The sequence below is a fragment of the Mesocricetus auratus genome, unplaced genomic scaffold (genome assembly GCF_017639785.1).
Source record: "Mesocricetus auratus isolate SY011 unplaced genomic scaffold, BCM_Maur_2.0 Super-Scaffold_100011, whole genome shotgun sequence".
Taxonomy (NCBI): Eukaryota; Metazoa; Chordata; class Mammalia; order Rodentia; family Cricetidae; genus Mesocricetus; species Mesocricetus auratus.
In genome coordinates, this window is record NW_024429195.1 from 78,114,168 (window position 1) to 78,258,346 (window position 144,179).

A 144,179-nucleotide genomic window follows, 5' to 3' on the forward strand; every position below is an offset into this window, starting at 1 on the left:
GTGCTGGGGGCACCAAACTCCTTTGTAAGATTTAAGAACTTTGTGCATACAAGCCCAGCTTTCTAGAAGTCCCTTGTAGCAATCCCCTTGGAAACCTTCCCATCGTTCAAGGTTGAGTGGGCCATGCATTCTCTTGAACTGTCTTCTACTTCCCAGTCTTAGGACTCTGAACAAAGACAGAGCAAACACAGTAAAGATGGCAGGAAATGCTTGCATGAATGTGCAGAACTTTCTGAAGAATTCAGTAGTACAAAGAACTTTGGTTAAATGGGAAAAAGTGTAATTAAATTTCCTATTGAGGATACTATATACTAGTATTATTTCTGTCTCCAGCTGTGTTTGGAGCATGGTGGCTGTCTGTCCTAGCTAGTTTTTGTCTACTTGACACATACCAGCTCACTTAAGAAGAAGGAACCTGAATGGAGAAATTGCTTCCATTGTCCAATGGGCATGTCTGTTGGGCATTCTCTTGATTAATGATAGAAATGGAAGGCTGAGCCCCCCCTTTGGGCAATGCTATCCATAGGAGGTGGTGCTCGGCTGTACAAGAAATTACAGTGAGTAAGCCATGGATCACAAGCCATTAATCCATAGGTCCTGCATCTGCTCCTACCTAAGTTCCTGCCCTCCATTCCCTCAGTGATAACCTGTGATGGGAGGGTGTAAGCCACATAATCCCCTTCCTCCCAAGTTGCTTTTGGCCATTGTGTTTGTCATAGCAACAGAAGTCAAACTAGAACAGTATTCTTTGCATCCTATAGCTTTTGGTACTGGGTACTTTAAAAGTCTCAATTTTGCCTCCATATTTATTGTTCCTTCTGATTCCAGAGGTCTAAGTCCAGTAGCACTTGTTTTCTTCTCTCTCTCTCTCTCTCTCTCTCTCTCTCTCTCTCTCTCTCTCTCTCTCTCTCTCTCTCTCTCTCTCTCTCTCTCTCTAAGACCTGGAATTCAAAGCCAGGCTGAATTCTATGTCCTTAGGACAGAGGACAGCAGGTTCATGTCTTCTGCCAGAGTCTTCTCCCTCAGTGCTTACCAACGTTAACTTTAGTCTTGTTTTGTCTGACAAAGATTTTTCAGAGTTCCATTTAAATTGCTCACACTGCATTGAAGCCCTTTCTCTCTTTGTCTTCTTTGTGGTGGCACAGAGCAGCTGGCCACCATTCACCCTGACAATGAATGGCGAGACCGTCATCAAACAGAGGACAGTAATTGCCCTTCTTCAGAACCAACAATCTCAGCTTCTTCAGCCATTTTTTTGGTCCTATTTTCTCCCAAGCCTTCAATTACTTCTTTGTTTCTTGCCTTGTTTCTTGGGGATAGTGCCACAGTTTATCCTTATCAGCCCTGGCTGTGGGGACAGGCTGAGGTGGGCATTTCTTATACCCTTTGTCCATACGATGGGTACCCATGGGCTGACTTCTCATGTGCCCCTTGCCAGCCCCTCTGGACCCTGTCTCACTACAGTGGTGAAGGACATATGCACCTCTAGTGACATTCGAGTCATCTGTGACCCACTGTTAATTGTCACAGTCTCCTTGCCTCTGTTTCTACCTCAAGATGCTCTTCTCCTGTTCCCTATCGCTCCTGTCATGCTTCCTCTTCTAAGAGAGTTGGACGCTCAGTTGCACTTGGCTTGTGTATTGTTTCTTTTTCTCTCTAAGCCCCCTTTTTAACTTTCTGTCTCGCAGTGTTTATGTCCTTGTTATTGCCCTTTTAAATATTGTTAAATTTGTTGTTTAATTTATGAAACATGGGCATGCTATAAAATTCCAATAGTATAAAAGACACACACAGCACATTGTCCTCTAGAGACTGGTGAATAGTGTTGACAGTTTCATACATCTAGACGTGTTTTATACATCCAGTTTGTGATCTTTTTCATAACACTTGTGCATGTATTTGTATATGATACATTTGTACTTTGTGATAGACACACATGCTTATGTACATGTGTGTTAGGCACAAACTGGATGGCTACATTATTATGTATTTTCTTTTTGGCAGTACAGCTTGCTTAGTATTCCATTATGAATTGTAAAGAACTTCAGCTTTGTTAGGATATTCCATTCCAGGCATAAATCCTAATTTATTTCACTAAACCCTTCCTAGCACACATCTGATTTTAAGAGCATAGACTTTGGAATGGCATTATCTGACAGAATTCTTTCTCTGTCACTTACTAGCTCTAAGAACACGACCACCCACTCCTTTGTGTGTTAGCTCTACCACTGCAGAATGAAGACTGCAGCTCCACCATGCCAGGATTAAATATACTAATCGGTGTCAAATACTCCAGCAACGTGTGACCCTGAGCAGGCTGCAGTGGGCTCTGCCCACTGATTAGACTGTTCCCCGACTTTGACTTGTGTGTTGCAGGGAACAACCTTGAACATAGGAATGATATCCAAATATTTAACAACTGTTACACCGTGGACACTGATTAATCAGAGTGATGCTGGCCCCAGTGCTGAAGTATGGTGCCACAGGACCCTGGTAGTTGTACCTACAACTAAAGCTGCCTCTTGGCTTGATGAATTGTGCAAGTCTGAAGGTTCTTGGGAAAGGCCTGGGTTTTAGACAAAGTGTTTGCTGTGAAGTGAGTGTCCTCACTTTGACAAGCAGGTGTGGCACATGCCAGAGTGAAGTTAGCTGTACAGTCAAATCTACTTTTACAGTCACACGTGCAAATCTTTCAGGAATTTCCAAGGGAAAGGTTTTTAACACTTGGCAGTGTGCTCTCTTGGAGAATTATATCCATATAAGCAAAATAAGGGAGGTGCTGTTTCTTGCCACGTGATATGCTAGTGAACTTCTCTATGTCTTTGCTCATCTGATCACTGAGCAATGACACCTCAGAGTGTCAGAGTCAGTTTGGATGTCCTATTATGCATCTAGAAGACATAATCTTTTGATCTGTCATTATCAATCCAGTTATGATCGAATGTCTTCATATACTTAGCAGATGACTTTACTTACTTTTCCAGCTATTGTCTTCATTTACCTTACTCAGTTTTCTTTTTGCTATTGTTGGTCTTCTATTGATTCATAGGAGCTGTTTACATATTACATGCAATTCACTATTTTATTTATCTATAGAGATCCATTGAGTACCTAGGGCAGGTGTGGTGCTATTTTAAGACTAGGGGCCAGATGAAAAACAGTGACAGCAATAAAACGCAGTACTCAGCTTCAAGATGTCAGCCAGTGGCAGAGACAGACAAGGAAATGAATAGTTGTGATAAAACCTTAGCAGTGTTCTGAGTATGGTGGCATTCTTTGGGATCACAGAGGAAAGAGAGAGAGAGAGAGAGAGAGAGAGAGAGAGAGAGAGAGAGAGAGAGAGAGAGAGAGAGAGAGAGAGAGAGCATTCATGTGGGCTGTGTCTAACCAGGGAATTCTACAAGCAGTGTTCAAAGCCTTGAATAAGTAGATGCTTAACGGATGCTCATTCTCAGTGTACAGACTAGTGAGCTCCTCCATTTCAGAGCCATTTCTAAGAAGCTGCACACCACGATTTTCCTTATATCAGGTACTGCTCTGTAGTCAGGCTTATTCCCAGCTCTGAGACGCGAGAAGAATGGTGTGGATGCACCTGGAAGGTCTAAACCCTTGCTTTCTGATGATAAGTAGCTTTATTTATCTTAAAGGGCTGCCAGTCATATTTCCCAAAGAGACAGAGCCTTTCTAAATATCCCCGAGTGTGTTCATTTGTCCTGCCTATTAATAATCTTTCGGCAGCTTTTGTTTTTTAAATGCAGGTTAGACACAACACAACACTCAAGCCCTGCCACGACCTTCCTCTTTCTATTATGTATTTTACTGAGTGCTTACTGTGAATGTTTCATGTCCAATTAACTTGCACGGCAACATAACATAAAGTGGGTCATCCTGCCTTTTAAAAAAATGAATTGTAGTTTGGGCAATTGAGTCCACCTAGGGCTGGAACAATAGCCATGAGATGAACAAAAATCCTAGGCAGCTAGTGATCCCTTTATGTGTGGGTCTGTGGTTCTCAAGCACAGCCAGGCTATGGATAGTGTGTGTCAGAAACCCTCAATGCAGGCCTGGCTCTACCCACCAGGTTGTGAGTTTCTGCTTTATTTCTTGAAGTCCCAAGCAAAAGGAAGACTGTGTGTGTGTGTGTGTGTGTGTGTGTGTGTGTGTGTAGACATGCATGCATGTGTATGCATTGTGTACATTTGCATTAGGAGGCTAGAGGAGAGTCTCAAGGGTCATTCCTCAGGTGCACCCCCAACTTTTAAAATATTTTACTTTAAAATCTTTTATGTATCTGAGTATTTTTCAGCATGTCTGAATGTGTATCAAGTGCACTACTGGTAAGAGAGGGCTTTCAGTCCCTTGGGATTGGAGCTACAGATGGTAACAAGACACCCCATGGGTGCTAGGAATCAAACTTGGGTCCTTTGCAAGAACAACATGTGCTCTTAACTGCTGGTCTCTCTTTGGCTTGGAGTCCAAAAAGTAAGCTGGGCTGGTGGCCAGTGACCTCAGTAACCTGCATGGCCCTGCTTTTCCAGAACTAGGATTGCAAATGTGTGATGCCATTCCTGACTTTTTAAAATAGGTTCTAAGAAGCCAACTCGGGTCCTTGTGATTGGAGGGAAAGTGCTTTCCCCGTGAGCCATCTCCCCAGTCATGTACACCGACTTCTACTGGCTGCTTAGATGGAGCTGTAAGCATTTTATTAACAAGCACTTCCATTACATCTCTTACTCCAGCAGGGAAGCAGATGGGAGAGAGTCCTTTCTCTGCCTCCCTGATTCCTGTCTCCTTTCTCAGACCCGATATGGTGAACTTTTGACCGACCAGCACTTTCCCAGCTCTTTAAACTTCTTTATGATGTACCCCACTGAGGTCTTGGCCTTGTTTGGGCACAGATGCAAGTGAAACAATAGCTCCACTCACTGGTTACCGCTTTTTATTGGCACTGTCAACTTTCTCCTGAGTGCAGCTAGTGGGGCACCAGCCTTGCATTTGCCGTGCTGGTCACACGTTCTCTTTCACAGAAAACACACAAGTCGTGACCTCTAGACCTTATGAAACACTCATGGCTCATCACACAGTTAAAACACTACTTGATTGTACATATGGCTCTTCTCTTGGTAGGGTGGTCATCATGACCCTGATGTGTGGCATGAAACAGACACATCGGAATTATAATAAAGACTGTGTGTGTGTGTGTGTGTGTGTGTGTGTGTGTACATGTGTCCATGTTTATATTTGTGCGTACGTATGAGTGCAGGTACACACATGAGTGCATCTGGAGGCCGGAGGTCAATGTGTGTTGTCTTCCTCAACTGCTTTTCCATCTTATTCTTTGAGACAGGGTCTCTCAATGAACCTGGAGCTCTCTGATTGGGTTAGACTGGCTGGCCAGCAAGTTCCAGGGATAAAGACTATAAGTGCTTTGTAAGACCTAAATTGTTTACTTTTTTAGCTACAGAAAAAAGTTTTGATAGGGAAACTCTTAATGTAGATTAAATATAAATGTGTGCACACATGAGAATGGGGAAACAGTTTTCTAGTATTTGATATCTATGATCCAAAGACACTGCTCACATCATTAAAGAACAATTGGATTTCTGACATATGCAATGGTGTTAGGACTGAAAGATGGTTGAGTTTATTGGACAGTATGAATGAGAGTAGCAGTAAAAGTAGGTTATATGGAAAATGTCAGGACAATAACTGTGCAGGGGAAAGAATTAACTGACTGAGATGCAACTTCATTTATCAAACCATGGTCAAACTACAACTGTTCATCACCTACCAGTCTACTTCCATGCTGGAGCAAGGGAAAACTTAATGAAAACATTCCCAATAGACTTGATCATTAAATAGAATTTATATTATTCCCAAGCCACATATTTTACTATTATTTATAAAGCAGATGTTATATGTATGTTGCATCAATCAAATTCAGTGTGTGTGTGTGTGTGTGTGTGGTGTGTGTGTGTGTGTGCACATTCAGTCCTCTGAAGACCTGGTCTTGATCATTTACCATGTCACTGTCCTCGCCTTCCACTCTACATGTAACTTTTTGTACAGACAAAATATCTGCTCCACCCAGTCCCGAAGCTGAATATTCCCAAATAAACACACCGAGGCTTATATTAATTACAAACCATTTGGCCTATGGCTCAGGCTTCTTATTGGCTAGTTCTCTTTTAATTATTAACCCATTTCTATTAATCTGTGTATCTCCAGATGGTCTTGGCTTACCAGTGATGCCCAGGCCTCTTGCTTCCTCAGCAACTACATGGTATCTCCTCGACTCCACCTATTACCTCTATCCCTGTTTGGATTTCCTGCCTGGTTAAATCCTGCCTGTCCACTGGTGGAAACAGTTTTATTCATCAACCAATAAGAGAAACATATATTCACAGCATACTGGACATCTCCCATCAATTTTGTTTCTCTTCCTCACCCATGGTTTGGAAACTCTGGTCTTTGCCTTCTCATCATTTCATGGAATTCTCCAAACTGCTTCTTGCTTTACAGTATTTGTTGGTGTTTCTTTTTTCCTCTACCAGGAAATGCATTTCTTTCTCCTCCTCAATGTCTTCCATTTAATGTCCTTCAAGTGTTAGCTAAAAATCCCCCCCTTTTGTAGGAAATCTTCCCTAACTCCTCCAACATGAAACTGAAACCAAGAGCTGCTAAGCAAAAGCTCAAGGCTCAAGGTCACCCAGCCCATAAGCAGCAGAGCTAGGAATTAGATCCAAGTGCTTGGCACAAGTCTTCAACCATTATCTCCACTAGTGCAAAAGAACAAAATCACAATGTGGGATTTTTCCCACCAAGAAGAGCCAGGCTTGGAGTTGCTGAGGGGCAAGTCAGAGCTGCTGAGCACAGGAAGTATTGGCACAATGCTTCTCTGAACAAAGGAGAATTGACAGAGTCAGAGGAGTGTGCTGTAGGACACTGGGAAGGCACCAAGGTGTGGGGGAGCACATAAGACCCATCCATTTCTAACAGATCTGAATGTAGATCTCCCATTTAAACAGACTTTACACCAGGACACACACAGAGAAACAAACACACAAGTACATATACAGAGACACGCAAGCACACACACACACACACACACACACACACACACACAGAGAGAGAGAGAGAGAGAGAGAGAGAGAGAGAGAGAGAGAGAGAGTGAGAGAGAGAGATGCAGCCATGCCACTTAGAAAAAATGTTAGTTTCTCGGCTCCTTCATTGACTGCCAGAGAAATGTCATGGCAAGCCAAAGATCAACAGTAATACATCTGCTGCCATGTCTGCATGCTTGAAGTTTTGCTTTTGTAGAAGAACTGAGTGGAAATTGTAAAGTATAAGGTTGACAGCATTCTGGGCAGGGGAGTTTGGTGGACACAGTGGGGTCAGATGAAAAATGAGGCTAGAAGATGTGTGGCTATGAAAAGAGGGTAATTTAAAGACTATCTGGAAAAGACTTGATTGAACACGTAGGGACAGGAGCACCATGTAAGTGAGCAGCAGCTGGGATTTCTGAGACACGGGATGTGAAAAATTCCTCGAAAACAGATTAGGAGTAGGTGACAGGAGATCAAGGGGTCCCAGATGTCTGACACTTTATGTTTACTTTTCAGGTGATGAGAACCTACCTGGCAGCTCTGATTAGGTCACCTAGTGTGTTGCTGGGCACAGAATAGACATAGTGGTTTTGCATGTATAAAGAAGAGAAACAGTAGAGGTGCAAAATTATTGAGAAGTTGCTATGTGCTAGGCACACGGTAAGCCTTCTCACCACTTGTACAATTGACTGTCAACACACCCTCTTAGACAGCTTCTCTGGGTGCATCAACTCACAAAGAAATGGAATCTCCAGAAAAGCCAAGGGCTTCACTCAGTGCTGAGGAGTGTGCATGGTAACACAGTCCCTGCCCAGTGTGCCTGGAAGACGGGAAAGGATGAGAGCAAAGGAATCCATGGGTTACCGGGTTCTTCACAAAGGAATCTGTGGTAGGCCCAGACTACCAGAAGAGCAGGCTGGCATTCCAAAGAGGGAAGTAGAAGAGATCTCTTACTGCTTGATGCTGGAAGCCTGGGAGGAAGAAGGCTCAAGGAGGCTTGCCCTTTCTAGTTTTCATCTTTCATTTCTGGGAAGTAACCGAACTATGAAAAGAAGCTGTCTAGTGAGGGAGGGAGGGGATATGGCAGGAACCTGGGGGCCCCAGGCCCTTATAAAACCCCCAGCAGACTGTTAAGAAAGATGAGCTGTGGGGCTCCTATCTCTGGATTGTGCTGGGAATTTCGAGACTCCCCGAGGTTCCTCTCTGTGTTTATATCATTTAGCAGGGAAGGACTGTTAATGACTAATCTGTGTCCACGAGGCACAGAGCCAAGGGAGAGATGCTTCAGCCTGTGCCAGAAGGCTGCCTGTGGTCACTCAGGGTTTCACTTGAGTCTCTCCTCTTCATCCCCACCCCGCTGTCCCCTTATCTCACCCCAGAGAAGATCTGAGTTATGAGCATCGTCAGTGAAATCGCTGGGCTTTGGAAAGGAGGACTGGGCTCCAAACCCTCCCAGGGCCTTGGGCATCTCTGATCCAAGACAATCCAAGTAAGTACCTAGTCCATCTGGAAGGGGGAGTGTGTATCTCAAGGCGGCAGAGAAAGAACATTGCTTGTAGGTTTCTCTTAGATTCCCATGGTTTTTGTCACCAACTGACCTCTAGAGTTAGCAGGGTTTGATGTGATGCCTACGTGCCAGAAGAGAAAGAAACTCTAAAGACGAAAGCCAAAGTTGCTTTCTTACTAAACAATCACTGATAAACGTTAAGCTTCCCGCATTCTGATCCCCCAGAGGGCAGCACTGTAGACAGTAAGTTTCCAAAATGGTTCAAGTCTGATTCTTCAGAAAATCTGACCTGCATGGAGTGCTACCTTCTGGTGATTTGCCAAATTCCTGGGCCCACTTGGAGTACTGTCAGGTGACCATGGATGGAAGAAGAGAACACCGGGTCTACTCTTCAGTGACGGAGTGTTCTCCTCAGATGAGTAGCTGCAAAGAGCTTTCTCGTTAAACTTCAGCTATACGCCCCTCTATTGCCTTGCCTTCCACTTCTAACACATTAATCTCAGATAGAGGTATTAAAAAGCTAGAAAAAAATGTGATGAAGAACTTCATTATTAAAGCGCCCCTGGACTGATAAGGCCTGCTTGTCTGCTCACTGACAGCGACACAGGCTGAGGAGCCCAGATAATTCCTCCCAATTGGACTTTGATTTAGAAAGGAGGGGCGGGGGTGGGGGATAACAGATGGCTGGAATCGGATTCTTAGTCCTAGCAGCTCACACCTGTGTTCTGAAGAGCTCCAACCCTGTCCTTGGTACTCTCTTAGAGCCAGGGCTGCAATGATACAGACAGGCAGGGCTGGGGACCCTGGGGTTTATGCTAATAGGAAGACAATGAGGAAGAAACCATAGGGGATGATAAATACGTTTATGGCATAGATGGTTTTATGTCTTCTTAAGTCAGCCACACCTTAATAAAGTGGCGTGTGTGTTCTTTTCCCTTAAAAATGGGCGTGAGAGGTAGGAATAGATAGCTGGGCGACTGTCATTGTGTTCCTGGCGTTGATTTTCTAAAACGATAGCCACTTTCGTCTTTGAGTCACTCCCTCCCCCTACTGAAGGGTGGACCCGTGCCATTTGCACCCTGGACCCTCTGTTTTGCTGACAGTGTTGCAACACCACTGGTGTAACTCCCAACTCATAGCTGAAGTTCTAGGCAGGACAGAGCTCTGTTGTCCAGAGACCGTTTACAGTGTCTCTAGAAGCGTTCCATAGCTCCCAGCTCTCCTGCAGAGGGAGAAGGAACATGGTACCATCCTTGGCTTGACTCCAAGATCAGGGCATAGTGTACAGAGCACACAGTGGTTATGAGACCTGAGGACCCTCTCAGGAAAACAGAAGAAATGGAGGTGTGTGTGTGTGTGTGTGTGTGTGTGTGTGTGAGAGAGAGAGAGAGAGAGAGAGAGAGAGAGAGAGAGAGAGAGAGAGAGATATGAAGCCAGCTTAACTTCATGTCTCCTAAATATCCCAGGCTTCACCTAAACTGCCTGTTTCCTTCTCCCAAGAGTGATGTGTGGTGTGGACGTCTTGTGAGTGCCCATTTTATAGATAAGGAAAACAAGTCTTTAAGAGGTTGAGTGGCCTCTCCGTGGATAGACAGTTAAGAAGGCGTAGCATTTGAACTGGGATGTGACTGTCCTTGGTCCCCCGACCTTGTCGATGTCGGGGAAAACCCTGATCGTGACAGCTAGCAGCCCTTTCTGTTTGACAGGGTTGGTTGTTAGAACCCACAAATATTTTTGAAGATTCCTAAAACCCCATGCACAGGGCATTTTCTAACAACTGCACTGTCCCTGGAGGAACTGGAGGGTGCAGCACAAGCGCTGATTGGATACTTCAGTTATCAGCATCTTAATTAGGTCCTGGAATGATCACAGCCTGGTGGAGTGATTTAGGGACGTCCTGGAAGGGATCTGAGCTCTGCAGTTCACAGATGCTGCAGAGGGTGATGTATGCTGCACAGAGGGTGGTGGACGCCACAGCAAGGCTTGGTATGGTAGCGTTTTAAAGACTTTCACAATAAAGAGAAAGGAAATGAAGTTCTCTTCTCGATGGCTCGAGCTTTCCCCACTTTGCTTCCAGCATCTTTTCCCCCGTAGTCCTGGTGACATGGATCATGAAGTAAAAGAACAACTTTCCCCCAATATTGGGGGAGGGGGTGGGCAAGGATTTGAACTCAGAGCCTGTGCACTCTAAGTATTTGCCCTATCACTAAGGTGTGGCCCCAGCGTCTTCCTGGCTATATCTTATCGTATGTGCACTTTCTGCCAGCAGAGATGGAGTTAAAAGACAGCATGATGTGAGTGCCCTGAGTTCTAAGCTGCACAGGGACATAACCACATCATTATCTCTCCCTCCCTCCCTCCCTCCCCTTTCTCTCCAAGCCCAAACCCTTGGCTCTCCACTTTGAGTTACTTCTTCCCTTAGTTGCCCCTTTCCAATTTTGTCCATAAAGAAATACACTATTTTTTTAAAAGAAAACTCTCCACTTTGTACATTTGTGTCACTATGACATTAATACAGCACAGAGTGCAGGATAAAAGATAACACAGTTGATTGGGCCTAGGGACTATAACAGGGTCCTGATCACTCAAAGTACTCAAAGTAATATGTGTACATAGAAACCGAGTCTTATTTTTCATGATAAACTCCTAATACAACACTGACATCGCCCTTCCCATTTAAAGCGGGTTGAGATGAACTCTCTAGTCTCAGTGAACATGGGAGTAACTTGAGTCTCGTATTAAAAGTTTTAAAAGTTTATTATTGTTTGCTATGTCCATGTAGTGGGTACCTGTGTGGAGGTCAGAGGGCAGCTTTGTGGAGCTGGTTCTCTCCTCCACCTTTATGTGGTTTTCAGGGATTGGCTTCAGGTGGCCAGGCCTACACAGCAAGGCCTTTACGCTCTGAGCCATCTCTCCCACCTGAATCTCTTTCATTTTAATTACTGTCATCAGTCTAAAGGGAGGAGAAACAGCATAGCTCTACATTTTGAAGTCTTGTGGATATATTTGACAAGGTTACCTGGATGGTATGGTCAGGAATTCATTTGTCCCCAGAGAAGAACCCTGATGAGGAATGTCACTGACCAGAGGATGTCCCACTGTTTGGGGCTGAGATTGTCCCTGATGTACTAGAAAACAAACAACTGTCAGCTGCCTGAGAGCTGTGGGCATAGACACAAGTCCACACCCCTGCAGGCCTGGAGAAGCAAAACCTGACTGTTGTCCAGGGTTGGACGTAGCAACATCTTCCTAGTGTACTTGTTTGGAGGTCTCTTGTTCCATAGGGTTCTCAGCTCTGAATCTGAGGCCATGGTTAGGTGCTAGAAGCCCTGTGTCCTTCGAGAACATATTTAAGGTTAGTATACTGTAAAAATTTAATCTGAAGGATATATAACACCAAGAGTGAGCCTTACGGCAAACTGTGATATTTGCCAGGTAATGACAAGTCAACACAGGTTCATCAGTTCAAGAAGTATGCACCACTCAGGAGGAAGATGCAGACGGTAGGGGGCTATCTGTGCCTATTTGCAGGTAGAGAGTAGCTGAAAACTTTCTGTTCAGTTTTCCTTGAACCTAAAACTTCTCTTATCAAACATTTATTACTTTTAAATGTGCATTTTAATCTTTCCATGGAGATTTTATTTTCATTCCAGCACAAAATGCACAATTCTAAAAACTAAATTTACTTTTATTATGCTTAAATTTTTTATTTGTTTTGTGTGTGGTACTCTAGATTGAACACAGGGTCTTTTTCTCGTTTGTTAAAAATAGATTCTTTTCTCATACAGTTTGTCCTGATTATAATTTACTCTCTCTCTACTCCTCCCAGTTCCTCCCCAACTCCCCTCCCCTCTGCACTCACTCTTATTCTGTTTTTCATTAGAAGAGAACAGCCTTCTAAGAGATAACAACCAAACATGACAAAATAAATATAATAAGACAAGGGCTGGAGAGATGGCTCAGTGGTTAGGAGTACTGACTGTTCTTCCAGAGGTCCTGAGTTCAATTCCCAGCAACTGCATGGTGGCTCACAACCACCTTGAATAAGATCTGGTGTCTTCCCTGGCATGCAGGCAGAAGACTGTATACACAATAAATAAATAAAATATTTTAAAAATATATAATAAGACAAATCAAAAACTATCATAGTTAAATTGGACATGGCAACCCAACAGGAGGAGAAGAGTCCCAAGGGCAGGCACAAGAGTCAGAGACCCACTCTTTCTCACAGTCTGGAGTCCCATAAAAATGCTAAGCTGAAAGCTATAATACACAGAGGACCTGGTATAATACACAGAGGACCATGTAGACCCTGTGCTTGGTGCTTCAGTCCCTGTGAGCTAATAAGCACTTGCTCAGTTGATTTAAAAGGCCATGTTCGCTTGGTGCCCTTCATCCCCTCTGGCTCTTACAATCTTTCAGCCTTGCTCATGGGATTCCCTGAGCTCTGAGGAGAGGGGTCTTGTGGAGACCTCCAATTTAAACTCTCTTTCTCTCTTTAATGTCTCTACATCTGCTCCTATTTGCTTCTGAAGGAAGCCTCTCTCATGATGACTAGAGAAGTCACTGATCTATGAGTATGGGAGTCATTTTATTAACACATTTTTTAGACCAGCAGTGTTTGGTTTTACCTAGGTTTCTGGGCTATCCAGTACTGGGATCTTTGTTACCAAAGCAGTGCCAGGCATGGGTTTCCTCTTGTGAAGTGGGCCTTAAGTCAGTCAGATATTGGTTGGCTATTCCCACTCGTTCAAACACCAGGTCTTATACTTGCTTTGCTATTATTGAGCTGCACTCCTACCCTCTAAGAATTCTCTCAAAGCATATACCTGCTTATAATACTCAAACATACAACTGGAAAATTGGAAGACATGCTGCCTATCTCAGAGAGCTGACATACCTTGGTGACATACCAGGTTTTAGAGAACATTACAACAGTGTAAACTAAGACTAGGATCCCCAAACCTATTCTCATTGGCTTCTCTCTTTCAGTGCTAAGGCACACCATAGCACCTCAAACTTCTCAGCAGTTCTTTAATGCCGTCAGGCACAGGGTGTTTGTCCGTTCCACTCTCCATAGGCATGTAGATGACTTTCACCTTTCACCATTAGAAACTGTAGCTTCTGTACTTATATGGAAATCTTTGCATCGTGGGATAAGGTTTCTTTAGAGAGAGTGCCTATGAACTAGAATTGCATCTTGTTCAAATGCACACTGCCGAACAGCCCTCCCAAGAGGCTAGACACCAAACCCTCACCAGTGGTGTGTGAGAATATCTATTCATAATCATTTCCTTATCTTTGAATACCTAACTGTGTTAATTTTTTAAGACAGCCTGATAAGTACAACAGTGACTAATTATACAAACTTTTAATTTTCCTAATTATTAATTAGTTTGGTTTCTCTTGTGGGTGTGTGTTTATGACCACTTGTGCTTCCACTTTGGTCAATTCCTTTTTGTATACTTTGCCAGTTTCTGCTTTGGATGGTTTATCTTTTCTGCTTTTATTTACAAGAATTATTTATATATTGTTTGTTCTAATGGTTTGGCTGTTATTTGTGTTAAAAACATCATCGTCCCATTTCTGACATTTAGCTTTGTTTATAGTGTTTCGACTTCTGCGTCTTGTGTTAATGTTGCAAAAGTTATTATTCTTCTATCTGTATCTTAGTAAATTAGGCCTTAATCCCCAATATTATAAAGATAATAGTGTAACTTCCCATTATTCTGTCAAAATTTGATAAGTTTTGAAGTCAAATCCATTTGAAGCTGATTTCCAAGAATAATGATAGATTTAAAAAATCCTTGTTTTCATCTCTAAAGTAGAACTGATTTTCCTGATACAATTTCTCAACAGGTCATCCTTCCACTGCTCTGAGCTATTTAAAGTTGCTCAGAACACACAGTTCTTTTATCCACTTCCAACAAGTCACCCCCCCAATGGCTAAACTTTCTTTTCTTTTTTCCTCTCTCTTCTTTCTTTAGTTTACTTATGTGCACTGCATATGTGCCTGGCACCCATGGAGATCAGAAGAAGGCATCAGATTCCCTAGGAACTGGAGTTATAGATGACTGTCAACCACCATATGGGTGCTGGGAATTAAACCCATGTGGGTGCTGGGAGTCAAATCCAGGTCTCTGTAAGAGCAACAAGCTCTCTCAACTCCTGGGTCATCTCTCCAGCCCTCTTTCAATATTAGACAGCAGGTTATATCCTCTGAGAGACTTCCCTCTTTCTCTGAGTCATGCTCCTGATGAAAAACTACCAAAGGCTTTCCCTTAGGGTAAATTCCAAACTCCCACAGCCATAGGGTGCTGCCTGCTTGGCCCTCATCTCTTAGAGTCCTTCCCAGAATGACTCATCCCTGTATACCTGGACTTGTATTCTTCATCCAACACTACCAGCACAGGCTTGTAACCCTTGCTAGATGCTTTCCCTAGACTTTGTTGTCCCTTGTGTAGGTTGCTCCATGCCCCTCACAAATATCTGTGTTTGTTTAAAAGACCCACTTTTAAGAGAACTCTTCTCTGGTCACCTTCTGTGGTACCCACCTATACCCCTCCATATTTATCTACTTTATTTTGTTATAATCACCATTGCTCACTTGTGTATTATTTGTGTCTTCTGCGGGAATGTGAGCAAACTCTTTGCTTTACCCACTATTGTATTTCCAATACTTAAATGAAAGCTTGGGATGTAATAGAGTATCAATGAATTGGGTGAATGAATGCCCAACTCTTGGTGGGATCTGTGTTTTCCTCAATAATAATAATAATAATAATAATAATGTTAGATTGTTAGATTTGGGGCATTTATATGTCTGGTTGTCTGAGACAGTGTCAACAAATGTTTATTGATGGAATAAGTGTGTGAATGAGTTAGAAAGTGATATCAAGATGCTTTTTTAATAAAAGAATAGTACTTTTAAGAAAATTCTCACTTTAGCCTAGATAAAGCAATGGCCAACTTGTCATATTGTTGGGAGGAGTTGTATAATCATATAACAAGCTGTTCCTCTATCCTCTAATTTAATGGTTTATTTCTGTACCTTTTAAAGTGTTTTTGCCTGAGCTGAATTGTGCAACTAATTTTAACTATGTAAATATAAGTTAACTAAGTCTTTGCTTTCATATATGTGGACTCCATGTTAGCCAAGACACTTGTATCTGAATCTTTTTCATATGGCAACCTTAGCTTTCCAAGGGGGAAAATCAAAGTCTAATGTTTTCTTTAGGTCTAACCTTGGAAGCAGTGCAATTCTATTCACAAAATCAAATGATAGTGACAGCCCATTCAAAGAGTTGTAAAACAGACCACGTATTTATGGGAGGATTGTCAAAGTTAGCTCTGGCTCAAGAGGGCATCGTGTTCACTAATACAATTTTCTTTAATGTCATGTGTGTCTGAGAGGAAGGAGAGAGAGAGAGAGAGAGAGAGAGAGAGAGAGAGAGAGAGAGAGAGAGTAGAGACAGGGAGAGAGACACAGACAGACAGACAGACAGACAGACAGACAGACAGACAGACAGAGAAAGATTGGATGAGTTAGTTTTAGAGCTCAGTCATGCCTGAAAGATACCTCAGGGTGCTGTGGAACTTATTTGTCAGTGGGCAAACACCTAGACAGATGGAAATGTATCTTTTTTCTAGAAGTCATTTCTCTTTCACCTAACAACATACCTTTGCATCAAATCTTTGAAGAGTGACTCCCACAGATACCTACTGCAGTCTGTGTTCCACAGAAACTGTGTTCACAGGACAGTGTTACCAGTGCCTTTGTGTGTGACTGTACACAGTGAGGCCACACATATGATCACCTTTTACACACATCTCCCAAGACCTGAAGTTGCTCTGCACCAGCTAGAGCTGCTTAATTGGGACAGCATCTTTTCAAGGTCTCCATTTGCAAATGACTTATGCCTAATTGGAATCTCTTTTTACACCACGAACTTCCTGTCTCTAAACAAGTGAATTCTGATAACCAGAAAGTGGGAATCTATGCTATGAGCAACTATGCGTCACATCACAATAAAAAGAAGGGCACATACAACCTTTGAAGTCATTTCACAGGCCTTAAATGAAATCTTTGATTACAGTGTCATAGGAATAGACATCAAATAAGATGAATGTTCTGTCCCTGATGCGATGCGACGATCCAAGGCTTACTCTTTGAATTATCAGGCTCCCCCCCCTCATTGCTCTTTGACTGTTTCAGGTTCCTGCCTCTCTGTGTCTATTGATGCCATTCTGGTGTGTACCCCAGTCATCTTAGTTTATCAACAATTTCCTATTTTTTCCTCCCTAAGATACAGCTTTCCTCCTGCTTCTAACATTTCCATTAGGGCACTCTTCTTTTTAAAATGTATATTTATTTTTACTTTATGTGTATGAGTGTTTTCCTTATGTAGTGGTTTGAATAAGAGAGGTTCCCCCATAATCTCAGGTACTTGAGCACATGGTGGTGATTTTTTTGGGAAGGCTTGGGAGGCGTGGCTTTGCTGGAAGAAGCATATCGCTGCAGGTGAGCATGACCATTCCAAAGCCACGTGCCATTGCCAGTTTGTTCTCCCTGCTCTGGTTGAGATATGTGCTCTCAGCTTCCTGTTCCTGTCACCTTGCCTGCCCCTTGCTGTCATGCCTCTACTCCACCATCTCGGAGTCTTTATCTCCCTGAAACCATAAACCCAAACAAACTCTCTTTTCTATAAGCTGCTGTTGGTCATGGTGTTTTGTCACAGCAACAGAAAATTAACCAATATAACCTGTATGGATGTACGTGCACCATGTGTGTCCAGGTACCTGTCAGAGGAAGGGTGCACAGGTCCCCTGGTTGTGGGGTTACAGGTGGTTGTGAGCCATCATGTGTGTAGAGGGAACTAATTCAAGTTATCTACAAGAGCAGCAAACACTGAGCCATCTCTAGCCCCTAGAGCACTATTTTTAAGGATGTATTTTTTTGTTATTTTTATTTGTGTGTATGTGTGTGTTCATGCACCTGAGTTCAAATGCCCACAGAGTTCTGAAGAGGGTATTAGAGCACTTGGAGCTGAACTAATGGGTGGTGATGAGCCACCTGAAGCGAATACTTAGAACTGAACTCAGGTCCTCTGCAGGAGCAAGCAAGTGCTCTTAACCACTGAGATATCTCTCCAGCCCTCAGAGTATTCTTCTTAAACACACATTTCATTGTGTCACTCAAAATATCTAGCGTATCCTTACCGATCACAGCTATGTCTGTCAAAACATTTCCTGGGAAGGAATCACTTTCTTTCAAAGCTTTTAGGAGGGTAAGAGGGAAGCTCTGCGCGAGCTTCTATATCTTTACAGTTGAGCAAGCCTTCTATACTGTATCATTTGTCACATATATGAGGATATATAGTTGAATATAGTGTGTATATAAGCTCACTCAGTCTTTTCATATGGAATATTTTTAGCATGCAAATAGCAGAATAACATAAATTAATCCCTTGTATTTGTTACCCTGTGTAAGGACAGGATTAAATATGTTATAGAAATGTTTTATGTGTCGGGCGGTGGTGGCACACACCTTTATTACTAGTACTTGAGAGGCAGAGGAGGATCCCTGTGAGTTCAAGGTCAGCCTTGTCTACAGACCTAGTTCCAGGACATCTACGGCTGTTACACAGAGAAACCCTGTCTCGAGTCCCGCCTCCCCCACCCAAAAAAGGAATGAAATGTTCTATGAACTCAACTCACTCCTATTCTGAGTGACAGCCCCACTGCTTTCATGTGCATATTTGAGAGCAGGGTTTACAAACTTCTGCTGTGAAGGGCAGAGAGTAAGTGAATATTTCAGGCTTTGCAGAGCACGTGGACTGCTTTGCAGCTCTCCAACTCTGCCACTGTAGCTCTCCAGAAGCTAGACTAAAGGGCACAGCAGGCACCTGGCTTTCAAGTCATTACTTTCAGAGCCCGGCGGTGGAGTGACAATATGACGTGCTTTGCAAATCTTCAAACACTTATGAATTATAACAGATCATATATATTCTTCTTCGACCTGGTTGTTCTGTTAAGTATGATGGTTTTCACTTATCCACATGAATACATGAAGCCCTGGTTGACTTTTGTTTTGTTCAGTTTATAGTAATTTTAATTACCACGTGGTTTATTTGTTGTACCTATTCTCTTGGTGACGAACGACTATGCTGCTTCTGACTTTTGGAGTATGCAGAACACTCTTTGTTCATGTCACCCTATACATAGGGGCCGACATCTAGGGAAGTCTGACTCTTAGTCTTTGCATCAGCCCTGACATTCAGGTTTTAAACTTTGTGCAGCAGTGGCTTGAACAGAAGTGTTGAATGATCAGTTCCAAGCCACACATGAAGCTAGAAGAACTCAGGACAGCTATGGTATTCCTGATCTCCTCATGTTTTGTTCTCTGAGGTTTTTTTTTTTCAAGGACACAGCTGTCATTTCTGTATGCACAAGTGGTGGTTTGCAGGAGAAAGGTGGCCCATGGGCTCATGTAAACAGTTTGTCCTTGGCCTTGTTATTTGGGGAGGGGATGGAATCTTGAGGAGGCACAGGATTCCTGAGGCAGTTAGTTCATCATGGGTGAGACTGGAGGGTTTATATCCTTGTCACACTTCCTTTCTGCTCTGTCTGCTTCCTCAGTGTGTGTGGAAGTGTAATCAGTGCATCTCTGCTCCTCCAGCCGTGATATGCATTTCCTGCCTTTTGAACACTAAGCCTCTGGAACCATAAGCCAAATAAACTATCTTCTTAAGTTACTTCCAGTTGTGGTATTTTATCACAGCAACAGAAAAAGTAAATGTTCCAATGCATATGCTTGCTAGTGCTGAAAGAGATGTGAAGAACATACACGGTGACTCCTGCCTTCTATTGGTTTGTAATCTGCTGAAATAATGTAGCTAAAGGAAATGAAGTTATTAACTATATACAAGAAAAGGGAAGAAAATTGACATGGGAAGCATCCATTGGCAAGTTGGGAGATAGAGGAAAACAAAACCTACAAACTTGAATTGTAAGAGGCCTTTTGAGTAAATGGAGACACACTAATGCCCTACAAAAGTACAACCAAAATGTTACCAAAAAAAAAAACCGTAAACACTCTTCTCTAAATAAAATTGGTACCATCCCAAATGCCCAGAGAAATCTTTTACAAAGTAATGTCATATAAGTAACATTCACTAGCCAGCTGAGCCATTCACTCAGCTGTATATGGGTCTATATCAACCTCCTCTCATCCAAGCCTTGGAAAATGCCAGAAGAGTAGGTAGAAAGAATGTGAAAGTAAGAAGGGGAGACGTGAAACGCCATCTTCTGGACATGATGTAGCCGATGCATACGTCACTCAAAGCCTGCACAATACCCACACCAGGGCAAGCCCATCAGAAGTCCAGCATGGACTGGGGAGGCATCCCGAGGCCTCTCGCCTAGCAGAAGAGCTATTGAATGAATGTAACCAAGCAATCAACAGAAAGCTAAAGTCAGGTCAAAAGGACAAATTCTAAGGCAATGAAGAAGAAAAGATGTTCTTAACAAGCAATTTGGAGAAATTTTATCCTGTAAGGTAAACTAAAAATATCAAGCTGTAAAAAGTCAGCTTTAAAATTAATATGCTAACTACACACAATAGAAAACTTTCTGGGTAAAGATAATTTAAAACCCATATAATAGCCTGGCAGTGGTGGCGCACGCCTTTAATCCCAACACTCGGGAGGCAGAGGCAGGCAGATCTCTGTGTGTTCGAGGCCGGGCTGGACCGACAGCCTCCAAAACAATACAGAGAAACCTTGTCTCGTAAAACCAAAAAAAAAACCCATATAATAAATATACCAAAATGTTAATATAGTCAACAACAACAAAAATCTCTTCTAAGTCAACAAAAAGAAGAACACCTCATCAGAAAACCGAAAAAGAAATGGAAACTAGAAACCATAACATATTGTCAATGAAAGTGTTTTTAAAAATTGTAAAAAAACTGTTATTATTAATCAGAGAGATAAAGTTTAGTTAAATAATAAAGGGTTTGTCACCTATGTAAAAAAAACCTTATTACCAATCAGAGACATGTATTTTAATTAAATAAACAAGGGTTTGTCGCCTAGAGAATCAGAAAGTATTGCTTGTTGAGAGTAGGCAATGACACTGAAATTGTGAGGAGAATCTGTTGTCAACCAAGAGCGGGTACAGTCACCATGGAAACAGACCTCTGAGTGTGTCTAGGAGGGCATTTGCAGAAGGTTTTTCAGGAAAAATAACTCATGTATTCAGTTAGCAGCATTATTAATTGAGAATGACTAAATGAACTCAGCGAGGGTACTGGTCCCTCCATTCTGCACTCACCCCATTCCTGGGCAAGAGTGTGTGGGGGAACTAAGGTCAGAGTGAGTGTGCGGAAGTTAAATGTTCTTCTCTGTCTGTGCTAATTCTATAGTTAGTCATTTCTGTGTAAAGAAACATGTGGGATGGAAAGGATGGCTTCCTGCTGTCTGGGCTTTTATTACTGACTTCAGAAACTTCTTTTTAATCTATTATTTGTGTAGAACAGTTAGCTGTGTTCCTAGTATGTCTGCTTCCTTGGGGCTGTACTATGTCACCTGCCTGTGCCTGATGCCTGATATGTCTGCTTTACTCTTATATGGTGGACTGCTTTCTCTACTTGGGCTCCCTGTCACGGAGAAGGGAGCCTCGTATTTGTAAAATAGACTACAAGACAAGGCGTAGTGTTGACCAAGTGAGCACTAACAATAACTAACATTAAACTCAACACAGAAAATGTTACGTGCTTAAAATCTTAAAGTCTCTAGAAATTAGAATAAATTCATATATATGTATATATACAGAAAATGATATTTTAGTGGCCCCTTCTGCATAAGGCAGTTTGATTTTTTCCATCTCTCAACTATCTTATGATGCAGCAGGTGTCCTTGCTAGGCTATTAGTACTGCTCTCCAGCTACCATTTTCATGAACCAAATAAACCATTTTTAATTTTGTAAGTTATTCAGACACAGGTATTTTTCTATAGCTACACAAAACAAACTAAAACATCATGTACTTATGCAACCACTTCCAAAATTAAAGCGTTTCCTTTCTGAAAGCCCCTGTAGTGGTTAGTGGGCCCAGTAAAATAGGTTTGAGTGAGCCCTGCTGTTTGGGGCTAGACAGCTCTCTTGCTAGCTGGTCAGGCACACCAACACTGTGGGCCTCCAGTGAGCAGTAAGCATTCAAAGCGATGCAGACTTGGAGGGATTGAGTTTTTGCTTGGGGGATCCAGCGATAAATTATATCCAAAGGCTTGTTTGTGATAATAGGAGAATGTGATCTTTAGGCCCATTCCCAAGAAAACAAGTCAGATATAATGGAATTTGGCAAAACTATGCAAGAAAAACAATAAACACAAAATAGTTTAAGTGAGCCAACATTTCATTGGGGACTATTATGTGAGGTCACTTGAATCTAAGATACCATGTTTATATGAACATACAGTGGAATGTCTAGGAATCCAAATGAAGAAGAGTACCATCTATAAGACACTACAGAGGGGTCTAGGCCCTGCCCAGGATGATATGACAAACTTTGAAGATGCCCCATGGAAGGCCTCATCCTCCCTGGGGAGCAGAAAGGGGATGGGAAAGGGGTTATTGGGGGGCAGGAGATGAGGGGAGGGAGAGGGAACTGGGATTGACATGTGAAACAAGCTTGTTTCTAATTTAAAATTTAAAAATAGAAAAAAATAGATAGATGTAATAGGCTGTGGAAGTATGGTTTTTAGCCTTGTGAACAACATACAAGGTCAAAAACAGTAGAAGCCATGAACGGCATCTGTGGTTCTAGCTACACAAAGCAGGAGAATCCTTGAGGCCCAGGAGTTCAGGACCTGATTGGGAAACATATTGAAAATTTGGCTCTAACCAAATTAAACCAAACTGTGGAAGTGAAAAAAAAAGGGAGTATAGGTAGAAAACTAAAGTCAGAGCCAGCATCAGATGTATGCATTTGGGTTGAAAATTATGAACAATTTTCAGCTTTTATCAATGTGGAATATTCTCTTCTATCGACAGGAGAAACTCCAAAATAGTCATTGTTTGAATTGGGGGCAATAACAGTCTACACACACACACACACACACACACACACACACACACACACACACATATGTACATTTGGGGTACAGGACTTTTATGTGTGTTTTATATATGTATGTTGGATTTGTATTTATACAACTGATAGCTAACATAGTTAAGATTGAATTTCTCTAGTTACCTTGCAAGTATGAATGAGATTTCTGTATTGGTTCAGCATTTCCTAGTTTATTCCTTTGGGGCCACCAGCTCCCCCATCAAAGCCTGTCTTCTCAGTCTTAGTCTCCAAGAATTTTGGAAGTGCCTGGGTCTTTTCATATGCATAATCAAGTCTGATCTGGCTTCATCTTCCACTACTTTTTTTTTTTTTTGTCTCTCAGAAAGAACATCACTCACCCAGAAGTCATGACTGCACTGCTGGGCATTTCTGCATGGGCTAAGGCACTGCTCCTATTTCACAACTTCCTCCAGAAAGCTGCTGGGCCCTTATGGATTCAGAGATCCATTATGATATGTGGCAGATTTTTGAGGATGACAGTTGTGTTAGTTCCTTTTCTGTTGCTGTTATAAAATACCATGACTGAAAGCAAGTAAGGGGAGAAGGACGTTATTCTGGCTTACGGTTACAGAAGGAGAGCCTTCAATGGCAAGGCAGGTATGGTGTCAGGGGCCGGAGCAGGAGAGATCACATCACCAACCATAGGGAGAAAGCAAAGAGAACATTGGAAGTAGGCAACATTATACATTCTGAAAGCGCCCAGTGACATGCTTCCTCCAACAAGGCTCAACCTCCTAATGGCTCTGTCACTCCACAAATCACTCCACCAACTGGGGGACAATTATTCAAGCACTAAACCTGTGGGTGGGCATTTCTCACTCAAACCACTGAAACATGGAGATGAGGTCGGCTTCCTCTCCATGTAGGAGTCTGTTGAAGGGTCTGCCCTGACTTTCAATGCTTCAGAAGAAACTTCCTTTCTCATCCTACACTCAGAAAAAGTTCCCAAGTGAAATACAGCTAAATTGGCCATGGTGCACCTCTTTGATGACTTAGGCTTTGCTTTGGGGTTAAGGATATAACCCTTGGTATTCTCTAACTTAGAATGGGATATCATCAAAGAGTCATTTATCTTCTTTTTTTTTCTTCCTTTTTTCTATTTAAGTAGAAGCAAGTTTGTTTCACATGTCAATCCCAGCTCCCTCTCCCTCCCCTCCTCCCCATCCCTCCCCACCAGGTCCCCCAGACCCCCAACTAATCTCCACACTCTGATCCCCAGGTAGAGTGAGGCCCTCCATGGTAAATCTCCAGAGTCTGCCATGTCATCCAGGGTAGGGTCTAGGCCCTCCTTCAAGAGTCACTTATCTTCTTAAACTGAGTTTGACAGTCGAGTTTTTCTAGAGTTCAGGAAGGTTATACCCTTGGTTTACCACTTGGATCAAGTTTGTGGTCCCAGTTGGTATCTCTTTGGATGAGTTACAGAATTGCTTATCTTTAAAAACTGCCCTTAAAACAGTATCTTATGGCAGGTATGAGGGTTCATACCTGTAATCTCAGTATCTGGAGTCTATGAGTTCAAGACTAGCCTGTGTTCCATAGTGAGTTCAAGCTGGGTTCCATAGTGAGTTCAAGGCTGGCCTGTGTTCCATAGTGAGTTCAAGGCTGGCCTGCGTTCCGTAATAAGTTCAAGGCCAGTCAGCTTAGCATGCACAGTGAAACCCTTGAAAACCAGCCAGCCAACCAATCAATGAAACAAACAAAAATAATGTGCTTCTTCACCTCTTGACACCACATGGGTTAGAACATGTTATTTTGGGCCTTTATAATCCAAGTTCATTGCAATGTGTAATGAGCTGCACTGTGTGGCCACTTTACAGATCCCTGTTTCTCATTAAGCTTGCCATCATAGATCAGAGATGTTTCCGGCCTTCATTCTTTATCCCAGAATGCCCAGCCCAGGGTTTACTGTGGAGTAAAGCACTCACTAAACGTTTGGTGAAAGCATGAACAGATGAACGGGTGAAGCTGAGAGGTTCCTGTAGGCCACCTTGCCCTCAGATCTGAAGTCCCCTTCTGTTGGAGCTGGGGAAGACATGGAGGCTGAATGGTGGGGACATTCTAATGTAATCAATCTATTCTTTTTCAAGTTAGAAAATGTAAATATTTAGAAAAATTATTTCTCAATGGGCACAGGATAACAAGGTTAGAAAATCATTCTCAGCTGAGGGAAAAGCTCTGAGGACTTATATTTTCACTGTCCAGCCTCTTCATTCACTCCCCAGGAAGGCAAAAAAACCCCCCAAAAACCAAAAACAAACAAAGAAAAAGAAACAGAAGGAAGCAGGGAGGAAGGCCTACAGAAGCAGCTCAAAGTGGACATTGCGTCCCTTGGATACTCTAGAAATCCCTTCAGAATTAAACTTCAGACATTTGGGTGAGATTTACCATTATTTCTCTTTTTGAAATAATAAAAACCCACTTTGTATGTGTGAGTGTTGCTTGCACGGTGTCTGTGCATATTTGCATGCCTGGAGCCTGCTGAGGGCAGAAGACAGTGCCAAGTGTCTAGAACTGGAGGCACAGACAGCTGTAATCCGCCAGGTGGGCGCTGGGAACTGAAGCCAGGTTCTCTGCAAGGGCAGTGAGTGCTTTTAAGGGACGAGACACCTCTCCCGCCCCCATTATTTGTCTTTTTACCCTACTTCCTTTTCATTTCGGTTTTATCCCAGTCCAGTGTAGAGCTAAGGTAGACATTAGAGTGAAAATTGCAAATGTTTAAAAATTTCCCTAGCAGGAAGAAATCAAGTCTCTCCTTGTGGAACAATCTATGAATTACAATAAGTGCCATGAAATAACTATTATGTATTGACATATGCCCATTCAACTTTTAAATAAAGTTAAGAGAGTAAACCAAAGATGATCCCTTTCTTAATCAAAGCCATTACATTTGTTTCTGTTTTTTTTCTTTCTATATAAAAAAGAAATAACCAAGTAGTGCACATGCCTTTAATCCCAGCACTTGGGAGGCAGAGGTAGGCAGATCTCTGAGTTCCAGGCCAGCCTGGTCTACAGAGCGAGTTTCAGAATAGCCAATGTTGTGTCCAAATTCTGAAACCCCAAAATCACCAAGAGGCCCATTTCGATGCAAAAGCAAAGAGTCTTTTATTGTAGATGTTTAACGAGCTAACCCCATTAGCTTCCGCCCTTCACGCCGCCACCATGGTGAATGGCTGGAGAAAGACCCCAAGCAACCTCAAGGCAGGGATCTTAAAGGGCAGCATAAGGGGAGTGTCTAGGGGTCTGAAACAGTCTCAGGATTGGTGCGCTTCCAGGTTTGGGTGACCCGCCCTGTGTTGATTGGTCAACTGGTTGTTATGGCCCATAGGCCCTCCCAGGGCGGTTACTATGATCTGCAGGAGTCACTGTTGTGCACTGTCCATAAAGCACACCCAGAGCCGTAAAGCACAGCCCTGCCAGCTAACTTCTGATTGGTTCCTTGCCATGAGGAGGGCATCTGACCTTAGTGACCAAGACTGGAGCGGCAAGGTCATGCAAGCACATGTTAGCCTGTAATGGCTGCTAAAATGGGGGACTGGTCACTACACCAGGGCTATACAGAGAAACCCTGTCTCGAAAAACCAAATAAATAAATACATAACCCAACTGTTATCACATCCTGTTTAAATCTTCCAACTACTAAAATTTAAATGAAAAAAAATACGACATTTTAAATTAGAAAACAGCTCTTCTAAAAGTATATAACTTGAGCATTTTTATGTTCTGGTATCTATAACCATAACATTGAGACAAATGCATAAGAAGGCTATTGAGAAATCTCTTTAGAGGAACCATTTGGACCTCCGTGAGTCCACTTGCTCTCTACCTATTTCTCTTGAGCAACTCCTGACCCCGTATCGCAATCATAAACTTTTCCATGCATTTGCCTTTCAGGGCTCTTATATGAAGACCACCATCACAGAAGTACAGTCTCAAATTGAGAAGTTTGCGTGGCACCCAAAATGAATCTGATTGAGCACTCTCATTTACAGGCCATGGATGAGTTTTCTCTTTCTGAAAATGTGTTTGGTAAGTTGTCAAACTGATTTGAGTAGGAGTCAGAACTATTTCAGAAGAAAGCCTCAGTAGTGATTTCAAGAAAATGATCTCACTTCTTTTAAGTTCTCAATAAATGTGAACTCTTCCGACAGGTTGGACTTTGGATTCATTGAACTCAATGGTCTCTTTTGTTTATAGATGAGGACTGTCAGTCTCCAGGACTTTGTGAGTTGCCAAGGCCATGCAACTAGATAATTAACTGAGTGGGGAGCAGAAAGCACTTCCTGATCTAGAGTGAATTCTAGCATTATTATAGCAGGTATTAAAGCATGAAATCATAGCACTTATGGCTTAATGTGATACCTATCAAAGGCTGAAGTTACCTAGTGCCCTGCGCTAGGTTCCTCCCACCATGTCTCCAGTACTGGGGGATCTGTGGCACAGAGTCATGATTAGTCATTTAAACCAGGTTGAGGACAAATTGTACTCAGTGATTTTAAGTAGATCTGTAACTAGATGACACTATAAAATGATACATTGCTCCACTTTATGCATTTAGGAAAAACATCTAAGTATAAGTTCAGTGGAGAACACTAGCAAATAGTTAAAAAAGGACATGTTTTGGGTGGTGTGGGCCTCTTTCCTGACACTTTTAAAATGTATTATTTCTGTATACTAACCTTACCTGATGGCTAGATAGCTCCTAGTTCCTGTCCAGCATTATGTAGACCTTGGTAGAGTATGATAACAAAAAATGGAAACACTTGAAATACCAACAACTTCAACATGTTACATCACAATTCCTTATATAGTATCAGGTATTTCTAGAAGATACTAGCTATTATTACTTTATTAGCTACTAGCTACTATCTTTTTCCGTGTGGTGAGATAATTAGTGCATTTCCAACCAAGGTGTCGGCACTTGCATTACTCACTTATACATCAACTTACCTGTATACAGTATAAGAACATTTAATGGCATCAATTACGTTTCATTAATCCTTGAATACTGGATCAATAACAATCTAGTAATAAGTAATAGAAAGGAAGCATGAAAGAGACATAAGAGGGGAAAATGAGAAGTTGATTTCAGAGAGAACACATGCGCCAATAATTCTTTGTGAAGTGCAGGTTTTCACACATTGTCATTGTGTCTTACTTCTCCCAGTAGGCCTCCATCTTATGCGTCAGTGTGAGCAATGAAAAGCCATACCTCCATTTCTGATCACATGATCACTTGTTCTAGCCTACTCTTCTACATTTCCTTAGAAAAATCAACACGCAGATAGCTGGATAATTTTTGCTTCACCAGTCAGAACTCACAGAACAATTAGGATTATTACTATATATCATAGATGAAGGAAAATTCCACTTATTATCTTTCCACAAAACAAAACCTACCATTTCCTGCCCTAAGGTTTTGCTCTGATCTATGGAAATTCTCCAATCTTAACATTACTAAGACAAATCACGTTGAGTTCAGGTTTGCCCGTGGAGAGGAAAATGTAGACTTTTGCTTACATATTAGCCTAGCTTTGTACCCCAGGCCGCAGCTCCAAGTGGAGGTGGGCCAAAGAGCTATGGCCCCAGCATCAGGTGAAAGAAGAGACAGCTGGGGCAGACGTGATATCGAATTGCAAGAACCACTTCCCCAGGGTCCTGGAACTCATTGTGGCACCGTGTCAGACCCACAGGGAAATCTAGCCCATCAGTAAACAGATCCCCAGGGATGGAAAGACACGGAGGCCTTGTTGAGATAAATCTCCTTTCTCCTGGCGTGGTCTACAAGCCGGAAACTTGGTCAAAGATTAATTTGATGGCTTAAAACGGGCATCTGTGATGAAAGAAGGCAAGGTTTTATGTAATTAGTGCACAATAAAAGGCAATAATGGCAAAGTCCATGGCTTTCTGCAATTCAGCACGGTGAATAGAGGAGGAGGTAGTATATTAATTGGAATGTGTGCTTTATTTTAATAAGTTTTAGAAACTAAAAATGCCACAGGACTTGAAAGACCAAGTAAATAGACAAAGAACTGTAATAATGGGGCTGAATAAGCAGAGGCAAGACCAGTCTGGTGTTCCCAGGCCCCAAGTTCATAGAGCAGCATGGCCCCCAAACCACTTAGCATGTGATATTGGTGGAGATGCATTGAATGCAAATGGGGAAAGGGACAATACAATTGAGAGAATTAAAACCAGAGGCAAGTGGTACTCCCTGAACTTCAGTTTTCTCCCATGGAAAACCAGTAAGAAGGACACTTCATAGCTCATTGCGGGGACAGAATGGGCTGTGTGGGAGGGTGCTTCATAAACTGGAAGGCATCACAAGATCTTACGATTAATCTGGAGTGTTGAAATGATGAACACTGCTCCCCTCATTGAAAGAAGGAAGCACTATTTATCTCAGCATTGTAAGTACAAAGAATGTTCAAGGAGCCAAAAAAAACTACAATATGTAAATAAATTTGGGGTGCCTTAAGAAAGGAGACACATGTTCTGCCTCTCCTTAGCATTACAGTGCTGCTGTAGTAACAACATTGAAATTCCATGTTTCACATATTTTATTACTATTTTACCTAATAGTTTCCCTACCCCACAGTGCAGCCCGGCAAGGAGCAGGAGGTAGACCCTGTGCGCTGATGTTCCCACACTCCATTGCCTTTGATTAGCACCCTTGCTTTATACACACTCAACTATCTATGTTCACCGTCTCCGGGTATGCTTTGTTTTTAATTAGCAGACATGCACCTTGGAATCTGATTCTTGCTAAGTTGTATGCCACAATTAAAAGACTCTTCCAGATGTTGCAGAACCACCCAGATGTTCCAAAGCACAATTAAAAGTCTTGAGATGAGGATTTACAGAGTATTTCTGACATTTGGTTCCAAGCATTTTCCCATCTCACTGAGCTCACCTCAAGCAAATGTAGTTCCAATTTGTTGGGTGAACTAAAACTAAAAGTCTACAGAAGATGGAAAACTATGCCTGGGTTGGGCAAAATAGGGCTTATTTAGCATAACTGGTTTTTTGTTCTTATTTCTTTTCTTTTCTTCCTATTTTTCAACTCTGGGCATCTAAGCCAGGGTCTTACACCCTCTAGACAAGCTCTCATTCACTGAGCTACCACTAGCTCTGCTTCTTCCTCGTTCTTGAGTTCTCCATAGTTCCAGTCTCTAATGTTTTTGATAACTCACTGTGGCTTTGGTTTTTTCCGATCTCAGAAAACCCCGTGCCCTGTGTTTTATTTGTGAGTATAGACGCGGGGCAAAGGCAAGATACCTCATGGACCCTTCCTTATCACAGCATGGATTGCTGCTGCTTTCCGTGAGGGCGTGCATAACTTGGTAAAACCTGCGATTGCAAGACTTACAGACAAGTGGGCCAGCTGCACAGTGACTCTTCTGAATTCTAGGGCTTAGCTCTCAACCGTGTAGGATAAGGAGCAGATTTTTAGGGATGCCAAGCTGAGAAAGGGTAACCATAAAATCAGATTACAAACAAACCATTTCCCCAATATTTTCTGTATGTCAGACACCATATTGACTAAGTTCATTTTAGATTTAACACCCCCTTTTTTTCTAGACATGGTCTCATATAGCTTAGGCTGGACTTTGTAGCTAAGGATGGCCTTGAGTTCTTCAACCTTATGTCTCCATGTCCCAAAAACTGGGATTTCACACTCAGCTGTTTAATGTATTTTTAAAGCAGACTCCTTGGTTCACTTCCGTCTCTGCCATCTACTGGTCTCTGATTGAGACACACCCTTCGTCCTATGTAAGCTAATGACCTCATTTCATTAATTACTGCCCCCAAAGCCAGGGGCATTGTAAGTGCCTGTACTCTATTCACTGTTGTCATTAATTTTCACAGCACTCCTCTAGGACACCTGCCATCCCTATAACCCTCTCATGGGGAGAAAGTAGATATTTAAAGTTGTCAAATAGTCTGCTTCATATTCCTTTAGACAGCAAGTAGATTACCAAACTGTACTTAGGACAAGGAATCGGACCTGGATGCTTAAGGCTCCCAGCTAAGGGAACACTTTCATTTCCCTTCTTAAAGAAGAAAGTGTTTCCAGTAAGGCTGTATCACAGTGGGCTGGCCACAGTGAGGAGAGTGCTTGGGCAAGCATTGCCTGCCAGAATTTGCTCTGGGACTTGTCCTCTCCTACACCATCACAGCAGATGCCCAGCGTACCTCGGTTGGCCCGGCATCCGCACTGATCTACACAATCTGTTGCTGTGATGTCCCACAGAACTTGGACATGGCCCGAATCTACTTTATCCAGTGCAGCAAGCACTGTCCGCACATGGGACACTGAAATATGAGTAGTGCGACTCAAGACTGGCTCAATTACTTAAGTCCAGGTGGACATGCGCAGCCAGTGGCTAATGTCCCAGACAGCACACCTTTGCAGGAAAGGGAAAACGATGGGTAACAGGAGGCAGTTTGTTGTCTTAGGGAGAAAGGAGAGACACGCTCCATCTTTTGTTAAGAGCATTCTGTGTGAGACTTCCTGCAGCCACTAATTGCTCACTCCTTTTTTTCTTAACGTTTTTTTTTTTTTTTTGGTTTTACGAGACAGGGTTTCTCTGTATTGTTTTGGAGGCTGTCGGTCCAGCCTGGCCTCGAACTCACAGAGATCCACCTGCCTCTGCCTCCCGGATGCTGGGATTAAAGGCGTGTGCCACCACCTCCCGGCCTTTTCTTAACATTTTTATTAGCATATGTTGGTGGTAAGTAATCATGGGTTGCACTGCAGAATCTTCATGTATACATGTAAACAAAGTGAATTTTTATCATTTGCATTGCCTGTCACTGTCTCCACCCTTCCCCCAACATTCCTGGGGATACCCCAGTTAGTCTCTCTTTTACTTTCTTGTTTACGGAGTCCTGGGTAAGGGCTTATTTATAAGACTGTGAAGTCTGAAGAAAATCTCTCAGCAATTGTTAAGTGCCTAAAAAGACTCAGGGAGGTAGATGTCCCTGAGAGCACCCTCTGCTCAGCTATTATTGTCTTCCCACAGGTCTTGGGTGGGTACCAGGGCCCTTCTCCGCCATTAAAGACGGCACTGATCCGGTCACGTTAGAGAGCTCAGCTGCTGTGAGATCAAGAGTATAATGGAGAGTCATGTTCCTCCGATAGTTCAGCTACTTACTCCTTCCTTCCTTTCTTTCTACGCCATCTTCTGAGGTTTCCTGAGTCTTCCAGGGAGTGATCTCGCTATGCCTTCATCTTTCAACCATGGATTCTGATTCAGAAGTCAGGTGTTAAAGTCTCCCCTTCAATTCCCTGTAAACTATACACAAATCATTTAATCTCACTGGCTTGCTTTTCATCAGGATAGGGTTGGAGACAGGGGACCTCATAAATAAAGCCCTGAAACATGTTAGAAGTGAAGATCAGTCAAGAGAATATATAATAAATACACTGTGTCCACTTATAAAGGCTGTAAGGATATCAGCAGTTGGGACATGTGTTACCTTTGTCTCTTGAATTTGCTTTCATGTTGATTATCTCATGCTATCTTCACAGCAGGCCTGTGAAGGGAGTAGACAGGGTTATTATCTCTATCTTACCATCTGTTAATGCAGACAAATGGGGCCCACAGTAGCGTATACACTTACTTAAGTTACTGGCATACCTGGTTGCATGACAGGAATCAGTCCCGGCCTGTTGAGTTCCCTGCTAAAGTGTTTTGCAAACAAAAACAAAAATAAAAGCAAAACAAAATTCAACCTACACAATAGTTAACAACCTCCTGTAACTCCAGTTCCAGGGGTTCCGACAACCTCTGGCCTCTGCAAGTACTGGGTCACACATATGTTACTCATGCATACATGTTAGCAAAGCACACACATAAATAACATAAAATAAATACAATCCTTTTTTAAGTGAGAAAATAATGACAGAAAATGGTGCAGGAATGCATTCGTGGCCCACGGAGCTTGTAAATGTCAGGGAAAACTGTATTTATTAGATTTTGGGAGGCTACTATGCCTGAAATACCACAAACTGCATGGCTGAAGCAACAGAATGTATTATCTTCGAGTTTTCAAGGCCAGAATCTAAAATCAGGGTTGTATTAGGGTTGGTTCCTCCTGAGACTTCAAGGAGAGACTGTGTCTTACTCACAGGTGTTGGTCTGTGTCTGGTTTCTCTCTGTCTGTCTTCCCCTTTCCCTTTCTCTTTAATAAGGACCCAAACCATAGTGGATTAACCCTCATTTTGATTATCTCTATATAAAGGTAACACATATTGAACCTTATCTCTCAATAAGGTCACACTGTAAGGTCCTACGAACTGGCCTGTAGGTGAGACATAATTCTCCACATATCACTAGATACAAACTCATTTGGCCAGGTCAGTAGGCTTCTAGGGCTAACTGGGAAGTATTATTCGCTAGTGCTTCTGATGTTGCAAATGCATCCTGGGGACAGATATAAAGATCCACACTTGACCTCCAACCTGTATTAGAGGCAGTGAACAGAAATTTACCCTCTAAACGTTCTTAAGATGGGAAAGGACTCCCTAAAATGTTTATCTAGACACCAGTTTCCAGCTTACTAGGCAATTTGGCATTGAAGATTTTCTCATAAACATTTACAAATGCTCTGCTCAGGGATGAAGTTAATGAGTAAACCATACAACCTCTGGCCCCTGTCACTTCTTACCTAGTCTCCTTTCAGTTGCTGGGAATAGACTAAGGATGGTGATGCAGCGTCAGGGCTTAGAAAATCCGGTTCAGGTTAGCCTTCACCACAGCCACCGGCTGTCAGGGTTTGTCCCGGACGTGATGAGCCTGAAGCCCGCTAAAGGTAGGGAACGACTCGTAGCTGTCCTCACTCGAGACTCTCACTGCACTGAGGCAATCTGGGGTCTCTGTTGCAGCTTAAGCCATAGCGAAGCCCAGACGACCCGGGGAGACTTGGGATGGGAGGACATGGTACATTGATTTTTGTAGCTCTAAGCTTGCGAGTGTCTTATTGGGATAATAGGCCAAACTTGTGCTATCCTTTCAAGCCAGTCCAATGTTGACATTAATGTCAGTGGACAACTGAAGAGAAAGTATGCTTCTTTTAATGCTATGATTTTATAATTCAGAGTCTCACCCAGTTTCATTGAATTCTGACACTTGTTCGGTGGCTTGGGACCAGCATGAGAAACTAGAGTAGAATAAAGAAAACATCAGTGTACCTACCAAGAAGTAAAGATAAACATGTTTCGTGGAATTTTGATTTAGTCACATATGTGGAAGTGTGTGCAAGGGTCATGGTGAAAAATGCATTGCAGACTGTGGTATGTGGTAAAAAGTCATAAACAAAGAAGTAATAACCAGAAAAAGAAGAAATAGCAATTTCATGAACTAGTTTTGCAACAAATTTCTTCTAGAATTTTCTGGCAAATAAGGTAAATGAACATGAGATTTAGGTCTAGGGTATTTATTTTTCTGAATTAAAATATATTTTATAATGAAAAGACAGTATTATATATTACCTTAGTATTTTTCTCAAAACATAAACTCATTTTTAAAGACTTCCATCAAAAAACAGAAGCCAATCATCTCCCCAATTAATACAATGACGTGCAAACTTTTGGTCATAGACTTGGTGGCATCTCATTTTACTTAGGATTGGTGTTTCAAAGTGGCTGACACTATATTTAGAACAGAAATTACTTAAACAGCTTGACAAGCAAGTTTTGCACCCCCTTCTATTTGACACACATTTATTTAGAGTTTATTATGTGCCAGGCATTGTGCCTGGTGCCGGAAATGATAGAAATGGGAATATATTCTACTATTTCCCTTAGAGAGCTCACAGGCCAACCCCATCAGGAACAAAACGGAATGTACTGAATGTTGGCTTGCAATTTGCATTCCTTGTCTCAGCCCCACCGTATTGCAGCTTCTGATGCAACAGCGCCTTACACTAGGTTTTTGGAGGCAGAAACAGAAGTTAAAATAGGCCCAGTGTCTTCCCCAAGTCCACAGATGTAGCAATTTGCAGGTGAAAAGAGTCCACATCTATCTCCACATCTGCGTCAACCAGACCAGTTTCTCATTACCACCTCAAGTTCGGCGTGGAAGATGAGGTTGCAAACAGACATGGATGATCATACATGCTAACGCTAAGTGTTAAATTAGGAGTGTGTACAGAGGTGAGAAGAGATTAATTATGCCTGGGGGAACTGGGGCAGGCCTCACAAAGGAGGTCATCAGCTGACGCCACTGGGGAAAACACCTACATCCCAAGGTTCCAGGAACGGCAAACAGCTTCGCAAATGAAGCCATGCCATTTAACCAATAAGGGCTACGTTAAAGCAAGTTCCCACTCTATTCGGTTCCACAAATATGCCCTTGAACATTGGCTGTGTGTAGCATTGTGCCAGAGGTTAATGAAAACAACTGAAAGAATGGGATAATTTGCACCAGACACTGACACTAACTGAAATTGTAGGACAGTGTCACCATTAACACGTGAACCTATTCTCTGTCCACAAACTCCCTAGAGATGTGCTGTTGAGTATGACTGTCGCTAGCCACATATGACTATTTAATTAACAGTGTTGATCACTAAGAAGGAAATAAGTTTAAAACTCTCTTCCTTAGTATTACTGACTGCATCTCAACCGTTTGATGTCCTCACGTAGCCTGTTAATGGCTGTCATGTTGTGTGTAACGAACCTTCCTTCATCTGTTCCTCCGGATGAGAGTCTGTGGGAAGCCAAGGGCTTGCCTCCATTCAAAAGCTGACCTTCTGGGAGTTCTCAGACTCCCCTGGAGTTTATCCATGTGTTCCTACTTAAGAACTATTTCCTAAACTCTCACGGAGTTCTTTGTCCAAAGGATCCAAAGGGGAATAGTTGGGGTGCAGGGAGTTGAATCTCATAGTCAGTTATATAGTGGAAGTTGCTCAGGTCCCATCATTCAGAAAGCATCCACGTGCTGGTTCCTCATTTCCACACTGTACATTTACCACCCTGCTCTGTGGCTATGCAGCAAACTGAAGTGCTGGACGTGGCTAGGCTCTGAGAATAGAAGCCTTCATTTGTCTTCTTGTATACTATTCTCATATTTTGCCATGTTTTACTCCTTTAGCATAATGTTATCCATAACCTTGAAAAAAGCTTTACATTCGTGTGCGGATATGCCCATGTGTATGTGTGTGCCTGAATGCACATGAAGGTCAGAGGCCAACCTCAGGTGTGGTTCTTTAGGTACGGTCATTTGTTTTGTTTGGTTGTTCTGGGTTTTATTGTGACAGGTTCTCTCACTGAGTTTCAGGTACCTTTCCGACTCTGAATTCTTGGCTGGGATTTCTAGCAGTTCAGAGTCAAGTAGATGCTGGAGTTCACCTGGCTTTTTGAGTTGGTTCTGAGGAATGTAGGTCCTCATGCGAGTATGGTTGGCATTTGACTGCCTGAGCCATCTCCAACCCCATGTTGTGTTTTGGTTTAAATGATTCCAGGGATAAATATGATGTCGATACCATTAACTGACCTGCTATGGGAATATTTGCCTTACTGAAATAATGCTCTGGGGCCTTGAGCTGTCATGTGAAGAGAAAAAGTTAACCATTTCCCCAGGTTCTACAGAACCCAGATTCTGTTGTTAATTGGTTTTTGACCTTGTGCTAGTTGCTTAACTTCGCTAACCTGTGGTGAAAGGAAGCTGGGCTCAGTTTGGGGGAAGGGGAGACTTGAGAGAATGAGTTAGAAACCAAAATCTAGTCAAAGAATGAATCCAGTACTTGGACTTTTCAGTTATTTTACATTTTATTTATTTCTGAAATTTTAGTCATATTTCATGAAGAAATGGACTGGGATTTTACTTACATTTTATCTTTAATAATTTCATACTGTATTCTATTTTGTACTCATATGACAAAGTGACTTTACCAAAATCCTTTTGTTTGTTGGATGCACTGATGTTTTTCTTCTTAGCTGATACAGACAAGTTGGGCATGAAAGGAAGGAAACTGATATTTACACAGATACTGTATATTGTGTGCTTGCTCAGTCATTTCCTGGGTCAGTGTAGAATGTGTTGTCAATATTTAATATGTGACTATTCTGCTTTGCCATTGTAGAAAAGTTGTGAATTTTAATATTCATAAAGAAGCCTTGTGCCTTTGAGATTTTAGATAGAAAGGACTAGGAGATCATATATGCTTTCTTTATAGATGAGCAAGGAGAGGCTCAGGCAGGGTCATAAGTAATGATTGGGAGGCACCATTTAATTAAATTCAGAACCATCACTACTCAGATCTAGAGAGAGAGGAGACCACACACACACAGCAGCCCTTACAGCGAAGTTTGTAGCCAGGTGAAGATGAGCGTAAAGAGCTCTGGAGGAGAGCTCTGAGGGAGCAGGCAGGTACAGGGAACATGTGTGAAAAGTCCTGAGACCTGAAACAGCGATATCCAACAAATGGAAAAGCTGGAACACACACACACACACACACACACACACACACACACACACACACACACACACACAAATAGCCAGAAAAGAGAAGATCACGCACACTGGGTCTTGCAGGCCTGTTTGTATTTTACATGTAAGCAGAAGTTGCAAGCTCAAATACAGAGAGCAGAGGAAGAGGAAGTCATTGCCTCCCACGCTTTTGGAAGCATCTGGCATTTGACATCATTACAGAGAGTCGAGTGTTTCCATTCGTGGGCTTTGAGGTTAGACTCCAATCTCAACTGCTTAGGGTGCTAGGAGTAAGACATAACTTTAGCAAAGACATTCTGCTCAGAGATGAAAACAGCACGGAACTGTCCAAAGTGTGAAGTAGCAGCCCAGGAAACACCTTTGTGCACAAGTACCTCATCCTACTGCAGCAAGGAATAACGAGAATACGCAAATGAGGAAGGAGTTCATAAAAATTTCTGCTACTAGTAATAACGACAATAACACCAATCATTTGAGCACTTTAAAGAGCATTTTAAAGGCAAGATGCACAGGCCCAGAATCCCCAAGTCCAATTCCAAATTCCCAAATCACTTGAAACCATTGTTTTTTTTTAAGCTCAATAAGAATTTCTTTTGCTGGCCATGCCTGGGCTGAAGGATGTGAAACTCTGGTCATTATTTGTTCTACTTTGTGTAAATATTCATGAAATTCCACAGAGGAAGGCATTGCTGTGTTTGCTTCATACACCGTGTTCTACCCGGTGTCGTGGACACCACTGCATTCTGTTCTGAAATCTAAAAGAGATCTCTCTCTCCCCTGACCCCTCTTAGTTCTGGAGTTCAAGCCCAGGCCCTTGCCCAATCAAGGGTTTCTAAATTTTGTTTGTTTTACGTATGTGTGTGTGCGTGCATGCGTGCATGTGTGTGTGTGTGTGCGCGCGCGCGTGCATGTCTGTGTGTGTGTGTGTGTGTGTATGGGTGAATGTACTCACCCATGTGAGTGTCGGTGTAAGAGACCAGAGGTTGAAGTCGCATGTCTTTAGATGAAGACACTCATTCATCTCTCTGCACCTCATTTCTTCATTCTCTCACTGAACTTGAGTTGTGCCATCCAGAGAGCCTGACCACCCCTTGAGCTTCTGGGACCCTCTTGCCTCCGCCTCCCTGGCGCTGGCACTATAGGTGTATGCCACCAGGGCTTTGTCAAGCCTGCTGAGGCCCTGTCTTCATGCCTGCACAGCAAACATTTTAACCACCGAGCCCTCCCCCCAAAACAGTTTTAGATTCTAAGGCACGTTTGACTGTGTTTTCGATGAGGAATAGCGAATCTGTCTATTCAGTCAGCCATCAGCAGGACGCTTTATCTAGAACACTGAGTATCAGCGGTTTAGTCGCTTCAAGCGCAAGCTCAGAAGGAACAGGCTAGAATTGTGCTCTAGGGTTATCTGACAGCGTGTTAAAGAATTAGATCGCTTGCATACCATCTTTCCTTTTACTTAGGTCTCTTTTTTTGCATTTTACATAATTTAAGCATTTTGTTTTCTAAAGAGCATAGCTTATGTTTCCAAAAATAGAAGCATTTCAGAACCTGCTAATTTTTGTTACCCAGAGGTTTTATATTCAAGAGTCTTATTTAATAACAATGCTTTTAGGAAGAATTATTACCACCCTTTTAATGTCATTTTGGGGTACTTCTTCCACGCCAAATTTAACAAAGTACTTGGCATGCATTATCTCATTCAATCTTTACAGCAACTCCTCAGTGGCTTCTGGTAGGCATCTGTTCCCTGTTATCTGAAGAGAAACTATGGCTGTTAAGAAAATTCCTATCTTCACAGAGACTGAGTAACAGAGCAGGGGTTTGAATCCAGGTGGACGAATGCTGCCTTCTTTTCTTAAAATTCCCTCTGTATTCTAATAACTGAAATGACATGCCCATCACAAAAATCTCAAACAGTAAAGGCATTGTGTAGTTTCTTACCCCAGAAAATAGTGTAATGTCACCTTGCACACACACCACCATTCAGTTTGCCTCACCTACAACAAATGCACACACACACACACACACACACACACACTACTCATTATGAGTATACACATCTTCTACCATTCACCTTTTGTAAATAATAACTACATGTGGAAGAAACCCACATCATCGCTGTCATTATCATTGCACATCTGAGCAGTGTTTGTGTATGAACACTGCAATTTTTCCAACCATGCTCCTAGTGATGGAGTATGTTTCCAACTTCTTTCTTACAAGGTGTTGAAAATTAATGCTTTAATTTGTATACAAATTATTTTCGTATAGAACTGAACATATCTCTAAAATAAATTTTCATGGAACTGAAAAAAAAGTCAATCCTTTAGATATTAGAGTCTTAGGTGTTGCTGGAATATTGTAAAAAAACAAAACAAAACAAAAACTACCATCTAAGAGTGCTTATTCTCCCAATAGTGTCCACCATTCAACTAAAAATCTCCATAATTTGAAGTTAAAAATGAGTATGCTGTGGATTTAATTTGAGCTTACTTATTATCTATTTTAAAAGGGAAACAATTTTGTGGATTTATGAAACAGTTTCTAAAAACTATTTACTTCTGACTTCTATCCTTTTTATTGGCTGTTGAATGCTCTCTTATTAGTTTTCAAAAACTCATTACATATTAGCAGCATGTCTTTCATCTGTCCTCTGTGTTGCACATTTTCCCCTGAGGTTATGATTTATCATTTAAACATTTTTATTTGTCCCTCTGTGTAAACACACACACTATATATACTATATATTAGATATATTTGCAGATAGACACGTATTCTAAAAGTTAATTTTATAGAGTTGGGGATATGGCCTAGTGGTTAAGAGCATTTGCTGTTTTCCCAGAGGACATGGGTTCAATTCCCAGCACTCACATCAGTGGCTCTCGCTTGTAACTCCAGCTCCAGGGGATCCGACACCCTCTGCTCTCCAAGGTCACCTACATGAATGTAGTTTACATAAACTCACCCAGGCACACACATATGCCTCAATAAAAATAAATAAATAATAAAAATTAAAAAGTTAAGTTTATATAGTTAAATGCACTTTAACTTTTATGTATGTCATAGTTTATGTTTAAATACATTTGAAGCCATCATAGTGCTCTTCTAGAATGATGACACTAATTCTAGCTTTGTTGGTCCTTGTGTTCAGGTGTGTTAACAGAACAAGAGGCAGGCGCTCTGGGACAGAACCTGGATTTGGAGGCGTATTCACCATACAGCAATGTCCAGTTCCCTCAAGTTCAACCACAGATTTCCTCATCCTCCTATTATTCCAACCTGGGTTTCTACCCCCAGCAGCCGGAAGAGTGGTACTCTCCTGGAATCTATGAACTCAGGCGAATGCCAGCAGAGACTGTGTACCAGGGAGAGACTGAGGTATCAGAGATGCCTGTGACAAAGAAGCCCCGAATGGCCACAGCAGCAGCGGGAAGAATAAAGGGGGATGAGCTGTGTGTTGTCTGTGGGGACAGAGCCTCAGGGTACCACTACAACGCGCTCACCTGCGAGGGTTGCAAAGGTGAGTGCTATCTGCTTATTTTCATCTTGGCAAAATTCTCCTGTGTTGCCTGCTACAACCTCTTGAACCAGGTTTATATGCAAAAATGACCAGATTTATAAATTAAGTATAAAGAAACTACAAAAATATCCCAATGAAACAGTACAATGTATTAGCTGTATGTTGCTATTTGAACTGTCAGTAAAGCGTGGCCTCATTGGAGTTTGGCAAGCCCACTCTGTACGGCACAAGGCTCCACTTCTCCACTGTTCTTCTCTGAGCTGCGTCTTGGTCCTCTTGGAACTCCATTTAGCCTGAGCTGGGGATGTATATTAAATTTAATATAGGGCCAGTGAGATGGCTCCGTAGTTAAAAGTGCTTGCTAGCAAGTCTGATGTTCTGACTCCTGGACCCTGCATGGTGTAGGAGAGACTCCTGCAAGTTGTCCTCCAACCTCCTTGTGCATGCTGCCCCCATAAATAAAAGAAGTCATGAATAAATAAAAATAAATTTTACATGGCTAAAGGAGTTAGTATAGTGTGCACAGTATTTTAGTGTAGTACTAAAAGAATATACTATATAGTATAGTATAGAATTCAGTGAAGACTCCAGGAGTCTCTGCTATTACTCCTGTCATACTCTTGGTACCCAGTCATGTAGAATGAGGAAGATTCAGTATAGCATTACATAGCAGCTTCTGAAAATGCTAATTTGGGGTTCCACTCTAGGCCTATGGAATGAGAATTTCTGGAACCAGAACCCAAGAACCTGTGATTGCACAAGCCCTTCATGTTAAAGTTTGAAAAATCTGGGTGTAGGTTATAGCTAAAAGGCACCCAAGAGGTTGGTTCACCTGACTGAGTACCATGGGGAGAAGTAAGGCTCTCTCTCTCTCTCTCTCTCTCTCTCTCTCTCTCTCTCTCTCTCTCTCTCTCTCTCTCTCTCTCTCTCTCTCTCTCAGGCACCACAAGAACAACTCTATACATAAAAATGAGGACTGAGCCAGTTGGTAGGGGTACAGGCCTGTGATCCCAGCACTGGTTGTGGGGGAGGCAGAAGCAGGCAGATCTCTGTGAGTTCGTGGTCAACCTGGTCTACAGAGTGGATTCCAGGACAGCCAGAACTGTTGTTACACAGAGAAACCTTGTCTTGAAAAAAATTAAAGAATTAAAAAAAAACTGAGGTCTGGAAATGTGACTGGACAAATTCCAGTCTGGGTCATGTTTCCTGCCTGAAGAGAAAGAAAAAGACTAAGAAAAGAACGTACATAGTTTACTTTAAAAGTCTGGATCGAAGGAAAAATCCCAACACAGACAGTATATGACCTGTATGTTACAGTGATGACTGTCCGGGCTGATTCTCTCTGGGCCTTCACAGTTACTGTGGGAAATGGGCATTACCGCGCGCATCTGAGAGGGGAGAATAGTGTGAGACCCCTCCCCCAGGGCTCAGGGAGCCCCGAGGAAAAGGAAGCCAAAAGAGTGGTAAGAGCCTGGGCCGGTGGAAGACACCAAGAGAACAAGGCCCACTCAAGGGACGTGAGCAAGGCCGGTGGGAATCCAGAGGCTGAGGCGGCCTGCGCAGGCCTGCACTGGGCAGCGCCCGGTCCTTTGCTTATGTCATGGCTTTCCGTTTAGTGTCCTTGTGAGAGACCTGAGTGGGTCTCTGTTTCTTGTGCCTGCTCTTGGGGATTATTTTCCTTCTTTTTGGTTGTTTTGTCCAGCTCTGATGCGATGGTTTTTGTTTTACCATATTACATTTTATTTTATTATATCTTACTTTATTTTATTGTCCCTTGGAAGCTTCTTTGTTTTCTAATTAGAGTCCAAAATGGAAAGGGTTCTCACAGGTGGGGAGAGGAGGAGAGGAGGAGCTAAGGTAGGGAAACCGTAGTCAGGCTATATTATGTGAGGGGGGGAGTTATTTTCAGTAAAAGTGAGAAAAAGAAATGAGGGGGAGAACGTGCATATTATATCAGAAAGAAACTGTGGTCTTGAGAGGCCAGTGATGAGAGCATGTGGAATGCATTTACCACATTTTGTCATAAGGTTATTTAACTTCCACACTGTATGCTTATTTTGTAGATGAAAAAGCTGAAACACAAAAAGTTAATGAGCCAATCCAGGGTTTCACAGCTAATGGGGTGGGGGAGGTTCAGCTTCAAAACTATGTCTTATATCTAACTGCACACTTTGTATGAATGGCTTCCAGGCTGAGTCGCTGGTCATTGCTCACCCAGGAAATGGCCGTCCTACTCTTGGGCTGTTGGCTCACAGTTAGTACTGACGACCTTGGTGGCCAAAGGGAGAGAGACAAATGCTTCATTTAGGTATTGAGATGTCAGTATTGCCTCAGCCACAGATCAGACATCAGAAGTCAGAAATCTGGGACAGTTCATCTCCTAAGTAAACTCAGGTCAGAAGGTCCTAAGGACCCCGGAGCATGGCGGGGGTTCTTCAGGGAGAATAGAGGGCCAAGGAAGGTTGGTGGGAGCACTCTCTAAAAAGACTCCCCGGGATGGGGAAACTGTGTCAGAAGCAGCCAACCTCCGGTAAAGCTCGGGACTGCACTCAGCAGGGCACAAAGGAAGGGGTCCCAGGGAGCCCGGTCCTTTGAGACTGTTACGAAGAGGGATTTGGATGGAGACACGCTTTTAAGAGCAGAGTATGGCAGACTCTTCCTCTATTGATTTGGGTTGAGGCTTTGCCCCCATGGTGCCAGCAAATGACAGGCATGCAACAGGCAGAAGATGGAGCCAACTGGGGCCATTAGCAAATGGTCAGATCACTAATAGGATCTTCACATAGAGGTGTATGTTGCAACTGCTCTGCTCTACAGACATACCACGTGTGCAAAGAGTGTGTAAAGAGTAGCCGTGGCCTCCTTCTACTGAGCCTTGCTTATTACAGAAGCAGGCAGGAGAGTGAAGACCAAGGTATATTCTGTAACCTGCTGACACCCATTCTCAGCCAAAGACAAGGGCCAGTAACCAGAACCAACTGCCTACATAGTGAGAGTGCTCAACACCGGACCAAGTAGGCAAGAAATGGAGCCTCCTGTCTAGTTGGATTTAATTCGACATTAGGCCCCTGAAGTTCATTTCATTTGATTCAGGATCATCCCCCTACTCCTGCCAAACATCTTCTGATCTGTGGTCAGGTACCATGTTTAGCAGGGTGCTGTGGAGTGACTGGGTGCTTTGTGGTGGGCCTGATCCTCCGTTCTCTCAAACTAGTCTTTTGGGGTGATGTTCTGACTGTTTTCCAGTCACCAGCGAGAAGATGGGATGCTGCTGGCATCATCGTGGGGTGCTGAGTGCTCTCCTCCTCCATCTCTGGCCTCTATTTGTGCATTGCTTTTGGGTCAGGTTCCAGCTATTGTTGCAGGACTTGTCACAATACCCAGCAGTGCCAAGAAACCATGAAACTGTCCATCTGCTTCATGCCAGGCTGGGCACAGAGAACCCTAAGCATGCAGGAATCCCTCTGCTGCAGGAACCCAGATGACACTGGGTTTCTGTCAACTCTCAACCCACCTCTAGGGTTCAGTCTGAAAATGGGGACATGGGAGGAACAGAGTTCATGGACCCTCGAGGTACCAGCATGCCTTAGTTCCTTCTCTTTGACTGCCACCATACACACTGTCAGCCACAGTAGTACACTGTGTCATATAGTGTTTGGGATTTGAGAGTTCAGGCTTTGGCGACTGAAATGTCAGTAGCAGTCTGCTTGAGGTCTTATGTGTTCTAATCAGAAGACAAGCGAACCCTTGCTCTAGCTTAGTGATCAGGGGCTGCAAGGGTATGAGAGGAGCACACAGCAGGATGGAATCCAGTCCAACAAAGGCCTATTCCAGGAAGGTCTAATAGCTCAGCCAACCCTGGCCTCACAGCCTGCAACTCTTGGTGTCTGATTTCCCCAGCTCCAAAATTGGTTTCACTCTTCAACATTCTTCAAAAAGACGGTGGGGGTAGTCAGCACTCCTCATATCTAGGTTGTCTATAAATCATCACGCTATCCAAGAGAGCAGTCAGAACTCAGGGAAACCAAACAGAAGCTAATATTTCAAGAAGAATGGAACAAATACAGGAACGGACAAAGGAGCCACAACAGGTTCTGTGCTAACCTTCATGAGTCTGTTCAGAGCTGCCCTGAAATCCTTGCCTGCTGGAGCTATTGCTGCTCAGCCACAGGGTAGAAAATGGGAACTTGGGAACACACCACAGTAACTGTTAGCCACAGAAATGTGCCACCTTAGCTGCCATCTAGGGCCCAGGAAGTTGCCTTTGCTGAAATTAATGGCTCCAGAGCCATACCTTGACTGTTGAAGCCACACATATTGATGTCCTATATCTTTTCTGTCAGTACTCGCACCTGGAAACTCAGTGGTTGTCATTGCAAATTCCATGACCCTGCTTGACAGTGGAAACAACAGCAGCACAGAAGTAGCCTCCCTGCTGTTTTGCACTGACTTCTGAATCTGTCTTTATGGAAGAACTTTGCAAGGGAATCTGAGGGTAGCCTGGAAGGAGGATATCAAGCTAGCCAAATCTCATTCTATGTAGTGCTCTCTTTTCTATATGCCCCAACTCTGTGAAAGTGATGATGTTATCTATGGAGTCTTTGTGAGAGTTAAGTAGATTACTGTATATAAAGCTCTTGCTTTCTCTCTTGTTTGGAGATTGCCTCACAGGGCCTGACACTAGAAACACAACACCCACCCCCCTCGGCCACCCCAAAGAGAAAAAAATTGAAACTGAGAAACAAACTGGAGATCATAGTGAAATTTCCTACTGTTGTCTGTCTCTAATTCCACAAGAAATATTCCAATTTATCTGAATGCCTTATTTGTCATAGCTATAAAATGAATGAGAAAAAAATGCAGTTTTCCATGTTTCTTGAAGTAATAACTGAACACAAGTGTAGTGTAGACAGATAGTGACTGGCATTTGCTTGGCCCTTGATTAAATCTAGACCTTTCTTCCTCTGGGAGCCATCAGTGCCATTTATGAAATGGTCACATCTGAATAAATTTTGATTCAAATCTCAAAAGCTCATCTGTGTCTGACTAGAAGTTTTGAGCGGGTGTGTTCCCTAGGTGGTCAGCGTCTGTCACATTGCCTTCAATGTCACAGTCTGCACATGCCATGTGGAGGACAGCAGTACCCTTGAAAGGCACTGTTTGGGGTAACTGCAACTGCAGCCCTATTGTCCTTTGGAATATATATTTTTGTTTGGTTTTTTCGAGACAGGGTTTCTCTGTATTGTTTTGGAGCCTGTCCTGGAACTCACTCGGTAGACCAGGCTGGTCTCGAACTCACAGTGATCCGCCTGCCTCTGCCTCCCGAGTGCTGGGATTAAAGGCGTGCGCCACCAACGCCCGGCTGGAATATATTTTTATATAAGATCACGAACCAGCATTATGCTTGGTTCTGAAGTTTTAGGAAATCTTCCAAAAATATTGAGGCAATTAACCCATGAAGTGGATTTAGGCTGTTTCCAATGGAGCCCTCATCCCCATATACTGAGATCGCATGTATTGTGACTCTAGTTGCGATTAAGCACAATCTGGCTTATGAAATTTAGTAAGGACTCAAATAAACTGGAAGACTAAATTGTCATAGAGCATGAAGCAGTGTGGGTTCTCAAGGACTTCATGGCATTGGGAGCCTTTGATTGGTGAATCATGACATCATAAGTAGGTCGGGACGCAGGCAAATGACTCACATTCCAGTCCCTGGGATTCTTTTCCTAGTTGTACTGTGTTAATTCATGTGTCCGGGATGCAGCCTCCTCACTTACCAAGTGAAAATAATGCTGACGGGGAGAAAGGTGAGATGATAATGGAGAGAATGATGGCAGTGGCGATAGACAGATGGGCAGGTAGATAACATGATCAGGTGATCACTGTATGGAGGCACTGTTCTGGGACTTGCTCTTGCTAATTCATTTGACCTTTGGCATAATTCCTTAGCTAGGTATTTACAGGTTGTCATGAAATAGCTCTGATGTTCGTATAGTACAGTGGTTCTCAACCTTGCTAATGCCACAACCCTTTGATACAACACAATTCCCTATGTTGTGGTCACCCCCAACCATAAATTTATTTTATTGCTACTGCATAACTGTAATTTTTCTACTGTTATGAATTGTAATATAAATAGCTGATATGCAGAATATCAGATATGTAATCCTAAAGAGGTTGGGACTCACAGGTTGATAACCACTGATATGGTTGAGATCAAATGGACCAAGACTATAGTTGTTTGTGAAGCAATTAACACCAACCTACCAATAGTAAATACTTAGTACACGCTTGTTGCTATTACCATTGCTGTATTGGAACAGGCAGGCACTGCCTTTAAGATATCCAGCTCTCTACCTGGCATGCCTAAAGGTTCCATAGGCATTAGCAGTGGTTACATTTTCTTAATGAATTTTCTTATTTTTATCATTGTTTCTGCTGTGTTCATTTCCATGCCCCGACTGGCATCACACCCTACCTTCAAAACTATCTTTCTGGAGGATAATTAACTAATTATTTAAATTCTTTATTCATAAAATATTATTAGATATTACCTTATATGCCATTCAACCTTCTAACCTATAGGAGACACAGTGGTGAGCAAAACAGAAAAAAAAATCCTGTTCTTATAGTTACCATTGTAAAGCAATAATGAGAAAACAGTATGTCTAATTGACATAAATAGAAACAACATCAAAAAGGCAAACAACAGAGATCGCAAACTATCACCTATCTACAAATCGTATCTAAAAAACCATACAAAAATATAAATAGTATCTAAAAAACCACACAAAAATATAAATGGTAGAAGGATGATTTTGAATGGACAAAAATGGGTTTTTTCAAATGAAAATATAGGCAGTACATCTTTAAACATGGAAAATGCCTGAGTACATAAACAATACTTAAATCATGTTTAAGCCCAAACTGTTAAATGAGAGAAAGCAGTTCCTGATACATATACAAGAGGAAACCATGGAAGCATGTCAGCAACGGTTCAGAGAGAAAGGGTTACATTTCTGTAAGACCAAATTACTCTGTAGGAGCAAGCAGCCCCAGATGCCCCAGGAGGTGGAGATTTGCTTGTGGGAGCCCAGACGACTGGTGGGTGCTGAGGCCAGGCCGCAGCTCCCAGAAGTGTGTCTACATGGGTGTTTCAATGGCTCTTAAATACATGCAGAGCCACGGTCTATCACAACATGATCCCTGCTATGTTCCCAGCAGGCACTCAGTAGGGACAAAGGATGTCAGAGGAATTATACCTTCCGTCCTCTTAGACTCCACCATCACTTAATAACCACGCTGGTGAAGGGAGTCCATGTGATTCCAAAGACAGGCGTAGTTAAGGGAGAATTGTTAGGAAATTGCCTGTGTCCCTGTCCACTTCCACCCCAACCCACTCTGCCGAGGCTACCACAGACGACCTCACCCTTTTCTAGTCTTTCGGTCTTTGCTTTTGCTCTGTTCTTTTATCTGGATAGTTGAATCATCTTCCCTCTGTTCAACATGGAAGAAAAGACAGACAAGGGCCAGATGAGAGCCTCCCTGGGAGAACATTCCAGCCGAGCTTCTGCAGTATGAAGGAGGAGGTTGAGGTGGGAGGCCTGAGTGTCTGGGCGTGCCCCGCCCTTCTTCTGGTCTCCCAGGAGGCTCTGACGGCCTTTCAACTCTTCTAGCCTGTTGATTGTCTGAGAGGCAGTGCTTTCCACACATAGACCTGCTTTTTGTTTGGGGTGCTGGGAACATGCACATGCTGGAAAAATGCTCTACCCCTGTGTTACATGCAAGTCTGAGAAGCAATGTTCTGGGGATGTGGAGGTGCTGGGTGTCTGCTTCCACTGAACCTGGCCAGGAAGTCTCCAAGGCAGTTTGCACATTTCATCCTCTGCTGCACTCTCGGGCCCAGCACAGCTACACGTGGAGCAGCATGGAGTTCTTGGGCAGTCTCTCAAGTCTAGAGAATTCTACGCATTACTGCCAATTTTGTTCATGACTGCCTCTTTTTCTTGGGCAGTTATGACAGGCAAATTCATCTTGGTCTAGTTACTGTTGCCAGTAGTCATGATGAGGCAATAGCTGCTGGTGTGGGCATTCTCCTCAGAAGAGAAGGCTGGGAGGCCTTGTGGCGTGTAGTACTTCCCGTTGGCTTAGAGTCAAGGTGTTCTGAAGTAAGCTCAAATTTTGGAAAAATGAAAAGTTTGGTTCAAATCACATCCAAAGAAATTCATTTCAGAACCTACCCAGCGAAGTAGTCTTTATATAACAGAGTTGAAAACACAATGCCGGACAAAAACAAATGCAAAGCAATTCTAACAGACTAAATAAAAAAAATTAAAACAAGAGAAAGAAGATTGCAGGGCTGGGGAGATGGTTCAGCATGTGAGACCACTCGCTCTGTAAGGACAGAGACCTGAGGTGAATCCCAGGCATCTAGATTAAAGTCAGGCATGGCTGTGTGCCCCTGTAGCCCCAGCTTTGAAGAAGACAGGTGGATGCCAAGAGTCAGCTGGACAAACAGTCTAGGTGAAATGATGGCCTTACAGTGAGATGCCCTGTCTCAAGGCAATAAGACAGTGATGGAGGGACACACCCCGAAAATCCTGCTCTGACCTTTGCATGAGAGTCAACGGACGTGCACACCCTCCACACACACCCCATGCGAACAAAGGAAAAAGAGATGGTGACCTAGAGTTTTATTTTCTTGTAGTTTTTTGTTTGTTTTTGTTTTTGGTACTTCTGGCCTCATAAAAAGGCTAGAAAGTGTTCCTTCTGTCTTCTGGAAAAAAGAATAGACAGATGGTATTCCATCTTCAGATGGTTGATAGAATTAATTAACCAATGAAACCGTCTGGGCCTGGTAGTTTCTATTTTGGGGGATTGTTAGTTAATTAGTTTTCTTTTATCAGATAGGCCTGTTTTGTCAATAAGTTCCTCATAGGCACTTATTTACATCGAAATTATCAAATTTGCGAGCTTAGAGTTCTTTATAATCTGTAGACTTCTTTATCCCCTTGTTTTCCTTTTAATGGGTCTATACTATGGGGCCCATTTCAGTTGTGACATTCATAATTGGTGTCTTTTTTATTGATTAACCTCTCTAGGGGTGTATTGATTTTATTAAGAGAATTCATCTTTTAGTCTCATTGGTTTTATATATATATGTATATATATATTATTTTCCTATTTGAAGTTACATTGATCTCTGCTCTCTGCTCTGATTTTTTAAACTTATTTACTTTTATTTTGTGTACATTGGGGTCTTGTCTGCATGTCTGTTGGTGTGAGGGTGTCGGATCCCCTGGAACAGAAGTGTGGGCAGTTGTGAGCTGCCATGTGGGTGCTAGGAATTGAACCTGGGTCCTCTGGAACCACTGAGCAATCTTTCCAGCCCCTCTGCTCTGACGTTTTAAAACTATTTCCTTTCTTTTGCCTTCTTTGTGATTAATTTTCCCTTCTTTCTTAACTCCCTGTAAGCCAGGCTTAAGTCACCGAGTTTTATAGCTTAACATAAAAAATGCATTTCAATGCTGTTATCCCCCCTCCCCACCACCCCCCTCCCCTCCACCTCCCCCTGCCTGCCCCAAAGCTTTGCTTTTGCTGCACGCCTCCAATCTTGATAGGTTGTATTTTCATCGATTCCTTTTCAGTTAGCTCTTCAGGCAGTCACTTCTTACACCTCACATGTAACTTCTCAGAGGCTTTGGGTATGAGACTGCTTAGCTGCAACCCAGACCCCACTAAGGTTCACCCCCTCTCTGGGGACTCCTCGTGGCTGCCATCAGTGACAGAACCTGTGAGATCCATTCCAAAGCTTGAGGGGAGTTCTCCAAACTCTTCCCAGCCAAGCTGCTTCTGTTTTTCACCTCTCTAGAAACATTCACCAATCTTTTACATTTTTGATGATTCAAAATTGCCCTTTCAAAGAGAGGGAGACTTGTTGAAGTAAGCAAGCATAAAATGATGACTATCCTCTTGGGGTGGAAAGAAAATGAAACATCAGTATGAGTAAGAACGAGGCAGACACAAATGACTCAACATTTTGGTTCATTTTAACATTATTAAAGGGACTGCTAGGTACTCATTCTGGATCCAACTTAGGGAAGGTTTTCCCATGTTGTGTGAGATTAATGTCTTGAGAAAGCTTTTTGGAATACAAACTCCTCACTTTATTTGAAGACATGTGTAGGCAGTGATTGAAAAGGAGTCTGGACTAAGCTTACCAGGATTCAAACCCAGGCTCTACAAGTTATTATTACATGTAGTACCTTGAGCAATAGTAATAGCACTACCTCATTGGATTAAGGATCAAATGCATGCCGTATGCAAAGTGTTTAGGAACAGAATGCGAAACAAATTAAGTGTAGGTAAAGCTATCTGTGTAGGCCAAGTTCTATATAAGACTCCTGAGTTCTATGCTTGTTGCTGTTTTAAAGACACAAAGATCGTGTAAAACATCAAGTGATAGTTCATGGAGTTCATAAGACCAGTAGATACCCATGTGACATGCATGCAGGCATCTATGTGTGTATGACTTGGGACTAGCACACGGCTGCTGGGTCCTGTCTGCATAAAGAACGAAAACGGTGGGTAATATTCCTTAGACTTACAAGATCCATGAAAATACCAGCCCCAAGCTGTTCTACAAGCCAGGGATTCCCTACCCCCAAGTTGGCAGTGCCTGTCCTGCCCACGGCTCCTCTTCTATTATCAGGAAGGTCCTGTTCCTCTGTGGATTTCCTTCCCATTCATTTTCAAATGACTTTTCTGATATGAGCATTGTTGAATATGCACAAGAAAGAGCAAGATAGAGGCATAGTGGGTGTATGGATAGATTTGCATAAGTATAAATACAGTATATGTGCCCACATTTAAATGATGTAGTGATAATATTGTGTTGCTTTCCCAGAGTGAAAGCTAATTAATTCAGTTATTGAGATGATAATGATTTCCTTTTCAGAGGTAAAAAGAAAGAAGAAAACTTGTAGAATTGTTCTATGAGCCCTTCCCTTGATTCATCCTGGAATAAGGCATTTCATTCTCTTGACTATTGGGCTATCTATCAGGATCTATGGCAGTTTCAAAGGGAATCATTCCTAGGCAGACTCATGGGAAGACTGACTCATGCAGGGTAAGGTGTTCATTGAGCTCATGGTTTGACACTGAGAGAAAAAGTTCTTTTTGCTTTACTCACTAAAAATGCACACTTTGGTATTTGCACTCTCAATATCAGTGCTAATCTGAAGCATAAAGTGTTCTTTTTTAAAAGATTTTATGTGGTTGGATTTAGCATTTAGGAAAGTGTTAAGATCTTCCCTGCTGAAATTCACAGCAGCTGGCAGACGAGTTCAGGGCTAAGCCAACCTTGACATATTTGCCTTTTCCTGCAGCTTCTGTTTTCATATTTAGTTAGTTATTCAAGGCTGATGTGTTCCCTCCCAGTGTAGCCTAGGTGTCTCTAACCTCTCAGCTATGGTGTGGCAGCAGTCTCTAGTCTCTATTCTCTAGTTCCGCCTTCCTTCATCTTGTTCACGACCAAGGTATTTAACTTCTTGGCATCATTTTTCTTTTCTTTATAACACAGGGGGAAAGAATACTATGCTCATCATAAAACTGATACTGTGACTAAGTAGCTAAATGGTGGTAAAGTGGTTAGAACAATAATGCTATTATTCTAACATCTGTTAAAATAACAACTTGTGTCTTGGGCAAGAGTAAGTCATTGTGAAGCTAGTGTAAATTCATGCCAGCAGCCTCACATAGGGAGACCTCAGTTGTAAAAGATAGAGAGTTGTTCCGTTTTCTTTCTGTCACTGTGATAAAACACTCTGATCACAAGCAACTTGGGGTAAGAAAGGGTTTAATTCCTCTCATGCTTCTAGGCCACAGTCTTTTGTTGAGTGAAGTCAAGGCAGGAACTCACAACAAGCCCACTGGCTGTTTCCTGCAGTGTTCCCTTCAGCAGAGAACCTAGTCATAACTGGAGAAGTACAACAGAAACCTAGCTTGCTGGATTACTTCCTGGCTTGCTCAGGCCCACCTTTAGCTAGTTTCCTTATACAACCCTAGGCCATCTATCTATTCAGGGAATGATACCATCCACAGTGGCCTGGGCCCTCCTACATCCATTACCACTTAAGATTCCTTCATAACCATGCCCATAGACCAACCTAATAAAGACAATTACTCAACTGAGACTTTTTAAAAATTCTGGTGACTCTAGGTGGTGTCAAATTGACAGTTAACACTAACTTGAACAAGAGTTAAATCCCCCAAATCCCTAGACACAGATATGAGCTAGAACTGGAACAGCTTTGCTCTCTTCAAGGAAGTATCTCAGTGGTGGAAGGGTTCTTTCATAACCCAACTCAAGAGGACGGTCAACTTTGAAAACTTGCCACACACGCCCAGCTTACAGCACAGTAGCCCCTTATCCACACTGGCTAAATTCCAAGATACCTAGTGGAAGCTTTGTGTGAACCACATGCATGACTATACAGACATGAGTTAGGCAGGGAGATGTTATCAGCAATCCCCGTTGACAAAATCTGTTCAACGTGCATTTCCTGGCTAAAGAGATGACTCATATCCTGGGAGAGACTGTGCAAGAGTTCCTCACACTACTCAGAAAGACATACAATTTCAAAAGTTATAAGGGGCTTATTTCTGGAACTTTCCATTAGTATCTTTGAATCATGGTTTACCACATGTCATGAAAAACTCAGAAACTGAAATTGTGACTAAGTTTGTAAGCTGCTGTAGCAAGCAAGAGCGAGTTTCTCTGTTACTTCTCTTGCTTCCCGAATACATGTCCCTGATTACCACCAACCAAATCTGGAATTATTGGAGTCTGTGGTTGACCAGTTGGAAGAGAACAAGTAGAAGTGAGACATGAAGAGAGAAGGAAGTTGCATCCCCCTCCTGGCTTTAGGCATCTTACCTGAACTGGCTGCAGCAGTCCTGTATCTTCTCTGGGGAGATACTGCCTTTTAAATCAAGGTTGGCGTTTTTATTGTTAGGTAAGGCTGTCGAATTGTGTGAAACTAAATCTTTGAACACAAATTACTTCTTAAATGCCTGTTAAACAACTACACACTTTTTGGCTTTTTGCTTAAAAACGGATTATGTATCTCATCTTGTGTGTTGTGTGAGTGTTTTGTCCGCATGTGTGGATGTGTACCACCTGCATGTCTGGTGTTCACGGAAGTCAAAAGAAGGTATCGGATTCCTGGAACTGGAGTTATGGATGGCGGTAAACTACCATGTGAATTTGGAGAACTCAGCCCTGGTCCTTCGCTCTTGCCCACAGAGCCGAATCTCTAGCCCCTCACTCGCTGTATTACCATTCCCTACACTTGCTACGCCTCGGCTCAGCATCCCGTCGTGTCCACGCCACCCTCAGTCTTCACTTGCTTAGCTATTTGCATGCATTTGCTTTTGGTCAACCTTTAAACTCTGGGAGGGCTGGGATAGATTGCTTGCCTTTATAGTACCAGCACCTAGTACTTACTGGCAGGTAATTGTCCCCCAATAAAGATAAATGAAAGTAATATATCTTTTTAAAAAAAAGTCACTGAATTTTTTTCCTAAGAGAAGCACTAATTCCAACTTTTCATTGTTTTAGAGAAATAAATTTAAAATAACTACCCTTTCTTTTATATAAAATTTTATTTAAATTAGAAACAATCTTACATACCAATCCCAGTTCCCTCTCCCTCTTGTCCTCCCATGGCCTCCACCAACCCTCCATCCCACCCCCATCCACTCCCCAGGGAGGGTGAGGCCTCCCATGGGGGATCATCAAAGTCTGTCACATCATTTGGCGTAGGGCCTAGCGCCACTCCCCCCATCTAGGCTGAGTGAGAGTATCCCTCCAAATTGGGAGCACACGGGGGGGGGAGGTAGAAGGAAGGGGAGGGGGAGGCCAAGGGAATAACAGAGAAGGAGAGCAAGAAAAGGGATGCCTTAATAGAAGGAGCCACTATAGGTTTAAAGAGAAATCTGGCACTAGGGAAGTGTCCAGGGAGCCACAAGGATGACCCCAACTAAGAATCTGAGCAACAGTGGAGAGGCCGCCTTAAATGCCCTTCCCCGATAATGAGATGGATGACCACCTCACGTGCCATCCTGGAGCCTTCATCCAGTGACTCCCCTTTCAACAATAGTGCAAGACAAAGTAGCCACTGCTCCAGGCTCGTCCAGCCATCCCCAGAAGTTCGTGAAAAGAATACTCTGATGGATCTGAGCCCAGATGCATCTCTTGGAAACATGTTAGGGCCCTTCTCTCACTCTGCAGTGTTTCTCCCGCAGGTTTCTTCAGAAGAAGCATAACCAAAAATGCCGTGTACAAGTGTAAAAACGGGGGCAGCTGTGTGATGGACATGTACATGCGACGGAAGTGCCAGGAGTGCCGGCTGAGGAAGTGCAAAGAGATGGGGATGTTGGCTGAATGTATGTATACAGGTATCCACTTCAAGCAATTACATTCCACTCAAACCTCCTAAGGGGGCCGTTGCCAGGTAACCCGGATCATCACCCCTACTAAAGAGGAACCCGCCGAGCAGTCTCAGTTCTTGACAAGGGCAATGACACACCTAACTGTTTAAACTGTCACATAGACAGCATCCTATTCCTCTGAAAGAAATGCCTGGGGTTTGGTTTGGTTTTTGCTTTCCTTTGTTTTAAGGAAGTTATACAAGGAGTGGTGCGTCGTTAACATATTGTTGAAATAGCTTGCTTTAATGAGCTTATACCATGACATTCTGAAAGGGTCCTCTAAATTTGATTTTAATGTACCTCTTATTTGTTGCTTAATTACCATAAAAATTCATAGTTGTGGGACAATAACTGCCTCTGAATTATCTAAATAGGGTTTTAAACTAAGTCCTTTTATTAAGAATTCGTCTCCTCTTAGTGTAGCTGCGAGCCAATTTGTATAGGTTTACACAGGAAATTAACTACCGCGAGTTTTAATATAATTTTGTCCTTCAATCTGATAAAGGGACACTGTACTAAACACTGGCTTTATGAGGAATCACCATCTTCATCAGAAATTGGAATGCATGTTAGTATAAAACATCATTAATTTTTCATCCTACAGCCCACTCAGATTTAGAGATATGCCTTGTTCCTCCTCAAAACAAACGGGCAAACAACTGTCACCAAGGGGATGACAACATTCAGGAAGGAACGCCACAGAGACAAAAGCCTGTGGAAGGTGACTCCAGTCCTATTCTTCCCAAACTGCATGGGTGACTGGGATGCACCCAGGGAAACAATGTGTTCAGGAGGGAGAAAAATCGGTCTGTATAAATAAATAATCGGGCCCTGGATGAATGAAAGTTTTATACGGGCTGATCACAGTCACATTTTAGCATTCGTGAAATAAGAACCTGCACAGGGTGGCGGCTGCAATCCAATATTGCAATGGAAATACTTTGACACAGGGTGGTTCATGTTGTTCATTACTTAAATATGAATGTGTTCCATCTGAGCTCACTGTGTAAGAGACCCTCCCCATAAAAGTCCATAGCTTTGTTCCAAGCACAAAAATCTTCCTGTCAGAGACGCAGCTGTTTCATGAGTTTCGGCACAATGAACTTCCTGGAGCTGCGTTTCATTATCATCGAAAGAACAAAGGCATCCAATAAATATGGGAGGTGCTTCGGCATTGCTTGTTAAAGCTCAAAGTATACTCAGTGATGACGATATGTGATCATTAAAAAACAATCCAGCCACTTTGCGTTGGTCCTGTTTCTATCATTATTTAAAAATACCCAGGAGAATTATTAAGAGAAAGCATTTTATCTGGCTCATGCTTTTAGAAGTCCCATGGCTGGTTCCCACAGTGTTTAAGCTTCTGGTAGGGATGCTGCAGGGCAAAGGTCAGGAACTGATGACATAGCACAAAACTCACCTCAGGACCGGGAGGAAAAGGGGAAGGAGGAAGAAGCTGGAGCCCCTCGGTCTCATCTGAGGACACACCGCTAATGACCCAGAGGTCTTCTATGAGCCCCTTCCACCCCGTTAAGGGCACCTGTGCCTCCTGGTAGTACAACCCTAGGGGCTTCTGGAGACCAAGCAGTTGCATTCCTTAAGTACTGTAACCTTTATATTTTTAAATAACTTGTGTGGATTTAAATGTTTTCCAAAAGATGTCCACATTTGTTTTATTCAACAAGTTTAATGTGAAACTGGATATGCTTCTATTGAATAGTATTAATAAAGGTGAAAATAATAGTAATTGTATGTTTTGAAGCTAGCTTCCCTGGTCTCCTAGACCAGGAACACGGAGGGTGTCACTTATCATGCCACTGAATGAACATCTTGTGCTTTGCATAATCCTTTAGTATCACAAATTATTTATAAAGCCCAGTTTTTAAAAAAATATGTAGTCACATTTAAGCAAAAAATGTGCAGCAGATATTTGTGTTTTACAAATGAAGACAAAGAATGGCAAATGTCAAATGCTTCCCTCAAAATCAAATCTTAAAAAATTGGCCTTTTATTTTTACTTAAAATTTGTATTTATTTATGCTTATGCACTTGTGTGAATGCATACTATGTATGTACGGTGCCTGAGGAGACCAGGAGAGTGTATGGGATCCCCTGGAGCTAGAATCACACACAGATGGATGTGAGACACCCTACACACACACACACACACACACACACACACACACACACACACACACACACACGATGTGGGTGCTGGGGACCCAGCTCCTCTGTTCCTCTGGAAAAGCAGCAAGTACTCTTAACTATGAAGCATTCGCTCCATGAGCTGGAATTAACCCTAAGTCATCCCCTGAGCAGGACCACGTAACAGCTGCATCAGGACCACACACCCAATAGGATTTGTCATGCTTTTTTTTTCCAGGTTTATTAACTGAAATTCAGTGCAAATCTAAACGACTAAGAAAAAACGTGAAGCAGCATGCAGATAAGACTGTGAACGAGGACAGAGAAGGGCGTGACTTGCGGCAAGTGACCTCCACGACCAAGTCATGCAGGGTAACAGAGTTATGGCGCTGCCGTTGCCAGCAGGGATTGTACTTCTGGGAACCTGTAGATTCAGCCGGAGGCTGCGACCTTAGCCTCAGCCGACTTTCCATCTCAGCTGTGCTCTGAAATGGGGTCCTTCTTTTCTTTTGAATCAAAGGGGAAACAGATGCTTTGGTGTGAAATGTTAAATAGTAGCAGGGTAGAAGGTAAAATGGGGCGGACCTTCTCCCTGGCCTACTGCCGCCTAGTGGCTGTCAGGAGGACACCTTAGTTAGACCAGGATAGCTTCAAACTCACAGAGATTCGCCTGCCTCTACCTCCCAAGTGTTGGGGTTTGCCTCCAGAGTTCTGGGATTAAAAACTTGTGCTCCCTGACCCGGACCCCGCCTGAAGTTTTGATGACCGTACGTACCCCTATCACCCCTATCTCCACTCCCACCCTTGCCCTTCAGAAGGAAAACTTCCATTTGGGAAGTCTGGGCTCGGTAGAGCCTGGGGGTTGCTCCTCATCAAGGGGTAAAAAAAAAAAACAGGATACCTCACATATGTGAACCAACAGAGAAAACCCTTTTCTCGGAATCAAAAAAGATCTCTTGAGAAATTCATGGAATAAGTGAGGACAGAGTAAGGGAACAACCGCAGGCTGGTTAGACACACACACTGTGAAAAGTCGCAGGATGTCTGGAAGGGTTCTTATGTGCTCTTAGCTGAAAAACCAAGCTCCTTTTTCACCTGTGTTCATTTGGCAAGGATAACTTCATCCGCTGCTAGGCTTATTGTTCATATTGACTTCACAGAAACTAATCTTATGAAAAAAGATCATTCTGCCGCAGCGCCCCACGGGCGGTGCTTTGGTGGACGGAAGCAAAACGTTGACACAATGGTTCATATTTCTCAGGAGACAGTGAAGAGGGAGAGAGATGTTTTGGGATCTGGGTTGAGCAGACAGATGACTGTGGTGGCGGCAGACCATTTTTTCCTATAATGTGCTACATATGTAGGATTTTAGGCTTTGGTCACATGTTCTTTATGACAACTATGTAACTGGTATTTTAACCCAAAAGCAGCACAGATAATATATTGGCAAAGGAGCATGTCCACATTCCAATAAAACTTTATATTCATAAAGGTGGATTTGGTCCACAGGCCACAGTTTCCCACCCTTGAATAGAGATGTGTATGCTTAGATGGATTCTACATTTAATACACAGGAAGCTTTTTAAGGCTATGATTTAACCTTGAACTTCTACTGACTCTCAAGTATGACTGGGCTCAACAGTCTCCATATTCAGGCTTCTATTTATTGCCATGAGGTACATGAAGAGAATATAGTATTGTTCATATTTTCTAAATAGGAAAACCAGCTAGTGGAAAGAACGTTAGGGAAATATGTAACTGCTTGTGGCAGGACCCAGAGAAACTGACTTTCCAAGGCCTGAAAGCCCATAGCTCTGAAGGCTTTGAAAAATCCTTTGCTATTAGTTCATTTCAGATAAGTGTACATATGGGAATATGCCTTAACCACTCTCCCTAACACCTTCCATTTTCTTGCCAGTGTAGGAGAAAACTGAACTCACCCCAGATCAGCAGAACCTTCTGGATTATATTACAGATTCATATAGCAAACAAAGAATGCCTCAGGAGATAACAAATAAAATCGTAAGTATGCTATCTGAAAGTCCACGTGTTTAAAGTCAGCATTAGCTCTTAGCACCTTTAAGGTAGTCGGATTTGCATGTGTGTGTGTGTGTGTGTGTGTGTGTGTGTGTGTGTGTTACCCAAAGCAATTGTATTGAGACTTCAAGTTATATGTTCTAATTTTTATCGTCTCTGAGCAATTAAACAAAGAAGTCACAGATCTATCTTGTAAACAGTAATTGATTTCCAAAGATCTGAGAAGTATGATCTGGGTCTTTAAATTTGACTAAGTCTGTTGCTTTCCTTTAATGATTTGATATTGAGTTATCCTAATCCTGTCTATTTATTAATCACTATTTTTTTCTTAAAATTTAGTTAAAAGAAGAATTTAGTGCAGAAGAAAACTTTCTCATATTGACAGAAATGGCTACCAGTCACGTACAGGTTCTTGTAGAATTCACAAAGAAGCTTCCAGGTATTTTTTAAAATCATAAATATTAATATGTTCTTGAACTATGTGAAATGTGCCATGACCATATTAAGCATTCTGCATACAATATTTTGTTCAGTTCTTAAAGTGTTCTTATGTGATTAGGTCTATTGTCATGATTTCTTTTCCTAGGTGTTTTTTCCATTAGCAATTACTGGACTACATTGTACAGTTTTCCTATAATGTTGAGAGTTTCAACTCACTAGAAAATCAAAAATCCTATCTAACTTAGTGTTTCTAGTTACTATAGAATGAAAAGTTAGAGGAGGAAAGCACATTCAGAATCATTTATAATAATTCTTCCTTGGGCTGAAGTTGTGCCTAGTTGGTATAATATTTGGTTACCATGCACGAACCCCCGAGTTTGATCCATAGCACTGTGTAAACTGGGCCTGATGGCAAATGCTTATAAATCCTGGCACTTAGAAGATACAAGTAAGAGAAATGGAAGTTTAGGGTCATCCTTGGCTGCATATTAAGTATATATGACATAGCCTGGTATACATTAGAACCTGTCTTTTTAAAAAAGACAGAAAGAAAATCTTCCAAATCAATAGGTCAGAACTAAGACTTCGAAAAGTTGTCATTTATCTGCTTATTCAACGAGAAGTGGTTGAAGCCACATTAAGGCTATTCCCTTAAAGAAGGGTAGTTAAAAAGGGTATTATATGTAAACACACACATACACACATGCACACAAACATACACACAGTGCTTGAACAGAGAAGAATTGAATTTAAGAAGACATTAGAGCCTTCAGAAAGGATTATATCCGTTAGATATTTTTAAGATTTATTTTTATTACATGTGTGTGTGCGCGCGCGTGCAGGTACCTGCAGAGACCAAAGACATGGACCTGATTTTGGATCTCCAGTACCCATCTAAACAGCCAGGCATTGGTGTTATGCTCCTCTAACCCCAGACTTGGGAAGGAAAAGACAGGAGGATCTTGGGATCTTGTCTGGCTAGGACTTGAGACAGACAGTGAGTCGGTCTCAAAAGTAAATGGAGAGTGTTTGAAGAAGACACTCATTGTTGACCTCTGACCTTCACAAAGCCACACCCACATGCACAGATACACAGATAATCAAAAACTGCACACATGAACAAATATGCCAATCTGTACACACACACACACACACACACACACACACACACGATGGAAGAAGAAATTCAGTGTGGCTATAGAATAATGTCTTTGGCATGTTCTTTGATCACATAGTAAAGCAAATTGGCACCAGGTATAATGAGGGCCTAGCTATGGAATTAAGCCATTGCCCCCAGGTGGTAAAGAGGTTTTAAGAAATGATGAAATTTTTGGTTGCAGACAGATAGCCTTATCAGTTTTATATGAGGGGGACTTGAGTGGAAAGAGACAAGAAGCAGGAGGAGTAGTTAGTCTGCTACTAGGGAAGTCCAGGGAAGAGGTTCAAAACAAAGTAATAAGAGTAGAAGGGAGAGGAGGAAAGATAGATACAAATTTCCATAGGGCTGATTAACGCTATGTGTAAGGTAAAGGAAACGGTGTGTCCTAATGTGCTAAACATATGAACTTCTCCAGCAAAGAAACTGGAGGTCAAGTCACATTTCCCAACCTGTGTCGTCAGTGTATCTGTATCATCAGTCTGTCTAAGAAGTGATTGTTTCAGTGAGGGGAAAAATTAACAAAGCTAGCCTGGGCTACCTAGTAAAATTTGTCTCAAAAGAATTTAAAATATTAGTGCATTTGCAATTTCATAGTATAGAGTGTAATAAATACCTTCAGTAGCAGCCTAATACTTATTAAATTACAGACGATAACTTCTGACATAGGTTTTTAATTAGACATGCTAATTTGCTTTCCTTTTGCCAGCATTACGCTATTCTTTTATTAAATGTGTCACAGATAGACATTAGCTTAATGAAACTCATAAAAAAGTGGAGAGAGAGTTCTCGCCATCATTGAGACTTTAATATTCTCTTGTTTCTTTACTAACAATGAAAAAGAAGCTTAATTTGTTATATGCTAATTAAGGTGACACCTACTTGATTCAAAACCAAGATCACACAAAAAAGAAAAACTGTGGGGAGAATAAATGAAAATGACATTTTAAAAAATGATTGGTGAGAAGATGTTTTCCAGTTCAAATGGTCAGCTGTGGCTCTGAGAAGTAGTGGGTGATGAGAGGGATGTCAGATGTGGCTCTCTGAAAGCAATGGCATCATCTTAACTCTTCATTCCCAGGGCCAGGTGCTAAGGGAGAGCACCATTAATGTGAGTCCAATAAATAAAGCAGACGGGAAAATCATAAGACACAGAAGGGAAATAAAAAACAAAAGACTTGTCAATCCCCCTAATTACAATTTTAGAAATAGTGTTCCAAATACCAGCAATGGCCACTGAGACAGCTGACCTCAACAAGGGGGAGCTCATGGACCCTAGACTGATAGCTGGGAAACCAGTCTAGGACTGATCCAGATCCCCTGAACGAGGATGTCAGTAAGGAGGTCTGGGCAATCTATGGGGCCTCTGGAAGTGGATCATTATTTATCACTAGTGTACGACTGGTCTTTGGGAGCCCAGTCAACATAGAGGGATACTCTCTCAGCCTAGACACATGGGGGAGGGCCTAGGCCCTGCTCCAAATGATTTGACAGACTGAAGATCACCCATGGAAGGCCTCACCCTCTCTGGGGAGCAGAAAGGGGATGGGATAGGGGACTGGTGAGGGGCAGGGAAGGGAGAGGGAACTGGAATTGACATGTAAAATAAGCTTGTTTCTAATTTAAATTTTTTAAAGGAAAAAAATGTCAGCAATGGTAGTATAATGCCGATATTGAAAGTGTTTTGTGGAAAATTAGTCTTTCTGTTTAGTGTGGCCTCTGTCAGACACTGTCCAGGGTGCTGGAGCCCCACGAAGCAGAAAGTGTGGTGCTGTCTGGTGCAGAGCCCTTAGGGTCTCCAGATAGCGACTTTTCTTTTAGATGAGGTGTCACACAGGCCAGACACACCTCACACTCACGATGTAATACAAGGTGACTTTGAACTTCTGATCTCCTTGCTTCTACATAACAAGTTCTGAGATTGCAGGCATGTACCCCCACATCTAATTTTAAATTTTATGTTGTGCTAGGGGAGGGTGGGACCCCAGGCTTCACCTAGGTTTAGGCAGTCATCCTGCCAACTGAGCTAACTCTCCGGCCCAGATCATGGCTGTTAATCCTTAGCGTTACTGTCTTTGAATTCCCTTTACTGTTTAACCCTCTCCAAAGCCATCAGACACTGATGCTGCAAACTCTCTCTGTGTGTGTCTCTGTCTCTGACTCTCTCTGGTTTGTCAGTATGCACAAAAATTTGTGGGGTTTCGTCATTCATTTACTCATTCATTCTGCTGCCCAACAAATGATGTGAGGTACCTATTATGTGTCAGGCACTGAGGTTACAAAAGTCAGTAAAATAGACAGTTCCTGCTCTAAAAAGTTTATATTCCAACACAGATAGCAGCCAACGTGTAAGCAAGTAAATCCGTTGTATCATGACAGGCAGTGGTGGATTCTATGGGCAGAAATGAAGGGAGAGCTTGGGGCTTTCCACAGAACAGCCTTGCAGCAGATAGCTGATGCCTGTGAGGGGGGCAGGTATGGGGAAGGACATCTCTGAGGCAATAGCACACTTTCAGATCTCAGTAGAGCCAGGACCTTGGGAGGAGAAGGGAGACGGGGAGGTTCTCTAAAAGCCTGGATGAGGACTTTGTGTCTTCCAGATGGTGTTCTATCCCTTGAAACTAATACTTCTTCCTCAGTTTTGTGTAGAAAACATACCTCAAGATGAGACACTAATGAACTTGCAGGGTAGGATATGTTATTCATTCTCTACATCCCAACTAAGCCTCAAGAGCCAGCCCAATGTTCGGGGCACATAAAGACTATTTCTGACTCTGGATGCTTTTATTTTCTGAGTTGACCCTGCATGCCAGAGGTGACCAGAGTAATCACTCAGGGAGAATCTGCCTACATGCCGTTTCTGAGGGTTGCTTCATGTAAGTCAGCCTGTTTCTGCCGTCATGTGTGTACTTGCTCTGGCCTTGGCATCTGTTTTCACTGCATTTCTGCAGCAAACCTGGGGGCTTCAGTAGGTAGTCAGTTGAGTCCACTTGAAGAGCTACTATAACAACTACAGGATCTGTCCACGGAGATGCTTGATTGGCGTGGCTGATGGCAATGATGACATCTTACAGTGTGTGTGCAATATTATCCTATACAAACAGTGTGAAATACTGTTGGACAAACACAACCCCTTGATCTTGTTTGATTATCTCCTTAGGGTTTCAGACATTGGACCATGAGGATCAGATCGCATTGCTGAAAGGGTCTGCAGTTGAAGCCATGTTCCTCCGCTCTGCAGAGATTTTTAATAAGAAACTTCCTGCCGGACATGCAGATCTGTTGGAAGAAAGAATTCGAAACAGTGGTGAGTGATAGAGTGTTAATCTGAGTAAAATTTGTGCACATACTTATCTACCAGGTGACATTACATGGCCCTGCGTCTAGCATGGAGAATGGCTCTAAAAGTTATACATTAAATAGATGGAACTTTGGGAGTCTTGGCTCAAAAATCCTTTTGGTAACAGCAAATATTATATTATTCTCTGAACTAAGATGAAGGATCAGAAGAAGATTTTTGAAATATTAAAAAGTTCATCTCATTGAAAATAGTACAACAGAACTGTGTTTATCCAGTTCAAAAAAGTCTCACTTATTCCCAGTCTATAGGTATAAGAGAATAGTATCAAGCTATTATCCATCCTATTCAAAATAAAACAAGAAACAATTATAATCAGTACTTATGTATCACATACTGATGCCAGACATTGTTCAGAATAATTTACATAGGATTTAGATGAAGCCTAAAATCCTATGAAATCAGTTCTAATATCATCCCCACTATACAGACCAGGAAGCCAAGAAAGAGCTATTCAGATCTCCAAAGCCATATGCCGTTTTAACTGTATTTTCAATGATTGGAATTGAATAGGGTATTGCATGTGATGGGCATTTGGTCTTCTACTGAGCTATATCCCCAGCTAATGCTGTACATTTAAATCAATATACTACACTACTCATTAAGAGGCAAAATTAAATAGTACTGTGCATAATTCAGCTTAACTTATTGTGGAGTGATGCTATGGCAGAGAATGCCAAGAGACACTGGGATGAATTTCCATAAATTTGTTCAATTTTTCTTGGGGGCTCCTTAAAATAAGATGTTTTATTTTACTATGGGCTGGGGAATGGGATTGGATGACATGAGATGACCCTAAAGATCTTATTCCGTGCATGACTGAACAAGGTTGAAGGGTTCTAAAACCGTTATTCTAGAATAGCGAACAAAAGGAGATAAGCATTTGTATTATACACATATATGTGTCTAAATTAATGATTATCATTTTAAAATGCCTTATTGAAGTGATAGTGTTTTCTTAGTTAAAAATTGAGTTATTTTCAAAACCCTTACTTATATTTCACAAACCTTAAGGTATAACTGCCATGTTAGAGTTTAACAGAGCATATTTGCAAAAGATACATTATTGTCATGTAGCCACTGACTTATTAGCTTAATTAGTATCTCAAGGGAAAGTGTTAGCATTAGGTCTACAAGAGACAGGGGAGCTGCACAAAGTGCATTTGATAGTCTCAGAAGTTGACCAGTAACTCACAAGGGATGGTTAGGAATGTGTCAAGCTGTGAAAGTGGGGACATAGTAGTATAGGCACAGCAGATGGCAAAACCAGGGTGTTTCTATGTCCAGCATTCACAAGTGCCTGCTGTTTCAGAAAGTATTATTCATGAAGCCGAAAATGCATTAGACTATTAAGGACACTGAATACCACAGAAGTAGTTTAACACCAGTGCAATGGACAGCCTTAATAATATTCTGAACAGGTACATCATGATCTTAGTTCTGCCACAGAAAGGTCCTCCTGGCTATAATGGAGATGCAGAGTTTCAGGGACTGAGCAGAAACCAGGAGATACATACAGAAGCAAATGGAATATCTAAGTGAGGAACGATGAAGCTCTTTCAGGTTAAATAGGTGTCAAAGTCTAAAAAAACCCTTTACTTATAACATTGTAAGTTTCAGAACTGTGGTTTTTCAAGTTTCATGAAAGTATGGTAATAGTTTTCCAAAATATAATCTATGCCAATAAATATGCATGTCTCTAGTTTATAATAAGAAACTGTCTCCAAATACCAAGCTGTTTTGTGACAGTGAAAACCATCCAAACTCACATGCTGCTTCCTATTTTATTATCTACAATGGTGTTTCTTCCATTTATTAATATTCATGAGTCCCTTACTCCCAAGGGATTTTCAGAACATTGTCTCATCCACATGTCAAATCAAAACCTAATTTTGCAAGATGACCTTTAAGAATAACTTTTTATTCTTATGCTAATGTAGTAGCTCCCATTTCTATTATATATTATTTCTAGACTAACACAGTCTTTCAAATTTGCCCTGTTGATGCCTATAGAAATCTAAAATATACAGCGTAAAAATTAATTTTCTTGTTCTGCAGATTCATACTTTCTATTATCAGACCCAAGTTACATACACAAAGATACTGTTTCCTGAGACGTTGTTATATAAGGGAGCTAGTGTTTATTTGTGTTAATTGAAGCTACAGAACTTACACAGGTCTGTGGTGGTGGAGTTGTTTCAATACAATTTGATTGTATCAATGGTTTTAGTCCTAATATGGCATTGCAATGCAAGCTAGACTTCCAACCTGAAAGTTTTAATAGAAATAAGAATAATCATATAGTACTATAAAATACGAGAGGACTGCAATGGGCTTGCTAACTTTAAAGAGTGTGCATTTCAACAGTAAGGCACTCTGCAGCAATAACCTCATACAATAAAAAACAACTTGTTTCCTTTGTTTCAAATTTAAATAAAGCCTAAAATGTACAGGGCTTTTAGGGGTGTCTTTTTTTATTTCCACAATAGACATAAATTAATATCTAGTCTGCAAGTATTTGTCAGGGTGACAGTGTATCTCAAGATTTTGAACGTTGTTGTTGTTGTTGTATTGTCTTGTAAGCATTCTCAGTGGCCTCTGTGGGTGGGAGCCATGTTCTGTGTATCAAGGCTGCACAACTAATCAGCAGACACCTAGGAAACGAGTTCGGGTATTTTGGAGGCCCTGTGCTTTTCCTATATATTGTGCCTGTCATTTACCAAGGCCTAACATCTACCAGCTTTTGGCCAGTCAGGGTAAAACCCAGTAAAACACATTGTTGCCCTCCAGCAAGGAGATAAAATAAAGCAGTAGCTAGGACTTCAAGTGACTTCTCCGTGAATGATTACAGACAACAAGGTCAGAGAAACCAGACACTCACATCACGGTGATGAACTTGTAGCTATTGATAGTGTTACACTAGGCGCTACTGTATGCAGTAAAGTGTGCAAGGCCTCTTTTCTGTCCTTTGAAACATGCACGAGACGAAAACAGTGGAACTATATTTCCCCCAAGAAACAGGTAAACCAATGATGAGTTCAAATATTGTCTTTCAAAGGATTGAAAATGCAAAGTTCTAAATGCAGACCGTTTATAAGATGGGCAAGTGCTTAAGGTAGCTTACACTCTTGCCACCTCGAATTTTGCTTTTCAAAGTGATCATGTGTTGATTTGGGCAGGGACCAGTTGAGGCTGAGTAATAGAAAACATTTTCTTCACATGAGGACGTACTGAAGTATTTTAAGAGTCAGTATTTCTGGGCAGTTCGTGCTTGCTAGAACTTGGGTGTTCTGTATCTGCCTCTTCTGTTGATCCGTTAATTGCTTGAGACCTTGTTGTCCTGGCCCTATTGTGATGCCCATTGTTGAGTTCAGTCGGAAACCTGGCAGTCCATCCAAACTCTGGCAAGTCCTAACTGTCAGTAAGATTTAATTTGAGCAAATACATGCTTGCTACTAGGACTAATGCAAGACGTAATATTTTTAATTAACCATTTTTTATTTTTAAACTAATTGAAGCTTTTTTAAAATCAAAGCCAGTAGTCAAGGCACAAATGACTCACTTGACAAGAGCTTAGCAATAAACCATATCTTAGTATTATAAGAATGCTTTAATAGTCTTATAAAATTATATTAATTATTATTGTACGTGTATGTTATCTTTGTGATTGTAAAGCTACAGTGCATGTGTGGAGGTCCAAGACATTTTTTGGAGTTGGTTCTCTCCTTCCACCCTTACGTAGGTTCCAGTAGTCAAACTCAGGTTGTCTGTGCAGCAAGTGCCTTCACCTGAGCCGTCTCAGTGGCCTAACGACATCTTTTACCTCTCTTACACTTTATAGCTACGTCACCTTTGTCCCGCGGAACTAGGAAAACATAACAGTGTCTAACTGATCAAAAATGTATGAATTTCTGTGTCTCCATCAGGAGGCCAATTATTAGAGATACACTTCTGAGGTAATGAGGGCCACCTGTGGGGCAGCCATCCTAGACAAGGCTGCATGGAGATGTAGTCACCACTTTTTCCCTCATACATTTGTGTTTAGTTTTCATACCGCAGTGAGAAGAGAAGCTATGCTTTGGATAGGTGTGCTGAAATTGAGTTCGGAGAAGAATTCCCTGTGACGGGGAGAGCAGCATTTGAACACGGGTGCAGTGCCTCTATTAAACCGGGGAAGAGACCCTGAAGACAAGCGGCATGTGTCATCTGTTAGAGACACTGTCGGCTAGAGTGATCTTGGATGAAGGTCACAGAAGACCCAGAGGGACGAGACCTTAAACGCGAAGGAAACGAGGAGTGAGCAGACACTCTGTCAGTACAGTGCCTGTTGTGCTAGCACAAAGACCTGAGCTGAGCATCCGTGTTAAAAGCTGGGGACATATGCCTGGGACCCCAGTGCAGGGGAGCATGTTTGCTAGCTCATCTTTCCAAATCCATGGGCTGCTGGCCCAGTGATAAGGGAGAGAGCCAGTGTTGACCTCTGGCCTACACAGATGCCCCCCTCACCCCAAATTTTTTAAAGTAAGGAAATGAGTACTAGGGATATGACTCAGTCGTTGAATGATTGTCAGTCATGTGCCAAAGTCCCGAAGTTGGTCCCCAGGTAACATTTTTTAAAGGTAGGGGGACATGTTACTCAAATTAAAAACCAGAAGGGGCAGCAGCAGAAATGGTCACTTTCAGGGCTCAGCACACTGAGAAACACAGCTTCTATCTTCTTGGTCTTTCTGTGTGTGTTGGTTTTAACCCCAGGCACGTTCTTCTACTTAATGGCCAGAGCCTGTGAGCATCACCTCTGAGAGTGGAAATCTCTAAGAGGGAGTAGGCAGACTTGTGCTGTCCTCTCTGGATGCTGCCTCTGCTATGGTAATGAGACCAACAGTGGCCGCATCTTGGTCTGGAGCAAACTAAACTTTAGGATCCTAGAGGAGTTGTCATTCATTCATCAGGAGAACACTGGGGTAGGGGAGACCTCATGTGAAAAGAAACTTGAAGGCACACACAGGCTCGGATGCTACGTTCAGGGGTGTATGTAACTGCTGTGCTTCTGGAATGGTGTCATTTCTGATAAAAATTAAAATTACATGGTTTTGAGCAAATAGTATCATTTAAAACAAGATTCCCAGTTTATCCTGAGGTCATTAAGAGTACTGTAAAATGTGGCTTACATGATACTTACATACAATATTTATCTCCCCACACCCAAAGATACCGCCTGTTTTTCTTTTTTTTTTTTTTTTTTTTTTTTTGGTTTTTACGAGACAGGGTTTCTCTGTATTGTTTTGGAGGCTATTGGTCCAGCTCGGCCTCGAACTCACAGAAATCCTCCTGCTTCTACCTCCCGAGTGCTGGGATTAAAGGCGTGCGCCACCACCGCCCGGCATATACCGCCTGTTTTTAATCCCTGATCAGTACTAGGAAGTTAGCCAGGTACGAAAGGACACATTTTAAAGAGATCAGGGGTCCAGCACTTGTCTAGCACTTGGATTTAATCCCTAGCACCCTCAGAACACAAAACAAAGAGAAGCAAAGCACAGTGGTGTTTTGGTAAGGGTTATTCTTTCAGATGGTATTTCTCATCCTTGAATAACCAATTCACCAATCACAGAGGCGCCCCTGTAAGAGAAATCAAGAAACAGAGGTGCAGAAATAAACCATTTTTCTTTTTACAACTCAAACTTTTCCAGGGCATTGTCTAATGGTTGAGTTAGAAAATAGTGCCCTCTTGTGGTCAACGTTGAGCCATCTGGTTCTAAGTAAAAAATGGAACAAATTTCAGCGTTAGGAAGAGGGAAGCTGGAAAATGGGAAAGGGCTGCCCCCTTCAGGATGATGCTGTCATTAGGCTTTTATAGTTTCATTGTTTACATTACTTTTATTGTTTACGCTACTGTCATTAGCAATGGTGCTGACTCTGGCTTACACTTGATCTGTCTTGTAAGAAAATTAATGTTTAAAACTCACCTATTACCTATTTGCTACATTTTTCTATACCCCTGGCTACTGCAACATGTACAAAGTAAAACGATTAGTAAGCATTTTAATTTATTTTTTCCCCAAACGTCATCGACTAAAATTAGCTAAAGAAGGCAATATCTTTGGAGGGTGAGGATTTATAAGGATAAGTGAACTAGGAAATTTGGCAATCAAAGATGAATCCTGAATATTGGCCATTTTCAGATAAGTTGATTTAGGTATGCTCTAAACCCCATGGCATATAAAGTTATGGTTCTGGGCCAGTGGATGGTGAAGATGCTTGCCAAAAAGTCATCTGAGTTCTGTCCCAGGGACCCACACCTAGGAGCTGTCCTCTGACCCCCACGTGTGCACCGAGGCATACATATGTACATACACACATAAGACAGACAGATGTAATGATATTTTTATGACTCACAACCAAGGGTTCTTCTGGTCTTCTGTCTAGGCATTTGCCCTCTTGCTACAAGCTCCAAGGAAGCTAGTTACACACGCTTCACGAGAGATCTGTTCACAGATCAGTACCTCTCAAAAGCGACTGCTTGGGACGAGTCAGCCATTCATAAATAAGTCACCAATTCAAAATAATAAAAACGCAATTGCTCACTCACACAGCCGAGTCAGTCAAAATGAACCAAAGTGTGTGTGGTTACCAGCAAACAAAATGAGTGATTCTCTAACAAACACATATATATGGCATGCCCTTCTGTGACACTCCCTTCTGTGGCCTTTGGTCTCTTTAATGACACATGCGGATGCTGGCATTGGAGACACGCACTGCACACACACTGGGAAAAACATGAATATAATTTGGCTAGAAACAGATTATTTTAGTAGTCAGACCAATGAATTTATTGAGGTTCCTTTTTAAAAACAAAAACAAAACAAAACCGTGGCACGGTCGTGATGTTACCTGATTTCTTCTGATGGGTACGGACGCTGAACATGGAAGAGGCGTGAAAACAGCCTTTCTTGATTTTCTACAGGGTGCTGTGTGCCTCGGGCTGCCCACTGGCCTCAGCATCTTCCTACCTCAATCTCTCAAGTGCTAGGATTAGAGGCCTGCACCTCCACTTACAGCTAAGAGTGCTAAGTTTTGAAGCTGAAAAGAACATAGTGGGAAAAAAAGTTACAAACCTTTGTTTTGCTTTAATGTCTGGAAAAATGTCAAGGCAATTCACTGACCAGACAAGTTGTATTCATCCCAGGTAAAAAGTAAAATGATTTTTCAGCCTGGTGTGTGGCACATGCCTCTAATTCCTACACTTAGGAGGCAGAGGTCAGCCTGGTTTACATAGTGCATTTCAGGACAGGTAGGGCTGTGTAGAGAGCCCCTGTCTCAAAAGAACAAAAACTAAAAGATGTTTTGTTTTAAATACACACATGCACACACATACACACACACACACACAGGCACACACATACACACACATACATACACACACTCACATTCACACACACACACATACTATTGGCCTGGCAAAATGGCTCAGCAGGCAAAGGCTCTTGCTGTGAGCCTGATGGTCTGAGTCTGACCCTTAGGACGCACATGGTGGAAAGAACCAAGTCCCATGTCTTCGGCACTTCCCATGGGCACTGTGGCACCAGCACTCCCCCACCCCCAAGAAATTAAGAAAAAAAATACAGTTTTGTAAAGGCAGAAGAATACAAATTTGATCTAGACTAAAATGGACTGAGATTATGACAAGAGTTTTTTTTGATGCAATTAATCTGTATGATAATGGTAAATAGTATACTCTTTGCAAAGTACTTTCCCAAGCTGTATTTTTACTGCTTTGAAGTTGATTTTTATTATTTAAGTTTTCTGACACCAGTTCTCCCTCCTTCCCCTCTCTAACTCCTCCCGTGCTCCTGACCACCCGTGAATTCAAGACCTCACCTTTAAAATCTACTGTGTTCACTCGGTATTGCTCCTGTGTGCATGGGTCTGACACAAAGCACTTGGGATTAGATAGCCTCTCTGGGGGGGGAGGGGGGAGGGGGCTCATCCTGGAGAAAACGGGTTCTCCCTCTCACCCACAACTCTTCATCCACGTCTGTGCTGGCGTGTTCATTGGTGTGGTTTCTATGGGATCTCATGCAGGCAGCCATGTTGTTGAGATTTCATGGGGGCAGCGCCCTGCTGTATCTAGAAGACATGTCACAAGCTGGTGCTCTGGTCCTCTGGCTCCTGTGACTTCTCTGAGCCTTAGGTGTAGGGTAGTGTTGCAGATGTACCGCCCTTGCCTGGGCTCACCACAGTCACTCTGCGCTGTGACCACTGTGGGTCTCTGTGGATTGCAGGTCTCGTAGTTGCTGTCTCTGTAGCGTAGGCAGCTCTTTCTCCCTCAGCCTCCCAGTTAATTGGTGGTACAGGGCTGCCTCACCACTCAGGTCTTACTGTGAGGCAGGTCTATCTTATGTAATCTATCATTGTGCAATCCACACCTCACAGATAACAAAACTGTGGCTTCAAAAGTTTTAATGTGTTCAAGGCCATATCAGGGACTCAGATTTCAAAGTCACAACCTCTAACCCTGTGCTGGAACCAGTGAGCAGCATTCCCAGGCTCAAGCCCCAGTCCTTCGAAGCTCTATCTTGTTTGGTGTTGGGCATTCAACTCGGTTCTGCAGCAGCTGGGGAAGGGCCCTCTTCCATGCGATGTAATCACCCTCTTGCTAAACAAAGACTCTGCTGTTGAGAGAACCCACTGGAGTCGGAACAAAGGTGCAGGGTTGTGGGGAGAGGATTGCACTGTGTTGAGTGGCTGGGAAAGGCCCAAGGCTCAGTTCTGAAGAGACTTCAAACTCTTCTTAAGGTGAGGATTTGGCTTGCTGACAAACTGACTTCCTATAAGGTGTACCATCGGTTGAGAGTTGAAATCTTGAGCATCGGGAATCCAACTGTATCCTCATTTGGTTCAGCCAGAATTCTGTGGCTCTAAATATGGAGTAGGAAGGAAGAAAACAGTAGATTCTCACATGGAACAATCTGGACACCCATCCTCCTCTCTATTCATCAGCAAGTCATGGCCCCTTCTCCCCTGTCTCTTTGGTTTCTTAGCCCATACTCCTCTGGAATAAAACCATGCATACAGCAAGCTCCAAATTAATTTTTTGAGTAAGTAGGAAAAAATGAACCAAGAAGTCTTAAATTACAAACAAGAATAAAGAAGTTGAAAGGGAATGAAGGTATGCCAAGCAGTGACTGTCATGTGTATACAGAGACTGAACTGCTGAGGGGGACTGAGGTGGCTGAACCTGGCTGGAGGGAAGCTGGTAGGAAGGCAGGGGAAACTGAGTCAAAGCCTAGCAACTTTGAGTCCTGTACTACCTCTCACTAGCTGTGTCTCTTTGGGACAGTTACTGCCTTTCCTGTAGGTAGGTAGTGTAGGGGTTCTCAACACATGAGTTATGACCCCCACAAGGGGTCACATATCAGACATCCTGAATATCAGATGTTTACATTACGATTCATAACAGTAACAAAATTGCAGTTAGGAAGCAGCAACGAAATGATTTTATGGTTGGGGGGGTCACCACAGCATGAATAACTGTGTTAAAGGGTTACAGTATCAGGAAGGCTCTGAACCACTGGACTTGTGGGATTTTAGAAAGTTTAATGAACAAAGAGCAGGAAAGCGGTGGATTTAGAGGCAGGTGGTTGAGTTTGATGTTCTTCCCTTCCTTCCTGCCTCCCTCCCTCCCTCCCTCCCTCCCTCCCTCCCTCCCTCCCTCCCTCCCTCCCTCCCTCCCTCCCTCTCTCCCTCCTTGCTTTCTTCAAGGCAGGGTTTCTCTGTGTAGCCCTGGCTGTCCTGGAACTCTACAGGCCAGGCTGGCCTTTAACTCACAGAGATCCTCCTGCCTCTGCCTCCCGAGTGCTGGTATTAAAGGCGTGTGCCGCCACCACCACCCAACTGAGGACTTGGCTCTTACCTGATTCTTACTTTTGATATTTGACACATTGGGTTTGAAAGGAGTGGCCAAGAAGTACCTACCCCAGAGCGCAGTGCACAGCGAGGATTCGGTGAATACAGACTCCAGAGGGGCAGAGGTCCCATTTAAAAGAAAGGTACACGAACTGCAGGAGCCATAGGAAGGCTTTGAAGCTGTGTAAGAAGTGAGGAGAACATGTGTGATTTGAAGTTCAGAGGGGATTACTCTGGTATGTGGATTGCAGAAGAGTAAACAAGGCAGGAATGAGGAAGCGATCCTTGTGCTCCAGATAATGAGAGATGGTGGTTGAAACTAGAGGCAGGGCAACAGGGAGGGAGGAGGAGTGGTTAGATCGCAGGTCACACACCAGAAATCTCAGCTGCCAGCGCAGACACGTGTGTGGCAAGAACAGTCATTACCGAGAACGGAGACATCAGGAAGGGACTGGGTTTGGAGAAAGTTGGGAGGCTTGGTCCCCACCTGGTATTCGTCGTATTTGATGTCCTGAGTTTGTAAAGAGTGGCCCCATACTGATTAGTGCATGGTAGGAAATGGTTTGTCAGGTAGGTCCAAACCCATTCAACTCTGATCAACTTATTCAGTGTAATTGCTTATTCGTCTGAATTGAAACACAACTCTGCTGTGTTCATTGTTAAGATTGCTCTCTGTCTGAGAAAATGGTGCCATTCTAGGAATTATTTCTAGTCCAAGAGCATTATCATTTATTGTTGCACACTTGGCCAAAGACAGTACTGAATTCAAAGACAAGTGCATCAGTCATGAGGCTGTCCTTGAAGGTTTTGCTCGTTGATCTCCCTTCCACGCTCCGTCTTTGGCTGAGATGTATAATGGACTATCATTGCATGAATGTGTGTGGCTTGGGGGTAAATGTGGTTGTGTGTGTTTCCAGCTTTGCACTTTGAAGCTACTCATGATTTTCGTTGGGTTGGTGAGATGACTCTGAAGGTGAAGGTGCTTGCTACAAAGCCTGGTGACATGCATTTTGTCACTAGAATCCAAGGGAAGGAGAGGACCAGCTCCACAAAGACGTGCCCTGACCTCACCTTGCAAACGTGTGTGCATGTGCACGCACGCGCACCCCCCACACTCACACACACTCACCACTCACACACACACACTCACTCACCACACACACACTTACCACACACACACACTCACCACACACACACACACACACACTCACCGCACAAGTACTAACTAAAATTAAAAGCCTTGTGTTGTAACTGTGTTTTTCGACTCCCACACAGGCATCTCTGCTGAGTACATAACTCCGATGTTCAGTTTTTATAAAAGTATTGGGGAGCTGAAAATGACTCAGGAAGAGTACGCTCTGCTGACGGGCATCGTCATCCTCTCTCCAGGTAATTTTACTATTACATTTGGGTTTTTATACTGCTCGCCTCCTTCTCGGCAATGTCATAACAATGTGAATTAAAGAAAACACAGAGACGTATGAAGTAAAATGGTCCATAATCCTACCACTCAAATAGAATATTATTAATATTTCATACACTTTGCAGTATTTTTGACTATAACCATCACAGTGTCAGTAACTGCCTATTGAACACCTCCTACACAGTGAATATGGCTCTAGACTTTAGGAGTAAGTTAGATGCCACTTCTATGAGACTAGTGCTCTCAAACAATGAGGAAAACGACCCATTTTTTCCAGCAAGTGGAAAATTCTACAAAATACATAATAATAATAGACAGACACAGTGACCCAAACCTGTAATTTCCAGGTCTGAGAGCTGATGGAGGAGGAGTACAAACTTGAGCCTAGCCTGGGCTACAAAGTGAGAATTCATCTCACAAATATTATAGCAATGAGAATATTTGGGAAGGAGGTGAGAAAAGAATGGATGGCATGCTCATTAAGTTGTTAGGGAAGAGTCTCCCTGGGGTGAGACTGACACTTGAGCAGGGACAGCAAAGAAATCATACACATTGTAATATAGTAAAGATCACATCCTTTACAAGACTTTTGGTAACAGGTATGCATTATGCTCCATTTCATAACTCTACAAAGACATACTTAATCATCCCTTCGTCTGTACAGTTGTATGCTTCCAATTTTCTTGTTTTAAAAAAATGTAGAAATAAATATCTCCCTGTATAAAATGTATTTTCAAAACTAACTTTAACAATTTGGGTGCAAATAATAGTGTGTGCATAGTTTGTAAAAACATATTATGCTAGCCTTAAATTATTTTCATCTGTGATAATTAGACAGGTGCTAGTTGCTACTCTTTGGACACTAATAATTGTGAGTGGAAAAAAATTCTGCTTGGCAGAGCCTCTTAGATTTACACATGTTGATCCCCATGGCCCGGGAAGTCTGGGGTTGTCCCCAGAGACAGAATGTTTACATCTGTCATGTGGATTTCCTTCAAGAACAATGATTAGGAAGGGGGTTTAGGGGAACTTCTGGGAACATTTGATGCTCCATATCTTGGTTTACATATAAGTCCATTGTATGTACATGCATGTATGTATGCATATGTGCGTACGTGCATGTACCTTTACTACATTGAAAATTTTGCACATTTAAGCGTACAACATGTATAAGCAGTTTTAAAAGCTTAGACATTGCCATAATTATGTCAAATTGGTGTCTTTCACGTCTTACCTTGCTATGCTATTTCAAACCTTCAAACAGACAGGCAATACATAAAGGATAGGGAGGCGGTGGAGAGGCTTCAGGAGCCGCTGCTTGAGGTACTGCAGAAGCTGTGCAAGATTTACCAGCCCGAGAACCCTCAGCATTTTGCCTGTCTCCTGGGTCGCTTGACGGAACTTCGGACCTTCAACCATCACCACGCAGAGATGCTGATGTCCTGGAGGGTGAATGATCACAAGTTCACCCCGCTCCTCTGTGAGATCTGGGATGTGCAATGACGCGCAGGAGGAGGGGCTAGCTCCTTGTCCTCTTTGGGACGTGAATCTGATGTTTGACTTCTCTTATTTCATTCGTACCTGGTTCCACTCAAGAATCTCGATGAATATTTATGTAGCAATTGTGTAACTCCCACACTTGTAAATACAGGCTAGATAGAATTGCTTTCTCTTCATTATATTTTACAAGGCTCCAGGACACCCCATTGGCATGCCCTGTTTGCCTAATTAAATCGACTGCTACTTCAGTTCTGTCTGCTGGACTAGGGACAGCTTCATTTTATTCATCATTTGACGATATTGCATATATTTTATTAAAGAGACAATAAACTGAACATAATGCCAACAGACTTCTCTTTTGGAGAAAAAAATTGATGAAGTGTTTCTTTAAGTGTGATGATAGACATCTTATTGAGTTGCAGGGTTGGTAACTTCCAGAAAGTAAACTCTCAGACTAGAAAGGGTATGTTTCCATTCCTGGGGAAGCCATGATTGCTCCTCATTCATTCAGAACAGCCTTCTGATCATCAAGGAAGCTAATGATTTTCTGCATAAAATACTCCCTGGAGCACCCACCCCCCACGCGGTCAGGGTCACCTCCCATGCAGTCACCCCCCTCCCACGCAGTCAGGGTCCCCAGAGCAACATTTCCAGACAGAGAATGAAAAAGCAATAGGGATGGGCCAGTCTCCCTCTCTCTGGAAAATGCACACTGTGGCTTCAGCACTCCAGTTCATCATCCCCCCCCCATTGTTTTCACTCCCACAGCTGGGTGCACAACTGTTAGATATACTTCCCCAAGGCAGGAATTGCCTCATTTCCTTCCTTCAGTATTCAAGTGTGGGAGTCTTCTCCCCGTTCTCCTCTGCCTAACACAATAGAACACCTTCTGCAAGCCATGAGCTGAAATCTCCCTTTCTCCTAAAGTAAGCCCAAATGGAGTTTGCTTAGTAAGCAGAAGATTTCTACAGAGAAATAGAAAGCAACCCTAGAATCCAAATCGCACTGCTCGGATTCTATTTGACACAACAAGGGAAGTTCTCTTTAAATGCAAAATTCTTTGGCTAATTTCAACCGAGTACACAGGGCCGGTTAACATCCTATAGCTTCTGGGGGGGGGGGGGTTGCAAAGGAGTAGGAGGAAGGAAGGGTGGGGCTGACACAGAAACCTGAGGCAGTCCCATGGTGCAGGTGACATCTCCCCTGGGATTCAAAGAGCTCTCTATCCTACAGGCCAGGGGACTCGAGGCGAAAGAAGGGACAGAGACAAAGGAGGGTGACAACCACACAAGTTCTCCAAGAGACTGAAACTGGAGAGAGGCAGACCGAGCCCACGAGCCACCACTGTAAAATGCAGATTCTGGGGCCCGTTGTTTAGAAGAATTAGTTGATCAGTGGAGTCATGAGAGACAGAATTGAGACTGAGATAAATTTCTCAGTGCCCGAAAGGGAAGGTCCAGTCTGGGGGACAGAGTGTGCTTTGGTGTCTCTGGATCGCACGGACACATGGGGAAGTGGTGGGAAGTGGGAACTCGTGGGCCCTGCAGACAACCTCATCCTGTTGGTCTGGGTGTACTGACTCGGTCAAAACCTTGTGGCAGCAAACACTATGCTCACCATGTGGAACAGTAATTGTGATTCTGTGGGAGACGCAGCTTTGGACTTGGTTCCCAATTCTAGGCACAGTTTCAGAAACTCTCAGACCCCAGGAAGAGAGGACAGCCATGCCTCATCCCAGATTTTAATAGGATAGTTTTGAATTTTTCCCCAGTTAGGATAACGTTAGCTATGGGTTTGCCATGAGCTTTTATTATGTTGAGGTATGTTCCTTCCGGTCCTAGCCTCTCTCAGACTGTTACTGTGAAAGCCTGTTGGATTTTGTCAAAGGCTTTTTGTGCAGCTACTGAGATGATCATGTCAGTTTTGTCTTTAAGTCTGTATGATTTATTTTTATTGGTTTTGTGTGTTGAACCAACCTTGCATCATTCAGTGGTGGGATAAGAGGGACATCTTTTGATGTTCATGGCATGCTTCCTTTAGCCACATCCTAGCTTATGTTGAGAACATGACTGACCCAGTGGGTACCTGCATAGCTTTGGGGATGGGTCAACCATGTGTTAGAAGGCTGGGATTCTCAGTCTCAACCTCCAACCTCGAAGGTGGAGGGTGGGGAGTGGGGATCAAATATCATCACCAAAGGCCAAGGATAAAATAAGTCATGTCTGTGTAGTAGGGTCTCCACACCTGCCCCCTCCCCCAGTACTGGGATTTGGAGAACATATGGGGGTGGCTTGGAGGGTGGCGTGCTGGGAAAGGGACTGTGAAAGCTCCTTGCTCCTCATGCCCTCTCACCTTGTCCTGTACCACTTCAATTTGGCTGTTTTGGAGTGAATGCTATGTTTGAATGGGAGACGTCTCCCACAGGCTCACTTTGACCTCCCCAAGTGGTGGTGTGATTCTGGACGGTTACGGGACCTTTGAGACATAGCACTTCACTGGTGGAGGTGGGCTACTGTCCAGTTCGGGTCGAGCTCTCAGCTTCCAGACCCGCCAGGATGTGTAACCACACTGCAAGTTCCTGCTGCAGTAGGCGGAGCCTCTGCGGCCACCAGGCCTTCTTCCACACCAAGGGCTGTGGCATCTCCTTCCTCAAGTGGCTTCTGTCAGGGTCTTTGTCACAACAGGACACAGTGACAAAGCTGCTTTCCTGGAGTCTGTGAGCTCTTCTAAGGAATTACTAACCCTGAAAAGCGGGTTGCAGGAACCCACAATTTATAGCTGGTTGGCCAGAATCCAGATGTACATTAGGCCTGTGATTGTCGTTTGAAGAGAGGGAGGAGGCTTGTGGTACCGAGCTCTTAGCCTGGCATCTGTGCTGAATCAAGGTAATTAGCACAGGACTCGGGCAAGGACGTAGCTCAGTGGTAGAGGGTTTGCCTAACTTGTCACTCGGTGCCCTTGGTTTGCTCCCCAGCACTGGTGAAGGATCTGTTGCATCAGAACTGAAGTGTGGTACAGCCCTCTGATGCCAGAAGCAGGTAATATCCACACATTCAGTGTCAGAGCATTCCGAATGGAAATAGTCACTAGTGGAGTTTTTTCCCCAAGCAGGGGAGAGAGGGAAGGGAAGGGGAAGGAGGAGGGAGGGAGGGAGGGAGGGAGAGAGAGACAGACAGACAGAGAGAGAGAGAGAGAGAGAGAGAGAGAGAGAGAGAGAGAGAGAGAGAGAGAGAGACTTTTCTAGGTATTTCTCCTCCATTAGAGCCTCTCCCATTTTTGAGATTTTTTGTTTTATCTAATGTTTTCTTAATAAATCTATGTTCCCTCTGCTTGAAGAGAAAAAGAGACCTGTTATGGTGGTGCATGCTGTGCCAACAGCCCCAGCATTCTGGCAGAGGCAGCTGGATCCCTGTGAGTTCAAGACCAGCATAGTGTACATGCTGAGTTTCAGGCCAGTCAGGGCTACATAGACAGAACTTGTCTGATAAAACAAACAAATAGTTGACCCCAGGGGGACTGGAGTGATGACTTAGTAGTTCGAGTGTGCACTACACTGCACGCAGGGACCTGAGTGTATTGTTTATTTCCTAGTACCCATACAGGACAGCTTAGAACCTCCCCAAACTCCAGCTCCAGGTGATCCAGGGCCTCTTGCCTCTGTGGACACCTATATTCATATTCGTGTACACATTCTCTCTCTCTCTCTCTCTCTCTCTCTCTCTCTCTCTCTCTCTCTCTCTCTGTGTGTGTGTGTGTGTCACACACACACAAACACACCCAACTAAAAACAACAAAAATACATCTTTATTAAGCAAATGAGCCAAATGAGCCAAGAGTCATCAGGATAGGAAAGCATCCCCCAGTTCCAGAAACATCAAGTAACTTGGTGCATCTAAAGATATGGTAGATGAGAGGAGTAGCTGTCCCCTTAATGAGATGGGGACTCACACACCCCAGAAGCCCCTCCTCCTCCGCTGCAGCAGCTATGATCTTCAGTGGAGACAACCCAATTCCTGAGTTCTAGCTCAGGAGCATGACTTTGAGCTTCATTTTCTTCAGTCACCTTACTGTGAGCATGACCTAACCATCCTTACCCAGCTGCTGAGTGCCCTCTTATCTCTGAAACACACACACACACACAGAGAGAGAGAGAGAGAGAGAGAGAGAGAGAGAGAGAGAGAGAGAGGGAGAGAGGGAGAGAGGGAGAGAGGGAGAGAGGGAGAGAGGGAGAGAGGGAGAGAGGGAGAGAGAGGTTGACAGACTGCCATTGCTGTGCCCACTGCTTTTTTGGCCTCTAACTTAGAAAACTTGACTTTCTTCCTCTTAGCCATCTCTATCCAAATAGCGGCCTGCCCTGTTGTATTTTAATTGCAAATGCCAATAAAATTATCCTTGTGTTTCTCTCTTGGTCTGTCTGTAGATTCTTTTGCCTGAATCTATGTCCTTAGTAACCAACACCTTATACAAGGCCAGGAAGAACACTGCCTCCACCCACTGAAATCGGGCTTGTCTGCCTCTGTGGCTGGCTTTGGGCTAAGGAATGTGTGTTGAAGTGACAATATGCCCGTGCAGAGCTGAGGCCTTTGAGCTCTGCATGTCTCCACTTGCTGCTCACACATCCTCATTCTGCCATCTGCCATGGGAAGCTTGCCCTGCATAGCTGAGAGATGAAGAATGGGAGACAGAATGAGTGTACCATGACCCAACCCACAGCCTGGAGCAACAAATCCAACTTCCAGGAGCTAACTGAAAATTTCTAACCAAGACACACTGATGTTTTTCTTTCGTTCTTTTTTCAGAAGCCAATGGAGTTTGGAGTTGATGTTTCACAGAAAGAAAGGGAGAGAGAGAGAGAGAGAGAGAGAGAGAGAGAGAGAGAGAGAGAGAGAGAGAGAGAGAGAGAGAGAGAGAGAGAGAGAAACCTGGCCTCAAAGTCACCCCCCAACACACTTTCTCCAACAAGGACACACCCAGTCTAAGGAGGCCACACCTCCTAATCCTTCCTAGCAGTTCACCAACTGGGGACTAAGCTTTCAACTATCTGAGCCTATGGGGGGCATTTTTATCCAAACCACCACACTGGTGATGTTATTTGAAATCTCGATCACACTTTGCACGAATCTAGAGAGTTTTACATGAATAAAAGACCTAGAGACAGATATTTTTGTTCAAGCTGAAGATCAGGAAGCAAAGCAGCTGGCCACTAGCTCTCACCTCTAGCTGGGGCTGAATGGGCTGATCTACTAAGGAGCTCTTCACTAAGTCTAACTGCTGCTTCTCCTCAGCGTGGCTGGAGAATGAATGCCTCATACTGACTCTGTTCTTGCCTTCAATACTTGTCATGAATCCTGGGATTAAGGGCGTGAGCTCTGTTATTCTTTTAGACTGATTCAAACTTGTGTAAGCCTGGGTAGTCTTGAACTCACAGAGATCCATCTACCTCTTAATCCTGAGCCCTAGGAGTAAAGGTGTGTGCCACCACCTCCTAGTTTCTGCTGCTGGGATTAAAGTGCGTGCTTGGCTCCTATGGCTTGTGACTGACTTTGTTTTTCTCAATCTTCAGGCAAGCTTTACTAAATCATAAATAATGTATCACTACAATGTCATTTCCTTTTTGAGTTTTTCTGAAATGAATTTGAAGATTTTCTTTCTATTACTTGTAACTAAATTCGATGGAAACTTGATGATACTTGGATGGCGAGCCAATCAGAGAAAATACGGTCTCCATGAGCCCCTGTTAACATCTGTGACATCTTAGAGATGGAGCAGTAGACTGGGGGGGGGGGCGCATCTTCATGCTGCTGTGCTTGCTGTGTGGTTAGCTTCATATCTCTGCTAAGATATAGATGGCGTTGTCTCCTGGAGTTCCTGCACTACCATAAGTTTGGAAGCTTTAAACAACAGACATTACTCTTTCACAGATCTGAAGGCCAGAGAACTAAATTCAAGGTCCCAGCAGAGCCAAGCTTCTTCCAAAGACTCCAAGAAAATCTTCTCCTGAATCTCCAAGATTCTTATAGTGGCTCTTGGCATTCTTTGGTTTGTGAATGCATAACTCTAACCATGTATGTGTGCTGGGGGGTCTGAGGGGTGGGGGGGCAGGGGGTGCTGTCTGTCTGTTACAAGGAACACTAATCAGATTTGGGGCAAAGCATACTTGCAAACAAAGTCATACCCTGAGGACCAGGTGGACATGAATTGGAGTGCACAATACTTACCCCACCACATAGATATGAATAACAATTTTTATCCTATGAATCATATGTACCAGGCTTTTTCTTTTGTGCTACCACCCAGCTCCCACATCATGACACAGAGACTTATTATTAGTTCTGAATGCTCAGTCTAACTTAGGCTCATTTTTTTGTGGCTAGGTCTTTCAACTTAACTTTAATTAATCTGCTCTTTGCCTCAGGACCTTTTTCTTTTCTAACTTTTGTATATCTTACTTTCACTTTTCCCCTGCCTTGCTGGCTTGCAGATGGCCTGGCTGGCCCAGGCATCTCCTCATTCTCTCCTCTCAAGCCTAGAGTTCTCTTCCTATTTATTCTGCCCGCCAGCCCTGCCTAGCCTTTCTCTGCCTAGCTACTGACCATTCAGGTCATTCAGGTGCCTTAGTCAGGGAAGATGGAATAAATTCATGACCTTACATGGTTAAACAAACACAGCCCAAAGAAATGTAACACACCTTTACATAGTTAAAGTAATATTCTGCAGCATAAACAAATATGATACATCTTTGCCCAGTTAAAACAATATTCCACAAGTCATATTTTAATTACTTACATAAAATATCTATTAATATATATCAATAGCAGTCTCATAGTAGCAGAAATCAGTATTGTATTTCATGTAGATGGAGCTCAGTTGGTCACCTGCTGAAGGTATAATTCAATTATAAGTCAAGATCTCTGTTCCCCAGAGATTTCACTCAACACTTCACACAATGCACAATCCATAGCTGACACTTAATGATGTCAAAGCATTAAGAACAGTTCCAAAACGGCAGGAGAGACAGCTCAGTAGTGAAACTAACTCAAAGCCAAATGCACATTAACCACACTGCATTTTCAGCAACACAAACCTTCCTTGTAGGGCAGTAAAACAATCATACTTAATTTCAAGGGCAATGGAATTTTTGGAGGATCTCCTATATTTGAAAAAGGTTTTTTTTTTTTTGTCAGACAAATAACTCCAATTGTGCATTTTAAAAAATTTAGGCTTCCAAACATGATGCTTCCTGAAGTGGGACATACTTTCGAAACTGGGAAGTCAGAATGGATAGACTGGCATTTGATGGAAGAGAACTAGAGTTTTTTTTTTCTTCATGTTACAGCTATGCCAATTTCAATTAAAGAGACAACCTCTAAAACATGGCTATTAACCTAACCACCAATTAGACAGCCTACGCACGGAAAGTAGATTATAGCTTCTTTGATGGAACCCCCAATTACTAATTGCAGTGTTAAAATCAAGGTAGGTAAGCTGGTCAGTGTGCTTAGGGAATGGAGTAGTAATTAGGAATGTGAAGTTGTGAATGAAACAAGGGAAACTAAGTGACTGGAGAGAGAAGAAAGTTAAATCAAAGGGTCTAGAGGGGGATTGCTCACCCAAATCATATACCATGAGGAATACAGGTTGAGAGTCCAAATCCACAGGTAGCCAAGGAGGAACACAGGCAGAGAGGAGTGATTGGCACACGTTTCCTGCCTCTGGTGCACTTGCAACCACGAAAGTGCCCTACATCCTTGTAACCCAATGAACAAGGGAATAAGAACAAAGCAGTCCTATAAAAGGTAGCAAGGTTTCAGTAAGTGACTTAAAAACATTAAGATCAGTGTGTAATGGGGAAATGTTCATTTACATTCCTCACTGAGCATAGTTTCAGTTTTTAAACAGTATTCAAATATGTAGGCACAGGCATACATGTAAGAAAAAAATAAAAGAACCATTGCTAAGCTTTGACTCATCAAGCAAGATTTGTATAGCACAATACTTATTATTAATTAGTCAAAAATTGTTGCTGGGGACTGAGTCACAGTTATCCTTAAGATTTTCTATAGAAGCATACATATTTTGATACCCAATTTAAGGTATCAACTTAAAATCCAGCTAAATGAGGAAAGTTGCCCCATAGTTTTAAATGTAAATACTGGGAAACACAGGGTGATTTTAACAGATTGTGAATTTCTATGTAGTCAGCAGAGTTATGAGATGAACTGCAATAAGAAAAAAAAACAGGAACAACTAACTACAGTCTGATATCATCAAGTACATTTATCCCGTGTTTGTCAATTTTTAATGACTGCCTTTCCCACTTACTCGGAATTCTGGGAGAGCAGGGTCCCTGGAGCTTAGGGTAGAGCCTGATACAGAGAAGTATGCAGGAACGGTTGAATTGTTCTGTAGTCCTTATCTTCCACTGAGATGGACTGAAGTCGCTCTAGACAATTCAAGTATCATCGGAGCGTCTCTCCTTCCAAGTCTGTTTCACACTGCAAACTGAATGCACCCAAAGAAAACGTACCGGTCCCCTACCACAGCTCGTTTTACCTGTATTCCTATGTCGAGTGCCGCCACACAACCAAGGCCAGATAAATAAATCACCGTGTTAGCTACTTCTAGACACCTTCACACCCACCCTCTGGAGAGTTGTCAGTTTTTAGTCTTATTTATTTTTAATAACTATTCTAGTTCCTTATTCAAAAACTTGAAAATGAACCTCCCCACAAGGAAAAAAAAAGAACCTCAAATAAATCTCCTTATTCCTTCCTTATGGTGGTCTCATCTGCCTCCAGGAACATTGCTCAGCATCGGTAAGCCTACCTTCTGTGCACGATCTTCAGACGGCTGCTACAGCTCTCTCTCTAGCTCCAAACTTCGGTTATTCAAAACGAATACTCCGGGAACACTCACATGCCTCCGTAGCCTGCGTTTCTTGGTCCCTCTGCCTAGGAAACACCCCTTCCTTGCCAAGCCCTCCTGAAGGCTTCGTGCCCTTCCTTCAAGACCTAGCCACTTCCAAACCTCCGGCCCTCACGCTCCTTCGCAGACTTCCGTTTCCACGCTCCCCCACACTTTGAAGATGCAGACTGTTTTCATTTGTTCCATGTGAAAGCAGCCGTGTGCTGCCTTGTTGTTCTGAGAGGCCACGCTTCCGCTCAAAGCACACACTTCAGAGAGGGAGAAAGACGGACCGCCGAGGTGTTAGGACTTAACAGAAGGGGCAGGGACCTAACGGCCTGGGCCAGAACACAGACCTCCAGGCTTTCAGCCACATTAAAAAAAAAAAAAAAAAGCCACTTTGGAAGCTAACTCGCATCTATCGCTACAGTGTAACCGTCACATGGTTACATCGTCGCCCTGACATCCAAATCCCCTTCCCCCACGTTTCCTGAAGGAAGGGCCAACATCCTCCTTTGGCATCCAGGGTGGCTGCAGGGTTCCTCTCCCTCTCCGCCTCGCACAGTCCGGAGTAAGGGGCAGGGGGCTCGCTGTCCGGGCGGGAGCGGATTCTAGGGTCGGAAGCAGCCCTGAGAGGCGGGCTTCACACTCTGGCTGCGTGACGGGGACAGACAGGAGGGGTGGTCGCCGCCACTGACCAGGCAGACGGAAGGATGCTCTGTTACAGCCTCCCCGTCCTTCGGCCAGCAGCGGCGGCGGCCGAGTCCTCGCCCAGCCCGCACGTCGCAGGAAGCCCCCGGGGGCGGGGCTCCAGGCCACGCCCCCGGCTCCCATTGGCCCCTTCGAAACTGGCGGCCGCGCTGGGCGGCGAGCTGCGGCGGCGGCGGCGGTTGGTCCCCGGAATGCTGGCGCGCACAGATTGAGTCCGAGTCGCCCGGGCAGGGACAAGTGACTTCGCTCCCGGGCCGGTGAGTGACTTCCCTGTTGGGTGGCCCTTTTCCTCCCGAACTTTCCCGTCGCCGCCCCAGGTGTCCCGCGGCGCGGCGGCTGCGCCTCAGCTCGGGCTCCCGCCCCCTGGCCCGGATTCTGGAGTGCGGGATGAATGAAGTTCAGGTGGGCTGCCGAGCTGTGGGAGCCCAGGAGCTCTGCGATTGGCTGGCTGAGGGAGCCGCGTGCTGTGATTGGTCCCTGGAGCCGTCACGGTGACGTTAAGCTCGCCTTCCTCCACCTGCCCGCTCTGGTGGGCGAGAGGGGCTGCAAAGTGTGAGCGGCGACCCGCGCAGCTGTGAGAGACAGGCTAGTGCAGGGTGGCCAGGCCGCCCTCCTTCTCCTCGGGGCTCAGCCGGAGAGGGTCACTTGATTCCTCATCAGCGCCCTGGGAAAGAAGTGATGAAATCGCTGGCCCTGGACGGACCGCGACTCACTGTCACACTGCTGCCCTGTCCCGTGGGAGGCACTGCAGGCTCTTTCTTCCCTGTTTGTCCTCTGCAGGCTCGGTTCTCCCAGACTTAACGGAGTTAGGGAACATTAGCGGCGCCCTTGCGCAAGGCTCTCCCACCCACACCCCTGGGTTTGGAGAACGGAACTGGGGGAGGCTTGCAGAGTGCCCTGGGAGGGCGGAGCAGCCCCTTGCGTCCCTAGGCTCCTTTAGACCGAGGGACTGAGTCCTACACCGTAGAGTTCTCTGTGGTCTTTCTTTAAAGTGAAGAAATGCGTTTTCCTGCAGGCCCAGTCTGGGTCAGGGTTAGGGTTTTGCTTAGCCCATGTGAGAACGCTAATGACTACTCTTAGAAGTTGTGAACTGCTATGGGCTCACTTCTCTTTAGCAAGATCACAGAATGAGTAAAACTTGGAGTTTTCCCACACGTTTTAAATATTCTGGTGTAGAACCTGCTGTCATATCTGACTCATCAGTTTAAGAAAGTGACTATGGCCAACTGACGCTATTAGCTGTGTGCTGCCTTGACGCTGTTGAATTGAAAGTGGGTGTTTTTGTTAGTTTTTCGTGTTTTTTTTAAGTGTTTCAGAGTTGGTAAGCATGTGTAGTCTGATAGCAGTTTTTATTAGGTATGCAACTTTAGTTAGGCAAATTATTAAATCTTTGGAAGCCTAGCTTTCCTAATCTATTTTTTAAAGATTAATAATAGCTTCCGCTTGATAGCCACAAGGGTCGTGGGGAATAAATAAAATAATCCATAGAATTAATGTAGCATAATGCCATAAACTTATTTCCATGATACTTAACTTGGGCTTAAAAGTTATAAACTGACTTGAAAAGGCAAAGGGAAGCAAAGGCAGGGCCGTGGCGGGGACAGCGATACCTATTACCCATTGGCCAGGTCAGTACAGGTATTTAAAATCGCAGTACATTTCAGAATCACCTGGCGTGGGGTTCTAGATTCTTTGCTAGTACTATTGTTAAGCTTCCCATTCCTGCAATCCAACTGGTGTTGTCTCTGTGTAATACATACGGAAACTAATGCTCAGAGAAGGGGAAGGAATAAATGGATCCCATCCAGAGTTCTGTGTAGTCTGCCTCACTCCAACCAGCATTCAGATTCTTACCTATAATCTACTGCATTTGCATTTTATTAAGTGGCTTCCCTAGATGGCCTTGTTTGTGTGGCTCCCATTGGTGCTTTGCTATTCAAATGGGTTTATTTAGATTACTTTATGTCTTAAAATTGCAAATAACTTATGATGGGAATTCAAATGTGTGATGGGAGAATAATGTCAAAACATACACAATGTCAGTTAAAAAACGAGAATCCAATAGTGTTTGGAGATGAATTCAAAAGGAATGCTTCCTAATTTGTACTTTTCCATTTGGCTTTTATTAAGCAGTTCTCCCTTCCCCTTTTAATATCTTTTTAAAAATTATTCATTTTTATTTTATTTTATTTACATTGATGTTTTTTGGACATGTATATCTGTGTGAGGGTGTCACACTTGTAGTTACAGACAGCTGAGAGCTGCCATGTGGGTGCTGGGAATTGAACTCAAGACCTCTGGAAGAGCAGTCAGTGCTCTTAACCACTGAGCCATGTCTCCAACCCACATCCCTTTTAATATCTTAATTTCAGTTTGGAGATAAAGGGCAAAGTCACTTACCTCAATAGTGTTTTTCAAACTTACTGTCGAGAAAATTGAAGAATTAAAATTAATGTGTACAACATTATTATATTTTACTGTCTTTCAGTAGTGTGTGAATATATTTGTCCTCTTCTTCTTACTATATTTATCTTCTTACTCATTTTCCACATTTGGATTAGGTACACCTTTACATACCTAATGATGCGGCATATACATATTGAGAAAATTGAGAAGCAAATCTAATTCATCTCTGGTTGAGTTTCTTTATATTTAATTAGAATTTCATTATCATAGAGAACTGTCTCAGAAATATTTTTTTGCAGGACAATGATTAAAATTGCATTTCTTAGGTGTTTCTTCTAAGAATCCAGTAAATTTTGTCACTGAATTACACTGTGACACACCAAATGTTTTGGTTAACAGAAAGTTACTAAGTATCTCATATCTGAATTTTAAATCTTCATAGAACTAGACTGTGGTAAAATGTAGCACACACATGAAATGTAATTCCTCTTTGTTGCTGATAGGATCTTGGGAGTTTGATGTATTTCCCCAGTTAGTCATATGCTAGGTGTTGCTGGAGTGCTCTCTATACAGATATCTGCTTACTGTCATGCAACATAAGTGTATTGTAAGAACGTATTATGTTAGCTATGATGGAGTCCTTCTCTCTCTCCCTTTCTCTGCCTCTGTCTCTCTCTCTCTCTGTCCCTCCCTCCCTCCCTCTCTCTCTGTGTGTGTGTGTGTGTGTGTGTGTGTGTGTGTCACTTTCTCTCCCTCTCTGTCTCTCTGTCTCTCTTTACCTCCCTCCCTCCTTCTCCTCCTGTGTGTGTGTGTGTGTGTGTGTGTGTGTGTGTGTGTGTGTGTGTGTGTTTCTGGGGCTGGAACTCTGGACCTTATGCATGCTAGGCAAGCACTGAACCCAAGCCCATGCCTTACTTATATTCCCTCCCAAAAATAAATTTAGTTGTTTAAAAATGTTTGGCTCTGTTAAGAATTCGTTTTTTCTTTCTGTGTTCTCTCCCTTCTTTTCACCCTTCCCCTGTCTTCCCTTCTTCCCTTCCTTCCTTTAGGCCTGTGTTGTGAGGTGGTTTCAATGAGAAAGCCCCTCACTCCCACCCCCAGGCTTACAAGTTTGAGTATTTGGTCCCCAGTTGGTGGTCTGTTTGAGAAGCATTTGGAGGTGTGGCCTTTGTTGGAGGTGTGTCACCGGCGGGGGTGGGGGTGGGGATCCTAGCCTTCGGTTTCCAAGGCTCCGGTCATTCCAGGTTAGTTCTCTCTGCCTCATGCTTGTGGAGCAGATGTCAGCTCCTGGCCGCTGCTCCCACTTTCGCATACAGATATGAGTTCTCAGCCCATGCGAAATGCTTGCCTGCCTGCCTGCTGCCGAGGATGTTCATGGACTCACCCTCTGAAACTTGACACCCCAATAAATTATTGCTTCTGTAATCCGCCTTGGCTGTATTCTTATTATAGCAATAGAAAAAAGTAACTTCCTTTGTAACCCAGTCTGGCCTCAAACTTGTGGCAACCCTCCTGCCTTAGCCCTTCTGAAGGCTGGAGCTACAGGTGTGTACCACTATGTCTAGAGAAAAGTTTTGACTTTTTACCCACACTTGTATTTTTTAGGACATAGTATAAATGTTCCATCTGCTATTTGGTAAGTTCTCAGTTAATGGATAATTGCATCTATTTTCCTTATGTTAGTGTACATGCAGTCCTTTAATTGAAGTAATAAAGTTGAACTGACTTTAAGTTTCTTTTTTTTTTTTTTTGGTTTTATGAGACAGGGTTTCTCTGTATTGTTTTGGAGGCTGTCGGTCTAGCCTGGCCTCGAACTCATGGAGATCCACCTGCCTCTGCCTCCCGAGTGCTGGGATTAAAGGCGTGCGCCACCACCGCCCGGCGACTTTAAGTTTCTTTTATTTCAAGTTTTTGGAGGGGTGGGGGCTAGAGAGATGGCTCAGTGGGTAAGATCATGTGCTGCTTTTGCAGAGGACCCAGGTTCAGTCCCCAGCATCCCTGCTGCAAGGTCACTCACCTGTAACTAACTCCAGCTCCAAGGGATCAGGGACCCTTCTTTGACCTCCCTGGTGCCTGAACTCACCTGTACATACCATCCTCACTATACACACAATTTTTAAAAAATCTTACAAAACAATTTTTTGTATCCCAAAACTAAACTGAAAATTCTAAGATGAAATTGAATTGTTCAGATTCAATATCTGCCAAACACTTCAAGAGTGTCTCTGTATTTTGTAAGTGATATGTGATGTTTAATAAGTAAACAGAAAATCTTGCTCCTGTTTTCTTGTAGTTCTGGAGATCCAATGCAGGACCTTGTGTATCATAGCCAGGTGCTCTATTACTGAGCTATGTCTTAGTCAACAAATTTTATTTTTCTGTAAAGTCTTCATCTACTATTGAAGCTGTATTTTTTTGTAAGGTGAATATACTATGGATTTATGTCATTGTTTCATATTACCTTTTAACCTTTAATAATATACATTTAGGTACCAATTTAGTATTGTTTTATGTGATGTTAATGCTGAGTTTTTAATTTTGAGATAGGATCTTGCTATGTAGCCCAGGCCTTGAGATCTTAGTCTTCCTGCCCCAGCTTCCCAAGGGTTAGATGGATTTGAAGCATCACTGATTTATTGTCTTATAGTTTGATAAGGATAAAAAGACAAGGTTTTAGTGGTGCTTATGAAAGAAGGTGTGGGCAAGGCTGTATTAATTCTCTCCCTCAGAAAGAGTCCTCTTTGCCTTTTCCAGTGCCCAGGAAGTCCCTCATTCATTGGCGCCTTCCTTCTTCACAGCCTTGGTCTAGGACCTCAGTTCTCTGCATTTGATGTTCCCCATCATGACTCTCTTTGCCTCCTATGACTGGCCTTTCTTCAGCCCTCTTTTAAGGACTCTTGTGATTGCATTAGTTCTGTCTGGATAATCTCATCTCAAGGTCTTATCTATCTGCAAGGTTCTTTTTGCCTTGTCACAGCAGGTATTTTTTGCAGTCTCTGGGCAATAAGTGTCATCTCTGGGTGCCATTTGTTTGTCTGGTACAGATTACAATATAATAAACACGTATGCAGAGGGAGGAGCCGTCATATGCATCCTTGAGTATCTCAGTGGCCAGAGTCCTTGCCCGTTTGTGCAACTATTTGGTCCCACATTCTTGGGGCTCTGCCTGCTCCCCAGTCTTAGTCATTTGCTTTTCTTAGTGAGTCCTCTGACTTATCAGCTCGCATCACTTGCAGGTACTTCCAGCAGTCTAAAGTCCATGCCAAGCCCAGAGTCTCCCTGCCTGTGGATCAGATGTAGCTCTCAGCTACTTCCCTAGCACCAGGTCTGCCTGTGTGCGACCACACTCTGCTCCATGATGATAGTGGGCTAACCTCTGGACTAGAAGCAAGTCCCCAGCTGAATGCTCTCTTTTCTAAGAGTTGCCTTGGTTGTGGTGTCTTTTGTCAGCAATAAAACAGTGACTGAGACAGAGGTACATGTAAACCTTTGTGTATCTGCAGGGGAGACACTTTTGGATACCAGTTCAGTCGGCATCATCTGTCATTGAACTGCTGCTGGAGCTTCCTAGCTCTTAACCCTTCAGATGGTTCTCCCTCTCCTGTAGACACTCCCTGTGTTGCCCTCACTGTCCCTGCCTCTCCCCACCCTCTCATCTTCTCCCTCCGTTCTTTTCTTACATCTCTAGCCACATACGTTTTGTTTTCTTCCTTTCTTTGCTAAACTCACTTCTATTTCACTTCTGTACTCCTTTGTCCTCTGAGAGCTTCTTAAAACTCTGAAGGAGATCATGCCACCACTCCGTCATTCACACTGTTTTGCGCTTTCCCACGGTGTTTAGAGTGACGTCTAATTTTCTCAGTACTGCCTGTGTGATGGGGCCACTCTCCAGCAATTATCCGAAGCCACACGTTCTCCGTCCTTCAGTCACTGTGCTTGTTTAAGTCCTTGGGATGCGTCATGCTTTCTTCCCATGAGCTGTGTTACACCACTCTCTATGCACAGGACCCTTTCTCCTTTCTTGGCTAGACTCTTAGCATTCTTCAGATTTATGCTTTTCTTACAGAAAAATTATTTCACTCAATTTAAATCTAAAGTAGCTCCCTGCTATTTGTCTCTTGAGAGATTCTGTTCTTTGTGTCAGAACATTGCATGGTTAACATCATACATTTATCTGTCTACTTTTCATTTCAATCTTCTCCACTGGTGTTTGTTATTAGCTCTGTAGGGACAATAACAGGGTCATCATGTTTATCTTTGTCATGGTGACTGGTTCAATAAAGTATGTGAGTAGATGTTTATTGAAGACATGAATGTGTGTATGTCCCAAGAAACAGGACATTTCCTTAATAGTGATCCAGAAATCAGGCTAAATGGAACACCGAGTCTATGTTTAAAATACCAATTTATGGGCTCAGAGAGAAGAACACTTTTTCTTGCAACGATAAGGACTAGAACCTTGCAGAGCTTGCTCGCACATGTCCATAATCCCAGCACAGTGGAGTGGAGAGGGACCAATCCTAAGAGCTCACTGGCCAGCACCCCTACAATGGAGAGCTTCCAGTTCAGTGACAGGCCTTGTCTCAAATTAACAAGGCAGAGTGACAGAAGTAGACATTTTACAATCTGCTGTGGCCTCTGCATGTGTGTATGGGTCTGTGCCCCCATATAGTTTGCACATACACAAACCACAAATTTATGAAGACTTATTCTAGCAAAGAGAATCCTAAGTTGCATATTCTGACTTCAAGTTTTTATGTGGCTGTGTTAAACTTTTTATTTTCATTTATAACCATACATTTGTTAGCATAAGTAGCCTTTTAAGTTACATTTAATGGTGTTTGAATCCTATTAGTCTTGCCTTATCTTTGTAATTTTGTTAAATGAGCTGTAATTATGTCTCATCATAGATTTAATAGAAGTCATTTGTTAAGTGCTCCTTTGCCAGGTGCTCTGTGTGTGTCATCCCATTTTATTTTTAGAGCAGCTATCTGAAGGTGATGGTGATACCCTGTTCTTCTGAAAAACCCTTAGGTTCCAAGAAGTTAACTGTATCACGGTCATGTAGCTGATTGATGTTGGAACAGGAATTCAATCCAGATGAATCCAATAATGTGTACTACTATAGTGCTATGTTGATGGTGAGTGTATTAGCATGTACTTTAAAATATATGAAAAGTATTTGGTATAATATGGCATTCCTATTTCTCAGCTAAGCATCTAGGAAATATTTAACTAAGAATTTTAAAGCTGAAAAATTTAAATTTCTATATTCTTCAACTATCGTTTTAGAAAAAGACATTAAATGGTGAAGCATTTTTGGCATGCATTGCAGGCGTAAAGACTAGGTGGGAGATGCCTCTCCTTTCCTTGCTGTCCCAGCTTGGCCCTTGGTCACATCCTTGCAGCTTATATGTGTTGGCAGTCATCTGGTGACTGAGTACAGAATGGATCTGTGGGTCAGAAGCAATCGTCCGTCTGGCCTGGGAGAATCTTACCTTATTTGTTTGCCATTGTGCTGCTTTCCCTAGTTGATGCCAGGTTTCTGTCAGGATTGTGTCGTGCGACTTTTAAGTCCTTTCCCATCAATTTTATAATGGGGGAGAGGAATGAAGTCTAGTGTGGTTTGGAGCCTGCAGCCCTGGGAAGGAATGTTCCATAGAATGGCTGTCTCTCCTATGGTCTGAGGTCAAGTTTGTAGAAGAGCCTTAAGAAAAATAATTGCAAGGACCTCGTTACTGCTTTTGGGGATGAGTGGGTTGGGCTCAGTCCTCATCAGGGCGCATGTGGAGGACATATCCTGTTTCTAACGTCTTCCCTGGAGCTTCAAAGCTTGTGTTTGCTTGTGAAAGGTTCCCATCAGGGCTAGGGTGCAGTTTGGACTTGGTCACACGAGAGTTCTTGTTTTGTTTTTACTCACTCTAAAGTGGGGGAGAAACCCAACAATCAAAAAGTCCTATGAAGGCTACTAAATAATAGAAGTCAGCTTCTCCAATAAGACAGGAAGAAAGAAAGAGAAAAGCCAAATGAAGTGCACCCCCAGGAATGACGTGCATCCTAGGAATGACATGTTGCTGTTCAGACTGAGGTGGAGACCCAGGGAAGGATAGAAATAAGGAAGACAGGATAAAATGAGCAAAGGAAGATTGAGGTTGTGGGGAGGACCACGGCCTGGCACTGAGCAAGCTGCTACTCCTGGGTATGAAACTGGCCTACAAGAGAAATATGCAGAGCTGGATTGTGTGTGTGTGTGTGTGTACATATGTGTACATACATATATGCAGACCAGACTACAAGAGGAATATGAAGAGCTGGATTGTGTGTGTGTGTGTGTGTACATATGTGTACATACATATATGCAGACCAGCCTACAAGAGGAATTTGAAGAGCTGGATTATATGTTATGTATGTATATATATACATGTGTATACATACATGTATACAAACAAGCCTATAAGAGAAATATGAAAAGCTGGATTATATATATATATATGTGTGTGTGTATACATATACATACATACATATATAAAAACTGGCTTATAAGGAATATGAAGAGCTGGATTATGTGTGTGTATACATGTACATACATATTTACATATATACAAACTGGTTCACAAGGGGAATATAAAGAGCTGAATTATATATGTGTATATACATATATATATACATATATATATACATTTATATATGTGTTTATACACATACACATATATAAAAACTGGCTTACAAGAGGAATATGAAGAGCTGGATTATATATATGTGTGTACACATACATACTATACATACATATATACATACATACATAAACTGGCTTACAAGAGGTATATGAAGAACTGGATTATATATGTATATGTGCATTTGTGTACACACACACACGTGCGCACACACACACACACACACACTGGCTCTCTATTTGGAACATAGCATCAAGTACTCATTATGTACCTGATTATTAACTGATTCAGTATGGACAGTTTATAAAGGTTTCCCCCTAAATAAGTAGTGTACATAATGACCTTTCCTAGCAGAGGATCTGTTATGACTTATCGGAGTACTATTTTATTACAAATCAGTTAATTTATTAATTGCTGTGCCATGGGTTGAGCCCAGGGCTTTGCCCATGCTGGATAAGCGTTCTGCAGCTGAGCAATCCCTAGCTCTGAAGAAACATTTTTAAAGGTAATGCAGGTTTTTGCCTTTTCAAGAGTGCTGTCTGTTGTACAAGAAGAATTTGAAGACATAGGACTTTTGCTAAAGTTCAAGTGACTGTTGTACACAAGTTCTTCATTTGCTTCATAAAACTAATTTTGTTGACTTTTCTGTAAAAAATGCAGCTGCTGAACATTCCTGTGACGGCTCTTTTGTGAATGTGCCACTGTTCTGGGTGTGCGCACGCCTTATAATTGCAGCTTTCTTTTGTTGGTGGTCGGCAGCTCCAACTGTTAGAGCTCTTGTCTGATTATGTGGAGCCTCATTTTAATGGGAGCAGCTTCATTGCTGCATTTTTAAGAACTGGTCTCGGAAGCTTCATACTGTGGGCCTTTGTTGGGGACAAAGGGTTATTTATGCTAAAGGGAAATGTATTCCCACTGAATTAGCTGGTGGGCAGCATAGCAATCTCGCTTGTGCTTTGGCCTTTTGCTGTGGTGGAGAGGGGGAAAACTGAGACCAGAAAGGGCATCCTGTGCTCTTTTGCCTTCTGCAGAGAAAATGTGATGTAGTGTTAGGCTCGTCAGTTAGCCCAGGTTCTACTTGTCCTTAGAGAAAGCCGTGTGTATAGTTGACACTGTGCACAGACGTGTGGGAGAGAGCTCAGGGCAGGGCATGACTCTGGAAACAGGTAACATTTTAGTACCATAGTTTTATAATTTTCTCTTAAAGTCTTTTAGTGGTAGTTTGTAATAAAATTAGAGTATGTTATGCTGCTATAAACAAGCAACAAAAGTAGCTTTTATATAATCTACTAGTATTGTCTTTGAGCCTTTCACTCACTGAAAGCACACTAATGCATTGATCTAATTTGAGTTTATTAAAGTTTACCTTTCCTTTGTAGACTTCAAGAACAGAGCTTTGGAGCCAGCGCTGCTGATCCTTTTTGTTTCTGACAGATTATCACAGGAAGGTACTGAGTATTTTTAATTCACAGTTGAAGCTGATAGTGCTATTTTGTTATCTAGTAGAAAAGCGTATGGCTAAGCATGTGATTATGAAGTCCATGTGACTCACAAAGACATGATCACTACAGAGAGATCAAAGACGCTGGAGTTTCAGTATCGGTTTGAGGAGTTGCGATGACATCACTTTTGCGTTGCTATATAGGAAAAGATTGTGGGAGACTGTTCTGTGCAGCAGGTTTGTCATGAATTCTACCTCACTGTCTTGACTCTAGTTTGACAGTTGCTTTGACACTAGTGCCAGGGACAGTGTATCAAAGGGTTGCAGGTTTCTCTCATTCAGGTGACATATGCCATTATGGAGCAGAAGTGACAGTCCCTGGTGAGTTCCTCATAGAGCTTTCTAGCTAGCTGAGAATGTCTCAGGTATGGAGTCAAAGAGGGAGTAAAGCATGTTCTGAATTCCTGGGATTTGGGATTTGAGGGAGGATGAACTCTGCCATCATCTGCATGCTAATTAATGCCTTCTTCTCTCCCCAGAATATTAGTTTCATCTCAGTATAGATGACCATGCAGCCTGCAGTTCAGGTAAGTTTTCTTTTTGTAAAAGAGAAATATAAATGATGAATTGATATCATTGAGTTTTTTAACACTACTGCTTAACAATAGGAATGCTGCATTTTGACGTTCTAGTCCTAAGATTTTAGTTCTGCATTTTACTTGGGTTAGATATCTAAAAGAATCACAAGTGGTTTGGGGCTGCTGGGGAAGATAAGTAGAATGTTTTATAGTATCCCCTCGTCACAACATGGTACATGACACAGCTGAATGAACAGTCAGTAAAAATCAAATAAGAGATACAAGTCTTAGTTTATGTACATATGCTTTACAAATGACCTGATATGTGTTAAAATTAAAATTTTTAATAAGTAGGGTTTTGTTTTGTTTTTGACTGATGGAGCCAGCTGAGGGTAGTCACAGAAACCATGATAGTCTTAAAATTTAAATGATTTCCAAAATTTGTGTTTGCTGTATTTTTTTTTTTTTGCTTTTCTTTTGTTTCCTTTCTTTGGATACAGTAGACCAATGAAATGTTAATTTAAAGGCAGAAGTCACAGTGCACCTTTCTACCTCGGAAGCTAGAGTCAGCTGGTAATAAAATACATCAAAAGTTAGAACTTAAGAGTCATTCGCATCTTAGTTCTACCCCATGTTTATCACTCTCATAGTTTGGTGGAGTCCTTGCCTCTTCAGTCCCTGCTTAGTCACCTGGAAGGTAAGGTGAGGATAACAGTTCACATTCTGCCGGGTCCTTTTGCATCAGTGAGATAGCGTGTGCGGAGAAGCTGCTAGGACTTGTATTGCCCAGTGGCCCTCCCGGGGTTTGTTTCTGTGGCAATTCTTTCTCTAACATATGCTTATGTCTCACCGAGGAGATTGGAAATGGGTTTTTACTTTTTCCCTTTATAGTTTGTCTGCATAAGTTCAGGCCAGACAAAAATCCCAGCAAAGAGTTGGGGAAGTGCTCATAGCAACCCACCCCTAGCCGGAAGCTGTCTGCAGTTTTTATCTGCTGGGAGAGGGAAAATCACTTTCTTCAGTGGAGTGACATGGATGTATAAACCACACGCCAAGGCAGACCTTCCGCTCCATAGTAGTTGGACAAAAGAAATCAGACTTCATGATTTTTTTCTGCTGTGACTTTTTGATATGGCTATTGTCTTCGGTGCTGCTTGGCTTTCTGTCCTAAGAGCATAGGGTTCATTTTTCCTCCCCCCTCCATATGTGTTCCTTCCTCTAGCGGTAGGAAAGTGCCTCCCATTCAGTAACTCTTATGTGTGGACACGCTCTTACTGGCACTGCCACCCTGTCCCTGGTAGAGACACGCAGCTCACTTGGCTCTGAAGCTCGCTCATGGGCTGTCCTGCTTTGCCTCCGTGAAGCCCTTCATATCCAGTTCAGACATCTCACATAGGGTTACCCTTAGGCATCACTCAGGTGCCTGCTGGCTGCATTCCAAGTTGCCTCCCTTGGGATAACGTCCTGCTCACCTCACTTGGGCTCTAATACAACCCCCCACGCCCCCCCCCGGACAAGAATCGTTTGTACTCTTTTTAAAAAGTGACTTCATGATTTTTTCTTTCATAATTTGCACAGTTGAGTCTTTTTTATAAACAACCTGGAAGCAAATCTGTTTATATTTCAAACATTTCCAAGTGTTAATTTGATAGTTTGTCTATGTAATTTTATTCTTACTATTTTAGGCTTTGCTGAACTGTAGGCAAAACTGAGACTGTAAGATGGATATGTAGGTACTTATATAAGTATCCATTTTAAAATGTTTTAGTTGTAGGTCATAAAAAATACAGATGACACAGATTTGCTTAGATTGTAGTTTGCCATTCTATTGCTTTAATCAAGGTATTTAGAAAACAATTTAAAGGCAGCATTGTAGAGGATGGAGTGATGGTTACGAGCACATGTGCTCCTGCAGAGGACTTGAGTTTGGTCCTAGAATCCGCATCAGGTGGCTCACAACTGCCTGTAACTCCAGCTCCAAAGATCTGACATCCTGTCCTGGCCTCCATGGGAACCTATACTAATGTGCACAAACCCACAGACACACACATACACACACACAGACACACACAGACACACACACACACACACTGAAAAATAATCAAATATTTAAAGCATCACAGTTATTACTTGAAGTTTGCAGATACCATTTATGCATTCATTCACTTATCCATTCAACAGATGATTGTCTAATCTGCTGTCTGCCAGGGCCGGCGCTAGGTGCTACAGACATGTACTTGTGAGGTACCTGTCATTAAGCCGTTTTAAAGCTATGATGTGGGGATTCTGCTTTAACAAGTGAAGAAGAAAAGTACTATTTGTGGAATTGTTTTCCTCTTGACTCTACAGTAAAATCCATTCATTCATTTAGTGTTCATTGACATTGACCACTGTATTAACTATTGAAAACAGTCCAAATAATCCAGATTTCTATGAGGTGGTGCAGTTTTGCTTATTCCGCATGGCCTATGCCTACTTATTTAAGCATGAACTGGATGGTGGTGACTTTTAGTAAAGATTGCTGTCTTTCAGTTGTTTGCTGTTTTGTCTAGGTATGGTTTGGGGAGGACCAACCTCTAAGTCCCAGGTGTCCCCTGACTCCCAGACATGGACCAGGACTGACTGATGTCTGTCAGTATGACCAATGGATAGCTGTGAGGCATGAAGCCACTCTCCTGCCTATGCAAGAAGACCTCTCTATTTGGTTATCGGGCTTACTAGGTAAGGCGTACCAAGACACTGATTTTTTAATCTTCATTTAAGACATGGTTGATTGTTCCAGATGCTGGGGCTGTGCTAGTGAATGGCAGAGTCAGTCCTTGTTTTCACAGTCTCTGTAGTTAAAAAGATACTCCCATCCTCAACCTCGAGTTGTATGAAACTTGAGATTTGATTGGAGCAGCCAGCCTTTTTGAATAATCAATAATTTATGGTTAATTTTAATATATTTCAAAAAGTTGTGTGTCTGCTATTGAATTTTTAATGATTTTTCCAAACTTATATGAGCTATAAGGTTGTAAATGGAAGATATACTTTAGTTATAGAAAAATGGATAGTCTTTCAAAACATCAGGGGGGTAGAAGCAAAGAATATATCAGAGAATTCCTGGCATTGCATTTTTTCTACATTGTATTTATTCAAGATTATGATGAGTGCTCTGAGCTTCTTTCTGGGCAGGGGGTCGCTCTTTGCTTTATGTATGTGTTATGTGTTGTACATGTATGTGTAAAATGCATGTGTGTGGGTACAAGTATCAGGAGGCTTTAGTGCTTATGCACTTACGTGTGTGTGTGCGTGTGTGTCTGTGTGTAACCAGGTGCATGCTAGCTTAGCTGGTCACAAGCTCCAGGGATCTGCCTAACCATCGCAGGCGCACCAACACACCTCACTTTTATGTAGGTTCTGGGGACCCAGGCCCGGGACCTCCTACTTTACTGAGTGAGGCTTCGCCTCTGTCCCTCAGTCACTTAACTGTAGATGCTCGTGTCGTGTTCTGAGATTTTCATGGGAAGGAACCCTGAAGATGGACTCAGGGCCTTGGAGATAAATACGCACTAAGCAGTCACTCTTTGTCTGGTGTCAGCTTGATGACTGTAATGTAATTATGCTTTTAGAGAAGTTATTTTAGAGGCAGAAGTTGATATTCCCAGACTAGTTATTCTAGTACTGAGTTTAATCTTTAAGTTGCAGCAAAGATCATCTTATTTATAAAGAACTTTTTCCCCTTGTGCAGTGAATTTATCTAACATAAATGTACATGTTTTTTTTTCCTGAATTTATGCATCACAAATTTTTTCCCTTTGTGTTTGATTTCACTTGACATTTCTTTTAAGGGTGGAAACTTAGAGTCTCATCAGGTATTTGCTTAGTTTTCCAGCTGTTATCTGATTGTATTTAAGTTGTAGCCACTGCTTCTGAATTTGCTGTTTCTAGATGGGTCTTAGCTTTAAAATGTGTTTTTAGGTATTGACATTAAGGCAGAAAGATTATTGGAAGAGCTTGATAATGGAGTGCTGTTGTGTCAATTAATCAACGTTCTTCAAAATATGGTAAAAGAATGCCACTCCGAAGAACCAGCGGTAAGGAAATATTGACAACGATGAAGTTAATTGTTCATGTCTACTTATGTATTTATCTTACATCCTGACTGCAGTTTCCCCTCCCTCCTCTTCTCCCAGCCCCTCCCCTCCACTACCTCTGCCTCCCTGCCTCCTCCCCTGTGTTTATTCAGAAAAGGGTAGGCATGCCTGCTTCTTATTACCTCTGTGTGGGTGTGTATTTCATCATGTAACTGTCTCTGAGACTTTGAAAACTGTTTTAACTTTCTGTGCATTTGAAAAACCATATTTGTAAAATAAAGTTAGTTGCATTCACCTTGAGGCTTGGAAGGTTAGCTCGCTTGGTAAAGTGCTTGCCGTGTAACATCAGGACCTGAGTTTTGCTCTCCAGAATCCATGTAAAAGGTGGCTATGGCAGCGTGCACCCATAATCCCAGTGCTGGCAGACGAAGACGGGCAGATCCCAAAGGCACGCTGGCCCACTAATCCAGCTAGCCAGTGAGTTTCGGGTTCACTGAGAGACCCTGTCTCAAGAAACAAATCCCCATGAGCATGCACACACACACACACACACACACACACACACACACACACACACGTATACATGGGTACACAAACATACACACCAGAAACAATAACAACTACTTTCTTTGTGGTTCTCACTTGTGAGTGTTCACTATATTAAGTCTATAGGTGGTATCTGGGATAGTGCCTGATATGTTATAGGTGGTCCCCAGCAGCTAGATCCCACACACAGTGACAGTATGGTTATGACAGTTCCTGTCTGTGCTGCCTAGTTTTATATCAATTGACGCAAGCTGGAGTTATCTGAAAGAGGGAAATTCAATTTAACAATGCCTCCATAAGATCCTGCTGCAAGGCATATTCTTCATTAGGGATTGATAGAGGTGCCTTCCCTGGGCTGATGGTTCCATAAGAAAGCAGTCTCAAAAAGCCATGACGAACAAGCCAGTGAGCAGCACCTGTCCATGGCCTCTGCATCAGCTCCTGCCTCCTGGTCGCTGTCATGCTGCTCTGACTTTCTTTGATGATGGATGGCGTCATCTGGGAGTATAACGCAAATAAACCCTCCTTCCCCAGCCTGCCTTTGGCCCTGGTGTTCCATCACAGCAATAGTGACCCTAACCAAGGCGCTGGCACTTTGTCTCACCCTGTTTGTTGTTGTTGTCACCACCATCTTTGTAGTCCTCGTCTGCGGCCTTAGCAATGCATTTATAAATGTTGCTGGGGCATGTAGCACTTTTAAAAGACAAGTTTAAAGTAATGATTTGAAGTAGATTAGGTTTTCTTTCTTTTTATCAAACATTAAGCGTTTTTGGGAGTTTGGGGACATACTATTAGTTAAATATAAAATGGTATTATTCTTGGAGGACAATGAGTGGGATATCTATTTATATGTAGATACATACACACATAATGTATCCATATATTTAATACTGAAAGTAAAATAAATCCTTTGATAAAATTCTCTATTTTAGAATTCATTCTAAAAAAAGTCACAGATAGAAATAATATAATCTGCTTATCAATAGAGAAGTTGTAAGATTGTTGCCTAAACATTGGAATATTACGTATTTATTAGAAATAATTATTTAAATGTTCTTTTTAAGTCTTAAATATGCCCACAGCCTATCCAGTGTACATACATTTGAAGCGCACACACACATATGCATATCAAAATATAGAATCGTATCAGTGTGATATTTTCTAGGTACATATGCATAGATTTGCAGAGAGATATTTTGTCAAAATGTCAGTGAGAAGAATTCATTTGATACTAATCATCTTTGTGTTTTGCTATGTTTATTAGTATATTTTTGGTAATGATAATATATTCTGTATTTAACCATGCATACAAGCTGTTTCAGTTCTGGAAAATAATAGCACCCAGAAGGAGACGCATAGATTTGGTAACAGCAGTTGTCTCTAGAGAGGGAAACTGACAGTGATGGAGAAAGACCTCTACTGTACCCACTGCACTAAAAGCACCACTGTTGTCAGTTGTCAAGTGAAAAGCAAGAGACCTCCCTTCCCCCTTCCCCAGCCTCAGCAGGAATGTCAGAATACTCTGGGGCTGGATAGTTAAGAATACAAAAGTACTAACTTAGGGTTTTATGAAACTTAGGTCATCAAAGAACCTGAATTAAGGATGGGCAACTACTCCCATATTTTATAGTCTCTTTTAAGAAACTCAGGCAGCCTTTATGAGTCTGTGAGAAGAAGAAAGCAAAAATGAGTATTTGTTAATCTCCAGTTTTGTATTTGAGTTGAACTGTGTGGAGAGACACACAGTAGATGTGCCGTAATTACCAGGCCATCATTTACATTTTGTGATTCTTGTACTACTTTAAAAGGAAGATTAGAGAGGCTTGAATCTATTGCTAATTTTGAGTAGATCATTTTCCTAAGCATCTTTTTTTGGATGATACTTAGAGTAGAAGAAGAAAGTCATTTTTGAAGATAATTGTTTTCCCTCCAAACTATGCAGTCTGTAGTTATACTTAATACATTTAACAGTTTCTTCATCATACTAAAATGAACACTGAATGAAAATACCATTGATTCTTTTTTTTGGTAAATTGTCCTTATGTCTTTTCTAGAATTTTCCAATGAGAAAAGTGCCTTGTAAGAAAGATGCTGCGTCGGGTTCATTCTTTGCCAGAGACAACACTGCAAACTTTCTTCACTGGTGTCGGCACATCGGGGTTGACGAAACTTACCTCTTTGAGTCTGAAGGTTTAGGTAAGTATTGTTGCTGTCAGAGTTTTTCGTGTTTATTAGGATGGTTTTGTGGCTCTCATTTCTAAATTTCTTTTCTCAATATTGACTCAAAATGCCATATCACTATTACGTACAAAATTTTTATTTTTACTTCAGTTAGATGTGAAACAGTTGGAGAATCAGATATTAATCAAATGTAGTAAGCTATTCACTTTTGTTAATAGGCTTTAGATAACTGGAATTCTCTGAGTTGACAGCCAGAAGATTGTACACTGATTAATGTTCCACTAATACTTTCCTGAAGATGTCTACCAGGTCTAAATTACTAACAATTCCTCTTTAACTAGCTCATTATAGAAATAACAGGTGAAATGTGTTTATAGTATTGGGATTAACTGTAAGTAATGGCTACCATCTTTATTATCTAAAAAGAATCATTTTTTTGGCATTTCATTAGAGAAGTCATGCTTCAAGCTGGGTGGTGCTGGCACATGCCTTTAATCTCAGGGCTCAAGAAGGCAGAAGGTCAAGGCCAGCCTGGTCTATAGCATGAGGTCCCACAGCCAGGGTTACCCAGAGAAGCCCTGCCTTAAAACACCCCCCACCCCAAAATAAGATTACGCTCCAATGAAAAATTGTTGATGTATTTTTCTCATTGTCTTACGTCAGCAGAAGCATCTATGTGGCAGTAATGGAGCAGCTGGGTGGCTGTTTTAACTCGCACATTTCAAGGCATTTGTAGGTGTGTATGTGTATACATATCATGTATACAAACACTCATACAGTGATGAGAGCACTCCAGTCTGAAGGGGACACCGTATTCCTAGACAGCAGTTTTATCCCTGACACTGTTAACAGTCCCTCATTGATGGTGCTGATTAAAAGCAAGCCGACTTTTAGCTGAATTTGTTAGTTTTAAACTTCTTGACCAGCAGTGTGAAGTGTAGGCTGCTCCCGGATACTCTGCAACCCGAGGTGTGCTCTGGCTGCCCCTGCCCACTACAGAATGGTTTACAGTGGGTTGCCCTGGAGACCCAGGTGTGTGCTGCTTGTTGCTGACAATGATGCTGATTAAATCCGGCTACTGGATCAAAGTGGGGAGGAAATGCTTAGAAGTCTTTCCTTTGTAGCTTACTACTTTTGAAAAGGTCTGGGATTGTCACTTATTTTTTAAAGTTAAAAGACATCTTCCAGCAGTGCTGAAGGGCAGTGTAGGACTAAGAAAACTTCTGTCAATACCAGTAACTCATTTGTAGGCATTGATGTGATATGTACATGTATATGTATGTGTGTAAATAATATAATATATAATATGTTTTATATATATTAATATATATGTATATGTATATGTTTATATATTTGCATTTGCTTGGAACTCAAATGTAATTAAAAAATAAATATACTATTTTAAGGTACTTAAGATATTTATAAGTACAGGTTTGAAATATTTCATGATAAATTCTTTTATTTCTGTGGATTTAAAGTCAAATAGAGGCCTTTTTTGTTGCTTTAAAAGGTAATGCTTTATAGTCAGGCATGTGGGTGCACACCTGTAATCTTAGCCTGGACCATGTGCCAAGACCTGTTCCACAGTGAACAGATTATTTGCTTCTTGTGTGCAGTAGATGCTATTACCACCTCAGAGAACAGCTGCCCTTTCTGTTGGTGGAATCAATGCATATGCTCAGAACACACTGCACTTGGGTTAGGATTCCAGAGTTCCTTAGGACTTCTTGTTAAACTTGAGGGAAAACCATTTCCACAACTGTCTGATTAAGCAAGTGTATTTAGACTGGCCAGACAGCTACTTCTCTGGCGTTTGAGTTTCCTTTTATGGGAAGGGTTAGTGTTGATAGAAAACAGCTGTCGAGATAATTGGCTATTGCCACCTGGTCAGAGAGTGGGGACTCCGGGCTCAAGGTAAGAGCAAGAACACACCCATCCAGGTATCCGGTTAGACATAGGCAAAAGGGCAGTCATATATCACAGGTTCGGGAGTTTAGCAAGGCGAAAGGGTGAGTATATACCACGGGGTCACAAGTTCAGGCACAGCTTGGAGCTACTGTCTGGAGCCATCATGTGGTGTTGAGAAATAAGCTGGGGTCCTCTGAAAGAGGCCAGAGCTCTTAACGGCTAAGCCATCCCATCTCTACAGCCTCAAATTTAAGTTCGTCACTTTCTTTATTTTCCTGTGGTTCATCATGTCTAAATATTATTGCCTAGCAAAGGCAATGCAGATTTTTACCTTGAGGCCACAAGCAGTGCGTTGTTGAATAGAACTGATGAGAGTGATACTGTTATCTCTAACCTGGCCTTTGGAGGAAGAATTTTCACCATTCACCTTATGTGTAAAGATTTAGAATGTTATTAGTTGTAGGTTTACTGGTTTAGATAAGACATTTTTATTGTCACTACACAACAATTTCTTCTGTGGTTACAGGTGTGTGCCACCATACCTGGCTCTTGTATGGGTTCTGGATATCTGAACTTGCACCCTAATGTTAGTGCAGTAAGAACTTACGATCGAGCCACCTCCACATAATTTAGGGTTACGAAGTCCATAGCCCCTAAATCTGAAATGCTAAGCACTGTCCATTATCTTTGTGCTTGCTAGTTTATTTTTTAATGCAGAAGAAATTGTATAGTGACAATAAAAATGTCTAAACAAGTAAGCCTGTTGTCTTCATTATTCTTTCCTTTTACTCTCTCCTATGCCAGAATGTATTTCCCAAATTAAATCGGATCCTTAACACATATGGTCTTATTTTTCCCTAGTTTTACATAAAGACCCCAGACAGGTGTACCTTTGTCTTCTTGAGATTGGTCGAATTGTGTCAAGGTACGTATTTCTCAATGTTTCAGAATTTCAACATCAAAAATACCTTAAAGCAACTTAGTTTTATCATAGTTTCTCTTCCCAAAGAATATGACTCTTGATTGAAATGAAGTAGCCCAATTTTCTGTTTTATCTTTCTGTCTTTATTTATATCCCCATGCGCATGTGTCAACATTGGCTTTCTTCTTTCGCCTTGCCTTCATTTCATAGGAAATTGTGAACGTGATACTTAAATCTTTCAAATTAAGAACAGGGTAAAAAATACGTAATTTCAAGCAGTTCAAAGCAAATCAGTACCACTTGGTAAGAAGGCTGAGGCTCTGTGTCCCCATGTTTGCTGGCCCTGTCCACCCACCAGCTTGTTTTAAAGCTGCCTTTCAGATTCTAAAAAAATATTGAAAATATTACATAACCCAGATATATGCTATGATATAGAGATTATAGTCTGGATTTGGGGCAATCTGAAATATTAAAAAAGACTTCCAGCTGGGTGGTGGTGGCATACTTGGAGGCAGAGGCAGGTGGATCTCTTGAGTTCAAGGCCAGCCTAATCTACAGAGTGAGTTCCAGGACAGCCAGGGCTACATACACAGAGAAACTCTGTCTTAAAAAAAAGGGGGAGGGGGGTGGAGGGACTTCCAGCTGTCCCAGTGAAAGACTCTGGGGAAGAGTCATATAGACTTGGCTCCAGAAGTAAAATGTTGCCTGTTTTGGTCTGCAGAGATGAAGTTGGTACACATGGTGTGATCACATTTCCTGGCTTGTTTTCAGATATGGAGTTGAGCCACCAGTACTGGTGAAACTTGAGAAAGAAATTGAGTTGGAAGAGACCCTGCTTAATGCCTCGGGGCTTGAAGAGTCCTTCAACATCCCCAAATCTTGCTGTCAGCATGAAGAACTACACGAAGCTGTAAGTAGACTATGCAGCCGGATGTTTCACAGTTTTGTGTATTTCTGAATTGCCGGGTTTATATTCAGAATGTGCACCAGTTACTAGTCTGCGCTCCCTGATGAACTCTGGGAGTGTGAGAGGATCTGATGTATACTTGATGAGTGGTGGTTCAAGGCTTCGAGAAGTCAAGAGGTTTTTGTTTTTAATATAGTAACATCATAATTTGATTTGTAAATGATAAGGGATTGCTTTTTTGGTCATATGTTGTGTTTGTTTTATGGTAATAACCCAAGCATGAAATGACGAGAGTTTTCATTTGAGCATAATAGTGAGCGATGGAGCAAAAGGAACAAGTATAAGCCATGCTTAGGGAGCAGAATCGACAGGACTGAATTAGTGATTGTGAATGAGAGAGAAGCCCATGGTGGTTGGCAAGGCTAAGCAGATGATACATAGGCACTAGGAAGATACAGATAGAAGAAAGCTTATAAGGGGAAAATAATTATTTTCATTATCATATTGATACATTTGATGATTATAACCATCAGAATAGGAAGCAGAAATAATATAGCAGATAAAAATTAAATTTTCATGAAATCTTAAGGAATAATTAATAAGGAAAGTGAAAGAAGTGTATTTTGTTAAATAAAAAAATTAGTATATAATTTACTATATGAAGACAGTACATTTGATAAGAAAAAGACTTTCAGTGATAAATGTGCAAGTACTGTGTTCATACAAGAAGTAAAGTTAACATTTGCCAATGAAGGGAATAAGAAAGATAGCCATAAAATACCATTTTGCTCCAGTAGCAAAACTTTTTTTTTATTTTTTTATTTTAATTTTAAATAGCTTGTTTTACATGTCAATCCCAGTTCCCTCTCCCTCCCCTCCTCCCGCACACCCCATCCCCCCCAGCCTCCCACCCTATTGCCAAATCCTTCCACATAGGGGATATCTAGAGTCTGTCATTTCACTCAGGGTAGGGTCCAGGCTGAGAGAGCATCCTCTTTGTGCTATGGGCACACGATGTCTGTTTGTATTCCAGGGATAGACACTGATCCACTGCTCAGGGCCCCGTAGGTTGCCCAGGCCTTCTCACTGACACTCACATTCGGGGGATCCAGATCAGTCCCATGCTGGCTGGTCTGAGGTTCAAGAGCTCTCCCCTGTTCAGAGTAGCTGTCTCTGCTGGTTTTGCCAGCCCATTCTTTGCCAATTAGTAGCAAAACTTTTAAAAGTTGGAAAATTGAGCTGGGCATGCCTAGGCTTCAAAGCTACACAGAGAAACCCTGTCTGGAAAAATAGAACAAACAAACAAAGTTGGAAAATTTAAAGCTGTAAAAAATGTTGTGAAACTATACATAGGAATGAATGAAAACTAATATATAATTTTGAAAGATAAATATTAAGAGTTACAAACATATTCCTTTGTTATAATTGAATTCAGCAAAAAAATCCAAAAATGTTTATTGTATTATTATTATTTATAATGGTGGAAAAATCTAAGTAATGCACAAACCTTCCAATAGGACGAAGGCTTTATAATGTATAATTCAGTATTGTGACAGAATGATTGTTTTATGTGGTCTTCATGTCAGTTAGGTAGCCCAGAGAAAATGCAGATTTTTGAAACATGTATATATGGACAAAAATATGGAAGTGAGGAGAATGAAAGTAAGGCAGTTTTGATGTAGACTATTTTCTTTAGCTATTTCCTCCAGTGTTATTAATTATGCAATAAATAGGTACAGAAAAATGTTATCTATATCTTGTGTAGACTGTGCTAGTAATGACTGCTAGCACTAACAACTTTATGTTGCTAAATATAAGCACTTCTTTGGATATTCTAATCCGGGAAAATAAGTGACTTTGAAAATAAGATCTGGATTCTTACTGTGAAAGCTAAAAGCAAACATACTTTAGACATGTACATGCTATGCATCCAGTGTTCACCTATACATAGACATGATGTTCACCTGCCTCTGCCTCCCAAGTGCTGGGATTAAAGGCATGCGCCACCACTGCCTGGCCACATGAATATATTTTGATGTGCTTTGTATGATAAATAATTGTGAAAAATAGTTATGACTTTTTTGTTGTTTTGTTTTGAGACGGGTCTTACTATAACTATACTACCATGGCTGGCCTGGAACTAAGTATGTAGACAAGGCTTGCTTCAAACTAATAGAGATCCCCAGCCCCTTTCTCTCCTGAGTACTGGGACTAAAGGTATGCACCAGCATGCCAGGCATGACCTCTTTTTTGTTTTTAAATATAATTTGAAGAGAAAGCCCAATATTTGTTTTAGTGGTTGATATGTAATGTTTTTCACCTAAAATGTATTTCAAAATACATCATCATTTAATAAAGTTGCTTTATGAATTTCTTTTCCTAGCCACTGTAATTTTACCATTTTCTTGAGACCTCTCTCGAGGTTCAGGGAATGTTTAGGAAGGGAAGGTCCAAAGACCATAAGATCCAGAAGTCATGGAGGAGTACTGTGAAATAGTTCTGATACACTCTTGAACTCATAGACCTGTACAACAAGATCAAGCCAGCCAACATTCCAGCATGGGTGGGTTGGGATCTCAAGGTTCCCCTACTGAGAAGCAGTTGACATTTGATCTGTATTGGGGAAGGGAGAGTCAGATTTCTTCAGGTATATGGGTGGCCCTTGTAGATTGTTCATGATCCAATGGATAGCCCTGCACCCACTTGTATATGGCCCCACTAATTCTACTCAGTGGATTATCAAAGAGAAGAAAAGAGAAGAAGGCATGAAGCTGGGAGGAGTTGAAATGGGGGAATCGGAGGTAATAGGTATGGTCAAAATACATTGTATACATGTTTGAAATTCTTAATAAATAAAACAGCATTTTGAGGGATAGAAGTAAGGGTTTTTTTTTTATCCCTTTCCTCATGAGGTGTTTGAAGTGGAGCAAATACTTCTGGAAGAATGCTTCCTGAATTGAAGTATTAAGAATTTTACCCCATCATTAGCATATAGACATTTGTCTCTACTTAATTTTAGCAGTAACTTGGAACAAATGTACATGGCCCTTCACATCAGTTTATCAGTTTGGCATTGTCTTAAGGGAAAATTGAGAATTCTTACTTAGCCTGTATCTGACTGGATGGTCTTTGACTTGACACAAATGTAAATTATTCAGGGCTTACAGCAATTCAGACTTAATGATGAGCTCATGTTTCCAAAGATCAGCAAATGTGTTTTGAGTTGACTCTGTTGTCAGACCTCCTTCAGGGTTTGTAACTTCAAGCACGGTTTCACTTGGTCTAAGAGACAGGGAGACCTGGCCCTCACCACTGCTGGCTGTTGCTAACTTAACTGTCTGATTTCAAAATCTGTTAGCTAGGAAAAAAGACAGATATTAAATACTTGAACCAGCTTTGAAGTTTTGTCTTTGAGGTCTATTTTGCTGTCCAATAACATTGCCTTTAACTTTTAATAGGCTATTTTTTCTAATAAGCATGGAGTATTGATAATTATTTTTAATTTTAGGTTAAGCACATTGCTGAGGATCCTCCTTGTAGTTGTTCTCATCGATTTTCTATTGAATATTTATCTGAAGGACGGTACCGGCTTGGGGAGAAAATACTCTTTATAAGGGTAAGTTTGCTGTTTGTAGCCTGTCTTGGAATTGGGCTTATTATTTACCAAGCTTCTTTTTACCCCCTTTTGCTTAAAAAAAATGTGTAGAGGGCACTATTAATTTCACTGGACAGGAAAAATATGGTATATTTAATTTCATGAATTTTAAGTGAGTTTGAGTAGATGCTTTTAACATTCAGGAACCGACTAGAAGACAGCTGAGACGATTTAAAACATTGGATATACCTAAATAAAAATATCTTCATGTACTCTGGGAAATTTACTGCATTTTCCAGATTTTCTTAAATGGAATAATTTTCCATCAACTCACTAGGAAGGAATGAGCAAAATAGAATGCCCAGTAAGATGAGAAATATTGCCACTCATAATGATAAATACTTGTATGTGTAAGCATAAGCTCTCTTCTTAGATCATATACCAGTGTGTTGATAATACCCATGTTAATATTAGAAATATTGCCACTCATAGTGATAAATACTTGTAGGTGTAAGCGTAAGCTCTCTTCTTAGGTCATGTACCAGTGTGTTGATGATACCCATGTCCATGGCCTTCCTTTGTCCCATCTGCAGTTGGCTTGTTTATCACTTTTGTTGATAAGGAAATTAAAATTTTACCTATTTATCGTTTTTCTACCTTGATGTATGCAAGAGCTGTTTTCTCTGAATTTAGGAACTGAATATTCTGAATATAAGAATACTTAAACATAGAATTTCACTGTCTACATTTCTTCTTTCACGTAGAATCACTATATTCCTGCCCTGTATTCGAGTCATGTAGAAACACCCACATCCATTTTCTGTCTCCTATTATCTGCCTTTAAGATTTTATTGCTAGTTTCGTTGTTGAGCAATTTAAGACATGTATATACTGTACTCTGATTATTGTCCTCCTTGCCTTACCTCTGTCCCCTACCCCCCACCCCCAACTCAGTCTCATCCGCAGTACCAATCCCTTTCTGGTATTTACGACTTGGGTTTAGTTTTGTGACTTAATTAGTTTAATTGGGACCATCTGCATAACTGTTGGATTGGAAATATTCACTGGAGCATCGTAGGGTCATCAATGGGTAACAATTGAAGGCAATTTCCCCTCTCTGTGGATCTGATTGACAGCAAATAGAAGCAGAAATAGAAGCAGAAATAAGGTTGACTTAGTACCCAGACTACCCGAAGAGAGATTTGAGAATAAGTGACTGTAGAGTCTTCCTTTCTTCTTTCTTAGCAAATAGTCAGTGGTGAGGGGTGGGGTTCCCCAAGCCCCTCCTCCATCCATGCCCGGTGGTGTACACTCTGCAGCTTAGCCATCTAAGGTGGCTGGGAGCTCACTGCCCGGAAGATGAGCCTTCTCAGCCCTTCTTCCTGTCATTGGCTCATACATTCTTTCCACCCGTCTTCCAAACTGTTTCCTGACCCTTAGAGGACTGAGCACTTGTCATCACGCATATTCAGCACTCTGTGCAGCCATGAATCTGCATTCACCATGTTCCTGGAAAGAGGAAATTCTTTGATTAGGGCCGAGAATAAGGAGACTGAGACTTAGAGCTAACGTTGAAAGCTGAGCTCACAGAGGTGTGAAGATCGACCAGCTTTTCAGGACAGCGGCCTGAAAGTCAGCTTGGGCTGCATTGACCAAGCCAAGATTTGTTTTGTCCCCACACAAGTGCCCCTGTAAGGACAGCCTGGTGTGATGGAGGCTAGCCACAAATGTCTCAGAGATATTCTTACCTGCAAGGATAAACTAATAGTAATTTATATGGGTGTTTTAAAGATGAAATTGACAGAGTATAACTTTTAGTTTTAAATTACTAGTTTTAGTTATTTTTTTCTAATTATTTTTTGTCTCTCATGAGGCTATTTCCTTCCTCCATTTTTTCCTTTCCTTCCTTCAGTACTCAATCCATTGAACAATATCACTATTGCAGTTTTCTGTATTAACTGTGAATTTTAGGAAGCAAATTATTTGTAAATATTTTTATTATAAAGTGGAGGGTATTTATTAGTAGTTGTATACCCTAATACTGTTTATTACTTTAATACAAAATGGGGACTTTTGATTTGAAACAAAGCTATTGGCGAATACTCTGAATTTCGCAGGTTATAGAAAATAGAAATCATGATTGTTAACAGATTGAAACTACAAACCTCACAGTTTCACTGCTTTATTTTTGTTTTGGGGGCAGATGCTTCATGGGAAACACGTTATGGTCCGTGTTGGCGGAGGCTGGGATACTCTGCAAGGATTTTTGCTGAAATATGATCCCTGCCGAGTACTGCAGTTCGCTACACTGGAACAAAAGATCTTAGCATTTCAAAAAGGAGTTTCAAATGAAAGTGTGCCAGATTCACCTGCCGGAACTCCTCAGCCTCCAGAAATGAACCCTTTGTCTGCAGTTGACATGTTTCAGAAACAAAATTTAAAACCTGACACACCAGTAAGTGTTCCAAAGAGCAAAGAAAAACAGGGGCGCCCACCAGGTGTGTTGCCTCCCACCCCATCAGTAAAAGGCCATCTGTCTTCCCTGTCCACCCGGTCTAAACTTCCGGACTCTCCAGCTTCATTCTCCCATCCCAGGGTCACAACTTTGAAGGGCAGAGCGAAAAAAGCGCATGCCCCTCCCAGCAGTGTGTCTTCCTCGGCGTCTTTAACTCCAGTGGGCAGCAGCACTGCCCCGGCTTCATCCAGTGCTGCGCAGTGTGCTTCTGAGTCAGTGAGAAAACGTGTCGCTTTCTCCAAGCCTGCTAAGACCATGGCTGTGCCAGCCCACAATTCCAGAGATCCGTCTAAGTCTAGACTTTCACCAAGTAAGCCTTCTGGAAAAATTGAACCAAAGCATTTGAAACACAATCATCTTTCTTCCAGGGACGAGTCAAAGTGTCCAAAGCTACCTAAGGGAAACATTCACGGGAGGCCTAACCCTTCTCCTTTCCAGTCCCCTGCAAAAGTGACCAAACCCACTTCCAAAACCAGAGCCATAGGTCTAGGAACACAGTCTCAGCCACCCGATAGAACTCTGAAATCAAGGGCAGTCCCAGCACAAAGACTTCCCACACCTGTGTGTTCGGTGTCCTCTGCGAAAGCTACCAAGGAACCAAAAGGCGAGAATATAGTTTCAGTTGTCAAAAAGCAACCACAGAGTAAGGGTGCCAGCCAGAAGACAGGACCCGGCTCTCCTAAGTCTCCTGGCCGCACCCCACTGTCCATTGTGAGCGTCCCCCAATCTGCTGCCAAGACAGAAACTGGTTCAAAGTTAGCGCAGACTGCCATGAAGGGCCAGTATTCAGCTAAAGGGCCTCCTAAAAGTGGCATGCCACCAGCTGCCACCAGGAAACCACCCTTATCTGGTAAGGGAACAGTCAGTGGAGATAAAAAACCAACTGCCAAGACAAAGGAAGAAGATGACCATTATTTTGTTATGACTGGAAGTAAGAAGCTTAAGAAATAAGCACACTTGTGTCATTTTAACAAACCATTGTGGCCGAGCAGAAGGGGAATCCGCCCCACCGGGATCACAAACGGTCTTCCTATGTGTGTTTGTCGGGATAGCTGCAGCCATGAGGTCAGGATGGGGATGAAGGCAGGGGACAGGGCTGCGTCGGGGAGAGGACTTACGTGTGTTTTGTATACTAATAGGCAAATGCATGAGTTTTGATCTGTACTATCTTGTTAATGTCTGCTGTTTGAGGGGAATGCAGAAGTCTAACAACACTATTTGAACTGTAGCAATACTCAGTGTATCTTTGAATAGGTATTAACTATGGAGATTGTTTGCTAATAGCAACTTGGATGCTCTTAACACTAGTTACTCTGTCCAGTCAGGAAACAACGGTTTGCTTGGCATTAGTGTGTGCCTGTAATCTTAGCTCTGAAGGCCGAGGCAGGACGCCTGCCTGGAATACATAATAAACCCCAGCAACGGTTTGACATAAAAGGCACCTAAGTTAAGTTTCTGATCAGGAATCTTGGTCTAGCAGTCATAAGGGCCAATGGTTGCTGCTGCTTGGTTTGACATTCTGGATCAGATGGAATTCTTATTATTTAATTCTTTTTAATATTTCCATATCAGAAGGAACTTTTTTATTAAAATTGGGATTTTATTAATATTAGTAGCATTTTATAGTCAAAAATTTTGGTAAAAAAGAAAACTAAATAAATTAACTATTGGAACATAACCTGAGATTTAGTAAAAGGTTAAGATTTTTTTAATATAACAACCCACACTCTTTGTGTCTTACATTTTAAATGAAATCTGAAGTATGACAGGGAGATTTAATAGCTTTTAGCATATTAAAATATTTTAAATGAATAGATATTTCTTATGTGTATAGACAAGTATTTTTACACTAAGATGTGTTTTGATACCTGAATTAAGTTTTAACAATAGGGATTGGGGAAGTAGCTCAGTGGATAAAGCACTTCTCGTGCAGGATTGCAGATTGGAGTTTAGATCCCTAGCACCTCCATAGAAACAGGTAGGCATGATGGTCTGCCTGTAGTCTCAGCATTCAGGAGGAAGGGACAGGGTCTCCGGGGACACGCTGGCTGTCTAGACTAGCCAAACTGACATGTTCCTGCTTGTTTAAGAGACACTGCCTCATTAAATAGAGTAGTAAATGATGAAGGAAGACACCCGATGTCAACTTCTGTCTCTCCATGTATATACACATACATATGTACTTACACACATGTACACGCACACACATGAATGAATGAACATTTGCACACTAGACACATGCCATCATATACATGCATGCATGCACACCACATGCATTTGCACATGCATAAGATTAAGATGGTATTAAAAGGGCCTTAGAGTGATACTATGCGTACATTCTATCAGGCAACTTATATTTCTTTTGGTAGCACACTATCAGTTTTAATTAGAGTCTCCAAATTATGTTAATCTTCATCAATAAAGCCATATTGTATTCATTTTTCAGTGGCCAGCAGACAGTTGTGTGTGTGTGTGTGTGTGTGTGTGTGATGCCATCTGTTCTGTAGGCAGATTCTCTTCAGGAACATCCAGATGATGACAGCATAAACTCCTTCCACCCACAGGGATACTTGTAAATAATTTATGTATGGGTCTGTCACTATTTAAAGTTTATAAATGTACTTTTGGAAGTTTTAAGTTACTTTATGGCATTACCAATTGCCATAAGTTTTAGAGGAAAACAGATACAGTGGTGCATGCTTGTAATTTCAGTGCTTGGGAGATAGAGGCAGGAGGATCAGAAAGTTCAAGGTCATCTCAACTGTGTGGTGGAGACATGTCTCCAGGGGGAAAGAATGGCATTTGACTTCTCCAATGTCCTCCATTTTCTACCTCCTTCCCTCCTCTTTCTCTGTATTTGCTTTGTGATGCTGAGGATCCCTTCTGGGACATCTCACATGCTAGATGAGCATGACCCCCACGCTTCATCTCCAGCCCCTTCAAATACGGTTCCTAAAGCAAAGCCAAATGGTTTGCCAGGAGGTTCAATCACCAGTGACTAAGCACCTTAGCCGGCTGCTGCCATCTTATAGAGGCACAGCAAGAGAACCTCAACCTCGTATAAAAGTCAGTGGTCTTTACCCAGGGGCTATGCTTGAAAATCAAACATCTCCTCAGGATAGATTACAACAGGAAGGACTCTGTTTGCCTCTCCTGTTTTGTGCGTTGACAATGGAAATATTTACATTTTTAAAAACCTCCAGTGTGTAAGAGTGTAGGGCATTTCTAGTAATCAGGAATATTTTTATAGAGCTTATTCCCTCATCTAGAGGATCATAAACCATTTGTATATCAGTAACTTTTGAGAATTAAAAGAAAATTGTAAATGGTATAGGCAGACCTAGCTTGTGACTCAGAAGATTTTACAATTTTATAAACATTATCTTTGTGTTGGGTAATCAAGAGTAAAGATATTCTCCAGGAACCTGGAACAAATTCTAGAATTAACTTTAGATTTTTTTATTTGGAAAATAAACTATATTAGTCCATCCTTCAGTAGAAGGGAATTTCTCCAGCTGTAGTTATATAGGGTGAATTTCTTTTTCTGTGTAGCATGTCTTTCCCAAACATATGTCTTATGTGAATAAGAAATTAAATCCCATGGGGCTTGAGGGATGGCTCAGCAATTAAGAACCCTTGCTGTTTTTGCAGAGCATCTGAGTTTGATTTCTAGCACCCACACAGTGATTCACAACCATCCAGAACTCCCATAGTATGGTATCTAGTGCCCTCTTCTGGCATCCACAGGTACTAGGCATGTATAGCTACATATACGTACATGCAGATAAAATATTCATATATGCAATAAATAAACAACTAAATCTAAAAAAAACTTTCCATTCCTCACAATTAAAAAAAACAAATTCCTTTAAATATATTTTTAAATTTTCTAAAAAGCTGATGAATCTCTGCCACAATTAAAAAATTATATTTCAGCTATATTCATTTCTTCTCAATTATAGTGTCACATTACATAAGGTCTTTTTATCTTTAATATTTAATAAAATAAATATTAAGCATAAAATGCTGAAGCACCTGGAAGATATAATTTGTAGTTTCTTTAAAAATAGAAGGTTTTATTTTTCTTTGCAATGATTTATGAATGTGTTAATTATATAAAACTTAAGAGGAAAGTGAAATGATTAGTTTTACATTGTCCCTCAAGTAATCAAGTGACGTGTTTGAATAGTGTCCCTTCAGAATGCTTGGAGTAATTAGTGACCTTGAAGTGTCGTCCAAATTTTTTTTTATTGTTTTGTTTTTCTGAGACAAGATCTCCTTATAGCTGTGGCTTGCTTGGCACTCTCTTTGTAGCCCAGGCTGGCCTTGGGCTCATAGCAATCCTTCTGCCTCAGCCTCCTGAGTGCTGGGTTTGCAGATTTGAACCATCAAGTTCTGCCTGATTCTGTAGTTCTTAATGGGTGAAGGAATAGTTTGAAGAAATTAATTTCTTCTGCAATCATTTCATATCTGTCTAACTTAAAATCTGTTACTTCCTTAAAAGGAGCTAATAAAGCTTATGATGTACTTTTTTTTTCCTTTTCAAAATTTCTAATTATGATGTATTCTTATATCCAACTCTATATGAGTTTGGATTTGTGTACATTCTGTTTTTGTGTGTGCTTGTTTGTGTGCCAGCAGTATTTGTATCCAATTTAACTTATTGTTTCTCAAGTATTCAAATATATACATAAACCATAGTCTCCGTTTCCTTTTTTGATATTGTTGTTGTATTCTGAATGCATTGTGTTTATTTGGTCCATGTTGGAAATTGCATATATAAAGCTCATAAGCTGAAAAGAGTTTGCAATCTTAGGTTATTTTAAATGTTGTTACTGTATTGCTCCTAGATGTTTGCTTCAGAAAGACTGGGCTTGTGGTTAATAATCTCTGAGATAATAGAAACCATCAATTATTAAAGTCAAATTCTACAGGTCACACAAAAATTGTCTCTACAGAAAGTCAGGGATTCCTAGTCCCACAGTCCAGTTCCAGTTTCACACTTTTATGAAATGTGAATGTATTTGAGATCCTTGACTTCTTATGTCTTTTTTTTTAGTGACCAGATCAATTATAAAAAGCAGTTAATCCAGCATGTATTTCTGTGCTATTTCCAAGAGTGAAATCCAAAATCACAGATGAAGTTTTATGTTTTCCTAGCTTTTTATAAATGTAAAAAATTTAAACATAAAATTCACTTTATGACATCTTAGAAAATATTGGGAACACTTAAAGTCTTCTTTTAGTAAGTCTGAAAATGCAAATTTTATTAAATAGTTTCACAGTATCTATACTGTTTATGTAAAAACACACTCTTGATATAACAAAGTATATTTCTATCTTTCTACATTTAGATGGGAACAGTTCAAGTACTGGTTACTGGTTAAGGTTAGCTCAATACATACACCTATTAAAAATTAACCTCCACGGCTATGGCTTGTCTTATAGTGCATGTATTGGAAATGATCATTTTTATGTCACTTTAAATTATTTCACATATTACAAAATATGAACAAGTTTGCCATATAGTAGGCATTTAGTATTTTTTAAGAAAAATAATATAGTATTTTTATTAATGAAGAATTTTATACACTGTATCATGGTCTTTTTCACCCTGGTGTCTGCCCCCCATTTCTTCCAGAACCATTACCCCCCATGCTCACACACACACAGTCCATGTCCTGTCTTCCTCTTTAAAGGAGACTATCTTGCAGTAAATGTCCTGGTCCTTCTGCCCGCTCTCCTGTGGTGTTCCCTGAGCCTTAGATGGAGGGTTTGTGCTGTAAATGTATTAGTTGGGAGCAGGCATTCCATGCTCCATTGGTCCTTGCATCTGACCATTTGTGACTTTCTGTAGTGATCGCTAACAGCACAAAGGAGCTTCTTTGGAAGTAGATGTTGGTGAACAATCTCCTTAAAAGGATTAAGACAGGGTTTCTCTGTGTAGCTCTGGCTAGGTAGACCAGGGTCGCTTTGAATTCAGAGAGATCCACCTGCCTCTGTCTCCTGAGTGCTGGGATTAAAGGCGAGCTAAAAAGAATTTTTAAAAAAATAACTAATGATTCTTTTGAGACATCAGGTTTCACATTTTTTTTTTTTACAAAACGGATAGGTCACAGCCTTGAATGTGTGATAGAGCTGTGTATCACATAGAAGCCTCCAGTAATGGACTGCATGGATGTAATACACATTGTTGATGAATTGTTGACATTTATTAGAAGAGGAATGAAATTGACATTTAGCATTTTACTTTAATCCCAAATTTTGAAATAAAATCTAAGCTACAATTTGTAATGATTTCCATTTACCTTAAGCATCAGCAAAACCAATTTTTGAAGTTCAGGAAGCCCCAGGAGTCCTCGAAGGCTTTTTCCTCTTTCTTTTCCTTCTTCTTTTTTAAATCATCCCTGCTGAGAGTGATGCCCTTTGAAATTCCCAGCCTCTGAGTCTCTCAGGGCAGGTTAAGAAAGGGGGTGGTTTGGACTGATGAGCAGGTATCCCAGCAGGAGGCAGGGGCCAGAACTGTTCAGTGATTTCCTCCATCACGCCTGACCTGGTGGGTCAGCGCCACCCCACATGTGTCAGTCTGAATAGCATTCAAACGCTTCCAGATCCTTCAGGCGTGGGTGGCTACTTACAGAGCTGTTCCTTAGTTTCTACTGTGTTGAACGTAGCTGTGGAATTTTCCGTTGTCTAAACTCATCAAATCTGCACCAGGACTACCGTGTCTCCTGCATTTAACATGGCACCTAGATGTTTGTGGGAGAGAGGGCAGGATATCACTGATGGAACCTCAGGCTTCATTTTGTTGACCCACAACAGTACAGGAGTTTTCCAGAGAAAATACTAAGGTAGAATTGGAAAACATAACCTCATTTTTTGGAGAAGAAAAGGATGAAGTGATAAGAGATACTGAAGAGACAGATTTCTTTAGTTGCATGGATTTTTAATAGAGATTGTAGTATGTTTAATAGAGTATGTAGTATGTTTAATAGAGATTGTAGAGGTAGGAAATACCCACATTTGCCATCCAGGCTTATTTGAAAATATTTCAATTCACAAGAACACGTGCTATCTACTTAGTGCCGTGTTACCGCTCCTTTCCATCCTCACGCTGAATGAAAATATTCGGAAACCCAGGCCAAGCAACTGTTGGTAAGGTTAGTTTTAATTCTCCAAGACAATGTTGGAGCAAGAAAACAAAAGTCAAGGGGAGAGACAGTCATCTCAAGTGTCATGTGACTGTCCAAGCACTGGGCCCTTCAACAGAGCCACTTGATACATGGAGTCCAACGCATTTCTTGTGTTACCTGTGCTTATGGTTGGTTCTAACGCTATCTACTTGGCCATATTGCAGTGAACACCAATCCATCCAGTTGTTCATTCAGCAACATTTTTTTTTCTAAATGCTTGCTTGGTATAGCATTCACTCTAAGACTAAGCCTGGTGCTAGGGATTTGGTGATAAGACAGTCCACAATTCTTAAGGAGGTCACATATTTATTACAGCGGCTTAGGTTAAAAACACACACAAAAAGGAAAATGTTCTTTTAAACCGTTGTCCACTCAGTTCTTTGTGGTCACTTGTGGCATTAAATACCTTCCTGAGAACACTTTGTATTTCCGTATATTGATTTGGATCAGGAGCTCATCAAAAGATGGAAAACAAAACAAAATAAAACAACCAAACAAACTCAAACAACTAGTATTCTAGTTCTAGTATTTGTGTTTAAGCCTGAAAGACAAGACAAATTTGGTGTTAAGAATTGCTACTCAGAAAGCAGAACAGAATCAAGTCCTAGCCAGGCAGTGGTGGCTCACGCCTTTACTTCCAGCACTCAGGAGACAGAAGCAGTTGGATCTCTGTGAGTTCAAGGCCAGCCTGGTCTACAAAGCTACACAGAGAAACCCTGTCTCAAAAAAACAAAACAAACACACAAAAAACAAAAAATAAAAACAAAAATAAAGAGAATCAAGTCCTAAATAAGGCTGAGTCAGAAACAAACCTGAGCTTTCTTTGGGTAAGTCATTGGTTTAAAAATTAAGAAACACTTCTTGGATATAAGGGTGCTTCTCTAACTATATTTCCTGTAACAATAAGGATTAGTCTCCCCTACCCGCACTCACCCCTACTTAACTGCATCTCAACACTACCAAGTACACTATAGAGCTGGGTTTGGGACTGTACACCTGTAATCCCAGCACCTGGGAGGCAGGGGCAGGAGGGTCAGAAATTCAAGACCAGCCTCAGCTATATAGTTCAAACTTACTCAGGGCTACACAAGCCACTATCTTAAAAAAGTGTTTTGGTTTTGTTTTAAGACAAAAATAGTTCCAGGAAAGCCAGAGCTGTTACATAGAGAAACTTAGTCTCAAAAACAAAAGAAACCAAAAACACACACACACCCCAACAAACAAACAAAAAAATGAGAAACAAAACAAGGTTAACAAGACAATTTACCTAATGACAAGAGTACAGTTTACCAAGTGCACCATGAAAACAGTCCCGAGATCTCCATCAGCTCCCTGAACTGCTTCTTTCCAGCCACTTTGGTGAGAGGAATGGTGTTCCCTGTGACATCTCCTGCTGCTTTTAGCGAATGGCAGAGGAAACAAGTCCTGTAAAACTAATAGCTATGAGCCATAGAAAACTTCTGCACCAACTTCCCAGGGACCCTGTAGTCCAAGGGACCCATGGACATCCTGTAAAGTCCTGGCATCTTTAGGTCACCTCTTTGGGTTTCAAGAAACACATTCACTCCATCTTTTCTAAAAGATGCAAAATCAAAAGGACAGCAGGAACCTGGCATCAACAATTGTCTGAGCAGTGAGCCTGTCACAGGAGCTTGGACTTGGGAGGCACCCTGCTCATCATCCGCCGGCTGCTGACTTCCCACCTCCTCTTGGTGTTCTGTTGTGACCACTCTCTCTTCAAGCTTCTGCTTTTGACTTTCGCATTTTCTCCACCCAACAAAAAGCAAAATCTACCCCCTATTGTTTTTAAGTTCAGTGTCAAGAGATAATCTGTTTGTTTTAATCACTGTTGGCCTTTTGGGGCGGAACTTCTAGCCATGGACCACTGCTGCCTGGGTCACCAGTTAACCAATGAGTTGGCAGCTTCCAAGCCTCGACAAAACAGTATGTGAGCAGATAAGTCACATGTTCTAGACCCTGGCTGCATCAGAACAAAGAATAGTTTGTCTCTCTTGTTTCTCAGCAGAAGCTGGTGCCAGCCAGTTCTTAGAAGACCATTTTGTCTAATCCTTTTGGGATGGGGGGCAGGAAGCCTAGTATTTGCTTGAATTTTGTTTGTGTTACCTAAAGAGATTCTTTTTGTTAAGGATCTGTTAATTTCCAACATTGAACTTTTATGTTATTGTGACCAGTATGGTCCAAATGCATCTCTTATCTCTTCCTAATCCAAAGCAGTATTTTTGACACCCAGTGATGCTCAGGTATACAGATGTTGCAGAGAAAGAGAATCATGTCCAAACCAACAAGGCTGTTTTATCCCCAGTTAAAGGAATAACTTTATCCTGAATAAGCCCACACTGGGATCTTTTAAAGCCCTTTTCTGAGTGGGAAAGAAAATGTTCTATGCTCTTGCTTTATAGTTTTGTTTTGACATGTCCTCCACTCCAAGATCCATTTTTCTTTGTTTGTTTTTTGAGACAGGGTTTCTCTGTATTGCTTTGGAGGCTGTCCTGGAACTAGCTCTTGTAGACAAGGCTGGTCTCGAACTCACAGAGATCTGCCTGCCTCTGCCTCCCGTGTGCTGGGATTAAAGGTGTGCGTCACCAACACCCGGCTCCAAGATCCATTTTTTAAAAAGGCTTGGTTCCAAACCTGTAGTATTATTGGGAAATGATGGACTATACAGAGTTTGGACATGATAAGAGTAATTTTGGTCTTTGGAAGCATTACTTTGAAGGGATTATTGGGACCCGCATCCCTTCCTTAGGAACCACAAAGCAAAGACAAGCCATGTGCACCTACCACAATACACTGTCTCCATAGTTACAAAGACACAGGGTCAAGTAACCGGGGACTGAAATGTCCGAAGCTGTAGTTCAAAATTGATGTATCTGATATATTTGTTATGGTGATGGAAAACTGTCAAACATACTTCCTAATTTCCAGGGGTAGCACTCCTATTTTACATGATAATGTCAAAAAATAGTCATAAGTCAATTCAGTTCTTGGGAACTATGTAAATGAAGCAATGGATTAATTTGGTATTATGTAGATATAATTTGGAAGGTTGGTATTGTGTAGATATAGTTTGGAAGGTTGGTATTGTGTAGATATAGTTTGGAAGGTTGGTATTGTGTAGATATAGTTTGGAAGGTTGGTATTGTATTGATATAGTTTGGAAGGTTGGTATTGTGTAGATATAGTTTGGAAGGTTGGTATTGTATTGATATAGTTTGGAAGGTTGGTTTTGTATAGATATAGTTTGGAAGGTTGGTATTGTATAGATATAGTTTCGTGTGTCCAGAGTTTGTCTGATGCCACTCAACCATTCTTATCTCTGAAATTCTGTCCCGGCATGACTTTCAGGGACTCCTTTAAAATGTTCAAGGACTTTCCACTGTTCTGAGTCTTTGATTATTTTCTATTAGATAGAACAGCACCACAGTGTTGGGTAAATTAAGATTGATTTCTATTTAGCAGCAGCTGGGAGGCTGGGAGACAGATTTAAATTTCCTTGCCTCTCACCTTATCTCTTTGCCTCCTGGGACAGCAGACCTTTGCTGCCCTCTACAACTTTCCTTAGTTACATGATTGTAAAAGCAAATCATTTGCAGATTTTACTACCTAAGACATCTTCCTAAAACCTGAGGGGTTAGAGACCATACCCTGGTAGAATATGTGCTAGCCATTGTTCAAAATCCTTAATACCTAGTAACTCAGTGAGGTGATTTTAATACTATCTCCATCCAGTATTGGAAGCTGAGGCACCAGGAAGCTGTTTCTTTGTTTATCTATGCCATGTTTTGAGTGTGTGGGTTCAATGAAAATACATCTTGAAATGGTAGCTAGAGGTTAGAAGGCAATTAGCCCGTGAGGGTTCCATCTTTACCAGTGAGGTCACTGCTGTTATAAAAGGGCTTGAGAGAAATAAGTCCACATTTTCTGCCATGTAAGAACATGGCATTCCTCTTCATAGGACACAGTGACAAGATACTGTCTTGGAAAGAGAAAGAACCCTGATGGACATCAAGTCTGTTGGCACTTTGGACTTCCTAGCTTCCAGAATGGTAAGAAATACGTTTTTAAAAATTGATCAGGCCAGGTGTCAGTGGCGCACACCTTTAATCCCAGCACTTGAGAGGCAGAGGCAGGCGGATCTCTGAGAGTTCAAGGCCAGCCTGGTCTACGGAGGGAGTTCCAGGACAACCTCCAAAACAATACAGAGAAACTTGTCTCGAAAAACAAAAACAAAAAAAAACCAACCAAACAAACAAACAAAAAAAGATCGGTAATCCAGTCTGTTATAGCAGCACAATTGAACTAAGAGGAAAGGCTGACACTAAATCATCTCAGACAAAGACCTGATTGTTAGCTGTTTATCTTCTATTAGGTGAGTCCAACAGGCAGCAAAACATGCTGGTGATGCCTGCCGTGGAATGACTTATAGGTAAGTATGTTGTCCACATATGCACTACGCTAGTCTGCAGTATACCAGAGTGCACAGGGATAATTCAGCCTTTGGATTCCTTCAGAGTCATCAATGACCATGACCATGACCTCAGATCTTCAGTTTCTCTCTTTCCCCAAATTCTGAAGTTGCTTTCCCCTCACTCCCAATTAATACTGTTGTTGTATTGGGTAAGTTTCCCAAGTTTTCACTTTAATACTACAAACATTTTCAGAATCTCTGACTATGCTTTCTGTCTTCTTTGTCTTGTAATCTCTCGATCCCAACGTGCTGCCTTGTGTTGGGCCAGATGGGCCAGGCTGTGCTGCAGAGACTGTAAGAGCCTTGTGGCAGATAGCTCACACTCAGTGTCCACTGGGGCTGGCCGGTCCTCTTTTCAGGGATCCATGCTAGAGCCTCCATCCTGATGAATAATTCAGTGAGGCATTGGCAGGAAGAAGGGAAGTGGCCTGCCGGTTAAGAAATAACACAGGCCCGAGTGTTGGATCACGTGATCACTTCCTACTGTGTTTTGACCTGCCTTCCTCCTCAGTGCTTTCCCTGTAACTGTTCCCAGTGGACCATTCCTCAGCCCTCTTGACTAACAGATACTCTTTCTTGGCAGTTTCTTAGAAACCAACCATCTCCAATCCTGTTTCCTTGTGAACGTTTTCTGGATATTTATTTGAAACCCAATTTCCCTGGGCCCCAATCCTTGTGTTCATAGCCATTGGCCTTCCTCCATCATGGCCGGAACATCTCTTATCAAATAAGGAACTTAACATCCCCAGAAAAACCATATTTCTTCCTGGCTTTCTTATTTCTGCTAAGATCTCTTTCTCTCCCCTCAGTTAAACTCCCACGTCATTTCAGAGTGTGTCTTACCTTCCTTTCTCTCTGTTATGCCCAAGCTCTTGGTGTTCCCTTCTCCTGGAGGACAATGGCCTCTCATGAACCCTTCCAACATAACTTCAACCTTTTCTGTGACTCAAGGCTGCACATTACACGACTCTAGAAGACATCATTCACAACCTACTATAGATAAATGACATCTCCTGCAGCGCCAATCCAATTGGCCTTACAAGGTCATGCCTGTTGAAATCTGCCTGTAGTTCAACTTGAATTCTGACACTACACTGCTCAGATGTGTGTAATGAAAGAATTAATAACTAAAGATATAAACATTTAGGCTGTGACAAAGAGAGAGCCCTCTGATCATGGAGTACTTGACCAGAAGCTCGAACCCACAGGCAGCTGCACCAACATCTGCCCCTACCCCCTTGCCTTGAGAAGACTGGGAACCAGATAGCCTCTTGACCTACTGGTCGTAAAACTTTTAGGTGGCAGGATGCGCTCCAGTCATAAGCCCCTGTCCCCACAGATGTGCCAATTAGTTTTACCTAGCCAGGTGACAGTTACTGCCTTCTTCAAGGCCCTTCATTTCATGATGACCTTGTATGGAAACTTTGTGTGCTAAGTAATCTCTGTAACCTTGGGAACTGAGACTTGAGGTCTCAGGACTCCCCATCTCCTTTCTTCCCTTTAAAAACTCGTTGTAATTGTAAGGCCTTACTCTCCCGATAGTATAAGGTCCCAACTGGTTGGTTTAGAATTAAAACCTTTTTGTGCTTGCATTCAGGTGTTAGTGATTCCTTGGAGTCTTGGGGTCTCTGACTTTGGGCACAACAGGTAGAGGATTATGAGTTTGGGACCAGCCTGGGCTACACAGAGAGTCCTAGACTGCAAAACTTCACACACACACACACACACACACACACACACACACACACACACACACACACACACGTCATCCTTGTTTCCCCATTCCAATAAGAATGAAGGCCACATTGCCTTGGCTCTTTCCCCCACAGGTCACAGTGGACGTCGCCCTCCCCACCTAACCAGGAATTTCCACCTCTGTTGTATACTAGGTAGTAATTTATCTGCTGCCTTATACTTTAAGAATTCTAAAACTTGCCTGACAAATGAGAAGTTACTTCTTAGTTGGCACAATAAATTAATAAAGACCCATGTGTCACAAAAGATACAGAAAGGAAGCAAGCTAAAATGGCTTAAGTTTAACTGTGGCCTATTGTCACTCCTGCCGACGTAACTGAACTCTCTGTCACCTTGAATAGTTTCCATGCTCCTTGACAAAAAAAGGGAGGAGACGAATTTAAGAAGAGAATGTCTCAGCTCCCACAAAGAGAACACATCCAAGTGCCTTGGGCGTGTCTGGGTGTCAGGCTCAACTGAGATCCGAAGGACTCCCTTGGTGCCTTTCTGTTGTGGAAGCTGAAGCCACGGCAGGCCTGTCTGGCGGGACTGGAGCGGAGGAAGAGCCACAGCTGCTACCAGTGATGCTGCCCAAGGCCACCAGAGAGAAAGGGAAACGCTGGCTTCTTCCTCTTGTCCTTTAGTGGTCCACTGGTGCTGCTATTGGCTGACCCTGGGTTCTGGAGCATAGTCTCACAGCTCAGAGCAGAGCCAGGGAAGGGAAGCTTTGGGTCACACAAGAGAAGTTGGGTTGTAGCTCAGTGGTAGTTATGTGCCTTCCACAAACAGAAAACCCACAGGGTCTGACTGAAGAGTTAACCTTTGTCCAGAAAAAAATAAAAAAGAAGAAGTTGTGGAAGGAAGGGAAAGAATTAAGGTTATTTATCTCTAGTTATACAATATCATATGCAGGAAGGAAATATTTGGGCTCTAAGATCCAAAGTGAAGCAATTCTTTTTTGCTGTTTTTTTTTTGTTCTGTTTTGTTTTTTGGAGACAGGGTTTCTCTGTATTGTTTTGGAGGCTGTCCTGAAACTCGCTCTGTAGACCAGGCTGGAAGAACCAAGAATATAAAACAGGGCTTCCCTCCCGAGTTTTCTGTCTGCTGACTTTGGTCCTGACGGCAGAAGTGGGACATGGTCACTCTTTCCCATGTTCTGTGAGGTCCCAGTGAGCTAGCTGGCCAGTCAGTCTACTGTGGTCAACATGAGCCACTTGCTGGGCTTTACTGATATTTCTCTCATCTTTTGAAGTGTCTGGAGAGCACTCTAGGTAATGCCCTTTAAAGATCTGTGATAGCCACAAAGTGTACAAAAAGGTCTTTCAGTTTATTCGTACTTCAAAACGTCAAGGCCACATGCTCAGGTTGGATTTTTAAAGGAATCAGGTGGCTTTACTTCACTTTCAAATGACATTGAAGGAATGTGCACAAAAAATAATGTGGACATAATTAACAATAATAATAATGGGAAATGCAGCTAAGTGTGCTGAACAGATTGAGAGACTTTGTGTCATCTTTGGGGTAAGTCAATTAGTGATTAAGACCCTTTTGAAAATGTAACAGTACGTATTTTATGCTGTTTTCCACAACCAGCTACACTAACTAAATTCCTGTGAGCCATGTAACATCTGACATAAGGAGATATGCATAATAAATTAATATGTCAGATGTTAGTATATAATACATGTTATATTTGCTAATATACATAATATATAATATCTATGGGAATGATATAGGTGACTATGTCATAGAAGCTAGGTATCTGGGGATTTCTGACATTATAATTATATAAATTAGTAAGTTATCAATCTCTAGGTGGCTGGAAAAATTAGTTCAACCTCTCTGTAGCCTAGCACTCATAATTCTTCCAATCACTATTCACTTGTTCATTCATTATGCATAAATGAGGGGCTTGCTATCTTCCATGAATGAAATGAAGATTTATTGTCAATATGTGCTCAGCTTTGTCTTATTGTAAACAAAATAGACAGGGGGCTAAGAGTCAAGTGCAGGTTGCACTAACAAAAGGCTTGCTCTTTGGTAGCGGAGATGGGTTTTTAGTACCACGACCAGAGGCTCAGTGGTTAGTGGAATGAGTGATCGTCTCTCTTGAGTGACCAGGGAAGGTTTCTCAAGAGGCTAATATAGACAACTTGAAGGAGTTGTTTCTCTCCTTCTCCCATACAGAGTTTAGGGTTCAAACTGAGCTTGTTAGGCTGGGCAGCAAGTATCTTTACCCAGGGAGCAATCCTACTGCTTCACCTGTGGATGTCTTAAGTGCACTGACCTTCAGGACTAACTATAGCTCCATGTTCATAAAGCCTACCTGCTCTACTAGTAGCTTGGAGCTCAGTATGTAGCACAAAAATGTCAATTTCTCTAGGGCAAGAGGTTTACTCTCTTCTGTTCACTGCCACATTCATACATTAATAAGGTAATTGGAAGACAGTAATACTTGATAAACATTTGCGGAATGAATGAATATTAGCATGTCTATAAAAATTTGAGCAAGGAAAGTTACCGAGAATAGCAAACGTGTGGTGGGGGAGTCCATCTATGCCGCTATGAGGAAGTCCTCATCTATGCTGGCGTGAGACTTTTCAGTGGTGCAACGGTTTTGGGGTCAACCACACTCCTTGTCACAATGTCTGAGCAGATGGTGGTGATCAAGAACACAGACGTTTTTAAGGATGTGCAACAGGATGACATTGACTGTGTCACACAACATGGGGAGGAACTTTGCTGCCTAAATCAAGAAGATTATAAATATTGGCATTGTACTGTGGCACAAAATTTTGGCAACTATGCCACACGTGTGCCAAAGCACTTCATGTGTTTTTCTATGGGCAAGTTGCAACTCTCTTCTTCAATTCAGGCTAGGTGCTGTGATGAAGATGTCAGTCATGGCGAGCAAGTGATGTTGCTGGGACTGTTTTGCCCTGGGGCCAGCATTAGGAAGTCCCCTCCAATGTATGTGTTACTGCATATACTGTACACTTGAAGAAGAGAGTTGTTGTGGTTGTGGTGTCTCTTCACAACAATAGGACACTGAGAGAGATAGTCTCTGTCACAGACAAACCTAAACAGTGGGTGACCTGGCTGGAGAAGGTTGATGGTGGTTGCTTCTTGGAGGAAGAAAGCGGCTGGAAACCAGATGTATTTGAAGTCTGTTTCCTAAGATGGGTTATTATCAAACTGGTGAGAGAATGCAGCATGGTCAGGCCTGGAATGAGGAAACTGAAGACTAAAACTTGCTTGGAAAACGAAAGTGCTTCTCAGGGTAGCCATGTTCCCCCCCCACAGCAGCCCGTGGAGCAGAGGCAACCCTGTGATTCCATTAGAGCCTCCAAACAGACTGGAGCAAGAGCCCCTTCAGCTGCGGAGTCTCCTTGAGTGCTTTCCCTCCACCGCCACCACCAGGGCCCTCCACTCCCTGCACCTAGATAGCTATTGCAAAGTCCAGACTGCAAGGCTCCTTATTCTAGAACAGCGCAGAAACGCATGCACACACCCACACCCATAACCGACACTCCTAAAGCAGCCTCCTAAACGTCTTGGAAAAGTACAGTGTCTCTCTAGACAAGACGCTGATGGGGACCATGTGTGTCACTGAGCTCCAAGTTCTCCTAGCAGCACAAGGGAAGCCCCAGAGCTAGGGCTCTGAGAACAGCTTTGAATTCTGCGGCGGCTACTTACTGGCTGTATGACCTTGGGCAACTCAGTTCTTCCCAATTCCTCTACTTTAAAGTGGGTGACACTCTGTGCTGGCTAGTTTTATGTCAACTTGACACAGGCTAAAGTTATCTGAGAGAAGGGAACCTCAATTGAGAAAATGCTTCTAGAAGATGGGGTTGTAGGCAGGCTTACAGGGCTATGGTTCTCAACCTTCCTGATGTTGCCACCCTTTAATACAGTTCCTCATGTTGTGGTGACCCAACCATAAAATTATTTCATTGATACTGTTAAGAGTCATAATATAAACATCTGCTATGCAGGATATGGGGTATGTGACCCCTGTGGGGGGTCACAGGCCACACCTTGAGAACTGCTCTAGTACTTTTCCTTAATTAGTGATCAGTGTGGGAGCCCAGCCCATTGTGGTCCTAGTGTTGTAAGAAAGCAGGAGGAGCAAGTCAGTAAGCAGCACCCCTCCATGGCCTCCGCTTCAGCTCCTGCCTTGAGTCCACCTTGACTTCCTTCAATGGACTGTGACTCTGTATAAAGCCAAATAATTCTTTCCTCCCCAAGTTATTTTTGGGCACAGTGTTTCATCACAACAATAGTAACTGTAACCAAGACACCCCCCAGGTAGATAGTGTAACCTAGAAAGTATTAGGTACCCTGTTTGAAGTAGATTGAGGACTTCACAAATGGTCAATCGGTTAAAATGCATACATTGAAATTAACAGTTCTAAGGAGTAAGGGTAAAATATATTGCACACATATTTCAATACTATGCAAATTATTTTAAACTGCGATATAGGATTAAAATAAACCCAGTGTGGAGAGATGTGAAGAGTCAACTTCAGATTCTTACCAAACCATCTGTGGGAGAGTTAAAATTAGAACATTCTTTTGACAGAGAATTGTCATGTTCATTGAACTGTACTGAGAAAAAACAGTCCAGTTCTGTTTAGTGTAACAGTTCCTACGAAAGTAATTAAAATCTCAGGCTCTGGTTCTTGTTTTGGACATAATGTCTGCTTAAAATGGGCTCTAATTGTCTCTATTTACACGCTGACTACTGAGCCCCAGGCCCCGCTGCAGACAGCTCTGTAATTAGCTCCATTCAAGAGCAAAACCATGGCGGTCGCTCTCTCAGCTGCTCTCTGGCTTCTGAGCCTACTGAGCCTAGGCAGCAAAGGAGAGGGTTTTTTTTTTTTAATATTTTATTCTTGGCTTCCCTGCAAAATGGAATTTAAATCTGCCACAAGAAGTCAGTTGCAAGAATGATAATTGCACAGTGTGTTATAATTGATTTATAAAGGCTTTGGGGAAGAATGGAGCTCTACTGTCAGATGAATAGCCAGTGATGTGTGAAGTTTTCTTTCCTTGGGATGTTAAGGGCTACACTGAGAAAACTCTCAGAATGCTGACCTACTTAACAGACAGTGTGCGGCCAGTTGGTCTCTTGGAGATACCGCGAGTCAGTTTCATAAATCTCACTATCATTTTTACAATTATTTAAAAATTTTTATTTTATGCATATGGATGTTTTGCCTGCATACATGTCTGTGCACCATGTGTGTATGTGTCCATGGAGGCCAGAAGAGGGCACTGAGTCTCCTGGAACTGGAGTGACAGATGGTTTTGAGCCACATGTGGGTGCTGGGAATTTGAATCCAGCTCCCGAGGAAGAGCACTAATGTTCTTGACTTCTGGCCATCACTCCAGTACCAACTCTCACCTTCGTGTTTAGTCGCCACTTTGTGCTTTTTAGATGAGGGCTTTTAACGAATGGGGTAAAAGCAGTTGAGTTTAACCCTTCCGCAGTCACCGAGAGTGACGCATTTGATGTCACCGTCTCAGGGTGAGTTTCCACTCCCACGCTTTCTCTTTTGCTCTCCTCTTCCGATCTGTCCCACCGTATGTGCTCTTTGCCTCTTCTTCATTTAACAGTTTGTAAACATCCTATTGGTTACGTCTCAAACCAGGGACAATGGACTAACTGGGGTTTCCTCTAACGTGTCTAAGCGGATGCCGGCTGCCCTGCTAGGTTCTCCAGTAGTGACCAGTCCCCCATTTTAGCAGCCATGACAGGCTAACATGTGCTTGCATGACCTTGCTGCTCCAGTCCTGGTCACTAAGGTCAGATGCCCTCCTCATGGCAAGGAACCAATCAGAAGTTAGCTGGCAGGGCTGTGCTTTACGGCTCTGGGTGTGCTTTACGGACAGTGCACAACAGTGACGTGCAGAGCATAGCAACCGCCCTGGGAGGGCCTATGGGCCATAACAACCAGTTGATCAATCAACACAGGGCGGGTCACCCAAACCTGGAAGCGCACCAATCCTGAGACTGTTTCATACTCCTAGACACTTCCCTTACACTGCTCTTTAAGATCCCTGCCTTGAGGTTGCTTGGGGTCTTTCTCCAGTCATTTGCCATGGTGGTGGGGCCTGAGCTAATGGGGTTAGCTCGTTAAACATCTACAATAAAAGACTCTTTGCTTTTGCATCGAAATGGGCCTCTTGGTGATTTTGGGGTTCAGAATTTGGGCACAACACTCCCAGCATCCTTCAATCTCTGCTTGTTACAGGGTCCTCCTGACTGGCATACCCTGCCCCCTACCCTAAACTTTTCTTCCCCGGGAGCTGGGCTGCCCTTCCTCCAGCTGCCCTTCCCTAAATAATTCAGCCATTTTGGTAACTTGGTCCTTCTTTTTAGGCTTACCTTTACTCTCTTGGCCAGTCTCTTTGCCCAGGGCACCCCTATTGGTTGGGGGCGGTCCCTTTCTCTTTTCCCACCCCACACCCCACCTTTCACCTCACATGGCTCAATCCGGCCATGTTCACCCTGGACTCCCCCAGATGTCCCTGCCTCTGACTGTGCTCTCCCTTTTGTCTACAGTAAACCTTCTCCTCTGTGTCCTTCCTTTTTTATTCCTTTCCTTTTTTTTTTCATTCTCTGCTTTCTGGGTCACATTAAAATTTTCGACACATAATACGAGTCTCAGGCAAACAAAGAGCTTAGCCTGTTTGCCACATAACTGCCCACCATTACCTTTTAAGGCTTTATTATCTCAAGTTTTATCCCCCATGGCTTTAAATAAGAAATGATTATTATTGTTTCTATTTTTGTAGCTAGTAATTAATGCTAGTTTATAGTCAATAATTGCATCCTTCCTTTCCTCTTGGATTTATTTTCCCACTTCCTTTAGTAATTGTCGGGGAAACTCCAATAATAACCTTGCTCAGTTTTTGGGGGGAGGGTGATATTTCCTTTCTCTCCTTTGTTTGGTTTTTGTTTTGTTTTTGTTTTTCTAAACAACAACAACAACAAAAATCCAAGAAAAAAAAACCAACTTTTTCTCTCCTTCAATTGTCCTTAATTTTGTGAACAGGGAATACCTTCGCCTTTTGCATACACAACATTCAAGCAAGCCTCGTGCTCTTTTGCCTGGGTGTAGACTCTAAACTGAGTGCCACTTTTCTTTGGCATTTTGGAGACTTCACTACATTTGTTCTGGTGTATATTTTTGCTGGTTGTGAATTTCACATCTCATTGTCACTTTGGCAATTTTTTCTAGCTTTAATGACTCCCCCCTTTCTCTAGAGGGGGGTTGCATTATGTATACTTCATTGTGTGCAAACGTTCCTACTCATTGGGTTTGATGGTTTTGTTTTGTTTTGTTTTGTTTGTTTTTCTATATGGGTTTGGATCACCTCGTAAGTTGATAAGCCTGTAGCTACAGTCTTCATTCACTGCTATGGAAAACTCTTAAGAGCTTTTATTTTTATTGTGACTATAAATTTGAATATATATGTTTAAAAATATAACACTATTTGATGTAGGTGGACTGAAAATAAAAGGTTCCCTCTGTTTTTGTCCCTCCATCATGACAGAAATTACTTTGATTTTTGAAATTTGAAAAAAAGATAAAGCAGAAAATGTTATCAAATGTGTCTGGTTAAGCAGGATACCCTGAGAAGAATTTGCAAGTAGAGTGTAGCTGTAGGACATGTCTGTAAAATCTGACGTTCCGTCTTCATTGAGAGGCATACTTAAGTATCATGCTTTTTTTTTTTAAACTGTGGCTTATGGAGTGATAGTTTTAGCTTTTAAATTAAAAAATTACTTACTAAATGTTTCTTTACAGAACTGTGTTACATGTAGTTTTACATGGATCATAAACCCTGGTCTTTTCCTCTGTAAAATGGGATCATAACTTATCTCAAGCAACTTAGCTGTAGAGATGAAGATTGACAAGTGCTAAACAGAGTGTCCTGCGTGCTGCAGGAATTTAATAGGTGGGATAGGTATGGTTAGTTCTGGTCATTAGTGAGGTGGACGATCAGGGGACTCATCATCTGTTTCTGTTGTGTGTGTGCCTGAGCCCAGGCAGTTTCAAGGATAAGAAGTCTGGCTAGCTCACGGCTGTGGAGGCCTGAGGGCGTGTCTCAGTTCTCATGAGGGACCTCTTTGCTGTGTCATGTAGGGGCAAGGCATCTCATGGTGGGGCCACCTGGGTGATGAAAGCCACAGGGCCTGGCATGGAGGGCAGACGCCATTTCTGTTTCACGACTAAGAAAAAAAAATATGAAGCTCAGCGAGTTGCTATGTGTGCAGATCCCTTCCACTGAGGGTAGACGCCTGCATTCCATCCCCCTGCCCTCTCCGGAGTCACTGCATCCCATTGATGGGGACTTGCTGTCCAGGAGGAGTGCTTTTCCCTTCCTACACCATCCCAGGAAAGTGATAGCTACCTGATAGGTGAATCTGAGGGAAAATTCTTCCTTTTATTCTTTATGGAGGGGGCTGTCTTGAGGTAGACAGCACAGAGGAGAGAAGCTGGCAGTGTGAGGATGTTTAAGTTTTGTTTCTGCTTGGAATCTGCTGCCTGAATCTTCCCACTTCTGCCAGATGACCTGTTCCCCCAGAACATAAACTTTGTGCCACCAACCAGCTCCCAAGTCAAGACGTGGAAACTTCTTATGAGTTTTGAATGCTCAGTCTAGCTTCTGCTTATTGCTTGGCTAGTTCTTTTAAATAAACTGGTTTCTCCTTATCTACCCTTTGCCTTGCTTTCTTATTTCTGTATCTTACTTTCACTGCTTCTCTGTATCTGGCTGGTGGCTGCCTGGCTTTTGGCCCTGGGCGAGTCCCTCATGCTCTCCTCCCCCTTCTCCTGCTCCCAGCCTAGATTTCTCCTCCTATTTATTGTCTCTGACCTCCACCTATCCTTTCTCCTGCCCAGATATTGGCCAGTCAGCTGTTTATTAGACCAATCAGGTGTTTTAGGCAGGCAAGGTGAAACAAAGGCAACACATCTTTACATAGTTAAACAAATGCAGCCCAAACAAATGTAACACACCTTTACGCAGTTAAAGTAATATTCCACAGCATAAACAAATAAAACATATCTTCTTTACATAGTTAAATATTCTACAACACTTTCCCCCTAGCTTCTGTTATGAATAATAGCTATTTGTCTTCATTTCTTTCTTAAAAAGCAGGTCTCAAGTAGTCCAGGCTGGTCTCAAATTCATTATGTATCTGAGCATTACTTTGAGTATACCATTCCTCTACTACTGCTCACAGGCCTGGGCCACCACACCCACTTTCATTTCTATATTTATATATTATGTAATTTCTCCATTTGCCCAGACCTGTGGCAGAGGTGAAGATTATTATTTATTGGGGGTTCCCTCAGAGATTCCCTGCACATAGTTCTCTTGGTAAGAGTTTAGAAATAGGAATAAAATATGAGTTCAAGCAATCATGGGCAGATACTCCAGTAATCCCAGCATGCAAGATGAGTCAGAAAATAAATTGGACATTAACAGAGGCAAGCTTGGAGAACCCACTTATGGTATGAGTAACAATTAATAGATGAAAATGCTGAAAATTAAACCAATTTATCTAGGAGAAAAAAAAACTAAAGAATAGAAAATAGATTGGCCTCTCTTTCTACCTAAGACTCTAAGAGAAAAATATACTGTGTACTGTGTGTGCAGTCATTCTAAGACAGTATCAGGAATGAAAACTAGGTGCCTCGACCATTGGGGGGGGACCCAGGTTCCATCATAGAGCCTTCTCATTAGCTTCCTTCTTTAAAAGGCATTTCAGGATGCAGCCCACCAGACCCACCCTGCTCACATACCTTTACTACACTCCAGATGCACACCCTGCTACACACACACTGCTGTACACACACACACACACACACACACACACACACACACACACACACACACACACAGGTTGTGGCTCCTCAGAACAAAGAGCTTTAACAAACTTATGAGTTGGGGATAACTATGAATTTACAACAAGAAAACTTCTTCCCTTTGGAGCAGGGTCAAAGGGTCATGTTTGTGTTATTTCAGTTCAGGGATCTTGCTGGTTGTTGACTTAAATCCAGGACAGCCAGGGCTACGTAGAGAAACCCTTTCTTGGAACAAACAAACAAACAAAAAATATTTAGGGCAAGACCCAAGAAATCCTCCCCAGGTCAGAATAGACACCACATTGATGAAGGATGGATCTCTCTGTCTCTGTCTCTGTCTCTCTGTCTCTGTCTATCTCTCTGTGTCTCTGTGTGTGTGTGTCTCTCTGTGTCTCTCTATCTCTCTGTGTCTCTGTGTCTCTGTCACAGGCAGGCACCCCTTTGGGTGCCAGAACCCTCCCGGGGGTTGAACCCATAGCCTTCTCTTTTGGGGGCCACAGCTCGCAGCCTTGCAAGGAAGCACTGAAACAGAAACCAGTCTGAAGATTTCTCTTTTCTTTTTTATTAATTTCAATGAAAAAATCTCATTTTACATACCAATCCAAGTTCCTTCTCCCTCCCTATCTCCCACTCCCCCCTATCATCTCTCCATCCCACCCTCTATCTACTCCTCAGAGAGGGTGAGACCTCCCATGGGGGATCATCAAAGTGTGTCAAGTCATTTGGGGCAGGACAGAGACCCCCCCACACACACATTTAGGCTGAGAGAGTATTCCTCCATAGGGAATGGGCTCCAAAAAGCCAGTTCGCAAACTAGGAATAAAAACTGGTTCCACTGCCAGGGGCCCCATAGACTGCATAAGACCCCCAACTGACACCCACGTTCAGGAGGCCTAGTTCAGTCCTATGCAGGTTCCTCAGCTGTCAGTCTGGGGTCCAAGAGCTCCCACTTGCTCAGGTCAGCTGTTTCTGTGGGTTTTCCCAGCATGGTTTTGACCCCTTTGCTCATCACTCCTCCCTCTCTACAACTGGATTCCAGGAGTTTGGCTCAGTGTTTAACTGTGGGTGTCTGCTTCTGCTTCCATTAGTTACTGGATGAAGGCTCTAGGATGGCGTATAAGGTAGTCATCAGTTTCATTATAGGGGAAGGGCATTTAAGGTAGCCTCTCCACTATTGCTTACATTCTTAGTTGGGATCATCCTTGTGGATTCCTGGGAATTTCCCTAGTACCAAGTTTCTCTTTAAGCCCATAAGGGTCCCTTTCCTTGCTCTCCTCTCTTCTTCCCCCAACTTGACCTTCCAGATCCCTCATGTTCCCCTCCCCCTTCCCTTTCTCCCCGCCTCTTTCTCCTAACTCCCTCTCCCCTCCCCATGCTCCCAATTTACTCAGGAGATCCTGTCCCTTTCTCCTTCCCTGAGGTTCCCTGAGGGTCCATGTATGTCACTCTTAGGATCATCCTTGTTTCCTGGGGTTGTGGATTGTTAGGCATATATACAAAGGATGCTCACTCATACCACAAGGACTTCTGTTCAACTATGTTTATAGCAGCACTATTTGTAATAGCCAGAACCTGGAAGATGTCCCTCAACTGAAGAATGGATAAAGAGTACTAATCAGCGTTAACAAAACAATGACATCTTGATATTTGCAGGCAAATGGGTGGAACTAGAAGAAACCATCCTGAGTAAGGTAACCCAGACATAGAAAGACAAACGTGGTATGTACTCACTCACAAGTGGATATTAGACATAGAGTCTGGAGATTTCTGAGGGTCTGTACTAATGAGATCAGAGTAATTCCCTAGCCTTCCATAGTTCACTGCCACCAGGTGGCACTAGTCATAGGTGCCAGAATGGGACATGGCTTGGTCTTGCGGTAGAGGCTCTTTTACATATATATATATATATATATATATATATATATATATATGTATATATATATTAGAAAGGTAATTAAAATATGTTATTTCCTTTTTTTAATTTAAATTTAAATTAGAAACAAAGTTGCTTCACATGTCAATTCCAGGTCCCTCTCTCTTTCCCTCCCCTCCTCCCGCGCCCTCCCACCAACCCCCTCAATAAGCTCTTAACCTGACAGTTACTTAGTCTGCATGTGACAAGGCAGGCACATGACTGAATTATTGAACTTGCTTGCAGGGTCCTCCTTGCACGTAGAGCAGGGAAAGGGCTGGTCCAGCCGGTCTCTTCCTGGGGCTGAGCTGGATGGTTAGTGTCCACGATACAGACCCTCCCACCATTAGTCCCTGGGAGAAAAATACACACTGAGTCGGGAGTCTGTTGAAGCAGGATGTCAATTTATTCCAACAGGCAGGAACTTATATAGGGCTGAGGTAGGGGATGGGAATCTTAGGCTAGGGTAAGGTGACGTGAGGAGTAAGGGCCAGTAACATTCCACCAAGCGGGCAGGTAGCTAGGCAGGGGGCAATCAGGTCTGGCTGAGCCACCCCCACGTGGAGGTTACAGGTTAGAGACAGATCGTCAGACTCTAGCCAGGCTCAGGAGCTTACACTGGGCCTCACATCCTAGCCTTTCTGAGGCCCAGCACTTGCTGTGTTAATGTGGGGGAAATTGAATTTTAGATCACCTTGACAAGATGTTTTAATTATTTCCTTTTCCATCAGTTTTTTTAATTTGGGAAATGATATACATAAATAGTAAAGTACTGAGTAGCTTCTGTGTACCTCTTCCCTAAACTCACCAATTCATTTTTTTAGATACTGTTTCACTGTATGGAACCAGCTGGTCTTGAACCAACTCTCTAGCCCAGGTTGACCTCAAATGAAATCCTCCAGTCTCATGTGGAATTATTGAGGAGTACCACCCTGACACCAGTTCTTTTAAATTATCTTATAATCGTGTGTGTGTGTGTGGGGGGCATACATGAATAGAGGTTAGAAGAAATCTTGGAATTTTTTTTCTCTCTTTCTACCATGTAGATTCTGGGGATTGAATTCAGGTCTTCAGCCATGTTGACCCTGACACTAGTTCTTATACTTTATGTGGTGATGTATTGTTTATGATCTAATAAAGACACTGGAGATTGGAATGCAAAGCTAGCCACAGCCATAGAAGCTGGGCAGTATGGCACACACCTTTAGTCCCAGGACTAGGGAGACAGAGGCAGATGGATTTCTTTGAGTTCAAGGCGACCCTGTGCTACATGAGACTGAATCAGTCTAAAAGAGTAACAGAGCTCACGCCTTTAATCCCAGCATTAGGAAGGTGGAGACAGGAGTGATAAGGCTGGCCTGAGAGGAATATAAGGCAGGAGGAGACAGGATCTCCGAGAGAGCAGCTGAGGTGAGACCTCTCTAGTGGCTGGCCGCTTTGCTTTTCTGATATTCAGCTTGAACCCCAATATCTGGCTCTGGGGTTAAATATTAATGTTACAACTTTGCTGCATTCTCTCTCCATCCCACCCACTCTCCACATAGATAGGGGCATTTACACCCCCAAACATTGAGGGTTAATTCTGAAATGTCACCCTAGTATTCCAGCACATGTCTTCTAAGAATAAGGATGTTGCCTCGTTACATTCAGGAAGAATAGCCTTAGCATGCCATCTTTATATAATATGCAAGTATCAGTACTCAAATGCCTACCTTGTCCAGACAAAGGCATTTTGCATTTTATGGGGTAGTTCTTCAGTAGATTAGGGTGTGTCTTTTATGAAATTCAAATGTCTAGACAGACCAGCTGAGACTTTCTCAGTTTTCACATTCAGCTTTCATGGTTAAATTTGGGTGAAATATTTTTGGCAAGGACATCATCAAGGTGAGTGCATTCTCCTTAAAACAGCCCTTAAAAGATTCCAGCAACTCTGTTTGAACAACATACTTCTTAGTTCTAAGAGGAAAACTGCTAGCCACAGGACCCTAAATTATTTTTAAAGCAGGCTCCCATCTTTCTGACCCCATTTCCACAAGTATGCCTCTGATAACAGAGAGGTCTTGAAATGGAAGGAAACAGAAAAAAACTGGTTAGTCATGCTCAGAAAGGGATTACCTCTAACTTGCATACCTCCTGGTTCTATTTCATTCTGTTTCTAGTGAACATCCGTGCCAAACTCAACTTCCCCACCGTGGTGACAGGTCCAAGTGTGACCTAAGCAGAGCCTGAATCTCCCCTGTGTGGTTACTCCTTCTCTGGGATCATGACATTATAGGAATGCTGGTGGCAACTCTTTGTAGTCACGATCCCAACGCTGCCTGTCGGAGAAGAGGAGGAGACCCACACACCCAATAAAGCAGAGGTGAGCAAAGTTAAGGACACTGACGAGGAGGCGGAGTCAGTCCCTGTCACTTCTTCAGTCCACAGATTTACCTGTGCCCGACACTGGTTAGCTCCCTTCTCTGCATTTCTCTAAATCCTTTGAGCTAGTTTAGTTCCTGCGTCTTGCAACTGAGTCTTGACTAATGTGCTCAGGATTCAAGGACTTCTCAGAAGTGCATGTGAGCACACGAGTGCACACACACGCACACACGCACGCACGCACGTGCATGCACGCACACATACACACAGTGAGCTGCAACGGCAGCCTAAACAATTTGGTAAAATGCCTCAGGCCCTTTAGCTGTAAGGACAAAAACACCCACTTCAGAGTTGCACAGATTAAAGAGGGAGTCGATCCTCAGTGCCTGAAGCACATTAGAGAATCAATGGATGCTAGGAACAGGGACAAAAGACTAGGACGCCCGCCAGGCTTCTGCCATTTTCTCTGTGCCTGTGAAATCTCCCTCACTCCATTGGACTTGGCTGGATTTTGCTGAGGACGGTGCCAGTCAGCTAATATTCACTGGTCACTGTCACCGTTTTGTCCTGTAAGCAGCATGAACAGAGAGAGCACTAGCATGTGTGGAGGGTGACGGGCACTTGTACACTCGTTTTTTGTTTTTGTTTTTCTCCCTCCAGGTGAGAGAAGCCGCGGTTGAGACTAAACAGAACCGAGTGGCATCAGTGTGTTCGGCAGTGTGTGTTCCCAATGTGGCTGAGAAAGAAGCAGGAAGCAACAAGCATTGGGACCAATGGCTTGATTTTTTTTTCTACTTGTTTGGGCCCTAATTTATCCCTGTCTGCAATGGTTCTGAGAGGGAGTTTATTCTGTCAGAAACCTTAGCATGCTCATGTTCTCTGCTGTCAGGGGGAAGGGGGAGCATGGCAAACAGATTTAAAAAGCAAACACGCAGGCAAAACACACATACATGTAAAATAAATAAATCTATTTTTAAAAATCATCGAGAAGAAATCACCAGGCTGTGGCTCCATCGGTGGGCTCCAGAACGTTGTGGAAATTCCATAGCCACAAAGACACACAACTGAGCCAGTATTCCTGCTTCTTGCTGTCATTAGTTTTTCAGCCACCAAGAGGACACCACCACGACAGGACCAAGAAGATGCCAAGACTTAACTGGAACTAGAAGATTGCTAGAAATGACCCAGGGTTGCTTGCAGGGACAGGCTAGCCCTTGGCATAGCCTCTGGCTTTCTGTCTCCTCTGTGACATGTTTGGGGTGGGAAACAAGGGCGCAGTTGGAAACCCGTTGGGATCCCTTCCAGTGAGAACAATCTGTTCACTCACATACTCCATCACTCAACCAACCTAGCCTCCTCGTTACCTGCTCTCTGTGCTCTAGTGGGATGCTGGAAACATCTAGTTGACTTTTCTTGGTCCTCAGGATGATAATTAGAGAGTAATCACTTTCTAAATCAGGATTTGCACACGAGACAGGGGTTAGTGGGTGGCTCTGTTGGAAGCCTGTCTATCTCCTTGAAGGGCCATTCAATACTTCTAGACGTTGTCAGAAAAAGTCATTTCAGCACAGATTTTAGCACAAAAGCCAGAACCTAGCCCCGAGGCAGGAGTGGCTTGGACCCAGCACAGCCCATCTTCCAGTGCTGTCAACAGTGCAGGGGAAGACTGAGCCTGTGCCACATCTCCCATCTGTGAACTTTTGGAACACAAGGCATGGTTGCTTTGGACTAGCCTTTAGGGAGGGCCATGGAGGTACACAAGTGTTTTATCTTTTTTTTTTTTTTTGGTTTTTACGAGACAGGGTTTCTCTGTATTGTTTTGGAGGCTGTCGGTCCAGCCTGGCCTTGAACTCACAGAGATCCGCCTGCCTCTGCCTCCCGAGTGCTGGGATTAAAGGCGTGCGCCACCACCCCCCGGCCCGACAAGTGTTTTATCTTTATAGCAGAGTAGTTTGGACATCTCAGTGGGACTTCAGGGATCAGCTCCAGGAAAGGTGACAACAATGGGAGCCATGAGAAGTGGCAGGGTGGCAGCTCTAGTGACTCTGGGTTCAAAGGC

At 42.4% G+C, this 144,179-nt stretch overlaps 2 protein-coding genes and 1 long non-coding RNA gene across 11 annotated transcripts; 2 read left to right on the plus strand and 1 right to left on the minus strand.

The window, feature by feature from the left end:
- The first annotated feature begins 8,422 nt into the window (after window positions 1-8,422).
- On the plus strand, window positions 8,423-77,530 carry Nr1h4 (nuclear receptor subfamily 1 group H member 4). 4 transcript variants are annotated; one of them, XM_013111821.3, is made up of 10 exons: window positions 8,423-8,595; window positions 26,637-26,771; window positions 40,353-40,721; window positions 55,032-55,184; window positions 57,601-57,734; window positions 59,286-59,384; window positions 59,739-59,838; window positions 64,157-64,303; window positions 75,533-75,646; window positions 76,945-77,526. In XM_013111821.3, exons 2-10 carry the CDS (start codon window positions 26,705-26,707, stop codon window positions 77,181-77,183), a joined length of 1,422 nt encoding a protein of 473 aa, XP_012967275.1. In that variant the 5' UTR covers window positions 8,423-8,595; window positions 26,637-26,704; the 3' UTR covers window positions 77,184-77,526.
- Window positions 64,139-86,867, minus strand: LOC121143319. Of its 4 annotated transcripts, none has more exons than XR_005880536.1 (6): window positions 86,007-86,867; window positions 83,967-85,682; window positions 74,327-77,122; window positions 72,367-73,269; window positions 71,243-71,431; window positions 64,139-64,275 (listed from the first exon to the last, which is right to left on the minus strand). It is a non-coding gene; the product is annotated as an uncharacterized LOC121143319 (long non-coding RNA). The 4 variants fall into 4 exon arrangements; XR_005880538.1 differs by having other exon boundaries at window positions 83,967-84,927; window positions 85,503-86,867; XR_005880537.1 differs by having other exon boundaries at window positions 74,327-74,576; window positions 76,915-77,122; window positions 83,967-86,867.
- Window positions 86,868-86,952: 85 nt separating this feature from the next.
- On the plus strand, window positions 86,953-119,247 carry Gas2l3 (growth arrest specific 2 like 3). Of its 3 annotated transcripts, XM_005067990.4 has the most exons (11): window positions 86,953-87,052; window positions 94,236-94,342; window positions 97,255-97,323; window positions 97,856-97,903; window positions 100,447-100,615; window positions 101,858-101,973; window positions 104,574-104,715; window positions 107,470-107,533; window positions 108,302-108,440; window positions 111,946-112,053; window positions 114,236-119,247. In XM_005067990.4, exons 4-11 carry the CDS (start codon window positions 97,880-97,882, stop codon window positions 115,496-115,498), a joined length of 2,025 nt encoding a protein of 674 aa, XP_005068047.1. In that variant the 5' UTR covers window positions 86,953-87,052; window positions 94,236-94,342; window positions 97,255-97,323; window positions 97,856-97,879; the 3' UTR covers window positions 115,499-119,247. The 3 variants fall into 3 exon arrangements, with proteins under 3 accessions (XP_005068047.1, XP_021081617.1, XP_040611035.1); XM_021225958.2 differs by lacking the exon at window positions 94,236-94,342 and having other exon boundaries at window positions 86,970-87,052; XM_040755101.1 differs by lacking the exons at window positions 86,953-87,052; window positions 94,236-94,342; window positions 97,255-97,323 and adding an exon at window positions 97,341-97,697.
- Window positions 119,248-144,179: the final 24,932 nt, after the last annotated feature.

Bases quoted from the DNA above. Each gene is read 5' to 3' on its own strand.
- Nr1h4 (XM_013111820.3), top strand. From the start codon at position 33,452: ATGGTGATGCAGCGTCAGGGCTTAGAAAATCCGGTTCAGGTTAGCCTT. The intron at 59,839-64,156 runs GTATTTTTTAAA...TTATCTCCTTAG, and splicing joins ATTCACAAAGAAGCTTCCAG to GGTTTCAGACATTGGACCAT. The intron at 75,647-76,944 runs GTAATTTTACTA...ACCTTCAAACAG, and splicing joins CATCGTCATCCTCTCTCCAG to ACAGGCAATACATAAAGGAT.
- Gas2l3 (XM_005067990.4), top strand. From the start codon at position 97,880: ATGACCATGCAGCCTGCAGTTCAG. The intron at 107,534-108,301 runs GTACGTATTTCT...GCTTGTTTTCAG, and splicing joins ATTGGTCGAATTGTGTCAAG to ATATGGAGTTGAGCCACCAG. The intron at 108,441-111,945 runs GTAAGTAGACTA...TTTTAATTTTAG, and splicing joins ATGAAGAACTACACGAAGCT to GTTAAGCACATTGCTGAGGA.